The 128,362-nt window shown below is 38.8% G+C and overlaps 1 protein-coding gene across 1 annotated transcript; it reads left to right on the forward strand.

The window, feature by feature from the left end:
• Window positions 1–659: 659 nt before the first annotated feature.
• adissp (adipose secreted signaling protein) lies at window positions 660–102,993 on the forward strand. Its single transcript, XM_028801442.2, has 6 exons — window positions 660–909; window positions 41,081–41,212; window positions 80,962–81,095; window positions 83,564–83,702; window positions 94,401–94,526; window positions 98,905–102,993. Exons 2-6 carry the CDS (start codon window positions 41,194–41,196, stop codon window positions 99,003–99,005), a joined length of 519 nt encoding a protein of 172 aa, XP_028657275.1. The 5' UTR covers window positions 660–909; window positions 41,081–41,193; the 3' UTR covers window positions 99,006–102,993.
• The last annotated feature ends 25,369 nt before the right edge of the window (window positions 102,994–128,362 follow it).

The raw sequence follows: 128,362 nt of genomic DNA on the forward strand, positions 1-128,362 counted from the left end.
ACTCCTATCTCTTCATATTCACAGCCTGTTGTTTCAGTAACGCATATATTGGTATATTTTTTCCTCACAACTAATGTGCTCTGCGAGCCTGACCAACTGTGGTATCCTACCGGTTTTATAGTTGTGGATTAAGAAATAGTGTTATCCTAACGGTTTTACAGTTGTAGTTTAAGAAATAAATAATTATAATTTGACGATTCAAGACAAGATTTTGAACACGAACTGTGACCTTTGTCGTCCCACTCAAAACGCCTCAGTCTGAAAGAAACGTCGCAGCGTTAGAGCCGTCACCGTGACCCAAGACAGGAGCAAGGGTTCATTCCGCAGTGGAAAAAAAACAGAAAAATGCTAACTACATTTGGGACTACGCCTTCTTCTAGTCACCGCCTAAAAGTTATCGATGAACCGACAGCACGACGACGTCTAGACAGATAGGCGCGAACCGTAGTTAATTGATCAGTATGGGCGGAAACTTCCAGTTACAACAGAAAGGAGACAGATTGAAATGATTGGCTAAATTAAGTGATTGATGGGCACTTTGACCAACCACCATTGTTTCTCGCTTATATGGGTGTATGATTGGGTGGGTGTTTAGTGAGGCGTCTATTTATTTATCAGTTTGGGGCGGAGTGTAGCACTATAATGAGAAGGCCGGGTTTAATGTTCACGCGGCTGTTTTGGAGGGGCGTCCGGATATTCAGTAGGGAGTCTGTCAGGCCTTTTTGGTGGAGGCCGGACCGGGGCGTGGCGGACCGGACCGCTGTAAGAGGGCTCAAGGGCCAGGAGGAGGAGCTGCGATGACGGAGTCGAAAGCAAAACTGGTGGAAATCTGCCTATCTGCACTTGTTGGATACTAAGAGCTGTTCGTTTGCTTTTCGCCGCGGTTAAGGCGGCTGCTCTTGAGATAAGGTTAGTCGATTTTTTTCTCTTGACCATTTTCTAAGACCGAATTTGGAATACTGCATGCCCGGTAATGCCCACGAACTACGGGAGGCGGGGGGGGACTCTTCACTTTGCAGGTTAGTGCAACAGGGCATAAACGACGCTTCCCGGCCGTTCCACTTTGAAGGTGACAGGCGTTGAGTAATGCAAATATTGAAGAGTGCGGGGTTCTTAGTGAGAAGGTAAAAAAAAAAGCTCGTCGTCGTCCTGAAACACTACATGAGGACCATTTGAACAGTGAATATGCCTTTTGTTCCTAGGAGATAATTAGGAGTTTTACTGGGCGTTGAATGACGATTTCAGACTCTGCTCTGCTAAGCGGTTCTGGGTTTAGAAGCTGAACTTAAAGGAACCCTGCAGAGAGCTCATAGGAGCAGAATTCCGTCAAGAATGTTGATAATCCACCCAAACGGGTACTCCCTTCTTTTCATAGTCTAATAATTTAAGTGGACACCGCGAAGTTGTCTGTGTTTCTTAAGGGACAGCTGGGTAAATTCACTGGTTGTTGCTGAAGCTGCAACTGGCTCATAGGGAATGCTTGCAGGTGCCATGACTAAGCGCCGTGAAGATCCTCTTCATCAGAGGGCTGGCAGTCCAACCGGACGCTCGGAAGTGTATTTTTATCACGAGGATGTGGCAACGCACAGATAGATGCACAAAGGGGTACTGTGGAATGGTTTAATTTTTTTATTTTACATGCAAGTACAGGCGACCTCACTATCCATTTAGGGGGTACGAAAGAAAACAAAAAAAAACCGCATCTGCTTTGGGAGAAAGTGTTTGAAAGTGTGATGACTGGGACCCTAGTAGCAACTCTCTGACACTAAGCCGAGAAAAGCTTCTTTCACAAGGGTATGCTGATAATCTGAAAATTTACTTAAAGTGCATGCTGCTGAAATTAATATTTGTGTTACGAGTATGTGCCGGATTTGCAAGGGGCTCTGTACAAGCACTGCTATTTATGAGATGCTGCTAGTTGAAGTGTGTGAGTAGTTTGGTTAATTGGGACATCAAGAAATTTAGTACTTCTCCTTCACAAGTGAATTTTGTGGCCGGTAATTGCCCATCGATGGAGTTGGAGTTCGTGAGTGGCGGTTAGGTGAAAAACATGCCAAGTGTCTGTATCAGTGGCACAGAATGCTCACCTTCTTCACAGGTTCCAAGAAGTTGACTAAGTTTAAAAGATAGGATTAAAGTGGCAGGTTGTAGAGAAGAACACCTTTTGCACATGAGAATCTGATGGGAGTCTTTCTTGATACAAAGTGCTTTTTCATTTATGTTGGTGTGAGTAAAACATGTGATTTATAATGGATTTCAAGTTTTTTTTTTTTTTTTTTAAACTGGGTTTTAAAAAGTGCCCCAGCTTCATGATTAATTATCAGAGACTCTGTCATGCACATCTTCAAATTACTGTCAATGAATTGAAAACTGAATGATGAGGAGCACCACCGTTTTAATAGGCTGGTCTGATAGATTTTTTGCAGTAGCATGGACAGAAAAATGGCATTGAAGAATTCCCAAGATCTTGGTATATTCAGTGACAGGTAGAAAGTTAGTGTCTGCTTCACTGAAACTCCAGAAACATCACACCTTCTTGGTCATTTTTGTTTTTTGCAAGATTTAAGACATTATTATTTTAAAAGTCGGAAATTGTGAGGTCCTGCGGTGGGTTGGCACCCTGCCCAGGATTGTTTCCTGCCTTGTGCCCTGTGTTGGCTGGGATTGGCTCCAGCAGACCTCTGTGACCCTGTGTTCGGATTCAGCGGGTTGGAAAATGGATGGATGGATGGAAATTGTGAGTGACATGTACATATACGAAGTCATAGTTTCATAGTGTATCCACATGATAATTGTTTAAATTTTTAGATTTATAACCTGGCTATGTTGCTTTCTATGCATAGGGTTAGGCTAGCAGTTATTTTGATGATAACTGTACATATTAAAATACACATTTATGGCAGAAATTCTTGCTCTGTGATTTGTGACCTAAAGTTGTGATTGCTGTGTGGCACACTGAATGAATTCCACTGCATATACTGTGTTTTGAATTGCAAAGTTTAGGTGTACAAGATGCAAGGGGTCATAGAATTGTCAAAAAGGGACAGGCAACCAACATGCATGTTATTTGCAAGTTCAATGCCATTGTTGCATCTGGTATGCTTATAGGTTTAGCACAGTCATTTAAAGTAGAAGCTAACAGACACTGTATGTGCCCATGACCCATTAGGTTCATTTTAATATGAAATCAAGTGTGTTGGTGTAGTGTAACAACATTTCTTCTTCCATGTAATTTTCTGTATGTAGTATACCTGAACATCCCATGGCCAAATTAGGCTGCTTTTTAATTGGGGGATGGGGTACACCCCCCATAAAGGACCATCCGTTAAACATCTGACCATATACAGTATATTTAATGTCACTGCTTTGTTATATGCTCACAGTTGAAACATAAAAAAATATGAATTTTAACATTTATCTTAGGTAGTGTATTCTTAGCCTTTCAATGAGAAATGTACTTTTAAGACAGGTTTAAATGAAATCGTCAATGAAATTCTTCTTTCCCAGTCTGACCGATGTGCACATTTCTAGGATCGGGCATGTATTGAGAGTCAAACATGGATCTGACCTTCAGATTCTTCCTTTCCGAAAGTTGAACATTACATTTTTATGCCCTGTAAATTGTTTGAATTTATTATGCTAATAGTATTGTTGCCTTGATGCTGAATAGTATGCCTTTTTCATTTTATAGTTGACTGAGTTTTATATTCCACTGTTTGTAAAGTGTAATTGGATTGGTGACACTTTGTTCATGTAGTCCTAGTGTTTTTTCTTTTTTAATTTTAGCTTATTACCTTTTTTCACAATTTAAGGGAAACGTCTAGGACAGTGACTGAGTCTAAGAACACTTTGCTAGCGGTCTGCTGGACAAAGGCACTGATTTGATGTTCTGAGAGTTGAGAAAACTGTAAATGTTCTATAATTCTTGAATCACATTTGAGGTTTAAGTGTTTCATTTCTTCAGTTGCTTGAATTATTTAATCTTAAAACTGCAGCATTCCTGCACTTGATGTTCAAGTGTACAGTGCATCCGGAAAGTATTCACAGCGCATCACTTTTTCCACATTTTGTTGTTACAGTCTTATTCCAAAATGGTTTAAATTCATTTTTTTCCTCAGAATTCTACACACAACACCTCATAATGACAACATGAAAAAAGTTTACTTGAGATTTTTGCAAATTTTATTAAAAACAAAAAAAATAGAGAAAACACATGTACATAAGTATTCACAGCCTTTGCCATGAAGCTCAAAATTGAGCTCAGGTGTATCCTGTTTCCCCTGATCATCCTTGAGATGTTTCTGCAGCTTAATTGGAGTCCACCTGTGGTAAATTCAGTTGGTTGGACATGATTTGGAAAGGCACACACCTGTCTATATAAGGTCCCACAGTTGACAGTTCATGTGAGAGCACAAACCAAGCATGAAGTCAAAGGAATTGTCTGTAGACCTCAGAGACAGGATTGTCTCGAGGCACAAATCTGGGGATGGTTACAGAAAAATTTTTGCTGCTTTGAAGGTCCCAATGAGCACAGTGGCTTCCATCATCCGTAAGTGGAAGAAGTTCGAAACCACCAGGACTCTTCCTAGAGCTGGCCGGCCATCTAAACTGAGCGATCGGGGGAGAAGGGCCTTAGTCAGGGAGGTGACCAAGAACCCGATGGTCACTCTGTCAGAGGTCCTCTGTGGAGAGAGGAGAACCTTCCAGAAGGACAACCATCTCTGCGGCAATCCACCAATCAGGCCTGTATGGTAGAGTGGCCAGACAGAAGCCACTCCTTAATAAAAGGCACATGGCAGCCCGCCTGGAGTTTGCCAAAAGGCACCTGAAGGACTCTCAGACCGTGAGAAAGAAAATTCTCTGGTCTGATGAGACAAAGATTGAACTCTTTGGTGTGAATGCCAGGCGTCACTTTTGGAGGAAACCTGGCACCACTCATCACCAGGCCAATACCATCCCTACAGTGAAGCATGGTGGTGGCAGCATCATGCTGTGGGGACGTTTTTCAGCGGCAGAAACTGGGAGACTAGTCAGGATAAAGGGAAAGATGACTGCAGCAATGTACAGAGACATCCTGGATGAAAACCTGCTCCACAACGCTCTTGACCTCAGACTGGGACGACGGTTCATCTTTCAGCAGGACAACAACTCTAAGCACACAGCCAAGATGTCAAAGGAGTGGCTTCAGGACAACTCTGTGAATGTCCTTGAGTGGCCCAGCCAGAGCCCAGACTTGAATCCGATTGAACATCTCTGGAGAGATCTTAAAATGGCTGTGTACCGACGCATCCCATCCAACCTGATGGAGCTTGAGAGGTGCTCAAAGAGGAATGGGTGAAACTGGCCATATTCAAAAAGACTTGAGTCTGTAATTGCTGCCAAAGGTGCATCGACAAAGTATTGAGCAAAGGCTGTGAATACTTATGTACATGTGATTTCTCAGTCTTTTTTATTTTTAAGAAATTTGCAAAAACCTCTAACATTTTTCACGTTGTCATTATGGGGTGTTGTGTGCAGAATTCTGAGGAAAAAAATGAATTTAATCCATTTTGGAATAAGGCTGTCACATAACAAAATGTGGAAAAAGTGATGCGCTGTGAATACTTTCCGGATGCACTGTATTTGACTGAATATAGTATGTAATTAGAAAGATAAAATGGTATTCTGCAGTTGTAGAATTATAACTTAAAATATACAGGATATTTCAATATACACTGCAGAACATAGATAACATTCACTCATGATTTCCACAAATACTTAATTTTAATGTCATTGATGTACTTAATATTTGTTACCTTTTAGGTTGTTTATATTTCTAATTTACTCATTCATTCTGGTGTTTGAGTTTATATATGATCCTGCAAAGACCTGAATTCATGCCCTGTGTGATGATTTGGTTATCTGTTGGCTGCTAAATAGGTTTTAATGGACTCCAGCTTTTTGTTTCATTTTGTACTTTAAACATAGAGAAACAGTAAAACACGTATGAAATTCCGCCATCTTTACAGATTCTTTCAGACAGTTACAAACGCCTCTTGTAGTCTAAATTAAACTCTTTGAAACATTGTGAAACAGCCCAAGTGCTTGAATGGAACAGTTTTCGAAATTAAAATATCAAGCTGGTTGTTGATATACTCGGTACCTATTAGATGTATCATTTCACATGTTTGTCCCCTCCCTGAGAAGCATGTGTGCTTCCATTAGAGGTTACAGACATTACACTCCCATTTCTGTTGGTAATATGATGTTTATATAAAAATGCATGTATCATTTTTCTCCCCTTCTTTTAGTTTTGAAAATTATTGTGTCAAACTGTATTATTCGGCTACAGTAATATATTGCAATAAAAAAGAAACCGAAAGGAACTGTGAAATAAGCTTCTGCATTTGATTTTTGGAGTGGGTATAGAATTCTTTTATTTTCTGAAGTTCAGGCTTGCATTGCTCTAAAAGGACTCACAGGGAGAAAGGATAAAAGGGGGAAAACACTTAAGTTTAGAAGATTTTCATGTAAATGGCTTACAAACATTACGCAAAGCATCTTCCGTTCCATTTAAGCTGATCTGGAAAGCTTTGCATTTTAATGAGTGAAGTGCTTTTGGTGGGGGCTGTACTTCTGAACAGTATTTCCGGTGTTCTACCATGAAACAAAAAAACATAATTTTTTAGTTGAGATCTAAAAATTATGCAAGATCCATCTGCAATGCTGAAAGATGAAACTGTAGCAGAGGCATTAACCCTAAGAAATTAAGCTTTTTCAAAAAGGATTTTGACAAGTGTGTCTTTGGGCCATTGTGATAAGTGTTTTGTTTACCTTCTTTAACTATATTTGTTTTTTTTTGTTGTTGTTTTTTTTCCACAATACTCTATCATGTAGACAACATTTTTTACGTAATTATGTTTCCAACCTGAATATTATCTCTAGTAATTTTTATTACTTTGGTTCAGTTATTTTACATAGCATTACAACTCCAGCAATTTTCTTGAAAATTAAAGAGAAAAAAAATTTGCACACCAACCAAAGTTTGATGCCTCTTCCAACCAACTGAAGTAATGATAAAGCTTTAGAATTGCTAGTAATGAGTACTCACTTTCTTTAAGAGAAAAGCAATCAAGCAACAAAGTAGTGAAAGAATGAAACAGTGCTATTTAATTCTGCAGTATATAGCAATTCATTGATTGTTCATTTTTTAACTTTATTAAATTTTAAAGTTGAAAGCATCCCTGTAGGCAATGATACACATGATCATAGAAACTACTCAATCTATCCTACGTACATTTATTTTTATTTAATAATGGAAATTGATTCAAGTGTCTAAACATCCCCAATGTAGTTAGACTGGGAATATGCAGCTACAGCACCCAATAAACACTAATTGATGCATAACTCATTGATACATACATAGAGGTTCGCGGGATCCCCTCGAGGTTGCTGGATATCATGGCCGGCCTGTACACTGGTACTGTGAGTGCTGTGCAGAGTGGAGGCAGAACCTCTGTGTTTTTCCCAGTTGATTCTGGGGTTCGTTAGTGGTGTGTTCTTGCTCCTACTCTCTTCAATGCTTTTATGGACTGGGTGTTGGGCAAGGTCGTGGGGTCCAGCGGCTGTGGGGCATCTGTTAGTGAAGAAAGATTCACGGATGTTGACTTTGCTGATGATGCTGTGATCTTCGCGGAGTCAATGGAGGCTCTGATTGGAGCACTCGAGAGACTGAGTGAGGAGTCTGAGTATCCGGGCTTGTGAGTGTCTTGGATAAAAACCAAGAACCAGGCCTTTAATGACCTCTTGGGCATAGCCATCAGCAGTGTGACTGTCTGTGGAGAGAGTGTCAACCTCATCGAGAGGTTTACTTACCTTGGCAGTGACATTCATGTCTCTAGTGACTTTTCCTATGAAGTAGATGGATTGGTAGAGCTTGGGGGGTCATGAGGTCGCTGGAAAGGGGTGTGTGGCACTCCCGTTATCTATGCAAAAGGACGAAGGTCCAAGTCTTTAGAGTCCTGGTGCTTCCTGTCTTGCTATATGATTACGAGACATGGACGCTATCCAGTGACCGGAGACAAAGACTGGACTCCTTTGGTACTGTCTCTCTATGCCATGTGCCGCATTTCCCCCGAGGGTGATCCAGCTCATAAGGTCCTCATTGTTGGGGACCCGAGTGGCTGGATCAGGCCAAGGGGTCGCCCACGTAACACCTGGCTGTGGCAGATAGAGGGTCTTTTCCGGAGGGTGGGACTAGACCGCGCATCTGCCTGGGGGGTTGCCAACCGGGATTCTGAGTTGTTTCGTCGTGTATTGGGTGTGGCAACACACTGTACCAGTGCATGCTCCCCAACTTGACTTGACTTGACTTGATACATAACACGACTTGTGCATTGGAGGAATTCATGAGAGATGAACCCTTAGGTTTGCAGTAGGGTTGTAAATCATAAGTTGACATAGGAATGTTTTAAATTTTTTTTGAATATATACAAATGTGCTTTTAATATTCTTTGGGCATTGTACACATGCCATGATTTATGTGTAGATTATTGCAGTGGTCTCTGTGTTTTTATTCATTTATTTTTAAATGGAACTAATTATTCAGCAGAAGTGTGTCAAAAATGCTACTGGGGCTCCTTTATGCAAACAGCAATGTGTCATAATTGCGTAATGCCTCACTGGGTCTGTGACAGCTAAGGCAGACATTATTTTTTATTTATTTTATTTATTTATTTTTTTTTTAATTTTCTTGCTTTATAGTCATTCTGGTGTGTATTCAGACCAAGGTGCATGCATATTTTTTATTATCTACCTTTTTATGTATTCATTTAAAGAGCTTCTGTAAAAAGCCAAATTTCCCCTTGGGGACAAATAAAGATTGATCGATTGATTTGATAGATTGATCAATCAATCAATCGCATGCAGAACTTTGTTGCAGTTTATGAGGAGAAGAGCTTTGGCTTATCAGGATAGGACCTAACATAGTGCCAGCAGCACCTGCACCATCTGTTGGACTGCAGTGATATGCTTGTACTGATACTTTTTTTTTTTTTTCTTTCCAACAGATACCTTACAAATATTAACAGTTCTGCATAAATTCTAACAACATACGCAAGAAATGGATAAATGCAATTTTTGCATTACTGCCGCCCCTTAATAAGAAATCGTATAAAACAAATTAGCAGTCACTATTTTGAGTCTTTTTGTGCTTTACTTCAATATAGCTTCCCAGCAGACTACAATAACAACATTTTTTTATATAGCACATTTTCATACAAATAATGTAGCTCAAAGTGCTTTACATGATGGGGGGAAAAAAGACAAATTAAGAATTAAAATAAGACAACACTAATTAACATAGAATAAGAGTAAGGTCCGATGGCCAGGGAGGACAGAAAAAACAAAAAAACTCCAGATGGCTGGAGAAAAAAAAAATAAAATCTGCAGGGGTTCCAAGCCATGAGACCGCCCAGCCCCCTCTGGGCATTCTACCTAACATAAATGAACAGTTCTCTTTGTATTTAGGGTTCTCATGGAAGGACTTGATGATGATGGTCATGTAGACTTCTGGCTTTTAATCCATTAATGTAGGAACATCGTGGTGCTTTGATTAGGTGGTGGTGGCGCAGGTTGCCACCACAGAAAACCGGGAAAAGAAACAGAAGAGAGAGTAGGGGTTAGTACGGATTTTACAGCCATCATGAACAGTTATGATAATTAATTGAATATGCAGAGCATCAGGATTAAACTAAATTGAAGTTATGAGAAAGCCATGTTAAAGTAATGTGTTTTTAGCAGTTTTTTTTAAAGTGCTCCACTGTATTAGCCTGGCGAATTCCTATTGGCAGGCTATTCCAGATTTTAGGTGCATAACAGCAGAAGGCTGCCTCATCACTTCTTTTAAGTTTAGCTCTTGGAATTCTAAGCAGACACTCATTTGAGGATCTAAGGTTATGATATGGAACATAAGGTGTCAGATATTCTGATATATAAGATGGAGCAAGATTATTTAAGGCTTTATAAACCATAAGCAGTATTTTAAAGTCAATTCTGAATGACACAGGTAACCAGTATAGTGACATCAAAACTGGGGAAATGTGCTTGGATTTTCTTTTCCTAGTTAGGATTCTAGCAGCTGCATTCTGCACTAGTTGCAAACGATTTATGTCTTTTCTGGGTAGTCCTGAGAGGAATGCGTTACAGTAATCTAGTCGAATGAAAACAAACGCGTGAACTAATTTCTCAGCATCTTTCAATGATATAAGAGGTCTAACTTTTGCTATATTTCTTAAGTGAAAAAATGCTGTCCAAGTAATCTGATTAATATGCGAAATTCAGGTTACAATCAACAGTTACCCCTAAATTCTTTACCTCCGTCTTGACTTTTAATCCTAATGCATCAAGTTTGTTTCTAATAACCTCATATCCATTTTTGCCAATTACTAAAATTTGTTTTCTCTTTATTTAGCTTGAGAAAATTACTATTCATCCATTTAGAAACACAAGTAAGACATTGTGTTAGTAAAACAACAGAGTCGGGGGTCATCAGGTGCTATTGATAAATACAGCTGTGTGTCATCAGCATAGCTGTAGTAACTCACGTTATGCCCCGACATAATCTGACCTAACGGAAGAATGTAGATCGAAAAGAGCAGCGGACCCAGGATAGAGCCTTGTGGAACACCATATATCGAATATCGTGTCTTTGAGTTGTAATTACCACAACTAGGTATTGTACATGGTCAATTAACAGTAGCACGCGTGCTTTTGAATTGGTAGACAATTGGGTGAAACATGAACAAATAAATGGAAAATACACACATTAATACAGAAATAATGCACAAAAGTCTTAAACTTTTGAGGGGTGAGTTAAGAGGGTGGCTGATCCCCATACCTAAAGGTAGCCATTTAAGGAAGGGGATTCTTAAAGATAAACTGTTTCTTCACATTTAGAAATATTGAGATGTTGTGCAGTTAAATATAGAAGGGCAGTATGTAATAAGCTTTGTGTAAGCTAGGTATACAATTACTAATCATATAATAATAATAATAATCAAATATTCTTTACAGTTAGTAAATTCTAAGACAGTTCGGGATATTTAAATACAGGTAAAATTCCGTTACAACGAATATCTTTACAGCAAAATTTTCATTACAACAAAGTATTTTTATGGTCCTGACAGTTTCCCCATATGACACGAGTCTATAGAAATCTCGTTACTACTAAATAAATTTAGCAGATACTTTCATTACAGCAAAGTGCCCAAAGACCTTGAAATGCCTGAATGAATCATCCACAGAGCAGTTTGTTCTGTGGTCGCAGCTCAGTTGTGCACAACAAACCCCGAACAGAAACATTGTAAAAAAAATGTTCTTTCTTCAAACTTTCAGCGTACTGTTTTTTGTTGTTTTTGTTTTCTGTGGTTTTCAGTGATACCTTTTGCTTATTGCTCATCAATATTTGAAAAACATCCATTGGAATTTAGTGGGTTGCAAATGTATGTGAACTGCTGCATTTGAAGACGTCGAAAAAGCAGTTTTTATGTGGTTCAGTGATACTCGTTCAAGAAACATGTTAATTGATGCAGCATTCATTCAAGAAAATGTGATGTTTCTAAACTCTCTTGGGACCTCCTCCAGCTGGACAACACACCAAACAGCGTCCCCAAGTTTGATCACCATGTCTGTGGAAGACTGTTTGTTTATCTGTTACCGGTGCATCAGCAGGCTCACAGCTCTGCTGTGTCTCTCCCCCAAAGCAAACAGAAAAGATCTTGATGGGTAGTGCAGGGAACAGTATTACTTGGCCACGACCCTGCCTGACTGCTGTCTGTATAGGAGAGTGGCAGATCCCGCTACAATAAATAACCCTGCTGTTCCTGTTTCAAGCTGAATAAAGCTGGTTTTGCTAAATTACTGAGACTAAGCCTTGTGCTTTGGGGTGCAAGACAGGATCTTATAGTGTGACCCGGATCTTTTAGGATTTGCTTCTGTGTCACCTCACTGCAGCACTGTGAGCCTGCTGTTGCCCAGCCCGGACAAGCAATCTTCCACAGATGCAGCAATCACGCTTCGGGACGCACTTCAGTGTGTTGTTCCCGTTGGGTGGGGGGATCCCAAAAAAGTTCAGAAACCTCACAATGTGAAGAAGAAGAAAAGTATGATTCGGCTTCTGATTGATGATAACTGTGCTGCCCACAACATGCTTCCACATTTAGATAATGTTCGCATTGAATTCCTCCCACCCAGTTGCACAGCAGTTCTTCAGCCAATGGATTTCGGCATCATAGTGTATTATCCCAAGGAAATGCTGAGAAATTCTCATCCGCATCACCTGTAGACAGGAGGAGATTAAAATTAATGTGAAAGAAGCTATTGAAATGATTACAAATGCTTGGACACAAGTGAAAGAAAGTACTATAGTGACAAATACAGAATCTCATTACAACAAAATATTTTTTTAGGTCCCTGGCGGTTCGTTGTAACGGAATTTTACCTGTATTAACAAACTCTTTAAATCTGTTTTTGTAGCAACATGGATTTTAAAATTTGGCTTGTCAGTGATTCCCTGTTATGTCTGTAACATTTGCTATTGTAAGATTTGCATTTGCATCATTAGCTTGTTAAAAACAACAAAAGAGTAATAGATGAGTCATACTGATTACTTTTCAAATTTTACAAAATCCTGGAACTTCTAATTTTCCAAGTTTGTCGCTCCATTTATTTCTTCACTTTTGCCCAAACTTCTAATTTTCTGTGTAAAATCAGTCTGCTTTACGTTATTTTGGATCTCCTGTAAAACACCCTGTCTGTTCATTTTCAAAGTATATGACTGATCTGGTTTTGCTGTTGATTTAGCCTGTTTACTGGTCCAGAAGTAAATTATTATCATTAACAATTATGTCCCCCACACTATGCAACTCTTCAATTCCACCCGGGGGGTAAACGTTAACATTATACAAAGTTGTCTGTTTTACCTGCATTGTTATCAGTCTTTAATTTAATATTGCTTTTTATCAGTATGCTGCTGCTGGAATATGTGAATTTCCCCTTGGGATAATAAAGTCAGTCTCTATCTATCGATCTGATCTGATCTGCAGTGTAACTGGCAGACTGCGTTACACTCGCCAATGTCACATATTTGAAAGGTACATGTGCTTTCACCATATTTGTCACATTTTATAGAAAACCAAAATGAATAACACAAATTTAGCATTTACATATCGGTATTTAGCAGTGAGGTATGCTGTTTTGTCTGTCCTGCTAACTGGCATAATCACAATTCTTTGTAGCACAAAAAACATTTTATTTTGGTATTAACAATTGGAGCTGCTCATTTCATGACTAGTGTAGGCAAGCCAAATAGCCACTTTATTTAGAAACTTGCTTTGAGTTTTATTTGCTTCAGCTGTTTGCACTGCCAGCATGCACAGTCCTTATATGCATAACAGTGATTAAGCTGAAACTGTGAACAGTGCAGTGAGTTGGAGAAAAGCACTTTTTCTCCCCCTCCTCTGTGTAAAATAGTTTCAGGGTCATTTGATATTTTAAAGTGATTGACATCTGAGAACCTCTTAGTCTGATTACTATAAATGTGAAAAATTATCCTTATTTGTTTTACAGTAACACCTTTTGTTTATGCATGGGCAGGTCCTGATTGGCCATGACCCCATAACTCACCTCATGTGATGTCATTAGCAAAATATCTTAAGTTAGTACTGCATGCTTGACATACAAGGGTTGTTTTGCTCTGTCTATGCTGTAACCCAGCTGAACTATTTTCTGTTCAGTCTGGAAATTTTAAATTTTTTTTCCATCTCTGCCGCTTTCTACTGTTACAGAGCAAATAGTGAAAATATTTTGTATCTAGCAAAACCATGTCTTCTGTTAAGCTACTTTTCTGGCTAATCTAGGACAACACTAGCCATGATCTGACTGTTCCATATACAGTATACAAAAATTCCAGTCCAGAGTCCCTTTATGTGAACTGGTGAAACAGATAGTTGAAATTCTATTTGGCAGAGGTTTAATTGCTGCCTTGCAAATGACAAGACTATCTTTTCATTCCCATTTTAGTTTACATTTTTAAAAGGTGGTTGACTTTCACAGTTTTACAGCAGACAGTGTTGTTGAACAGTTTATGGTGCTTCTGCTGAAATTAGCATTATATGCCTCTTAACAAGTGTTCAGTTGAAATTTACTTCTATCCAAATAAGATAGAAGCTCTGAAGTTTTTTGTTTTTTTTTCTTCTTGTTCATGAAATCATGTTTTATATGTAGCTGTAGGTCTTTACAGATTGTGAGTTGAGAAGGTACACGATTTCCAGATGAAGCAGCGGACAATGCAATATGAAAAGTGTTATTGACTTTGCTGGGCCATTAATAAAGTTATCCTAATTTTATCTTCTGATTGACAGTCATTAGTACAAGAATGGTTTAAAGATGAAAAAGTGTTAGTATGTTTATGAAGGGCTTGCTGTATTTCTGTCAATGTCACCTTCTAAGCTATTGAATTGCAACCTTTACAGTAATTACAATCAGCCAGCTATGTTTATGCTGATTACTAACTTGTAGATGCTCTTTACAGAGAGTTATCATTTACATAATACTTTAGTGGTTGATAATGATCCCTGTTGGTATTTAGCTCGGTATGTGGTGTAGTGTTTCCAGCCAGTAAAAGTTATTGTGTAAATACTCTATATTCATTTTCTGATGTTTAGCATAGGAAAGAAAATTTTGAAAAATTGTTTATATCTTAGATGGACTATTCTTCTGCATTTTAAAGTTAATTTTATTTCTGTTTCATAAAAGGCAAAAATATTTGGGTTTAAATTTCAGTTGTTAGAGTTTGTTTAAAGAGCAATATAAACTAAAGGTTTTGGCTAGTAGACTAGTAGGATTAACTTTATATTGCATTTATATTGACATATTTTTCAAAAGGCCAGGGGGGTATTTTCCGTACGTCGCTTAAATCATCTGAGATCAGATGCCTCATCTTGGATGAGTTAATGCTGGTGAAACTCATCCAGGATAAGTCCGTTTTTCAAACGCAGAGGTGTAGTAGATTAGTCTAGCTGGAACTAATCATCCGAGATGAATGTGCGCGCCCGCGTTGATTGAAAAGCCCATATATATTGAGTCTAGAAAACATGATCAGCAAGTCTTTGACAGGCTGTAACAAAATGTCGAAAGAATGGGCGCATTCTTTTTTTTTTTTTTTCACACAAGTGGAGCAAGATCTTTCATTCGAAGGACATAAAGAATTTCAAGATTTAATATGCACAAGGGGTAACACTGCAAAAGCAGCCCAAACCAGAAAAGACGGCTGGCAAAAAGTGGCCGACGAATTAAACTCGTAAGTAGTGTGCATTGTACTTAATGAAGGCAGCGTTTCACTTCCTATGTGTCAGATTAATTATTACTTAATATGTCATAATTCCAGATCAAACGTGAGCACAAGGAGAACACGGGAACAGGTTAAAGTGAAGTACAAGAATATACTTCAAACTGGTAAATATTGGTATATAACTATTTAAAGAATTGATGAGATAAAGAATCATATATAATGTAAAGAACATTAATTTTAAAGCTAATAAGAAGGCAGACAAGCAAAAAACAGGTGGAGGTCCACGCGGTCCAGACCTAACCCTGCAGAAGAGTTGGCTCTCCAGCAAAATGCCCATCGCCCTGTTTCTGAGGGCATTCCACGGGGAAGCTCCTCCTCAGAACCAGTGGCAGGATGCAGTGGTCGCTTCATTTCAGGTAAAGGATGGTCATTGCATATATTTGACCTCAATGTGTGCCATAGGTATGTTCCATATAGCCCTCTTTTTTGTTGGGTCAGTTGCAGGGAATGTCATATCCCTTGAACCTGTGTCTGACCAACAAGATATTGACGAAGGTCAAATATTTGATGAAGACACTGTGTCTGATTATTCATCAGGAGGAGAAGTACATTTTTCAAATAATGTTTGATCAAACTCCACTGTGATCAGTCCCATGTGCCCCAATTACATTTGGAAATCCTAGGTAATGAGAATGTTAGGCTGATTGTGAGATTCTTTATGGAACTGTGGGTGTTTTTACCTGTGTATTACCTGCAATGGCATGAAACGCCTCTTTTGTCTGCACACGCAGGTGTCCAGGAAACACAATGAAAACCCAAAGGAAATCTTTCAGAGCCAAACAGACTTTATGAATTGCCTGGCAAACTGAGCTTTTACATAGATTTTCCGCATCGCCTACAGTATATAAAAAAAGTGCCGCTTGCAACAAATCTCAAAGCAGTGCATACTGTCTGTGTGGTTGTGAGAGCCCGACTTCACCGAGTTTGACTTTGAATATGAGGTCCTAATAAATTTTCGAGGTACAATATTCCCCCTCGACTAAAGCGGTGTCTTTCAAGAAGAATTTCTTCCGGGAGCAATAAAGGATCTTGCCGATCGCGCAAACCCCTCTCTATATGAAATTCTCTTCTTATAATTTGCATACCGATATCAATTGGTCGCTCATTCATGAACGGTGAAATCATGACTGAATGATTTCCACGCATGACCACTGATTACGTATGCAAGCTAATCCTTGTTTACGTAGAACAAACCTGCTCCGAGCAGGTTTGAGGATTAGGATGTATTGCTATGACAACACTTCCAGCAAGAGTTTTGAAAAGCCGACAGATCCAGGATCAGGCCAGATCGTCAACAATTGCATCCGGCTAAACAAGTAATCCACGTACGAAAAATACCCCCCAGGACTACAATTCCTAAAATGTCCAATTTCAATGACAACCATGGTTCCTCTAAAGTCAAATTCAATGATTTTAAAAATGGAAAAACTCTGATGTAGTGTCTGCCTTTCTTTTTGTGAAAGTATATAGATAACAGACTTTATGAAATACGGTAACTGCCCTACTCCAACAGCCTCACTTGTAACTAATCATTTGTGCAATGTACAGTAAATGTCACAATTTAATTTTCCTAGACATACACTAAAGTCATTTAATAGCAGCAGCCTGAAAGAAAATTTTGATAGGTAGAAAAAGAAACAATGTGAAGTACAGTATGTGCTCTTTTTGCATTGTTTGATTGCATCAGCTTTCTAGGGCTGAACTTTCTGAAGTTCATCTCTTTATTTTGTCCTATGTGGTTTTCTAATGCACATTTCATATCAAACTTACTATATTATTCCCTAGTATGCTGTGCAAACTACAATGAAACCAAATTCTAATTTTAATGTCATGTGATCTAGTGATGGGAAATACTGCTCATTTTCTTTTCAATCCAGTACCAGGTTATACTGAGGCCAGTTTTGCTGATACCGATCCCAATACTGATGCAACCAGAGTGTTGTCTTGAAAGAAATAAAACATTTGTGGACATCAAAAAGTCACATAATGCCAAAGAGAGGACTTGTTTGCTTGTTTATTAACAGAAATTATTAAACCTGTTCAGTTCTTGCAAACAATCTGTGGAACAACAACAAGTGTTACCATTAAAGACATTTAATGTAAAGAGAAGAATTTTATGGCTCAAAAAATGCCATTTTTATTTTTTACCGTAAAACGTGCAAGACACTAAAAGTATGCAGTCAGAGGTATGAAAAATATAATAATGCTGCAAATACCAAACAAGCACCACTTTCACATTAATTGGATCCGCTTTCGATTTCACTGTAAGTTTCAGTTTCACTGACTGAAAACCGATTCACTTCATCACGGTGAGAGAAGAAGATGCGGATATGCCATTGCCCGGGTAACGCTCGAGACTAACATTTTTAGCATTGTTTTAACAACCCGGGTGACACTTGGGTCTAAGGCTAGGGAATGGGATTTAAAGATAGTAGTATATAATAGAGTACGTTTTTATTTATTTATTTTTTTTAATAAACAAAATGGACATAATAAATATACTTTATTTGAAAAATGTGTTTTATGTATGTCCATTCATCAAGCTATAAACGTAATATACTCCTCCCAAAAATACACTATTTTCTATACAAACAAATACAACAACCTTGCATCAGATTACAATACTAACGTTGCCTGGGTACTGCCTGCCTTTATGGAAGGTTTCTTTAAGAGTAGGCAGCAGCCTGAGTGTCTGTGCACTCTTCTAATTGCCTCTGTTGTAACTTTGCCCGTTTGGCAACATGACTGACGTTTATGTGTTTGCTAGTTTTTGTGGTGTTGCTGTAGTAACGTATGGTCTTCTGACACGTATCACATTTTGCTTCATTATTGTTCACTCAGCAGAGTAAAATAACTCCAAACAACACTTTGTTTTCTTTCTGCCTTTGCCTCACATCCTCGGCGACAGATAAGTCTTTCAAGCGCTGCAATGCCAACTCTGTGCTGTTCACAGAATATTCAGAGTCATCAGTTAAATGTTTGAGCATCTGGAAAAGTCTTTCTGACAAGTTGTAAGTTGGTCCACCTATTAGGCTGACCTCTGGTCTGAATTTCAGTGGTGTTTTATGTATTTTTGGGAGTCTGTAAAATTCAGGGTAGTTAGCATTGCTGGATTTCATTTTATAATAATTCTGTGCATCTAGGTGATTATTTCGGAGTTTGATCAAAGTGTCGGAAGCCATGACACGCATCCTGTCCAAATCGGGTATCATCAGAATAGCACACAAGCCTTCAGACAATCTGCACAGCCCTTTTCAATGACAAAAACAAGAAATCGACAGCAGAAACACGAAATGCAGTTTATAGCCTTCCATGCAGTTCTTGCCCAACAGTATACATAGGACAAACATCAAAAAGAATCACAACATGTATACAGGAACATTGCAACGTCATCAGAAGGAAGGACTCGCGATCACTGATCTATACACGTACAAAATCAACCAGACATACATTCAACTGGGACAATGCACAAGTAAGATTTAAGGCCAGTACTAAAAGTGCAAAGCGAAGCGAGTAGTATGTATGTATGTATATACACACACTAATATATGTATGTGTAATATATATATAATAATATATATGTGTGTGTGTGTGTGTGTGTGTGTGTGTGTGTGTGTGTGTATATATATATATATATATATAAATATTGCTACGCGCCAGCCACTTCGCATCTCTGCCTCTTGCGCAAAACCCCTCTTAAATGGTGATACAATGGAAAACAAATACATTTCTTTTTTTACCTCCTCTATGTTCGATCAGCTGGCTTGCTGCTGCTGCTTGTGCCGTACTGCGTGACCTGCATGTCATGTAGCTCTTTGAACATTTTTAAAGCCTGTACAGCAGCTGACCTCTTGTCTTACTGCCTTGTCTCTCGTGACGTTAAACTTTCTCCAAGAAATCACGTCTCGACCCAAGATTTTTTTTTATTAAAAAAGTGTGTATGTGTAATATATATATATATATATATATAATATATATATATATATGTGTGTGTATATGTATATAAATAAATATACTATGGGGGCTCTGCCCCCTGCTAACTTCGCTCGCCCACCCCCGGGTTTGGTTTACCGGATATACAATTTAAAGAGAGTTATTTTCATGGGTATGTTGCATCGCTTCTCCGTGATCATAAATTTACACCTGACCAAATTGTGGTTTCTTTGAAATTTAAACTTGTCGTAGCTTTAATTGTTGTGGGACCACAGATTCTTATAGCGTATGGTCCATTATTGTGTAAATCTACGTTTTGAGCATTGAATATTGCGAACACGAACAGATTATTGTAGACTCTGATATTTTGCCTGTAGTGTTTGTGGATTTCACTTTCACCAAACAACAAATCTTTTAATTCTCGCGGATACGCCTCTTCATTGGGAGGCAACACTACTTTTCCCTGATGGCAACACAAATTAGATGATCTACAAGTCTCTGACTTAAACTTTAAAGCCTTACAATATCTACATACTTCTGACATTTCACCTATGTCCATATATTCGATTCTCTTTTTGCTGTTCTGTTATTTCACCGAGTAATAATTTCCTTTTGTTTGTGCTAATGCAATCTTTACTTTCTTTTTTTTGATACTTTTGAATTTTACTACTTTCATATTTTTTAACTTGCTCTGCATGTGTATCGCGCCAAAATTTTTGAACGCCTTTATGAAGTCTTTTATTTCTGACCCTGATTGGACCTACGAGGTTTTTAATTCCACTTGGTCCGGGCTGATTATTACTTTCCTTATTTTCTGAATTTGCACGTAGATTATTATTATTTTTTGCATTCTTTTTTGCCACCTTTTCTCTCCAACGCTTTTGGTTCTCTTTTCAACACGCTGCTCATTCTTCTTCGCTTGGTTGTTGACGTGCAATCTAGGCCGTATAAAATTTTTAAGAGCTGAGAGCACATGAAGTGTGTCTCCCAAAAGCATTCCAACAACTGAGAGGTTAGATGTCCGTGATATTGTTTTAAATTGGTTGTTTTCACGGGACGTCAAAGTGCCTTTCCAAGAAGGTCATGTCTCGACCCAAGGTTTTCTTTTGTGTGTATGTGTGTATGTATGTATTGTAAAAGGAATAGACTCAACAACCTTAAAAAGGTTTGGGGCAGCCATCAATATATTGTTCCTGACTGCAAAAGATTCTTGTTTAAATACAGAGATGTTCTCTATACTGAGTCCAAAACAGAACTGTTGATGATTTGTCAAGATGGCGGTTTTAAGGGATAGGACAGGAACTGATGTAAGGCAACCGGAAGTGATGTTCTTCAGTAGTCAGAGTAGGTGCCGGAAGTGATAATCTTCTAGGCACCGGAACTGGAAGTGATATTCTTCTGGGCGCCGGAAGTGACATCATTTATTTTAACTCAGACTGGTTTTCCCGCAGCTGATCTGTAGAGATAACAGGAGAAGGTTTAGTGCACCCCGCCACCCCCTGGCGTGGCATGGAATTACCGTTATTTGGTCCATACAACGTCTTCCTAGTCGCATGTCGGGTCAGGCGTACCTGTCTGAGAAGTCGTGGCATCTGTCAGAATGACTGCATTCTTTGCAAACTTAAGGGAGTCGTTGTTCCACTGCTCCCTTTTAAATGAAGGCAGGGTCTGCCTAAATTGAAACTGCAGGCGTGTGAGGGGATCGGATTCGACCTCAAGGGGCGGGGTTTCATCGCCAGATGGCGAGCAACCATAGAAATGTTACTGCCGGAATCAAATAAAGTTATAGCTTTAATTCCATTAACTGACACTTCTCCTGTATGTGTAAAGGCCAGAGGGTTAGCAAGCGAACACCGTCCCTCCCTCCATATCATTCCGCAGACCCCGTCGTCGCTTCGTGGAGCTGGCCGACACGTCCCAGGTTCCACTCGAGTACGTTTCACATTGTAGCTCCGAGACTCTGTTAGAGATGCAAATACGCCCGGGTTCACATGAGTCCCGTTCTGATACTCGCAAGCTGGTTCTGCCTTGAGGAGTTCTATTGCCTCGGCTAGCGAGACAATATCGGTAACGCCCCAGGCCGGCTGGGCAATTTTTCCAGTCAGGTCACGGAGCAACAAAGCGCAGGTCACCTGCTCCGCTATTTGATGGCTCGATTGTTTGTGTGTTTGTAACCACCTAACCGCCTTAGTCCATAAAGCCATGGCCTGCTTTTTCACTGCTTTAGCATGTTTATAGGTCCAGGCCATTAGGTTTTCCACCTGCCAGCCTGGGTTTCTCCCACCTTTATCAAAAGGCTTGCCTTTTGTGGGATATTTAGGGGCAGTCCCCATACTCAAGAGACCATAATAAGTCCTTGATGTGTTCCCAGATGCATCAGGCTGTATCTTGTGGTTCCCGTTTCTGCTCTTCCCCGGACCTTTAACAGGATGATGGGTCGAAGCATACTCAAGTTTTCCCTGACTCGCCCCGAACCGACCCCCACTCTGCAATTCGGGAGCAGTACTTACCCATCTGACTTTTCTTGCGTTGGGTGTAGTGTGTTGAGTCTTTGTTTTGTTCTGACTTCCGTTCTCTCCAGGAGGTCACCATCCTGCCGACTACGCCACTGTAAAAGGAATAGACTCGACACACTTAATTTTCTAGGCGCCGGAACCGGAAGTGATATTCTTCTGGGCGCCGGAACTGGAAGTGACTACATCTGTTGCAACTCACCGGTTTTCCCGCGGCTGGTCTGTAGAGATAACAGGAGAAGGTTTTACCTTTGCTTGGTCCATACAACGTCTTCCTAGTCGCACGTGTTTGACAGTGTGTATGTATATGTGTGTTTTATGTATATACTAGCAAAATACCCGTGCTTCGCAGTGGCGAAGTACTGCTTTAAAATTTTAAATAATAAACTGAGGGAAAATGTACCAATAATTATTTGTTAAGGATCTCTTAGTATACCACGTTGTCAGTTCGCCCATCCGGTTGTAATATGACGAAGCTGTGCGCTGAGCTTACTCTTGAGCATGCAACGTATAGTTGGCCATGTGAAAAGCAATCTTGCCTCAAATCAATGCCAACCTTTTGTAGGGTCTGTCTCTGAGACTTATTGTCATTGCGAAGTAGAGCCTTACTGGAAATTGGAGGCATTTGAATTGAAATGGGAGATCAGAGGGTATAACGGGGATGCGAGGAATAAAAACTCTCTCCCCTGAGCCACCGCCAGTAAAAATACTTGCCTCAATTAGGTTCTTTTGCAAGCATGTGACCTGAAGTCTCGTGCCATTACAAAGTTTCAGTGGCTGTAAGTTTCTCAGTAACATTATTGGTGCCCCAACCTTCAAAATTAGATTATGCTCAGGAGTGCCTGGAGGATTCAGAGTGTGGACCGAGCTGCAGCCTATGGACGTATATATGTACGTAAGTAGGATTCAGTTAGCGTTGGGAACCTGTGTACCAAATTTCTTGAAGATGGGCCCATTAAGTAACCGACCGTTGGAAAGTTCAATATGGCGGCCGACAGTGGTGTCATACCACTGAAATAAGTATGTACATCGGTTTCGGTTAGCGCAGGGAATCCGCCTACCAAATTTCATGAAGATGGGGCCATAAATAAGAAAGTTTAACATGGCGGACGTTGTCGACCGTTATGACCGTTACATGTAGAATTTCGAAATGAAACCTGCTTAACTTACTTGTAAGTAAGCTGTAAGGAATGAGCCTGCCAAATTTCAGCCTTCTACCTACACGGGAAGTTGGAGAGTTAGTGATGAGTGAGTCAGTGAGGGTTTTGACTTTTATTAGTATAGATGTATATGTGTATGTATATATGTATATATGTATGTATATATATATATATATATATATATATATATATATACATACATACAGTGGGGCAAAAAAGTATTTAGTCAGCCACCAATTGTGCAAGTTCTCCCACTTAAAAATATGAGAGAGGCCTGTAATTTTCATCATAGGTATACCTCAACTATGAGAGACAAAATGAGAAAAAAAAATCCAGAAAATCACATTGTCTGATTTTTAAAGAATTTATTTGCAAATTATGGTGGAAAATAAGCATTTGGTCACCTACAAACAAGCAAGATTTCTGGCTCTCACAGACCTGTAACTTCTTCTGTAAGAGGCTCCTCTGTCCTCCACTTGTTACCTGTATTAATGGCACCTGTTTGAACTCGTTATCAATATAAAAGACACCTGTCCACAACCTCAAACAGTCACACTCCAAAGTCCACTATGGCCAAGACCAAAGAGCTGTCAAAGGACACCAGAAACAAAATTGTAGACCTGCACCAGACTGGGAAGACTGAATCTGCAATAGCTAAGCAGATTGGTGTGAAGAAATGAACTGTAGGAGCAATTATTAGAAAATGGAAGACTTACAAGACCACTGATAATCTCCCTCGATCTGGGGCTCCACGCAAGAGCTCACCCCGTGGGATCAAAATGATCAGAAAAACGGTGACGGGAGGACCTAGTGAATGACCTGCAGAGAGCTGGGACCAAAGTAACAAAGGCTACCATCAGTAACACACTACGCAGCCAGGGACTCAAATCCTGCAGTGCCAGACGTGTCCCCCTGCTTAAGCCAGTACATGTGCAGGCCCGTCTGAAGTTTGCTAAAGAGCATTTGGGTGATCCAGAAGAGGATTGGGAGAATGTCATATGGTCAGATTGAAAAAAACTCTACTCGTCGTGTTTGGAGGAGAAAGAATGCTGAGTTGCATCCAAAGAACACCATACCTACTGTAAAGCATGGGGGTGGAAACATCATGCTTTGGGGCTGTTTTTCTGCAAAGGGACCAGGACGACTGATCCGTGTAAAGGAAAGAATGAATGGGGCCATGTATCGTCAGATTGAGTGAAAACCTCCTTCCATCAGCAAGGGCATTGAAGATGAAACGTGGCTGGGTCTTTCAGCATGACAATGATCCCAAACACACCGCCCAGGTAACGAAGGAGTGGCTTCGTAAGAAGCATTTCAAGGTCCTGGAGTGGCCTAGCCAGTCTCCAGATCACAACCCCATAGAAAATCTTTGGAGGGAGTTGAAAGTCCGTGTTGCCCAGCAACAGCCCCAAAACATCACTGCTCTAGAGGAGATCTGCATGGAGGAATGGGCCAAGATATCAGCAACAGTGTGTGAAAACCTTGTGAAGACTTACAGAAAACGTTTGACCTCTGTCATTGCCAACAAAGGGTATATAACAAAGTATTGAGATGAACTTTTGTTATTGACCAAATACTTTTTTTCCACCATAACTTGCAAATAAATTCTTCAAAAATCAGACAATGTGATTTTTCTGGATTTTTTTTTTTCTCATTTTGTCTCTCATAGTTGAGGTATACCTATGATGAAAATTACAGGCCTCTCTCATCTTTTTAAGTGGGAGAACTTGCACAATTGGTGGCTGACTAAATACTTTTTTGCCCCACTGTATATATGTATGTGTGTGTGTGTGTGTGTGTGTGTGTGTGTGTGTGTGTGTGTGTGTGTGTGTGTGTGTGTGTGTGTGTGTGTGTGTGTATGTGTAATGTAATGTGTTATATTTTATACAGTGCATCCGGAAACTATTCACAGCGCATCACTTTTTCCACATTTTGTTATGTTAGTCTTATTCCAAAATGGATTAAATTCATTTTTTTCCTCAGAATTCTACACACAACACCCCATAATGACAACGTGAAAAAAGTTTACTTGAGGTTTTTGCAATTCATTAAAAATAAAAAAATTGAGAAAGCGCATGTACATAAGTATTCACAGCCTTTGCCGTGAAGCTCGAAATTGAGCTCAGACGCATCCTGTTTCCCCTGATCATCCTTGAGATGTTTCTGCAGCTTAATTGGGAGTCCACCTGTGGTAAATTCAGTTGATTGGACATGATTTGGAAAGGCACACACCTGTCTATATAAGGTCCCACACTTGACAGTTCATGTCAGAGCACAAACCAATCATGAAGTCAAAGGAATTTTCTGTAGACCTCCAAGACAGGATTGTCTCGAGGCACATATCTGGGGAAGGTTACAGAAAAATTTCTGCTGCTTTGAATGTCCCAATGAGCACAGTGGCCTCCATCATCCGTAAGTGGAAGAAGTTCGAAACCACCAAAAGTGTTTTTAGCGAGCGGTTTCTAGCACTATAGCGCAAACTCTTGCAGTGTTAGTTTTCTCTGTTGTTCAAGGTTTTCTCAGTGTTATTCAGTGTTTTTACATTTAGTTTACTATTACCTGTACATTCTATGGTATGACTAACTATGTTTGTGCTTAAAAATTAAAAAAAATATATATTTACACACAGTTCGTACGGTCTGGAACGGATTAATTGTATTTACATACAATCCTATGGGGGAAATTGCTTCAGTTCACGACCAAATCGGTTTACGACCAGAGTTTTGGAACGAATTATGGTCGTGAACCGAGGTTCCACTGTGTGTGTGTGTGTGTGTGTGTGTGTGTGTGTGTGTATATATATATATATATATATATATATATATATATATATATATATATATATATATACATATAATAATATAGAAGACAAAATACCCATGCTTCACAGCAGCAAAGTACTGCTTTAAAATTTTAAATAATAAACTGAGGGAAAATATACCAATAATTATTTGTTAAGGATCTCTTTTTGTATACCATGTTGTCTGTTTGCCCCTCCGGTTGTAATATGACCAAGCTGTGCGCTGAGCTTACTCTTGAGCATGCAATGTATAGTTGACTATGTGAAAAGCAAATCAAGAACGGCAAGACCGCATCAGCTGCGGGGCTCAGCTCGGAGCGAAATGAAGTGAATGAAATGAGGTGAATGGGAGGGGAGATGATCGCGTGACTCCCCCACCCCCTTAACTCTCCATCCCTCCACAAACCCACAAAGACAGTCTCTCGGATCCCAACTCTCTTTTCGCACACCGCGTCTACTAAACACTAAGAAACACTAAGTAGAAACACTAAAGGAAAAAATACTATTCAGTAAGTAGCGCGTCTACTAAACAGTAAATCAGCAAAGGGAAAAGGACTTTAAACACTAAGGGAAAAGAACAGCAAGACCGCGCCAGCTGCGGAGCTCAGCTCGGAGTGAAATGAAGTGAATGAAATGAGGTGAATGGGAGGGGAGATGATCACGTGACTCCAACACCCGCTTTAACTCTCCATCCCTCCACAAACAGTCTCTCGGATCCCAACTTTCCTGTATATAGATAGAGAGATAGATAGATAGATAGATAGATAGATATATAATATAGATGTGTATGTGTATGATTATTAAAAATTTTAAACCCTGTAGGATCCAACATTTTGAAATTAAATGGGCTGCCAACAGAAAATGGTATTGTAAATAGTCTATGGTGAGATTATAAAAATCCTCTAAAGATGAAATTGAGATGAAGGACATTAAAAATGATGTCTTATAGAGGGCAATTTAGTGCTTTTTTTTTTTTTTTTTTTTATTGCCAATTTTTACAACGTAATGTTATCCATTTTGATGGCAGTATGTTTTAATTGCAAAAAAATGAAAATATAAAGGATATTAAATGGTAACCAATAGGAAAGCAAAAGAAAACAGGATAGTGCTATTTTAAGAGATCCTGTGGATTTAGAATACCACTCCCACCCTTGTGTAATTGAAATAAAAATATTTATTGTATACCGTTTCATTTATATAAAAATCTATTCTATATAGTGAACACAAGCATTTATCTACAGTGCTAGGGGGCTTCACTCCCTGCTCGCTTTGCTTGCCAACCCCCGTGTTTGGTTAATCTGATATACAATTTACATTTTTTTTTTTTCTTTGGAATTGTTTCAATTTCATTATTTGCACTTTTACTTTAAAGGTTCATTAAAAACAATTTTGTTTGGAGACGCATTGTGACAGCCCGTAAGTGAGTAGTGTTTCTGTTTCTCTAATAAATAATCTGACTTTTTCTAATGTTTGTCCCAGTGATTTATCGATTGTCATAGCAAATGCTATTCTCACGGTAAACTGTAAACATTTTAATACGAATGGCATATCACGATCTCCTCTGGTGTATAATGTTATTTGCGGAATATATACATAACCTTTCTTTTTTGCCTGTTAAAATTTGCATCGCTTCTCCGTGATCATCAATATACACCTGACCGAATTGTGTATTCTTTGAGATTTAACTTGTTGCTTTAACTGTTCCAGGACAACAGATTCTCATAGCGTATGGTCCATATTGTGTAAATCCACGTTTTGTGCATTGAATGATTCAAATGCGAAAAGACTTTGTTGTTTACTATTTGCCTTTTATTTCTGACCCTGATTTGTCCTGCTATTTTTTCAATTACACCTGGCTCTGATGATTAATCATCTTTTGTTTGCGGTAATGCAATCTTTTCTATCTTTTCTTTGATACTGTAGCGAATGACATGATAAAGTGTCACAAAAGTTTTACTTGAACAATCGCCGACTTCCTAACCCCAAACACAACTTTCTAGCACCCTCTCCAACGCCCCCCCCTTACCGCATCAATCAATACCCCGCTATCAGTCTTCCGTGCTATACTCCGCCCTTCCTCCATCGAACCTAACAGTCACTTAAAACCAAACAGCCCTCAATCTGGCTGGGACGCTACAATACTTTTGGATTTTACTGCTTTCATATTCTGTACCTTTCTCATATCACGCCATTGTTTGTTGGAGCCTTTTGAATTCCACTGCTTTCATAATCTCTTATCTGCCTTTTTTTCTCTCCAACGCCTTTGGGTCTCTACTCTCCGTATTGTCCTTATACGCTTTATATGTGCTGAGAGCACATGATCTGTGTGTACTACACGACTGAGTGTTTTTTGATGGGTGAGATCTTATATGATACTCGCCTACCCCCGACATTGGGTATCCTGAAATACATTAGTCGAGCCCGTTCGTTTTGGAGCCGAGCCCGCTTTCCCCGCGGCATTTTAGACGCGCGCTGTAGGCGCCTGCGTTCATTGAGTTTATCCAGGTGGGCTCATGTTTGTATATCTGTCAGTCGAGCTCGTTCGTTTTGAACCTGTGCCTGCTTTGCTTCCGCAGTTTCAAACGCACGTTGTAGGTGCCTGCGTTCATTGATCTTATCCAGGTGGGCTTGTGTTTATATTGTTGAGCTGTATTGTGTTTGAATTTGGTGTAAAGCGTTCAGCTGTTTGTACAATCCCAAGCAGCACATTATTCCTAACTTCACTCCGCAGTAGTGCCACTCACAATATGGCGGTGACGCCTGCGCCTTCACTCCACAGTAGTGCCACTCACAATATGGCGGTGACGCATGCGCCTTCCGTACCATGTCGGGTTTCACTGTGCTGTGTAGGCGCCTTTGCCTTTGTTGTTGGCGGTGTATAGCGCGTTGTAGGCGCCTGTGCTTTCCGTATCATCTTAGGTTTGATTATGCTGTGTGTTGTGGACTCTGTAGTCTGTCCCGTTTTACTCTGGGGCAGGGGGCTGTATCGTTACCGCTTTCCGTACTATCTCGGGTTTGATTTGTGAACCTTTGTGGACTCCGTAGTCTGTCCCGTTTCACTCTGGGGCGGGGCGCCGACTCCTCTTGTCTGTGTGGCTGTGTTCATCGTAGTCTCTCCCGTTGCACTCTGGGGCGGGGGGCTGATTCCTCGTTTTTGTGTGGCGCCTGCGCACTATGTCTCCTGCGTCCATGGGCATGTACCTGCATCCATATCCGGTTTACCATTCTCGGTTAGTAATATGGATATTGTATGTCACAGTTCAAGTTACAGGGAAAAGTTCCAAAACAACAATAACATTTATTTATATAGCACATTTTAATACAAATAATGCAGCTCAAAGTGCTTTACATGATGAAGAAAGACAGAAAAGACAAAATAAATCAGAATTAAAATAAGGGAACACTAACATAGAATAAAAGTAAGGTCTGATGGCCAGGGATATAGGGCCACCGATAGTAATGATTTTAGGGCATGAACCAGGTGATCTCCTAAATTTATCTCATGCAGAACATGTACTTGGACCATGAGCACCATTAACTATTAATGAGTCAAAAATATTAATTCACACCCATATTATTTTTCAGTTAGTTTGTCATTTATGCAAGTTTAAACACCTTTCCTTTTATTGTTACCTAATTATGTAAAACTGAGAAAACAAAATCACCATATAACTTTTCTCCTGCTCTGTAGAGGACATGGTGGAGAGTGAGTAGGTGTTTGGGTGGGTGGATTGATGCATTTTGTTGTGTGTGTTTTTTTTTTTTTTTTTTTTTCCAACAAAGACAAAAATTGGGTGCATTGATTGTGCTGTTAAAAGCAACTGCAGTTGAAGTGCTAGTATGACACTTAATCAAATTTAAATCATTCAGTTCAATTTTGAATAGCTTCTTTCACTTTCTATGCAGAGCTGTAGCAATTCCGCTTTTTGAAAACATTGTAAATGAATGCAGTGTTGATATTTTTGGGAGGTCACTGAGATTTTTCTCAATGTAATCATTCTTTTAAAGGAAACCTGTGTTTTATATGTATACTTATAATTAATTGTCAATACAATTATTTTTAGTATTTTACAAATGTTATGTTTAATTCATTTTTTTTCTGATGACAAATGCCCAATTGTTGGTTACTTTAGGATTTAACATTTATAGGAATTGAAGGCCTATGTAAAGTTGCAAAGCAATGATTGAATTAACAATGCCATTTGGAAGATTTCCTGGATATTATCCTTCTTATCTCATTCTGAAACCCACTTAATCTAATTTAGGGTATTTAGAGGGTGCAGCCTATCCTGGCTGCAAACTGCTATGGACAGGTCACCAGTCCATTGCTGGGTCCTACCAGTGACACTGACCATAACATAAAGGCCAGTGTGGAATCGACTGTTAAATTAACCTGCATATATTGGGGAGGAAAACTGAAGTTGCTGAAGAAAAAATGAATCTGTCGTATGTAGAGCAACATTTTTGTCTGTGTATTATTCGTTCATTTTTTTAATCAAATTTTGTGATGGAAGTAAATAAATAACGATTAGCACCCGAGTTCTTAAGTTCCAATCCCAAACAATACCACCCCACCCCCCAAAATCCATAATGTGCTTCACACAAGAAACAAGATTACAATATAGCATTGACACACAAGGAAGAGAGGGAGAGGTAAGGAGCATGCACTGATAGAGTATTGCCGTGCCCACCTCATGACAAACCAACTCAGGATCCTAGATTATGACCCGAGTGCAGCCATACAATGGGTGACACCTCAGCACCACACTAGTTCAGATGGAATTGAACAGTGTGAGGTTTTTTTATGGTGGCTGGAGTGCCAATTCTGCCACCAACCCCCAGGTTTTTCCCAGCAGGTTGGATGGCCTACATGCAGGGCTGGATGCAGATTAACGTCATACCCAGGATGGAGCAAAGCAGGTTAACGGCTTTGCTCAAGGGCCCAATGGAGTCACTTTTGGCATTTATTGGATTTGAACCGGCAACATTCCGATTGCCAGTGCAAATCCCTAGCCTCAGAGCCACCACTCAGCCCAGGGAGGCACACAAGGAAGCTATTAATTAAATTTGCACAACTGAATCAAATAAAATATTACATCAAATAGACCTCTGACGGACCTGGGGAAATGGGCTGTTGAAACCTTCCTTCCTGGTCTTCCTCATTTCATGTGACGAGCAGAATGAGAACAAGTGAATTGTGAATTTCCCATTGGGATTAATAAGGTATCTGTCTATCTATCTATCTGTAATGTACTGGCACCTTTTATAACCCAGGCAGTGAAGCAACAGTTGTAGTCAAGCAGTTAATTAAAGGACTCGTATATACTTCATGATCAGAACGCGTACGCGCACAAATTATGGCTGCCACACATTCCCAGTGTTCATTTGATGTGTCCTCAGAGCAGGTCCTCAGAAATTACCACGATGCATGCGCAAGTTGCAGTACCAGCAAAAAGTCGGCACAGTGTGATAAAAGTTGTAATGTGACATCAGAGTCTCTGTTTACTATCTACAAGTGACAGAAAGCTACTTTGAGGATCCTACGGGATCGATGTGCGCTCTTTGATGTTTGATGAATGGTTCAATGTGGTGAAGCAAAATGTCGACATACAGATGCATTCGTGGTGATTTTATATTCAAGCGTTGCATATTCCCAATCGTAATGACATGATAGATTTTAAAAGTCTCACATACCATCTTTTGTACCGTGTCTTTTTTTTTTTCCTGGGGCCAACCTTACCTGACAACAGCGGCAAATGGCAATTGATCACCACACAGAACACATTAAATTTATGATATTCCAACTCTGCACATTTAAAATCCTTAGATTTATACTTTACCACTTTCATGATGAAATGCATTAAAGTATGTATGTTTCATTTTACAGATAAGTCATTAATTTTGTTTAAATAATGAATACTGTTAATAATTACACACATGGGGTGTGACACGGTGGCGGAGCGGTAGCACTGCTGTCTTGCAGGGAGTCGCGTCGCTGGTATTCCCTACTTGGAGTTTACATGTTTTCCTGCTGGGTTTCCACAGTGTGCTCCGGTATCTTTCCAAAGATATGTAGATTTAGTGACACTAAATGACGCTAGTGAATGTGAGTGCTTGTATTTAACTTGCAATGACCTGATGCCCCATCTAAAGATTGTTTCTGCCTCACGCCTAATGCTTGCTGGAATGGACACATCCCTGGATTGATGGATTTAAGCATTAAACATCCTTTTCAGAGATATTGCGGTAAGGTGTTGTCGGAATTTAATGGGTGTTCCAGGCAATTTACAACACAGCGAAGCCAAACCTGTTCTCACAGTGATAATATCTCGCACTGCCACCTGGTGGATTCCTCCAGATTTACGTAAAGTACTCGCACAAGTATGAACAGTAAAACGCTTGTGTAGCAGGAGCGTCCACTGGAGTATGTGTCGTGTCGCGTTAAGTATAAACCTGGCCCAGTTTTATTACAAGTTATAAAAACCTGGACACAAATAGATGAACTTACACAGACTTGGTCCGCAATCAAATTAAAATCCTGCAGTACTTCTTTATATTCCCTACTTTGTGCCCCAATAAATGCAAGTTATCGCCAATATACCAATAACCCAATTGCGCTTCACTCACTCATGACATGGAACCAATGTAGAAAGCATTTTAAGAAGGAGAATCTTTTATCTGTGGCACCCCTGCAAGAGAACCACCTCTTTCAACCCTCGCAAACATACGCAGTTTTTAATATCTGGGAAAGATTTGGGATTAAATTCCTTAGAGATCTTTATATAGACAACATCTTTGCATCCTATGAACAATTACATTCCAAATGTAACTTTCCAGCTACACATTTTTCACATTCTTCAAATTAGGAACTTTGTTAAACAGAACCTGCCCGATTTTCCTTATCTTGCACCCTCCTCCATGCCGGAAAAAATATTGCTCAATTTCGAGGACTTAAACACCATCTCTGCAACATATAAAATTATTTTACAGTCCCTCCCTTTCAAAGATCCAAGAGGACAATGGGGAAAAGATCTCTTAATCAACATATCAGAAAAGGAGTGGAAAATAGCAATACAGAGAATTCACTCGACCTCCATATGTGCAAAGCATACAATTATTCAATTCAAAATTATATATTGAGCACATCTTTCTCGCTTAAAACTGTCCAAAATGTTTCCAGGGCAAGATCCAACCTGTGAATGCTACAATCAAGTATTAGCCTCACTGGGTCACATGTTTTGGGCCTGCACCAAATTAATATAATTTTGGACCAAAATTTTTAAGTGCCTCTCAGACAGCCTTCATGTCACAATCCCTCCTAACTCATTAACAGCTGTGTTTGGAGTTCTTCCAGATGGGTTTAAAGTGGAGAAGGATAAACAAACTGTGATTGCATTCACTACATTTTTGGCATGCAGACTTATTTTGCTAAACTGGAAGAATCCTAATTCTCCTCTTAAGTCAGTGGGAAACCGATGTTTTATACTATTTGAAATTGGAAAAAATCAAATTCTCAGTTAGAGGATCTGTAGAGAACTTTTTCAAAACCTGGCAGGATCTAATCAATAATATTTTAGAATAAGCTCTTAAAGCACCGAGGAAGCAGTTCCCTCCGCATTTTTTTCTGTTCTCCATTCTTTTCTATTGCCCTATTAAACTAATCAATTTAAGTATGTGTACAAGCTTTAAGGTTTACCCCATTGGCCATGCTCTCTTTCTCAGGGGTGGGGGTCGATCTGTTTTCAATCCTATTTTTTGTAAAAACTGATGATCTATTTGTATGGAATGATTTAAAATTTAATAAAATTAAAAAAAAGTATAAACCTGGCCAAAGAGTAAAGGAGAGAGTGCATTTTAGTGAGGCTTAGGTAACTGGAGTGTGTAGTATTGGCAAACTAAGAAATAGTGTCTGATTTTTTTTTTTTTTTATTTAGGATACAATAAGCAATGCTTATCCTCCTGTATAACAGTCATTGATGTCAGTGAGCACTTGCTGCTTTCACAGTTGTTAAGTACTAATAGTGCTGCTTGCTGCTTTGCCAGCTTATAGGTAGGGTGGATGATTTTTGATTAAATTAATTCAAATTAATGTTTAAAAATTGATATTTAGACTTGAAAGTTGACTTTTATAAACTTGAAAACGAACATTTTTTAAACAATTGGTTTGGTTAAACAGTCAAGCACACAACTTTGTTTAATCGGCTGGTCGTGTGTGAACATTCAAAACGTATTGCAACAATCTGACCAAAAATCTTAAAAGGCATGCAAACAGGACTGCTCAGAGCATCTCAGAGGAGCTGGGAATTGGGATGAAAACAGTATGCCAAAGGGGACTGCATATGTGTTAGTTTGGATTGTAATAGTGCCACAAGCTAGACAGTGTGCTGGATGGGAATAGGGACCTAAACATTGTCTCCCATTGCTGTAATGAACTGGAAGCTGTTCAGCACTTTGTGTTGCTAGGGTAGATTTCTTCTTTCCTTAATTTTCTCATTATGGAAACCCTCTACACAAAGCAAGTGAATACCTAAAAAATCTAGGTGTTCAAAAGTGAGTCACAATTGCTCATTACATTTCTAGTTTGAGAGTTAGTCTTCCTATTGCAGACCTCCAGATACTAAGGTTATTATGACAGGCAGAAAGACTTTACAAATATGGCTGGGTATCAGCACTGATTTCCTGATTAGATTAGATTAGATTCTGATTCACAATGCCCCGATTTGATTAGATATCGATTTTATCTCTTGACTGAATTTGCATGTACAGATTACTTTCAAGTGGTGGCTTTTTTTTTTTTTTTTTTTTAAATTTATAAACCATGCATAGAGAACATTTAATAAAATGTGACAAATTTCAGTAACACTTTATTTGAAGGGTGTCTACATAGTGACTAATCAAGAAATACTTGATTAGTAATGAACAGTTAACATCAGTATTTAGAAGACGTGGAACAAAAATATCATTGCTGTTTTCACAGCACTGCACTCAAAATTCACCATATTTTAACTGACGTACGCATTGCCACATCAGAGTTCACACATCTAATTGGGTGGGGGGGCCTCCTTGTTTTAATACAATGTAATGACATATACTTCATAAAACATCTATATCAGGGATGGCCAACTCCAGTCCTGGAGAGCCACAGTGGCTGCAGATTTTTGTTCCAAACCAGTTGCTTAATTAGAAGCCAGTCCTCGCCAATAACAGATTGTATTTAAAACACTTTTAGCAGTCACATTAATCAGTCTTGAAAATGTGTCCTCACAGTCCTCTGACATAGCTGATGGTGGTTAACAGCTGCATTGCATGAATAGAACATAAATGAAAAACATCCAGCTATTGTGACTGATAATGCCTCTATTATGGAGCTACTTCAAGTTGACTGTTTTGAGCACACGCTGACTTTTGTATCACATTCTCCTCTGAAATTTAAGGTGCCCCAAAAACAAAAAAGGATGGCCGCCTTATTACGTACACACTGATGTACTTACACCTGGGATTGTGATCACCAACAATTTAATTAAAAAAGAGTGCTATTTTAGCTATCCCTCACTCAGAATTCCACGTAACCAGCAACATTTTTTGTTCACTGATAGAAAAACCTTGCCACCAGTAAGATTTCCTTTTGTTTTGCCAAGGTACCTACTTTTCCATACACTCTCGGCAGTACTGCATGTAGGCAGCAAGGTTGCCTCTGGTGTGGCTAGCATGCAGCATGCTTGTTTGCAACACATCTGTCAAATGCCCAATCGTTTTTAATGTGTGATTGTCACGTAGTAATCTGTGGCACTGGATGTTCAGCTGTCCACATAATTGATTTTGATTTGATGCTGATCTCTGAAAGAGGACCCACTATTTTATGCAAGATAGTAAAGTGTTTTTTCCGTAGAACGCCTTAACATGCACATTAGCAACATCTACTGGATTGGATACCGAAAAACGAATATAGGCAAAAATCTACATATAGTAATTGAGCAGGATAGAGATTCACAAGGTCAATCTTTTTATTTTATTTATTTATTTATTTTTTAGAATCTATTATTGACTCAATTAAACGAAAAATACCGATTAATAGGCCTGGATAAAAATATTGATTTTCCTATTTCATATAAAAAAAGCTGTGCTACAGGGTGGGTGGGTCTGTCTATATATATATATATATATATATATATATATATATATATATATATATATATATATATATATATATATAATATGAATGGAAGAGAAGGTCTTGCATATTTGCACCTTATCACCACAAGGTGTCAGAAGGTACAGCGCGCATCCTGACCAAGTGGGGCGTCAGAATAGCACACAAACCCATGAACAATTTGCGCACAGTCCTCTTTAATGCCAAAAACAAGAAATCGACAGCAGAAACACGAAACGCAGTTTATAGTATCCCATGCAATTCTTGCTCAGCGGTATACATAGGACAAACTTCAAAAAGAATCTCAACATGTGTACAGGAACATCGCAACGCCGTCAGAAGAAAGGACGCACTATCATTGATCTATGCACATACTAAATCAACAGGACACACATTCAACTGGGACAATGTAAAAGTAAAATTTAAGGCCAGTACTAAAAGTGGCAGAGAGTTGGCCGAGTCTTGGCTATCAAATGAAAACGCCATCAACAGACACTTGGACATAAATCCAGCATATGCTAACTTAAGACGAACATGTACATAATAAATAAACTATACAAACCCCCCCCCTATGATCATACTGACTTAGTCACCTCCCCACCCCACTTAATGTGTTGCTATATATTGCCTTTGATTCTTGTAAGTCTAAGCATTATCCTCTGATGAAGACCCCTGGTAGGGGTTGAAAGCTCAGGAATAAAAACTACTTTATGATACGTGATTCATTTTTTTCTCCCTTTGTGGATCTCCAGCTGCAAATATATATATATGTGTGTGTGTGTGTGTGTGTATGTATATGTATATATGTATATACTAGGGGGCTCCGCCCCCTGCTCGCTTCGCTCGCCAACCGTGATGTATGAATGAGATATAGCATAGTGTGAAGGTGTAGATGACGCAGATAGGAAGCAAACAATAAAGTGTTTGGCACAGTGTAAAGGTTTATTGGAAAATTTCTTTGTAAACAACATTAGTAGTAAAGATGGTGTCTTGTCCTTGACGTGAACGTCGAACTTGTGAGAAGGCCACATAAAGTTGTCCATGTCCAAAAACGGGCTCAGATAGGTAGATGCCAACCTTGTCCATGGTTTGTCCTTGTGATTTGTTGATGGTCATGGCAAAGGCAGGTTTAATGGGGAATTGTTTCCGTTTAAGTGTAAAAGGTAATTCCAGGTCAGAACTTGTATAGTCAATTCTAGGAATTAGAACAGTATTGTTAGCATGTGATCCTGTAAGAACTGTTGCTTGAATAACATTGTGTGTCATGGTGTAGACGACTAAACGTGTACCATTGCATAAACCCTGTTTAGTGTTAAGGTTTCTTAATAGCATGATTATTGTTCCGTTTTTAAGGCTAAGACTGTGTTGTGGTAATCCGGCTGGGTTAATAGTGTTCAAATATTCTAAGGGGAAATTAAGATGGTCATTGTCGTCATCAGAGTCAACTTTGTCAGAGCTTAGAAAGAGGTGTGCCTCTCCAGGAAGTAATGAAATGACCTGGTTATTAATGTGATCAACATTAATATTTTTTGGACATAATATAGTTTGTTGTGTTAAAAGGGGTATTTGGTCTAATGAGACCGCTGTTCCAAATATCTCCGTAAGTAAGTCGTCGCAGATAAAGGGTTGAGGAATTGTAATATCTGGGTGAAGTACATCTGTATTGGTGAGTGTACCATCTCCCAGTTGTAATAACCAATTGTTATATTCCGGATCTGGACATCGCATATTTTATACCAACTGTATCTTTAGAAAGCAATGCCAATTGTCTGCGTAACATTTTTTTGTTCCGCGGTTTTAGAAGCGCGTTGTAGGCGCCGACGTTTATTTATTTATTTTTTTTGATGCGAGTTCGTTTTTGTGGTCCCGTTACTCGAGCCGTCTCGTTCTGTACCCGTGATCATGAATTCATGACTTGTTTGATCTTTATCGTTAGGAATATGGATAAGTAATAAGGAGGATCGCACTCACTGTTAATATGCGGACTGTTCGTTTCTTCGTATTATCCCCAATCAGGTCTCGCGCCTGTATATGTATTGTAGTCTGTTCTCTTGTTGTTTATGTATGACGTCGTCGACGTATTTTAAGGTGGACTGAACAATAGCTGAGCTCATGGCATGTGGAGCAATAGCTAATCACTGTGTAAAATCTCCTCCTAATAAAAATACCTTTCCTCCAAAGGGAATATTATTATTCATCAACGCAATGCTAATTGTCCGCGTCTTTTATGGTGGACTGAACAATAGCTGAGCGCATTGGATGTGGAGCAATAGTTAAGCACTGTGTAAAATCTCCTCGTAATAAAAGTAGCTTTCCTCCAAAGGGAATATTATTAGTCATCAACGTTTGTAGAAGTTTATCAATGGTGTTGAGTAAGTGAGTGGATGCCATTGTACATTCATCTATAATTAATAGTGTGGCAAGACGGATGTCACGTGCATTGTTACTGTTCATTTTCATAGTGGATACCAATGTTTCTGTGATTGGGACCGGTATTTTGAATAAGGAGTGACATGTGTTTTTGGAGTCGAGACATTTTTTTCTTCCGCGGTTTCAGAAGCGCGTTGTAGGTGCCGACGTGTGGTTTTTTTTTTTCATGTGGGTTCGTGTTTGTGGTCCCGTTACTCGAGCCGTATCCTTCTGTAGATATGCAGGATATGAATGTAAAGGAGGCAGTGTAATTTGACCCTTTTGACAACAACGTGTAAATTCATTACTTGTATTGACAGTTGTTTGTTCAGGGAAGTTAAGTGAATGACAATGATTGCAAATGACATTCATTAATCCCAATGAATTTTCATGAATAGTGGACTCATTATTGAACGCGTTGTCAGCTAACTGGCGCAATCGTTTAGCAGGTGTCTGTCGTTGATGTCCTTGATGTGTATGTTTTGCTTGTGCCGTTTGAGAGGCGCGTCGTTGTATGTGCAGTATTTGGGACGTGCTATTCTGGAGCTGTAATCGATTTGCCTGTGCTGTGTGAGAAGCCTGTTGCAGTTTACGACGTTCATTGTTTGTATTGAGCCTTGCCCATTTTTGTATGTTTAATATGGAGCCTTTTCTGTGGTTGAACGGTTAATAGTGCATCAGTGTAATGAGATCGATCTATGCTGCATAATTTGAACGTGTTCAGATGACGTATGTTTAATACGGACGGTTCGTTCAGTAATGGGGCTTTGTGTCTCATTTCTTATTTATGTTAGTGTGGTCGTGGGTCTGAATCCTCCTTTTTGTGTATGTTTCGTGTGCTATGTCCGTAGTCTGTCCTGTTTCGTGTGCAATGGGTTTGTGTGGCGCTCGCGTCTGACATCTTTTTTTTGTGTGCAAGGGGCGCGTTGCCTCACTTTTTTTTTTTTATCTCTGTTAGTGGAGGGGTGTTTTTGTGTCGTGGGTCTGAATCCTCTTTTTTGTGTGCGTACCGTTTCGTGTGCTGTGTGGCGCTTGCGTCTGACTCCTTTCTTTTTGGTGTTCTAGGGGCGCGTCGCCTCATTTCTTACTTCAGTTACTGGAGGGGGGCTTTGTGTGTCGTGGGTCTCAATCCTCTTCTTTGTGTGTGTTCCATTTTGTGTGTCATGGGCTTCGTGCGGCGCTGTGTGCGGCGCCGGCATCTGACTCCTTTTTTCTGTGTGCTATGGGCGCGGCGCCTCATTTCTTATTTTACGTTGCTTTCCATCCGGTTTCCGTTGCTTGGAGGGGGGGGGGGGGTTTGTGGGGGCGCCTGCGCAGTACGTCTTTTGCGTCCACGGCCTATGGCCGGATGTCCCTGCATCCATCCGGTTTACCATTCTCGTTTAGTAATATGGATAATATGGATGAGAGAAATATCTCCTTAAGTGGCATTGGTTATTAGATACTTGTGGCTCAGCAAGAGAAAATCCTGATAGTGTCAAGTCTTTTTGATACTGTGTATGCCCACTGCTTGCTAAAACAAATCATGAGTTGGAGACAGAAAATTGCATAAACTTGTAAGTGTATTAATTGCACCTGTTATTGTGTTGTATATATTGAAATGCCATTTAGCAAGGAGATTGATGCTGGCCGGGATCACTGTACTTGCAGATCTGTTCCCAAGCTGGCCAGTAATAAGTTTTTTTTTTTTTTTTTTTTTTTTTTTTTAAGTAAATCACTTATTTCAAAATTTCAGATTTTTCATATTTTTGTTTTAGCTGTTCAAAAATAATTATAGTCAAAAAAAAGAAATGAGAGAGAAATGCAGCTGTTCTAGTGTGCATGCATAATGTGCTGTTGTCCCTTTCTGGAACTACAATGTAATTTGGCTGTACTGCAAGCAAATTAACTTTCTTCATACAAATATAATTTCATTAATAATTTCTTTTATTATGCTATTACTAATAGGTGCCCAGAACATATTGTGTACCTTCTCTGGAGTAGCTGTTCTGTTGCTAAATAAAATTAATGATCTGACAATGCCAATGTGCTTATTGTGACTGAAGTGGGGGAATGGTACATAATTCTAAAACAAGTGTTGTGTCATGAGAGTTGTTTTCCAAAGACAGCCATGACTAGTTTGGTGGAGACAAATCGAAAAATCTCATTTTTGTTTTTCTTGTTTTGAGTGAGTAGATAGGTTGATAACCGAATACACTTTCTCACCAAGCTAAGTTCCATTCTATCCTGTTGACATTGGCTTATGATTTAACTAAAATCGTAGGTTAGTTGAACTACATTATTTGTTCTTAAATGTTTGTTTTAAAATTTAGTAGAATGATTGATACAAACTGAAAGTGTATAGCACTGTTTTCTTAGATCTATGATCATGACATCGACAGATTTAGTCGATTTATATGCTAGGTGATGAATGAGACACACTGACTTGTCTATATCATATTGCCTTTGTGTTAAGGAGATTTTTTTAATTTGTGGATGGATGCATTTTTATTGAGATATTTGAATTTTTTCATAAACTAATGAGAAAATAGTTGTTAATGTGCAAAATATATGGAAATAAATTTTGAGCCAATAGAGCTGCTAATCTAGCCCATGTGATGGTAAAATTACTAAAAAATATTTAAGTGGCACCTAAAGGCCTGCCTAAGTCATCTGAAAGATATTCATCCTCCCTCTAGCAGACCAGTGACTATCATTTTAAATGTTTTTTTTTCTTTTTGTTTGCAGAGCTGTTGGTTTTTTTTCATTAACACTACCAGAGTGAGCATTCATTCAAGTATGGGACAAGACCTGTTCACCTACACTATAAATACAAAACCTTCATCTATCTGTGCTTAAAGATGGCTGCTGTAAAGAAAGGTAAGGTATTCAGTTGATTCGAAAGGTGTTTTTTTTTTTTTTTTTTTTTTTTTTTTTTTTTTTCCCCTTAAGAGTAATGTTGCTTTGAAACCAGTAAATGTCTTATTTACTCTGATTTGTAGAGATTTTATTTTTGTTTTGAAGTACTATATTTTTAAAAAAATTAGATGTTATTGTGTTACTGCTTGTCATTGTGTGATTTATGATTTTTGAATAAGAAAATATTTTTCCAACACTTATTTGAAAGTATGGATGACAAAGAGTCTTGCCAAGTAAGCTGACCTGCAATTTCATTTTCATGTTGATTGGTTGCTGTAGTTTTTGTATTAACTCCTGGTCCAATTTTTCAAGTGCAGGTTTTTTTTGTTTTTTTTTTCTCCCCTTTAAACCCCGGATTAAGGATAGAAATTGCCAGTAACACTACAATGCAATATTATCTTGATAGTTAAGCTAATGCTTTTGATACACCATCTTTTGAACTATATTTGTTATGTATATACTAATAATACATGATGCATAAACACTCACTGTGCGAGAGAGAGAGAAATGAGTAGCCAGCGTAACAGTGTCAATAGTGAATTATTGCTTACTTTAACTGTGGTCTAAGGGAGTTAAAAAATCGGGGAAACATTTGTATGTTATTAACTGTGAGAATTCCTTCTTAGTAAAGCACTGCAGTCTATGAAATTGTATCTTGGTTAACTTTGCAGCATCTGCCAATTCATCATCTTGCATAAAATTATTTTAGACTCCCTTAAATGCTTTTAGTTTTTGACATATTCTCCCAACAAGCTACATTATACTTTTAGACATTCAAGGCAGCTAATGATCTTTGACTTTGCATAGCTATTACACAGTGAATATGTTTCCACACATTGAATCTTTTTCATTGCCTCTCAATGCTAATGTAAAATAGTTCTATGCAGCATAAACCCACAGTTGTCTTGTTAAAATTTCCACCCAGACTTATGGGTCAGTTGATATGCTTTATCAGCTGAGGATGTATCTTGGCTGGTTTGGTCTTAGTCTTGATCCACTGTTAGTGTGCCTCAGAGCTACAGACTGCAACAGCACTAAACCAAATGTTAGGATGTATTTACAGTAACAAGACTAAGTCTAAGTGCAGTTGCAGTATGCTTTTTGGAGCTGGAGAAGGGCAACACTTAGATTACCTCATGAGCAGGTTTAACATACATAGTATGGTGGGTAATGTTGCAAAATGAATTCTGAATGCATCAGACAGACTGTCATGTAAATGAAAAAGCACAAATATGCCTTTAAAAAAATTATAGAAACCCATATTTTGTATAGCAGGATATAGAATCAAATACATTTAATTCAATGCCACACAAAGAGGCAAGCAATGCGTGGAAATATTTATAGTATATAATATGGACCTGACTGTATTTTCCTATTTCATTATAAGTATTTGGCCAGTGACACATTTTTCATTAGTTTTGCTGTGTACACCACCACAATAGATCAGAAACGAAGCAATCAGGATGTGACTGAAGTATAGGCTTTCGGCTTTGATTCAAGGGGTTTAACAAAACTATTGTATGGAGCTGTTTAGAAAAGATAGTGTAAAACAAGACACAGACAAATATGAAGAGTTGGAGTTTCTGAAAGCAAACTCCGTGTAATGTAAACAAAACATAGGTTTAGCAATGCATTAAAAAAGTCATGAAGATGAGTCTCTGGAGTAGACTGTTTCAAAATGGCAGAGCTTAAGTACTTCTAACAGGAAGAGGTGGGTCCAGGCAGGTGGACACCTGAAGTGACGTCCGAGGTGTTAAGGTTGTTGATCTTCTGGTCTGCAAAGAGAGGAAGAGAAACAGTATCACTTAACAGTGCCCTTTGTTGTTCTGGCAGGAAATTACTATTATCTGAGCCTTTCAGCTGCCCCCAGTGCACATGTGACATTTTTATACATGGTCCCCCTATTTTCAGGGGCTTAAAGTATTTGGACAAACTTACATAATCATAAATACAATCATTTTCAATATAGGTTGAAAATCCTTTACAATCAATACATTTTTGAAGTTTCAAACCCATTGCAATCTCCAAGCACTGGCTTTCCACCTTAGTGATACTTTGCTAGGCTTTTACTGCAGCTGTCTTGAGTTGCTGCTTGTTCTTTGGACTTGCTGCCATTAGTTTTGTCTTTAGCAAGTGAAAAGCATGTCCAGTTGGAAGTCCAGACTTGGCCATTGAAGAATATTTTACTACTTTGCCTTGAAAAGCACTTGGTTTGCTTTTACAGTTTTTTTTTGGTTGTTTTTTTTTTCTTTTTTGGGCCTATTGTCCATCTGTACTGTGAAGCGTTAGCCTATCGGCTTTGCAGCAATTGGCTGAATTTGAGCAGATAGTATAGCCCTATACACTTCAGAATTCATGCTGCTACTTCTGTCACCAGTCATAGCATCAGTAAGCGTGGGTAACTGACTTCTATTCGCGGGCATACATGATCATTATTCTAAAACTGCCTCCACCATGTTTCACAGTTGATGTGGTATTCTTCGGATCATGAGCTATTCTCCTCTTCCCAACGTTCTGGTATATATGTTAGTTTTGTTTGTCCAAAGAAAATTGTTCTATTGCAGGACAGGCTTTTGAAAAATGTTTCTTGGCAAGGTCTAATCTTTCCTTCCTATGCTTGAAGTTTACCAGTGGTAAGCCCTCTCTTTACTTTCATGAAGTCTTTTGTTAATTGTCAACTTTGGCAAGGAAAGTTGTACTTCCCAGAGAGTGTTCTTGGTTTGGCTAAATGTTGTAAAGTGGTTCTTCTTTACCAAGGACAGAATTCTGCAATCATCCAGCACAGTTGTCTTCTGTAGTTTTCCAGACCTTCTGGTGTTGCAGAGTTCAGCAGGAAGTTCCTTCTTTTAAAGCATGTAAAAACGGTTGATTTGACCACTCGTCGTGTTTCTACCAACTCTTTCTCAGCCAAACGGTGAGCAGTTTTTACTTGAATGGACAGCTTTTTGGATCTCATATCGAGTGCTCACAGTGACCACTCCCAAATGCAGATTACAATTGTAATCAATTTCAGACTTCTTACCTGCTTAATAGTTAATGAAATAATTAGGGCCCTCCTCCCACCTGGCTGTGGAACAGCTTGTCGATCAAATGTGCAAACACGTTTAAGCCCCTGGAAATATGTGGCGCTATGCAGAAAAATGGCTGTCATTCCTAAACAGCTCATACAATATTTTTAGTAAACATCTTAAATTAAAGCAGAAAGCCTATACTTCAATCATATAGTGATTGCTTTAGTTCAAATCCATTGTGGTAGCATACAGAGCCACAATTATGAATATTGTCATTGTACAAATACTATATGTACTAACATGCATTTAACCTTTAAATTTTAATAAAGACAAAAAGTTGGTATCCCTAATTAAGAAATAGCTTGTGTGCTGGTTTGGAAAGTACACATTGAAAGATGCTACCAGTTTCTTATGAGGTATTACTTTGGAGTAACATGGAAGTACCTTTGCAGGTGTCCTTTAGATATGTGATCTCTCACAATATGCATCATATAGAGGATGTGATGAGACATTCTTTATGAATATTGTCCAGACTCTGACGAGATATTTAATTTGTATGGTGACTGTTGGTTTAATTTGATTATTCGGTAAAGTTGGGCACATCATGAATGCCAAGTGTCATCTCTCATGTGTTATCTATGTAATTGGGGAAATGGATTACAGCAAAATCAAATTAAGACACAACCCAGGCCACAGTGAGACACACACATATATATTTAAACTCTATGAACATCACATAATAAAATAAAGAGCCAGGGTGGACCCACTTCGACTAGTGGTCACTTGTACATTAGATTGAGAAGTGATGATATAGGTGATTAACCATGTACGTATGTTGTCATGCAAAAGTGTGAGGTACTGCTGAATAATGCCAAGATTACTCCCCAACCCATATATGTCAAGGTCCCAGGATGTACACCCAGGTTACCCAGATAGTAGACCCACCCAGTTATACTTCAGAGATGATTTTACTGTTTACCTAACATCCTCATTTCATGATTACAGGTCCTTTTTATTCACTCGAACTGAATAACATTTATAGTAACGACAGTGACACTTATTTCAATCTGATGTAGCTTAACAATTGCTATTTTAATTATTTTAAATGAGGATATATGGTACTTTTTCTCTGTGCTCTTTTTGTGCTAATCTTGTTAAGCTGTTCCCTGCAGCAACTCTTACATGTGAGAATCATCTCCTGTTAGTACTGTACTTCGCAGTTTGGTCATGATCCGCAGCATGTATGGCACTGTCTCAGGTACACTGTGACTGACTCCTTGTGTTTGACTCCAGTCCATATTGCTTTATTACAGTTAGTAATCTTAATTCTTAATGTGGCCCAAGGAATTGGATTATAAAGCACAAGTTTACCAGTTTAGTTTGCACCACTGATACACTATGCATCCTCAACATTTATTCAACAGTTTGCACAGTCCTTAAAACTTTATCCATCCAACAATAACATTTCAGCCTGTTTATTCCAAGCTTACAGTTGAAGGATCCAGTCTCTGTCCTAATAGCACTGAGCCCAAGGTAGGATCCAAACCTGGATGCAATACCAGTCCAGAGCAGGGCACATACAAAGGCACACTTCTGTTAAATAGCCTAACATGCACATATTTGTGCTCGCTTCCTTTTTGCATGGGGTTATACCTAATAGGTTCTCCAGTTTTTCTCTCACATTCTAACAGTGAGTGATCTGGGATCGGAACCATTGTGTCACCATTTTGTTGACTTGTGATTCATAATTTGCTTTAGGTAAATGACTAAATGTGAATATTTTGAGGTTAATGTTACATGGAGATCTTGTTGAAATATAAAAGGCACTATAAGAAAAATGTTTGATATACAGATCTGCAGTGGTTCTTGTCATAGGAGCCAACAACACCATCTGTTTTGATTGAGCTTAAAACTTGCTCTGTGCCTGTGAATTAACGAATAGCCTGTGTCATATTTACACTTCAACAAGTAGTTTTGAAAGCAGAATAAGACACCCCCACTTCTGTGCACTGTTGCCATAGAAGAGGGCAGGAACTAACACCCACATCCTTCTGCATGGAAGCAAATTAACTGCTTTGTCTAATGAATATTTATGACAAGCTTTACATTTAAAATGGCTAATGTCTTTGCAAGATCCATGCCTTTTCTTGTTTTTTTCTTTATTGCAACCCTGCTGGCAGATTCCTTCTCTCACTAATTTCAGTGATGAAGTGGCTCAATACTTGTAATTTCAGGTCACAGTAGTAGGTGTATAATATAACCTTTTCATTTTTCTTAAACGCATATAGTAAACTAGGTTTCTAATAAAGAGTAATTTTACAAGGGCATTTTCTCAGAAAGATACTTGTAATAAAAATGTTTATCTCTAGCATCTGAGTCTGTGACAAAGCAGATTATAAACCGGTGGAATTGTGGTGTGTGTGTGTGTTTTTTTTTTTTTTTTTTCCCCTCGAATAAACCTTTCCAACTTTGCTAATGTACATACCATTTTGTGTTTTTTTTTGGGGGGGAGCTTTGCACGCAAAGGAGATGTATGTAAACAAACCCCCTTTTTCACCCTGGGCCTTTGCTACGTGCCACCCACTTTGTTTCTCTGCTTTTCGTGTTCTGCGGTCGCTCCTCCAAAACCCCCTCTAAAACAGTGATACAATGAGAAACAAATGGTTTCTTTTTTTTTTTTTTTTTCTTTCTTTTTTAAAATTTTTTTTTTTCACCTCTATTCTCGATCAGTTGCTGGCTTGCTGCTGCTGCTGTGCTGCTTTATCTGCATCTTGCACAGCGCTATGAACATTTAAAAGCCTGTACAGCAACTGACCTTTTGTCTCACTGCCTTGTCTCTCTTCTTACACAGACATCCTCTGCTCTTGTTGGGGGTCCTGCTCCCGAGGCGCGCCCCTATGATGAGGAACATTTTTCTGTTATTTTAATTGAGAGACGGAACTGTCCCTTCTGACTACACACTGAGCTCGATCCACTTCTGAAAGAGACTTACGTTTGTATAACGTTTCTGTCTCTAAAATCTCCTGGGTATCTGTGCAACTCTGTGATCCAAGCGTGACAGCATATGTAGATTTCACTTTCACCAAACAAATCTTAATTCTCGTGGATGCGCCTCTTCATTGGGGTTTAACACTACTTTTCCCTGATGGCAACACAAATGAGATGATTTACAAGTCTCCGACTAAAGTTTAAATCCAATCACTAGTCAATCACTTTTCACTTCTGCGTTATTTCACCAAGTAATAATTTCTGTTTGTTATGCGATCTTTACTATCATTTTTTTTTAGATTTTTGTACTTCCATTATCTCTAACCTACTCTGCTTGTGTATTGCGCCAACGTTTTTGAATTATTAACCACATTCTACTTTGTCATCAACTCTTTGACTTTTATTTCCAGCCCCGGGCGTGGTTAAATCTCTTGGCACAAAGTCTTATCTCGCAGGACGTGAAAATGTCTGTCTCTCTTCAAAAGATCACGTCTCATCGCAGGATAAAAAGTCCTGTCTCCCAAGATCTCTCTCTTATAAAAAGAAATCCTGTCCTGGAAAGCAAAAGCAATGCGATGATACGTGATCTTCTCGGAAGACATTTAAAAGACCCGCGAGACCAAAGACTTGCCACGGTGCGTCTCGCGGGGACCGTAAACATGAGACTTGGTGCCAAGAGATTGTCCCAGGGCCGTAGCAAAAAAGGACAGCGGCTGTGCAGGCTTTAAAAAGATCGAAGGGCAGCGCAACAGCAGCCCCCACAAACCCCGACAACGCGAGCAGCGTTATACGTCCTGCAAGAAAGAATTTAACCACACCCCCGGACCAGAAATAAAGGACAAGTATTGTTTTTACAATGTCGTGTGAGACCAGGCAGTGAGCCATCATTTAAAAGGAGTCCACAGACATCTAACCAAGCAGTTGTTGGATTGCTTTTGGCAGACAAGCATCATGTGCTCCCAGCTCTTAAAACAACGACATGCGACAGGCAGAAGAGACAATTCGCAAGCAGCAGAAAGACAGCAATTGATCCAAAGACATATCCTTAGCATGTGTTCAGATACCCCACCCCGCTTCACAACACGAGCAGTATTATACGTCTGGCAAGAAAGAGATGTAACCACGCACGTGGCCAGAAATAAAGGACAAGTATTGTTTTTACAAAAGTTTTTAAAGTAAAAGTGAAAATGATGTATATGTAACAATTCACAAGAAAATAACAATCTCTTTAAATTGTAGATTGCCTGCCTAAGGTAAAGTCATCCCTGATGACTGGGGACGTGGGATTGAGGGGTCCTTTCGTCGGATTAGCGCTATTTCAGATGTGGAATGGCAAAATGGGGAAGGCAGCTTGATGAATGAGGTCTCCAGGACTTAAAACAAATCCAAATCATATTATGTGATATCATCTAATGTGAAATTCTATTCCATACTCCTAGAATTTTTATTTTTATACTGTATTGAGAATTTATTCTGTTCTATGTATTGTATTGACCCCCTTCTTTTTGACACCCACTGCATGCCCAACCTACCTGGAAAGGGGTTTCTCTTTGAACTGCCTTTCCCAAGGTTCCTTCCATTTTTTCCCTACAAGGGTTTTTTTGGGAGTTTTTTCTGGTCTTCTTAGAGGGTCAAGGCTGGGGGGCTGTCAAGAGGCAGGGCCTGTTAAAGCCCATTGCGGCACTTCTTGCGTGATTTTGGGCTATACAAAAAATAAATTGTATTGTATATCTGGTAAATCAAACACTGGGGTTGGTGAGCGAAGCGAGCAGGGGGCGGAGCCCCATAGTTTTTTATATTATAAAATATATCTAATTTTTTTTAACATTAAATTTGATTCATAAATATTAAACAAGTTTACTTGGTAACGCTATTTCTGAAAACTCTAATATGCTGTTCAAGAAGTAATCATTGAGAGCTTAAACCATTTTCATAAAAGATTACTGTTCATGATGGGGGAATGCCAATGGAATCGCAGCTTGAAAATTAATAGTTTTGATACTTAAAAATATACAGCACTAGAAATCTGATTCTTGAATGGCTTTATAGTTCTGGGGCGAGTATTAGAGCTTTATTAAGTATACATAGTCAAAGGGTAATGTCTTGAGGAAAACTTCATCAAAAAGATTTTATTGATAACTAGCAAAATACCCGCGTTTCGCAGCGGAGAAGTAGTGTGTTAAAGAGGTTATGAAAAACTAAAGGAAACATTTTAAAAATAACGTAACATGATTGTCAATGTAATTGTGTTGTCATTGTTATGAGTGTTGCTGTCATATATATATATATATATATATATATATATATATATATATATATACACATACACATATATATAATACTAGCAAAATACCCGCGCTTCGCAGCGGAGAAGTAGTGTGTTAAAAGAGGTTATGAAAAAAAAAGGAAACATTTTAAAAATAACGTAACATGATTGTCAATGTAATTGTGTTGTCATTGTTATGAGTGTTGCTGTGTTTTATATATATAAAATACACACACACACATATAAACATATATATACATATACATATACACATATATATACATATCTACATATATATATATATACACATCCACATATCAACATATATATATACACATATATACACACACACACGGTTTATGGGTGATAATTGTTTTACTCTTTTTATGTTTATTTTATTTTATTGTAGAATCAACTCCTATCTGCGCACAGCAGGGCAGCCATGGGTGGATGCGTATGGTGTATTCACTCCATGTTATCGTGCATTGCGCTGTCCGTGGTATTTTGATAAAAGAATTTGAACAACATATAAGAAGCGTATAAATTATTAAACAGTAAAACATTAACATTTAAGAAGTAAAGTTACATTAAGTACTACTGCAGTGCCTTCGGGTATACCTCATTTTTTGTTTGCCCATTACATGCTTAAATGTATACATTTTTTGGTGCACCTACCTGAGAACACGCGACATATAACCGAGCGTGGGAGAAGCATGGATTTTAAACACGCGTTGAGTTCATCTGCTGGTCTCCCTCGTGGAATAACTGGTAATGTTTGACTAAAATCTACAGCGAGTAAAACGACATTACCTCCTATTTTTTTTTTACGATCTCTGAGATCTTGCTTTTTTCGGTTCAAGGCTTCATAAGCTCTTTTATGTTGTATGGTGTACTTATCCCAAACCATCATCTTTGAATGTTGCAAGACTTTCGCCTTGTATGTAGATCGGGGTAATTACATTCATTGCATTCCTAGTCTGAATCACAATCTGATTGTATGGGTGGTTACCTGGCACTATAGGGTTGCCACCCGTCCTTTAAAATACGGAATCGTGCCGCGTTTGAGAATGAAATTGTGCGTCCCGTTTTGAATCAATACTGGACGGGATTTATCCCGTATTTTTTTTATAATTTTTTTTTTAAAGCAGCGTGTCATGCAAATCATCCCACACGCATTTTATGAAGATGCCTCCTTTCCTACTTTTGATTGGGTAATACTTGATGTCATCGTTAGTTTGATTGGTGTTTTTAACTGTCCACTGAGGAGGGCGTGTCTTTTAAGTAGAGTCTGCAAAGTGTTGGCACTGAGATGTGGCGTCAGCGCCATAGTTGAAGCCCCTAACGTTGCAGTCAGCAAGTCGGCTAACATCCGCCATGTGCCGTCTTTCAGTTGCGAGAAGCAGATCATAGAATGGTTGAAACTGTTGCCCCTAACGTTGCGCCACGGCGTGTGGTTCGTTTATACCTCGTGTCTTCTCATTAAACTTTTATCTCGCGAATATGTTATTGCAATCCGCAGCGGGAGCGTTTGTATAAACTTAATTTAAACTTACATTTTACATCGTGCTTTGTTTCCCTTATGAACATGCTTGTATGCTTAACTCGCTCCGTTCTCAATTGTTTAATTAATTTTTTGCTCTTCGCTGTTTGCGGCTCTTCCTCCATTTCCCCCTACTTCGTTCTTTTATCTCGCGAATATGTTATTGCAATCCTTAGCGGGAGCGTTTCAATAAACTGATAGAAAATAGTTTTGCATTTACCTTTTTAGTAAAAGGCGAGCTTTTAAGCCTGAGAAATCACCGCGTAAATGCACACGTTTAATTGGACATGTGTTAATATGTATGGTTACACAGTATTGAAAGACAGTGAACAACGTCCGTTACCTTTGTTCCCGCGTTTGATAAAAGGTGAGCTTTTAAGCCTGAGAAATCACCCCGTAAATGCACACGTTTAATTGCACATGTGTTAATATGTATGCTTACACAGTATTAAAAGACAGTCAAAAATTAACGTCATTTACCTTCGTTCCCGCGTGTGACTCGTGCTGTAAATCTCTTCCTTGTTTTTAGTTCACGTGATTACGTAGGAGGCGTGATGACGCGATACGTGACTCCGCCTCCTCCATTACAGTGTATGGACAAAAAATATGTTCCAGTTATGACCATTACGCTTTGAATTTCGAAATGAAACCTGCCTAACTTTTGTAAGTAAGCTGTAAGGAATGAGCCTGCCAAATTTCAGCCTTCCACCTACACGGGAAGTTGGAGAATTAGTGATGAGTCAGTCAGTGAGTGAGTGAGTCAGTCAGTCAGTCAGTGAGGGCTTTGCCTTTTATTATTATAGATATGAAAGGATTTAACTAACAGTGTTAACATTTTACTGCTTCTGGAAGTTGTTTGGTGCTCTTGAGAGATACTGTAGCTTCTTCTTAGTTCTTGCCTGTATTAAGAATCATAAGTTTCACTTTCCAATAGGTTTCTCAACTACATGAACTACAGATCATATATTTACACATCAAAACTCAACAAACCTCACCAATCTTCTCCTCACTTTAGAATTGTAAAGTCTGTATTGTATATAAGCATTGTTCTTAAAGCACTGCTCTCAAATGCTTAATTTTTGTTCAACCTCTTCCTAAAAACTACAATAGTTTAATCTCTTTTCATTTGTTTTGCGAATGTGATGTACATTATTCAAACTAAGTGCATATGAGGGAAGTTTTCGTTTAGCTAAGAGTGAAGTATTTTTTTGATTTTTTCACATACTTTAATATGCTCTTTACATTTTACTGGAGTTGGGTCCTTCTGTTATGGTTTAGTTAACAAATTATGGGTTTGTTTTTCACTTTTAATGATGCACCATATTGAAAGTAAAGTACTGTTTAAATTTTAATTTTATTAGTTGAGCTTAGCAAAGAAACAGAATCTATTGACCAGAGTTTTGCTGGAATTATGAAAGTCAAACCTAAATCAGTTTGTAGTTGTACATTTGTTCTCCCTAGACTTGAAAATTAATTTCCATTTCTTGATGCTGTACAACTGTGTTACTTAATACTGTTGCTTTATTATTATTATTATTAAGTAACACAATCTGATTTGTATTCAAACATAATTTATGTAGTTCATTTACAAAAACTTCAGGTTTAACATAGCAAGTTTTTATGATTGTCTCTGATAAAAAAAATCCCATACTCTTAAGATGTACATATTAAAGTTGACACAAAATGGTCTTTGAGAAGTGAGTGCATGTGCTCTGTGGAGTGGAACCACATCTAGAGTTGCTTCGTATTTGGTGTCTGTTACTGTAGTACTGTTTCTTGCTGCCTATATACCTGTTCTAACTCATACAGCATTGTACATTCAGCTAAAGTTCTGTATAACACTTTTGAACATGGACATATCATTTGCTCACTGTATATGAAATGTATTTGTTGTGTCATAATGTTATTACTTTCCCAGTAAAGTCAATATACATTTATGAATATACTAGTGTCACACTGATGTTTTTAAAGATGCTTACCTGGTTCTGAGTAAGGGTTCTTTTGATAAAATTTCCAAAAAATTGTATTCTGTCCTGTTAATAGAACCTATGCCAAAAACTTGAAAGCCCCGTCCTAGACTGAAGCTTTATTGCAGCACACTTGCACACACCGGTACATTTTCACGTCACTTGAAAAAGTTTATTTATTGAACTCTTGGAAGAAACCAGAGTCTCTCGGTGATGGCACCCAAATACCAGAGCAATATGTAGTCAGACTTCTTATTTCTAAATATTTGGTTAAATTGTGTAATCAAACTTTTGTGTCTAGAAGAAAAAAAACTTAGACATCAAAGTTAGACTGCACAATCATATACTTAAAGTATGTATGTTATTTTTTTATGTGCAGATGACCCGATTGTGAATCGCCAAACCGCAGTGTCCTGGGTGACTGGCAGTAAATTTTTCTAAGCCCGTTTACCTTAAAAGCAATACTTTTAACCACACCTGCAGACAATTGAAGTACTAAGATGGCTCCTGTAGAAAATGTTCATGTGGACCTACTTATTGTATGTTCTATGCACTTAAGATTATTTATGTTTAATTTTCACATAGTAGCACCGTGCCTAACTTGACAGGTGGGCCTAAACCACTTGTAAGTGGAGATTAGGAGTTTGCAATAAATATTACATATAAAGGAGAGTGCTTTATTTATAAAGGTAAGAGAGATGATGCTTGTTGCAGAAAGTTTCAGAACTTTTTCAGATAATGTAAAATGCATACTAATTTGCTGTTTAGATTGCAATTATGTTTTTATGTTTGCAGTGGACTGGCACCCTGCCCAGCGATGCAAACTGCATTGCATCTGATGATGTTTAACTTGGGTTGAACACTTGAAACCATTAATTAGTTTAGACAGCCCTGAAAATGGTGTGTTGTAGGGCACAACTTTATCATTGTTACTGGCTTAAACTTGTTATTCAAATTTTTCAGTTTGCTAATGTCTATTAGACACAAATATTTATAAACAATTGGAAACATTTCTACTTGTCCTATGTGTGTGTGTGGTGTGTTGTTTTTTTTTTTTTTTTCTCCCCATACTTTTTTTTTGTTCTGTGCAGTTTGTTAGGTATTTAACCCATTAAATCAAAATGTCAAACAGACAGCTGATAATTTTTCATTTCAAGTAGTGAGCACTGTGATGTGTATTTATTACAGGGTTCTTTGCAAAATGATTAAACATTTCTAAATGGTTAAGTCTGGTTTAGCTTATAAACCATTGGTCTGTGTTTTTGTGTGTCTGCACACGCACACGTAGTTATTTTTCTCATTGGTTTTATAGACAAATATATGTGGATTTGTCTGGCTATTGAAGCATCTTTTATAAAAGTCATAATAGTATGACTTTTTCTCTCCTATGGTTTTTGTGAAAGAGAGGGTCATTTTGTTATTTCGGAGCGTTGATTGCCATGGCACCTCTTTTTTGGAACTTTGCCTAATGATTTGCTTCTACAAATATTTAAGAATGGGATCAAATTAATGAGACACCTGCAAAATTGTGTCCTTGGTTAGCCATATATATATATATATATATATATATATATATATATATATATATATATAATATACACACACACAGTCATATGAAAAACTTTGGGAACCCCTCTCAGTCTGCATAATACTTTCAACAAAAAAGATAACAGTGGTATGTCTTTCATTTCCTAGGAACATCTGAGTACTGAGGTGTTTTCTGAACAAAGATTTTTAGTGAGGCGGCACGGTGGCGCAGTGGGTAGCACTGCTGCCTCGCAGTTGGGAGATCTGGGGACCTGGGTTCGCTTCCCGGGTCCTCCCTGCGTGGAGTTTGCATGTTCTCCCCGTGTCTGCGTGGGTTTCCTCCGGGCGTTCCGGTTTACTCCCACAGTCCAAAGACATGCTGGTTAGGTGGATTGGCGATTCTAAATTGGCCCTAGTGTGTGCTTGGTGTGTGGGTGTGTTTGTATGCGTCCTGCGGTGGGTTGGCACCCTGCCCGGGATTGGTTCCTGCCTTGTGCCCTGTGTTGGCTGGGATTGGCTCCAGCAGACCCCCGTGACCCTGTGTTCAGATTCAGCGGGTTGGAAAATGGATGGATGGATGGATTTTTAGTGAAGCAATATTTAGTTGTATGAAATTAAATCTAATGTGAAAAAGTGGCTGTGCAAAAATTTGGGTCCCCTTGTAATTTTGCTGATTTGAATTCATGTAACTGCTCAATACTGATTACTTGAAACACCAAATTGATTGGATTAGCTCGTTAAGCCTTGAACTTCATAGACAGGTGTGTCCAATCAACAACAACAACATTTATTTATATAGCACATTTTCATACAAAAAGTAGCTCAAAGTGCTTACAAAAAGTAGCTCAAAGTGCTTAATCAGAGAAAAGGTATTTAAGGTGGTCAATTGCAAGTTGTGCTTCCCTTTGACTCTCCTCTGAAGAGTGACAGCATGGGATCCTCAAAGCAACTCTCAAAAGATCTGAAAACAAAGATTGTTCAGTATCATGGCTTAGGGGAAGGCCATTTCCTGATTTACATTCCTTACAGTTGAAACTGAAAGGCCACAAGCACAGTTGCTGTTAAACCCAGGTCTGGCAGGCCAAGAAAAATACAGGAGCGGCATATGCGCAGGATTGTGAGAATGGTTACAGACAACCCACAGATCACCTCCAAAGACCGGCAAGAACATCTTGCTGCGGATGATGTATCAGTACATTGTTCTACAATTCAGCGCAATTTGCACAAAACATCTGTATGGCAGGGTGATGAGAAAGAAGCCCTTTCTGCACTCACACCACAAACAAAGTTGCTTGTTGTATGCAAATGCTCATTTAGACAAGCCAGATTCATTTTGGAACAAAGTGCTTTGGACTGCTGAGACAAAAATTGAGTTATTTGGTCAGAACAAAAAGCGCTTTACATGGCAGAAGAACACCGCATTCCAAGAAAAACACCTTCTACTTACTGTCAAATTTGGTGGAGGTTCCACCATGCTGTGGAGCTGTGTGGCTAGTTCAGGGACTGGGGCCCTTGCTAAAGTCGAGGGTCAGATGAATTCAACCCAATATCAACAAATTCTTCAGGATAATGTTCAAGCATCAGTCACAAAGTTGAAGTTACACAGGGGTTGGATATTCCAACAAGACAATGACCCAAAACACAGTTTGAAATCTACAAAGGCATTCATGCAAAGGGAGAAGTACAATGTTCTGGAATGGCTGTCACAGTCCCCTGACTTGAATATCATCGAAAATCTATGGGATGATTTGAAGCAGGCTGTCCATGCTCGGCAGCCATGAAATTTAACTGAACTGGAGAGATTTTGTATGGAAGAATAGTCAAAAATACCTCCATCCAGAATCCAGACATTCATCAAAGATTATAGGAGGCATCTAGAGGCTGTTATATTTGCAAAAGGAGGCTGAACTAAGTATTGATGTCATATCTATGTTGGGGTGCCCCTATCTAATTTTGCTATGATGTATATTGCATATTTCCTGTTAATCCAACAAACTTAATGTCACTGCTGAAATACTACTGTTTCCATAAGGCATGTCATATTTGAAAAGGAAGTTGCTACTTTGAAAGCTCAGCCAATGATAAACAAAAATCCAAAGAATTAAGAGGGGTTCCCAAACTTTTTCATATGACTGTGTGTGTGTGTGTGTGTATATAATATAATATAGCAGTTTTGGTTGCAAGGCAGGAAGCAGTCTAGGATAACATTGACAGGGACCTAATCACTGTCACACAGGGGCTAATTCCTTGCTTTTTGTTATTAAGGCTTAACTTCCAGCTAGATGTAGCAGATGAATTCCTCATTGCATCATATTACTTTACCTCTACAAGCTTGATAAAGAGGATATATATATATATATATATATATATATATATATATATATTTTTTTTTTTTTTTTTTTTTTTTTTTTTTTTTTTGTCAATATGGTATTGCTGTGTAATGTGTAATAAATGTCTTTTCATTAAACAGGTGCATGCCTCCTCCTTTGTCATTTGGTGATGTCTCCTAAATAGTGAGTTGTGTAAAAAGTTGGTAAACCTCATGAAGTGTGGTTTTAACATACTGTCCCCTCCACAACTGTTGACTCCTTTGGTAAAGATACCAAAGTGATTTACTTTGAATGTCACACTGGGAACAAATGAGAGAAATCATCCTTCAAATGAAGTACATTTATTATGAGAAAAAAAATTCTTATCACAAAATAAATATTTTTAACAAAATCACTTGTGCCTCAATTGGCTTCCCTACATTTAATACTTTGTAGAGCTTCCCTTTGCCATTAAAACCACACCAAATCTTCTCCTATAACATCTTTATAAGGTTGGAGAATATAGAGCAGGGAATCTGAGATCATTCCTCTTTGAAGAATATCATAAGATCATAGTAGTTTCTCTCTTGTGCACACTCCTCTTCAGCTCACCTCATAGGTTTTCAGTGGAGTGTTAGTCCAGGGAGTAAGATGGTCATTGCAGAAGCTTGATTTTTTTATGTCTCAGTCAACACAAAAATAGTTTATGGAACACCTGTTTGGGATCATTGCTCTACTGGAAGATCTAACAATGACCCAATTTTAGTTTCTTGGCGGAGGCAGCCAGATTTAAAATTAAAATCTCCTAGTATTTCATGGAGTCAGTGTTGCTTATGTTTAGCAAAGTTGAGAAAGTTGGGTTTTGCAACCTCCTTAGACAGAAAAGGCCTTTTTTTGTGGCATGCCTTCCAAATCTGTTGGTATCCAAAAGTTTTGACGCCCTTGCTTAAAATGTCTTATTGTGAATAGTGAGCAGAACATTAACTGATCACCAAAAGGCATAAAGTTGAAGATGACACATTTCTTTAATATTTGAAGCAAGATTACATTTTTATTTCCATCAATCATGGGTACAAAATACCAAAAAAAAATTCAAAGGGTCTGAAACAAAAGTTTGGGCACCTGACATGGTCAGTACTTAGTAACATCGCTTTTATCGAGAATCAAAGCATGCAAAAGCTTTTTGTAGCCAGCTAAGAGTCTTTCCATTCTTTCTTCGTGTATTTTCGTCCCTGTGAAAGACTTCTTATTTTGTAAGATTCTTGAGTCGACTTGCAAGCACTGCTCTTTTGAGATCTATCCACAGATTTTCAATGATGATTAGGTTAGTGGACTGTAAGGACTATGGCAAAACTGTCCGCTTGCTCCACTTGAGGTATTCCAATGTAGATTTTGAGGGGTGTTTCAGATCATTATCTTGTTGTAGGACCAATCCTCTTTTTTACAGATGTTGTAATATTTGCTTCCAGAATTTTCTAGTATTTGTATCTATTCTTCCTACTACCAATGACATGTTCCCAGCGCCACTGACTTTCTACACAAGCCCAAAGCATTATTGATCCACCCCCATGTTTAATAGTTGGACAGGTTTTCTTTTCCTGGAATTCGGCACCCTTTTTTCTCCAGACATACTTTTTCACATCCTGGCCATAAAGTTCTATTTTAAATTCCTCTGTCCACATGCCCTGTTTCAAATATGCATCAGGCTTTTTTAGATGTTCATTTGCAAACTTGACATGCTGAAATATTGTGGCTAGGGCACAGGAAAGGTTCTCTTCTGTCGACTTTACCATGAAAGTCATATTTGTTCAGGTGTCTCTGTACAGTAGAACAGTGCACCACCACTCCAGAGTCTGGTAAATTTTCCTGAAGGTCTTTCTTTTGTAGTCAAGCTGAGGTTTTTATTTGCCTTTCTAGCAATTCAACGTGCAGTTCTTTCAGAAAGTTTCCTTGGTCATCCTGACCTCAACTTGACCTCCATTGTTCCTGTTAACTGCCATTTCTTAACATTACAAACTTGAGAAATAGTTACCTGAAAACGGATTGCTATCAATTATTTTATAACTGACATGATTGTTGGGACAAGGTTTGAGGAGTCAGAATTTATACAGCTTTGCATTTTACATCACCTGGTGTTTCCTAACGATGACCAGCCATAGCTCTAACAAGCTAATTATGCTTCGAAGACCTTGGTAAAAGCTAAAACCTCAAATCTCCTGGATCTCCATTCTTTTGCATGATGCTCCTTTCATTTTTTGTCATTGTACAGTTGTACAAAACTGAAACAATCTACTAATCTTGCATGAAATGCTGAAAAGGAAATGTCATCTTTATGCCCTTTGGTGAGCAGTTCATCTTCTGCTTACTTAGCTATTCACAGTAACAGACATTTTAACAGTGCGTGTCAGGGCACAAACTATACCATGAAGTCCAAGAAATTCTCTGTAGACCTTCGTTCTGCTTTTTGGACAGAACTATAAGCACTATGTCTGGAGAAGGGAGGTGATGAGCAGTACTCAGCCTAATATCTTCCCTACTATGAAGTATGGTGGTGACAACATCATGTTATGGGGTGCTTCTAAGCAGCAGGGACTCAAGCTGGTCAGAATTGAGGAAACAACAACAACAACATTTATTTATATAGCACATTTTCATACAAAAAGTAGCTCAAAGTGCTTTACATATTGGAGAGAAGAAAAATAAAAGACAAAATAAGAAATTAAAATAAGACAACATTAATTAACATAGAAAGGAGTAAGGTCCGATGGCCAGGGTGGACAGAAAAAACAAAAAAAAACTCCAGAAGGCTGGAGAAAAAAATATCTGTAGGGGTTCCAGGCCACGAGACCGCCCAGTCCCCTTTGGGCATTCTACCTAACATAAATGAAATAGTCCTCCTTTGTAGTTCGGGTTTTTCATGGAGTCACTTGATGCTGATGGTCATACAGATTTCTGTCTTTTAATCCATCCATCATTGTTGGAACATCATGGTGCTTTGGGTAGATGGTGGTGGCACACACCACCACCAACAGGACACCGGAAAAGGAAACAGAAGAGAGTAGGGGTTAGTACAGATTTTGAATGAATAGTTATTATAATGAATTAGATATACAGAGTATCAGGATTAAATTACAGTGAAGTTATGAGAAGGCCATGTTAAAATAATGTGTTTTCAGTAGTTTTTTTAAAGTGCTCCACTGTATTAGCCTGGCGAATTCCTACTGGCAGGCTATTCCAGATTTTAGGTGCATAACAGCAGAAGGCCGCCTCACCACTTCTTTTAAGTTTTGCTCTTGGAATTCTAAGGAGACACTCAGTTGAGGATCTGAGGTTACGATTTGGAATATAAGGTGTCAGACATTCCGATATATAAGCCGGGGCGAGATTATTTAAAGCTTTATAAACCATAAGCAGAATTTTAAAGTCAATTCTGAATGACACAGGTAACCAGTGTAGTGACATCAAAACTGGAGAAATGTGTTCGGATTTTCTTTTCCTGGTAAGGATTCTAGCAGCTGCATTCTGCACTAGTTGCAAACGATTGATGTCTTTTTTGGGTAGTCCTGAGAGGAGTGCGTTACAGTAATCTAGCCGACTGAAAACAAACGCATGAACTAATTTCTCTGCATCTTTCGATGATATAAGAGGTCTAACTTTTGCTATGTTTCTTAGGTGAAAAAATGCTGTCCTAGTGATCCGATTAATATGCGATTTAAAATTCAGATTACAATCAACGGTTACCCCTAAGCTTTTTACCTCCGATTTGACTTTTAATCCTAATGCATCCAGTTTATTTCTAATAGCCTCATTGTATCCATTATTGCCAATCACTAAGATTTCGTTTTTTTCTTTATTTAATTTGAGAAAGTTACTATTCATCCATTCTGAGATACAAGTTAGACATTGTGTTAGCGAATCAAGAGATTTGGGGTCATCAGGTGCTATTGATAAATACAGCTGTGTGTCATCAGCATAGCTGTGGTAGCTCACGTTGTGCCCTGAGATAATCTGACCTAATGGAAGCATGTAGATTGAGAAGAGCAGTGGACCCAGGATAGAGCCTTGTGGAACACCATATAGAATATCATGTGTCTTTGAGTTATAATTACCACAACTAACAAAGAATTTTCTCCCTGCCAGGTAGGATTCAAACCAATTTAAGACACTGCCAGAGAGGCCCACCCATTGACTAAGGCGATTCTTAAGAATATTATGATCAATGGTGTCAAATGCGGCACTTGGATCTAAGAGGATGAGAACAGATAAATGGCCTCTGTCTGCATTTACCCGCAAGTCATTTACTACTTTAACGAGTGCAGTTTCTGTGCTGTGATTTGTTCTAAAACCTGACTGAAATTTATCAAGAATAGCATGTTTATTGAGGTGCTCATTTAACTGTATAATGACTGCCTTCTCTAGAATTTTACTTAGGAAAGGCAGGTTAGAGATGGGTCTATAATTTTCAAGAGCAGAGGGATCGAGATTATTTTTCTTAAGTAGGGGTTTAACTACCGCAGTCTTAAGACAGTCTGGGAAGACCCCCGTATCTAATGACGAGTTTACTATGTCAAGAACATTATCACTAAGCACGCCCGATACTTCTTTGAAAAAATTTGTTGGTATTGGGTCAAGGGCACAAGTGGAGGGTTTCATTTGAGAAATTATTTTATGTAAATCAGGTAAATCTATCCTAGTGAAAGACTTTAATTTGTTTATTATGGGGTACTGGGGTTTAGGAGGATCCTTAGTGTTGGGGAGATATACTATGTTATTTCTAATATCATTAATTTTTTGATTGAAAAATACAGCGATAGCCTCACAGGTTTTACTGGAAGTACTTAGGAGGCATTCCTTTGAGTTACCTGGGTTTAACAGATGATCAATTGTTGAGAATAAGACTCTGGGATTACTAGCATTGTTATTTATAATCTTAGAGAAATAGCAGCGCCTCTCAAGACGGACTATGTTATTGTATTCTGTTATTTTAACTTTTAATATTTCATAGTCAATAGTTAATTTAGTTTTCCTCCATTTACGCTCAGCTCTACGGCATGTTCTCTTTAAATCAGACACTCTTTGGGTCTTCCATGGTATAACAATGCTAGGAGATTTTTTAACTGTCTTTTCAGGTGCAACTAAGTCAACAGCAGCCCTCACTTTAGTATTAAATCTTTCCACCTTACTATTTACATTCTCCTCGCTATTATAGTTGGCACTATAAACGGACTGATTGGTTAGAATGTTTGAAAGTTTTAAAGCTGCTGATGAGTCAAAGAAGCGTTTTTTAACAATATGCTTCTCATGAGTGTTTTCTATCATTATTTCTATATTAAATAGTAGAAGAAAATGGTCTGATAGACCCGTATCAATGGCCTGCTTTATATCAACTTTTAGTCCTTTAGTAATTACTAAGTCTAACGTATGACCTGCTTTATGTGTAGGCTGATTAACGAGCTGTCTCAAATCAAAAGAGTCCAGGAGGTTCATAAATTCTTTTACTTTCTGGTCACATTGATTATCTATATGAAAATTAAAGTCGCCGACTATTAAGAGTGTGTCATAGTTCGTAATTAAGATTGACATCAAGTCAGAGAATTCCTCAAAGAAAGACGCGTTGAATTTTGGAGGTCTATACACGGATAATACTAAAACGTGAGAATCTCCCTGAATAATAATGGCGAGATACTCAAAAGACTTGAATTTACCAAAACTGATATTTTTACATTTTAACCTGCTTGAGTAAATGTTTGCTAGTCCTCCACCCCTCTTTCCTTGGCGATCAGCACGAGTAAAACTGTAATCCGGAGGCGCAGATTCGATTAAAACAGCTGCGCCATCTGAGCTAAGCCACGTTTCACTTAGTGCAATAAAATCTATTTTTTTTTATCACTAATAAGATCGTTGATAAAAAACGTCTTGTTAGTTAAAGCTCTAACATTTAATAGAGCCATATTCAATGTTTCGGAGGAGCAGAGATGAATACTATGTGCGTTATTGATATATGGAACAGGAATTAAGTTATTTTTATTAGCGCCGCTCTGCGTGTATTTTTTGTTTAATCTATGATATGTTTTTATAGTTTTAATACATTGTTCATCTAAAGTAGTAACTTTAATTAAATTATTGGTGTTTATGCCGTATTGCCTAGATTTTCTATGTGCATTAAGATTGGTTATTACAGTATTTATGTTGTGCACTTTTATGGAAAATTTTATTAAACAATTATCATGACCAAGCACAGGAGTGGCAATTCGGAAGGGGTTAAAAGCAGAGATAGATAGTCAAGATAAACGAATTACCTTGGATATGTTTTCGGAGAGGACCCGGGCGCCGAAGCTATTCGGATGCAGGCCATCTCGCTTGAAAAAAACGCGGTCTTTCCCAAAAGAGGTCCCAGTTGTTGATGAAACCGATGTCTTGATTCTTGCAGAAGCCCTGCAGCCAGTTGTTTAAACCAAGCAGACGACTGTAGTACTCGTTTGATCGTCTGACGAGAGGGAGTGGACCCGAGATGAAGATCTTTGCCGATGGGGTCCTCTCCTTTGTGTCTTTAATTAATGCAGTGAAGTCTGCCTTGAGGATCTCGGACTGTCGGTGCCTTATGTTGTTTACGCCAGCATGTAAAACAATTGCTCCAACTGCCCTGTTCTTGTAGATCGCCGGCGCACGTCTCGTCACATCTCGGACACGAGCACCGGGAAAACAAAAAACAAAAGATTTTCTATTAGGGCAAGTGATATTGAGGTTCCTAACAATAGAATCACCTACCACTATTACATCACTAGGGGCTGAAGGCGAACTGGGGACGCTTAGAGGGTCAAACCTGTTCTGCGTTACGATGCTTGCCTGTGCCGATGGAGGTGTTCTGGCCTTGAACCCCCGCCTGCATAGCTGAAATACACCGAGGTCATCATCGGTGTCGCTCCTACGAGGCGCGGGGGTGAAGGTGACTTGCGCGGCACAACGCGGGGTTGATATTACACTGATAACAGATGGCGAGGACGGTTTATCCAACAGCCGAGCCTTCAGATCTCTGAGGTATCTACGTCTGGACAGAAGTTTCTGAATCTGTTCGAGTGCCTGGAGTTCCTCGACTACAATTTCAACGCGATTCACCTCACTATCGGCCATTGTCCGCTTCTGTTTCTGCTTCCGCTTCCGCTTCGTGCCCTAGGAAGAATGAGAGAGAGATAGGTTAGAGTAACAACCAAGAACAAAGAACAAATGCAGCCAAATACAGAAAGGTGCTTGAAGAAAACCTGATCCATAGTGCATGCAACCTCAGAGTGTGGTGACCGTTCACATTTCAGTCTGTCAATTTCCCAAAGCATATAGCCAAGACAACTCTGGAGTGGCTTTGGGACAAGTCTTTGAGCGTCATTGAGTGGAGCATCTATGGAGAGGCATGAGGATGGAACTTCACAGTTTCATCCAATATAAGAGCTGGAGAGGATCTTCTAGTAAGAATGAGATAAACTGCCTAAGTACAGTTGTGCAGAGACTTGAAGACTGGCAAAGGGGCTTCTAGAAAGTACAGAATTATGGATCTAAATACAAGAATGAGTAAGATTTTCAGTTTTTGATTTTCAATAAATCTGCAAACCTTTCTTAGAATGTGTTTCCATGTTTTTATTGTGGGTTGAGTATACATTGAAGTGCAAAAATGGCAAATATATCTATTTAAAATTAAATCTACAACCCATTAAAGTGTGGAGATCATGGGGGGAGGTCTGAACACTTTTTTTTTTTTTTTTTTAATTCATTTTGTCTGCTTGTTTATGTATTTACAAAATATTATAATAGTCCTTGAATAAATCTTCATGACTGTTAGGATGTATTGTAGAATTAGACTGCAAAGTAGTAAGTGTTTTAGACAAGGTAGTGTCAAGAAGGTAAAGATCTATAACTATATAAGGCACCTTCAGTTCGCATTGCATGGTCAGGATGTTGTGTATGATCTCTGGTAGGAAAGGAGGAACAGCCATGTTTCCTGTTTGCCTTTCCTAGGCATAAATGTGTGATATCTGGAGACAGAGGTGAACTTAGGGTCCTTAAGATTCACCTTTCAATTCCAGACCTCTAGACTTAACACCTTCTGATCAGGCACAACAGGTTTGTTATGCCTGTGTAGTTCAACTAGCCTCTGTAGGTAGTAGTTTTCCTCTCAAAACACTGCTATATCCTTTTTTGAATCCACTAGATTGACACTACCTGATCCTTGCAAAGCAGGAACTTTAATCATTAATTTGGCCCAGATTAGAATGATAAGTCCTGCAAATGAATGCACTTGATATATGGGGATATTTGTAATTACTTTGTCACTCCTTAAGCTTGAAGGAAAAGATTGATTTGAAACTACAAGAGCATTAAAACCTGCTAATTACCTTGTTTTAAAGGTAACTTCAGTTTCTTCTCCTCCTAAGTAAACACCAAAGATTTGGTACTTAAGATGGTGGAGGTTGTGCCATAGTGAAATAAGCATAGCATTTCTAGGCAAACCTTTCTTTTTTGGACTAGGAGTGTGATAGCTAATTCAGTTTTCTTCAGACTTCTTTTTCTCCCAAAGTGAAGGGAACTCCCCACTAATTGCTTTGGTGGTATTTTCAAATATTGCACCTTCAGCCACAGACTGCAGCTTTGCTTGTGTTTCACTTTGACGGTGTAAAGGTGCTCTACAGCCTCATTCTACTTACCTACATCTCTTGTGGTCAAAGCAATTGCATGAACTGTGTTCTGTTTTTTTCATTCCCCTTTAGATTATTATGACAATATCCAACAAGAGTTCAGAATACAAGTGCAGACACAAAATTAAAGAAAATAATGATGTGGTCCCCTCTTTGCCCTGCAAAAAATAAGGTGGATACCTTTTCATTTTAAGATTGCTGTAATTTTATTTCCCCTATTTAGCATTTAAGAGAAACTTTGCCTGCATCCTTCTGGGCAGACCAGTCATAGTGCTTAGTTTTCTCCTTTATTGATAAATAACATTACATATTTTTCTTGCTCTTATTGTAATACAATTACAGTACATACTGTATATCCTATTAATGTCTTTTTAATTACATTGTTTTCTTTTTCTTATTATTCCTATTTACATTCAGCTAAAAGGTGTGCTTTCTTTATTAGGTGGCTGTTAGTACCTCATTAGTTTTCTGTTAATTTTGTAGTTATTTTTAATCTGTTTGTTTGTTTTTATTTTTCTTAATGTATCATACCTAATTTATGCTTTGTTCTCCACAGCATGACTATTTGTTTATAGCACAGATGCTTGTTGCTAGTCACTTGACAAGGCTGACTGAATATATTGTGTCTGTGCACTGTAATGTATGTGTTTTTTTGGTCAATGCTAAAATTATGGAATCCTCTTTATTTAATTATAAGGCTCAATACCTGTGCCTACCCGTATTTCTGTATTTCTATAATGTAAATATTTTTGGGGATGGACCTATATGCTATTTCTGAGATCTTCAGAGTTAACGTGTATATTTATATATATATATCTGTTGGTCCTGATTATGAATGACTCGCATTGGATTTGGAAGGAAGTCTGGGGTTTGGATGCACATCTTTTTATTGTTGTGGAGCTTGGAGTTTACATGTTGCAGCAAACTTGGCCTTATAAAATATGAACACTGCAAAGTTGTCAGAAAAAGGGAGAATGTCATGATCAGTCAAAAATTAGAGCGAGAGGTTGGGAGCATACAGCATGTTGCCTCACCCACCACACAACAAACCACCTCAGGATCCCAAATTAGAACCAGAGTTCAGCCGTGCAACAGAGGACACCTCAGCACCAAACTAGTTAGAAAAGAATAGTATGAGTTTTTTTTTTTTTTTTACAGTGGCTGGTGTGCCAGTCTGCCACCCCCCACTGAGTTTTCCCTATAAATGGAAGGACCTGCTTGCAGGGTTGGATTCAGGTTAATATTTATACCCAGAACTGAGCAAATGCAGATTAAGGGCTTTGCTCAAGAGCCCCAACAGAGTGGAGTCACTTCAGGCATTTACAGGATTACAAGAACCTTCTAATTGCTGGCACAGATCCTTAGCCTCAGAGCCACCACTTTAATTGGTAAGGTTTATTTCAGTATTGAAGCAACACTGGAGTAAAGTAAGAAGCTGAGTCAGTTGTGTTAATCGTTTATATCAGGAGATTTCCCGGAGGGCTGATGATGTATCTGGGCTGGTCGAGCTACTGTGCACACCTTTTCAAATTCTCAAATACAGGGTGAGTCAAAATTATGTTAACATTTGAATGGCGGAAACAGTTTATTCACAAAACACAAACTTTTGACGAACTACAGTCGGCGAACGATACACTTCCCATCAAGCTTGCAACCACTACTCTTTGCTCTAGTGTTAATACAGTATGTTACCCATGGTGTTTGCCTATCTGCAGAAGAAAAATAATCCATTAGTGTTAACATAATTTTGACTCGACAGTAGGTGACTCCTTCCCAAATTGTGTAGCCCTATATTCATGAATTTGAAACAGTCCATCCCGCCATATTTTAACCCATTCACTGCATTTAACCATTTTAAAGTAGACACCAAAAGTAAAATAAAAAGGGTGGTGCCGAGAAAGCAAGGATTAAGCTTGAAAAATTGTGCCGGAGTAGGATACAGCCTAATCTACAAAAGTATCTGCTTTGTTTACAACAGGTAAGTAAAATTGTCCTCTGTTAATCTTTACAACACTGCATTGGTTCACAACTTCTGTTGCTCTAAGGGACAGCAAAGTAGCTAGCTAACTATAGTAGAAAATGTGATTTCTGTCATATTTCCTAAAACACACTGTTTCTAGCTTTATTAACATGCTACATCTACAGTTAGGTCTATAAATATTTGGACAGAGACAACTTTTTCTAATTTTAGTTTTGTACATTACCACAATGAATTTTAAATGAAACAACTCAGATGCAGTTGAAGTGCAGACTTTCAGCTTTAATTCAGTGGGGTGAACAAAACGAGACCTGTGGTAATGTACAGAACCAAAATTAGAAAAAAGTTGTCTCTGTCCAAATATTTATGGACCTAACTGTAGCTGACATTGATGCATGGTGTTACACATGACAACACTGTTGACGTTGGCTCACTAAATAACTTGGGTGGCAACAAGTGTAGTTGTAACTTAGCAACATTACCTTACTTTTGTAGGTAGCTTTAGGCTGTAGGCTATGTGTAGCCTGTTAAGAGAAAATGTTTAGTGAATTCACAAAGCAAGTCTTAACCAACCGAAACACTACCTGCTATGAATGCTTGGGGAAAACTAAATGCTGCCCATGTTTGTCGGTTCTGCTCCAACTAGCAGCCACAAATAGTCGGTCCAGTGATGCTGATGAGGCAGGAGGTCATAAAGAAAGAACAGCAACAGGTATTGCAACATTGTAGTGCTGTGGTGTGATGATAGAATGTAGGTTTGTAGGTATTTTTCAATATTACAGAAAATAAGCCCAATGTGAAGTATTATGACTGCAGGATTTGAAGAAATTAGCAGTGGAAGGATATGCAGTTATATATTTATAGCTATACTGGCGTTTATGTATTGTGTATTGCAAAGTTACAATTAGCCATGGTATATAGTAGTACACACACTACATAGGAGTTATATATTTTTTTGTTATTAAAGATGAGGATGGACCTGTTTGAAGGGAGGAAGTTGTTTCAACTGCAGTATCCATGCTAAAGACTAGAGGGTTGTACATTTCAGTACATGACAGTTACAACAACAACTAAGAAGGTTAAAAACAGACATACTCATGCATATGAAAGAAATTTAGAGAAGGCTACTATAAGCTTTGATTACTTTGCACTTCCCCAGTCCAAAGAACTTTGGTTTTTCTGCTGTCCCCTCCAACAATCCCCATGATAGGCCGTATTGTGAATGTGGTGGGAGTGATGTAAAGTATGGCTTTAGCTATCAGTACAAAGCTGAAGCTACCTATTGTCACATATGGCCGGGGTGCCTCTTCATTGTATGGACCACGGGCATGGGATTTTGGAACTCAAGCCTGTTGGGGTCCGTGGCCACCACCAGGGGACGCTGCAGTGGTTCCTGAGCCCATGTGGGGGTGGTTCTTCCACCACACCCAAAAGTACAGCCGGAAATGGGTCATCAAACACCTGGAGCACTTCCGGGTGGGCTATAAAAGGAGCCAGCAGCCAACACATTTTTTTTTTTTTTTTTCCTTCTTTCTTTTGTCGACAGTTATTTTGGCAGCCTAGTAATAACAACCCTCTCCACTCCTCCCCCCAGAGAGAGGGTAGGCTGGTCTCTGTCATGACACTGCAGGGCTGAAAGGTTTTAGGTACCGTGTGTCAAAGTGCTAGTGAATGACACAATTAGCAAGTTATTCCTGAATCTGTATCCAGATTAATGTAAAACTGTTCTGGCAAAGGCAGGTAAAAAACATTTGTCAGGTTTGAAGCATCATTGATAGAAGGAAAGTAGGTCCTTTCAGCAGTTATTTTTTATTTACATAAACTGCTATTATGTAGTTGAAGGAAAACCGTGACAACTTCCAAGATGTATGCAAATGAAATCAAGCTCACTTGGCTAGCTAAGTTGTTCTATGATGGACTGAATTATTGACTCTTATTTATCAAACTTGCGTTCTTATATAATATGAAAGGACTCCAGTTTGTCTGATGCAATGTATGTTTAAAATTTTTAATTGTTTTACATTTAATTTGTGTTTTACGTAATTCAAGCAGCTCAGGTCCAAGACATCACTCATGAACTATTGTTAAATGACAAACTAAAATTTCATATAGCGCAAGCATAAAAGTCATGACCTAAACATGAAACCCTTACTATCTGTCTGTCTGTCTGTCTCTGGTCATGAGGACAGCAGTCTTAGTAAAGATGCCTAAACATCCCTTTTCACTTCCATCTCTTTCAACTACTCCAGGGGATACCAAAGTGTTCCCAGGCCAGCCAAAAAATATAATCTCTCCAGCTTGTTCAGAAATGCCTCTTTACGGAAGCATCCAAAAGGTATCCTAATCAAATCGAATCTGGAGGAGCAGCAGTGCTACTTTAAGCTTTTCCCAAATATCTGCACTTCTCACCCTATCTCTAAGGGTTCATTTATACTTCACGCTCAGAACGCATATGCACCCGCATCATGGCTGCCACACGTTCCCAGAGTTCATTTGATGTGTCCTCTGAGCAGGTCCTCAGAAATTAATGCGTCGCGTGAGCGAGTTGCAGTACCAGCAAAAAGTCGGGGGGCGCAGTGTGCTAAAAGTTGGAATGTGACGTCAGAGTCTCTGGTTACTATCTACATGTGACAGAAAGCCGCTTTGCAGATCTTACGAGATCGATGTGCACGTTTCGATGTTTGATGAATGGTTCGAAGTGGTGAAGCAAAATGCCGACCTACAGATTGATTCGTGGTGCTTTTATATTCAAGTGTTGCATATTCCCAATCGTCATGACACGATACATTTTAAAAGTCTCACATACCGTCTTTCTGTGCTGTCTTTTTTTCCAGGGCTTCCTCCGGTACTGACAGCAGTGGCAAACAGCAATAGATCGCCACACTGAGCACATTAAATGTATGATATTCCAACTCTCTGAACATTTAGAATCCTTAGATTTATACGTAATATCACTTTCATGATGAAATGCATTGAAGTATGTGTTACATTTTACAGATAAACCGGTAATTTCGTTTAAATAATGAATACTGTTAATAATGACACACATGGGGGTGACACGGTGGCGGAGCATTAGCGCTGTTGTCTTGCAGGGAGTCACGTCACTGATATTCCCTGCCTGGAGTTTACATGTTTTCCTGCTGGGTTTCCACAGTGTGCTCCGGTTTCCTTCCAAAAATATGCAGATTTGGTTACACTAAAATGACGCCAGTGTGTATGTGTGTGCTTGTATTCACTTTGCGATGAGCTGATGCCTCATCCAGGGATTGTTTCAGCCTCGTGCCCAATACTAACTGAAATGGACAAATCCCTGGACTGATGGATTTAATCATTAAACATCCTTTTCAGAGATATTGCGGTAAGGTGTCATCGGAGTTTAATGGGTATTCCAGGCAATTCACAACACAGCGAAGCTAAACCTGTTCTCCCCATGATAATATCTCGCACTGCCACCTGGTGGGTTCCTCCAGATTTACATAAAGTACACGTGCAAGTATAAACATTACAACGCTTGCGTAGCAAGAGCGTCCGTTGCAGCATGCGTTGCATCGCGTCGCGTGAAGTATAAATCCGGCCTACGACTGAGCACAGACACCCTGCAAACAAAACTCATTTTTGCCATGTGTTCTTTTGGTCTCTGCCCACAGCTCATGACCATAGTTGAGATTAGGAATGTACATCAACCAGTAAATCCCTCGTCACCGTGACTGACTAGTACAACGTCTGCGTTACTGCAAATGCCTCACCAGATCTCCTATTCATTCTCCCTACTCATGAAGAACTTCCCAGGATACTCTTCTGCTCGAGGCAGTACCCCATCCCCAACCTGGAGAGGGCACTTCACCCTTTTCCGGTTGAGAGAGCCCTGACCTCAGACTTGGAGGTGCTTATCCACATCCCAGCCTCTTTGCACTCTGTTGCTCACTGCCCCTTGTGCATATCTAAGGGCATGGCCCAATGAAGCCAGTAGCAGCATATCCTCTGCAAAAAGCAGAAATGCGATCTTGTGGCCACTGAACTAACACCCTCCACTTCTTCACTGTGTCTAGAAATGCTGTCCATAAAAATTAGGAACAGGCTCTGTGACAAACTGCAGTCCTGGCAGAGTTTCATACCCACCGGGAATGAGTCTGACTTGCTCCCGGCAATGTGAACCAACCCTTTGCTCTGGCTGTATAAGGACTGAATAGCCCACAACAGCTGGCCTGGTAGTACATACTGCCAAAGCACCCACCACAGGACTCCACGAGGGATGCCTTCATCTATTTTTTGGGTTTTTTTTTTTTTCCTCCATCTGCCTACGCATGTATACGGTTTGGTCATACTAACATGACCCCTTCAGAATCCTTGTGAGGATGTAAAGCTGATCTAGTATTCTGCTCCCGAGACAAAATCCATATTGTTCTTCCAGAGTCAGAGTTGAATCTTCCTTTCCAGAACCCTGGCATAAACTCTCCTTAGGGAGACTGAGGAGTGTAATTTACCCCTAAAGTTGGAACATACTTTCTAGCCCCCTTAAAGATGAGGAGAAACACCCCAGTTTGCCAGTGCAGAGGAACTGTCCTCAACCTCCACACAATTTTGATAAGGCATGTCAGCCAAGACAGTCCAACAACATTTAGAGCCTTAAGAATACAGAGGAATATAACTACCTTAGCAACTTAACTTCCAGTGATTTGCGAGTCCCCTTAATCTGCTTCCTCAAAGGAAGGTATATGCTGGTGGAATTTAGGAGTCCCTCAAAGTAGTCTTTCCCTACAGACTAAATGTAGTTCTTTATTGACCTCTATGGAAAGTCAAAGCAATACCTCAACAACTTTGCCCAGAAAAGGGAAACTGGGGCCCTGTCCTGGAACAAGGCCTGTTTGCTTGTTAGCAAGCACCTAGTGGTCAAACGTTTACACACAGGTCCATCCTTCATTGGGCACACCACCTGCAGGAGGAGCTATAAGGGACTGAGGCATTGTGGCTTGGGTGGTGGTCAAAGATAAATGCCTGATCCCTGACTGCAGAAGCAGACTCTAGGGGCATGGAATTATGGATATAGTTTTTAAAATTCTATTGGTCAGGATATCCAGACATATTACATAGTCACTCCCAAAGACTTGTTGAATGTATTCAGCATTTGATAAACACCGAAGCAATTATTTCTTAAGGGATCTTTCATGGGACAATTGTTTGGAAGCCCTCTACCTGAAGATGAACACCCTTGAAATGGCCACCCCTTTTCCATCAAACATAGTTAAATTCAGAAGTTTACTTATACTTAGGTGAATTCTTTAAAACATACTTTATAATCCCTCCACATATTTTTATATTAACAAACTATAAATGTGGAATATCATTTAAGACATCTACTTTCTGCAGTACAAAAGTAATTTTTTCCAACAGTGGTTATAAACCGAGTGTTTCACTTTTTATTGACTGTAGCACAGATCCAGTGGGTTACAAGTTTACATTCACTTTAATTGTGCCTTTTAAACAGCTTGGAAAATTACAGAAACTGATGCCAAGCCTTCTGGCAATTAGACAATTAGCTTCTCGTAGCCAATTAGCCTTATTGGAGTGTATGTTAATGTCTACCATTAAATTCGCTGCCTCTTTGCTTGACATAAAATGGGGAAATCAAAAGAAATCAGCCAAGACCTCAGGGAAAAAAAATTACAAATTTATACAAATCTGGTTCATTCTTGGGAACAATTTCCAAATTCCTGAAGGTTCCATGTTCATCTGTACAAACATAAATAGGCAAGTGTAAACACCCTGGGACCACACAACTGTCATACCATTCAGGAAGGAGACTCATTCTGTCTACTACAGAAGAGCGTACTTTGGAACAAAAAGTGCAAATCCATCCCAGACCAGAAAAGGATGTTGTTAAGAAGCTGGAGAAAACAGGTAGGACTCAGTTTATTATTGAATTATAAATACTTGTCTAACTCAACATGACCTGAAAGGCTCTTCAGCCACATAGAAGCCACAGCTTCAAATCCACCATAAAAAAGCCAGACTGCAGTTTGCAGTGACACATGGGGACAACGATCTTACCTTCTAGAGAAATGTCCACTGGTCTGAGGAATCCAAGATCCAATTTGGCTATAATGACCATCATTATGTGTGGAAGAAAAAGGGCCAAAGAATCCCATGCCAGCCTTCCAGAATGGTGGTGGGAGCATCATATTGTGAGGATGCTTTGCTGCAGGAAGGACCAGTGCACTTCACAAAACAAACCGCATCATGAGGAAGGAAAGTTATGCAGATATACTGCAGCAACATCTCGGAAAGGAAGTTGAACCTCAGTTGCAAATGGGTTTTCCAAATGGACAGTTACCCGAAACATACCTCCAAAGTTGTGGCAAAATGGCTTAAGGACAACAATATCAAGGCATTGGAGTGGCCTTTGCAAAGGGCTGACCTCAGTCTGATTGAAAAATTTGTGGGCAGACTTGAAATGCATGTGTGAGCAAGGAGGCCTAACAAACCTGTCCCAGTTACGCCAGTTCTGTCTGGTGGAATGTGCCAGAATTCTAGCAAATTATTGTAAGAAGCTTTTGGAAGGCTACACAAGATATTTGGCTCAAGTTAAACAATTTAAATGCAGTGCTCCCAAATATTAGCAAAGTGTATGTAAACTTGTGACCCACTGGAATTGTGATATGGTTAATAAAAGGTGAAATACCCTGCATAATATCTGCACAAAACACAGTGCCAGGCAGTATTTATAGAGTGGGCAACATGTGTGACCTTTCATTTAATCTCTGTAAATGTCAAAATAGATGGACAAGCTTAGAATAAATTGTTATAGTGAATTTCATACTTACTATGGTAGGTTAAGTAATTATAAGCTCGTTTTACTGACTGATAGCAATATTACCGTGTATATTCACCAGATTATTTGGTATGACCCAGATATTCTATAGTGTGACCCAAGTATCTCCTAATGCTGATGGTATACTACTTGCTAATAGTCAGTAGGATATGGTTGGCAACAAACCATCATCATTAGTATAACTTCGGCAAAATAAGAAACAGATTTTCTGAGTTTTATTATCTTGCTTGTAAATTGCTTCACTGGCAGTAGTGATTATGCAATACTATAGTAATTAGTTGTAAACCTAAATTCCTTACACTAGCAGTTAGATCAATCCGAGGTTTAAAAACTCAGTAACTAAAGGCTGTGCTCTGTCTTTATCAGGAACTCCATTCCTGTGCTGGTGAATCAAAAAAAAAAAAAAATCAAATATTTTAAGCATTTAAATAAGAGAGATAACTAGGCCAACAGAGTAAAACTTTAAACTAGTAAAATTAAGTGAATAGATAAATTAAATGAATAAAAATTAAATAGAAAAAAAGAGGGGAGACACTCTGCTTCTTTAATTTAATTGCTTATTCTGAAATGTTATTGGTTACATCCTGCCAGGTCTTGAAAAAGTTTTGTACAGATCCTGCAAGTGAGAATTTTTTTTTTCCAGTTTCAGGTAATATATAACATCAGTTACCCACTGACTTAAAATAGGTGAGTGAAGATTCTTCCAGTTGAGCAAGATATGTCTACGTGTCCATAGTGTAGTAAAGGCAAATAAAATTTGTTTGTCCATCTCTACTTTAAGCCCATCTGGAAGTACACCAAATACAGCTGTTAATGGATTAGGAATGAGGAGTTTATAGGAGTGACATCAAGGCAGTCTGAAAGGCATTTAAAGATTTTGGTCCAAAATTATGTTAATTTGGTGCACGCCCAAAACATATTGGTGAATGAGGCTGGAGCTTGAGTGCAACATTCGCAGCTTGGATCTTGTACTAGAAACATTTTGGACAATTTTAAACGAGACAGATGTGCTCAATATATAATGTAAAGTTGAATAATTTATATATGCTTTGCGCATATGGAGCGCGAGTTAATTCTGTGCATTGCTACCTTCCACTCTTTTTCTGAGATGTTGAGTGAGAGATCCTTTTCTCACTGTACTCTGGTATCTTTGAAAGGGAGGGACTTTACAATGGTTTTATATATAACGGAGATGCTCTGAGTTCTTAAGATTGGTCAGTATTTTTTCCGGAATAGAGGTAGGTGGGAGGTGTGGAAAATTGGGCAGGTTTTGTTTAACAAAGTTTCTAATTTGAAGGTAGTGAAAGAAATGTGTTGCTGGAAAGTTTATATTTCGAGTGTAATTGTTGTCTATGTAGAGATCTCTAAGTGATTTAATCCTGAATGTTTTCCAGACATTAAACCGCGTACATGTGACAGGGTGGAAAAAGGTTGTTCTCGTGCAGCGGTGCCACAGATAAAAACTTCTCTATCTTAAAATACTTCCTACATTGGTTCCATATTCTGTGCGAGTGAAGCACAATTGGGTTGTTAGTATATTGGCGATGACTTGTACTTATTGGGGTACAAAACAAGGAATATAAAATACTGCAGGATTTTATTTCTATTGTGGACCAAGCCTGTGTGTGTTCATCTATTTGTGTCAATGTCCAGGTTTTTATAGCTTGTATATTTGCCGCCCAGTAATAAAACTGAAAGTTAGGTAGAGCCATGGCACCTTCTACCTTAGGTCTTTGTAGGGTCGCCCTTTGGATACGTGGATGTTTTCAATTCCAAATGAATGAGGTTATTGTTGAATCTAATTTCTTAAATTATTTATTGATGTATATCAGAATGTTTTGAAAAAGAAGCTTAGGAAGGATATTCATCTTGACAATGTTAATTCTTCCAGCCAAAGTGAGATGAAGAGTAGACCATCTATGCAAGTCTTGCTTAATTTTTTCCATGCAGAAGGCACAATTTTGTTGAAAAAGAGCTTTGTTTATTTGTGATGTTTAACCCTAGGTATTTAAACTGATCTGCAATGATAAAAGGGAAGGTGGCCAATCTAATATTGTGTGCTTGAGATTTCACTGGAAAGAGCACACTTATATTCAAGTTAATTCTGACACCAGAAATCTTTTGAAATTCTATTAGTGCTGTTAGGACTTTGTGCACAGTATTCTGTAGATCTGATATATACAGTACCATATCATCTGCATATAGAGAAATTTTCTGTTCAGGTTCTTCTCTGATAATCCCCATTATCTCATAAGCATTTTGAAAGTGAACTGCCAGTGGCTCATTGCCGATTACAAAAAGTGGTGACAGGGCATCCTTGTCTAGTGCCATGTTCTAGTTTGAAGTAGTCTGAATTAATGTTAATACAAACTGAAGCTTCTGAACTGCTATACAATAATTTGATCCATGCACAAATGTTTGGGCCAAACCCATATTTCGCTGTTGTATTGAAAATGTAGTTACATTCAACCATATCAAATGCTTTTTCTGCATCCAACAATAATTATCCTCTCAGGGGTGTTAGACTTTGTGGGTGAATATATATTACATGGCGGCACAGTGGCGCAGTGGGTAGCACTGCTGCCTCGCAGTTGGGAGACTTGGGGACCTGGGTTTGCTTCCCAGGTCCTCCCTGCGTGGAGTTTGCTTGTTCTCCCTGTGCCTGCGTGGGTTTCCTCCCACAGTCCAAAGACATGCAGGTTAGGTGGCTTGGCGATTCTAAATTGGCCCTAGTGTGTGTTTGTGTGTGTCCTGCAGTGGGTTGGATAACCTGCCCGGGATTGGTTCCTGCCTTGTGCCCTGTGTTGGCTGGGATTGGCTCCAGCAGCCCCCCGTGACTCTGTGTTCGGATTCAGCAGGTTGGAAAATGGATGGATATATATTACGTTAAACAGGCTTCAAAGATTGGAAGAAAAGTGTCAGCCTTTAATAAATTCAGTTTGGTCTTGTGATATTATTGAAGGAAGCACTTTCTCAATCCTTCTACCTAGGACTTAACAGTATCTTAACATCATTATTCAGAAGTGAAATTGATCTGTATGATGCACATTGTAATAAGTCCTTATTTTACTTAGGAAAGACAATAATTTAATGCTTGGCAAAAAGTTTGAGGTAGAATTTTATTGTGTCTACCTTATGTAAATCTTGCTAATAAAAGGGGAGCTAGCTTAATTGAGATTTTTTTCATAAAATTCGGCAGGATGGCAATCTGGACCTGCTGCTTTCCCACTCTGAAATGAGATTATAGCATTTACTAATTCTGATAGTGCCAAAGGTTTATTCAATTCTTCTGCCCTGAGAGTATCTAGTTGTGGTATCTGTAATGCATCCAGAAATGCATTAGATTGTGTCTTGTCTTCCTTAAACTTAGTAGAATATAAGGACTTATAGTAGTCTCTAAATGTGTGCATTATATTTTAATGGTCAATGATTTTGTTTCCATCTGTGTTGGTGATTTTTGGAATTGCATTGTGAACTTCCTGATTGTGGATTTGTTGAGCTAAGATCTTATTGGCTTTGTCTTCATGTTCATAGTAATGATGTCTTGATTTAAAAATGAGCTGTTTTTCTTTAGTTGTCAAGAGGTTGAGTTCTGAATGAAGAACCTGTCTTTTCCTACGAAGTGACTCATTTGGACACCTGCCATGTTCTTGATCTATTCTGGTAATTTCACCGATTAGCTCTGATACCTTCTTGGTTTCCAGTTTACTTCTGTGGGAAAGATATGAGATAATAATCTGTCCTCTTAAGAAAGCCTTCAGAGTTTCCCCACAGTATTACTGCAGAAATCTTTGAGGATGTATTTGTCTCTTTAAAAAATAAATAAATTTGCTTGGATATAAATTCTGTACAGTTCTCGTCTGCTAATAAAAGTAGTTTAAGACGCCAGCTGTGAGATGAGTATGTGGGGCATAATGATTTTAGCTCCATGATCAAAGGGGCATGGTCGGAGATAACAATAGCATCACACTTATAAGATTTAATCGTAGGCAAGAAATTGTTACCTATAAAGAAATGATCAGTTCTTGGGTAGCAGTGATGCACTGGTGAGTAGAAGGAATATGCTCTTGAGTTTGGGTTTAGAAATCTCCACGGTTCTGATAAGTTGTGATCAGTTACAAACTGTCTTTGCAGTGTTAGATGGCACATACATGTATACATATAATTGTAATTAAAACATAAACAAAAAGTGGCCGAGAAGGAAATAGGATGTATAATTACAGTACCAGTATCACTGCAAGCGGATCAAACAGCCGATAAGATCTTCTTTGCCATACCAGGACAGGATGCGACTCACGATCATATTTCAAAAAAGTGTTGGTATCAGTTTTCTTGCCTCTTTTTTTGCTTCCTCCATTGAAGTAAAAATGTAGAGCTTGCCTTGAATGTCCACTTTCATTTTGGCAGGATACAAGAGGCTGTATCTGATCTCTGCTTTCCGTAAGGGCTGTTTAATGTTGTAAAATGCGGAACTGTTAGCAGCTGTTGAGGGTGAGAAATCAAGGAAAATACGAATGTGGTTATTTTCAAATATAATTTCTTCTTTCTGTCTGAGAAATAATATTGTAATTTAAATTGTAATTTTTCAGAGCACACGATAAGAGTCCTAGGTTTAGAGGTATTTGATCTCCATATGCGGTAAGCTGCTCCTATCTGTGTCTGATTTGAAGTCCTCTCCAATTATTTTAGAGAATAATTCAGCTACGAATTTCACTGGGTTTGGACTTTCACGATTCTTATGGAGACCTTTGATTCTAATATTATTCGTCTGCATCCATCTTCCAGTGCAGCAAGTTTGTGTCAGAGTACTTTGCATTCAGAATTTTCAGACGTTGCTTTTCCGTCAGTGGTAGATGCCAGTTGTTGAGCTATTTCAATTCAAGTTGTGAACATTTGCTTAATGTGTTCCAACTGAGCACCAAATGGTCTGTTTATTCTCAAACTTAGATACATTTTCTATATTTCTCAATTTTTTTCTAGCATACCTTTAAAAGGTTGCCTCAAAGCGAATTATTTAAATGTTTTTCCTGGTCTTTAATATCCTGAAGCAGCTTCTTGTTTGTCTTGTGTATGTCCTTTATTTCTTTCCTTATGTCATTTATTTCTTTCTTTATATCTTTCTTTAAATCATTCTTGAACTCCTTTATCTCTTGAGCAGTGGCCATTGTGGTGATCATTACCTTCGATCATTTCGGACCTATCTGTGCTCCACAGGTGAAGTGTCAAGCCCAGTTAAAGTAGATGTTCCTGAGTCGTGAGGAGTTAGTTGACAACGCGAATGGTAAGGCCATTTTCAGTTTCGATTAATCTCATGGAATTGGCGAGCTGTCCTGACCCGACTCACTTGCAAATTCGCTCCCACTTTCGCTCTCCGCTGGAGACGATGCAGCACCATCAGGTCCCGGGAAATCTGTGCTTTCGCCTATCTGTTCCAGGTCAGTCTCTGAAAGGCTGTACCTTGAGCTTGGACTTGATACTTTTCTAGGCTTGGATGAAGCTTTAGCTGTCTTTTCCATTTCTTTCTGATCCCTTTTCCTGTCACTCATGTTTATGTATGCTTGCATATACTGTAATTGAACCCCCTCGGTTTGAGTAAATACAGAATAAAAAAAGAAAAAATAACAGCGCTGCTAACGGAGTTCCGCTTCAGACATCCAACTCCCATAACAGACGAGACCAATATTCCATGGTTTTTTTAATGTAGTCTGTAATTGAAGAGTGATAGTGTTGTACTTCAGACAAGGATAAGGGATGGTTTTTGTGTGGCCTTTAGATGTTTAGACTAAATACTGCTTAAACATAAATTCTATAATCTTTTGTTCTCCCATATTATCTATAATTCTGGCAGTGCAATGTCATCTGTTGCTTATATAGATGAGATTGTCTTGACACTTTCATAATTTTGTGATTATTTTTTTAATGACTAGTTTTGGTGTAATAAGGAAACTCTTTCCAGAGCTTCACTCATCCTTGTAATGATGTCAATAAAAAGGATAATGAAAGACTGGGCTAGAGAATCTACATTACTATATCATGCTAGAGATAAAAGAAAGAAAGAGGAGGAATTTGAAATTCACTGACATTTTAATCTGGATTTGTTTTTATTCTTCTGCTTTAAACTAGAAGGTGACAAGGTCAAGGTTTCATTGTATAAGTGAAATAATCTAGCTGCTGAATATTTTCGGGTCTGTGAAATTTTCATTTGTTTGGGTTTAGAAGTGTTTTTGGGCAGAGTGCAAGGTAAATGTCATTGCTGTAATTTTATGTAGGGTTAGGTGACATGTTACATGTCTGGAAATAAAAGATCTCTGTGGATATCTTATTAAGATTAGGTCTGTGCTGCTCCTGCATTTTTACTATACAGTAAAATTTGTAAGTTTTTTTTTTTTATTTGTGTACTAACTTGGCTCCTCAGTATTGAAATAGCAGTAGTAGTATTCTCACATGTACAGAGTATGATTAGTTGTAATAGCTGTTTTTCTTTTGTCATTATGGCATACCATGCTTCACATTTGTTGTTTTTTCTCCAGTCACTATCTTATTTCCCAGTCTAATTTGTCTACTTGTATCTGCTTTTAACTAATAAGCACTTTTATTTATTTATTTTGTAGCCTCAAAAACAAAGTCTGGCAAGGTGCGCTTTTCAGAGGAGTCTGCTGCTGCCAGCCATGTACATTTTGATGAAAAGCTCCATGACTCTGTAGTCATGGTAATACCACAGACGGATGGGAACTTTCTGGTGAAGGTGAGCTAATATGGTTTGTTGTATTGGGGATCATACTTTAATTTCACTATATTTATTAAGGATTTTTATATACCCTTTCATTTGCATATATTGCTCAAAACATTTTTACATATTTATAAGTTCATACTTAAGATGGAATTAATATTAAACAGCCTTTGACACCAGCCTCACAGTTCTGATATACGTGTAGGCCTACTGGTGGTAATTTCTTTAGAGTTAGCATTTAAATAATTTGGCACAGGGACCATTTTTAGATATAAAAATTGAGTATTTACCTAAGCAATTTCACCATTGATTATTTCATGTTTCAAATACTTAATTATTGCCATGAAAATTCTATTAATTATCTTTGTTAATTGGAAAAATTACATTAAAACAGTGTCATTTTTCTTGGGTTGTTAGACTCCTACTTATGAGAGTGCGGCCCTTTGTCCGGTCTTCCACTCAATGTGATGCCATCTTGTAATCGCTCCTCATTTAGTGTGTGCAAAATTTTGTATCTTCAGGAATCCACACAGTGCTTTTCAATATTGAATACATAGGTCCTGTCCCACTGGGCCATGCTAGATGGTTACTTTGCTATTGTTAATTTGTCTTACTTTTAAAATGTTAAATGCTGTTGATTTTTTTTTTTTTTTACTTTGGTAATGTTTATTCACTGTCATTTAATAATAAGCCTCATCTCACTTTTTATTGTTGTTGTATTATCTGATGGCTAGGTGCCAGAGGTGAACAATTCTGTGACACATTCATTTATAATTAATGTATACATTTCAAATTCTAATTTTTGATCTACTGTTATTTGTAGAATTTTCTGTCTGAAGGGGAATGTAGTGCAAATTCATCTCCCCTTTAATTTTAGCATAAATGCACTACAGTGTCACTTTTTAATAAGACATTGCAAGCATATGCACCTATGCAAACACACTCGTGAGAAATATGTAAGTAACCTAAAATGACCCAAAGTACCTGTTTAAACTTTGGAAGAAAACCAGTATCCCCACTGGTAGATCTGTCTACAGACAGTGTGGTGCTTTTTGTTCTTTAAAGGCCAGTACCTTAATGTGACTTTAAGCAAGCCACTTAAGCTGTTTGTGTTACACATGTAAATGATATATATATAATATGAATACTCCTCTTGCAAGTCACTTTGGATAAAAGCAGCAGTCAAATATACCATGGTTATAATGGTAAAGAGTTGAGATGGCAAGTGCTTACCCTTTAAAACATTACATATTTAATTAAACATTTACTTGCTATTTGCTTATCTTATGAAGATCTCTGCATTAATAGTGAGGCTTGTTTTGTTCTCCAATGCAGCATACAGAAAGGTTTGAATAGAGAATAGTTTTGAGTACACCCTGAGCTAATTAATCTTCTATATATTTGGTTTTTGGTACACTGTATTAATCCCCAAGGGGAAATTGCCTTTTTACATGACCTTTTGGAGGTTAGAGCACAAGGTCAGCCATTGTACAATGCCCCTGGAGTAATTTCAGGTTAAGGGACTTGCTCAAAGGCCCATCAGAGTAGTATCCCTTCTGGCAGTAACAGGATTTGAACCGACAACCTTTCAGATACCAGCACAGATCCTTAGCCTAAGATATAAGACCCAAGACTACCAACTGAACAGCTGATACATAAAATTCAATTTGTTATAACAGCTGATAGAAAACACATACAAACACACAATTAAATTAGCAAAAAAGCTCTGCCTGAATTGAGTCAGTTAAGCTACAATAAAACAGGCATCAGTCAAAAGTAATCTAATTTTTCAGCCAAGGCTGTCTATTGCCAGCAAAAAATAAACCTACTCTCATTTTCTATATCATGAGGAGTTACTCATTTTAAAATCTATTTTACTTGTATCTGGATTAACAAAAGCATTGTATTTTTAATATAACTAGATTGAAACTGACCCAGTCACAAATTTTGTTTTCCAAGTTGAAATTTTTGAATAATATTTATGGAAAATTCCTGAAATCAATAAAATACGTGATTATGAGACAATATATTTGAGACCGTGAACCTATCAGTTTTAGTTTTTGCTTATATATTTTCTGTCAATATGATTGTTCTTCTTAGTTTTTCATTTCCTGCAGTACATATTACATTTTCATTAGCAAATGGTATAATGAATAACTTAAATATTTGTCATTTTTTTTATGAAGGGTTTTCCTATGTGGATGTTTTGTTGTGTCTAGTGAAAAAAGTGTATCTAATTTGCAATATTTTTCAGGACAAAGACCTTTCATCTCATTAGGATGTCTTGGCAGTGTGAACAACATGCAGTCTTTTTTTTTTGTAACAGAAAATTCTTTCTATCTACAAATGATGGTCTCCCCCTTTTTACTTTATGGTAAAGAAGAACATGAGCTTTGACAGAAATGGCATTTCAGAATTGTTTTCATTGTGACACCAAATTGTGTAATATTTGAGTAACTCTTTGTTTTACAATTCTTTAACAGGTTGGATTTCTAAAAATTCAGCATAAGTATGAAATTGTTTTCAAATTACCAGAAATTAACAGTCTGGGAAAAGATATATGTGCAGCACCACTGCCCAACACCAATCTCAAAGTGAGCAAGATCAGCCCTGTACCAGAAGGTTAGTTAAACTGTTGTGAAGACTCAATTTCCCTTTTTCATAAATGGTGGAATACCAACATATTGTACGTATTTTTATGTTAGCTTGGTTTGGCTGTACCAATTCTAAAATTGATCTGACTTATATTTTTAATGCAATATCAAAAGCTACTATTTTTATTGAGCAATATAGCCTGCTTTAACATTATAAAACCAAACTATAAAACTGTTCCTGTTATGGACATATAAAGTGACCACTTTTCGCAGATTTTTTTTTTTCTTTTTGTATGTCTATTTATATTATTTTACCCTACCACAATGTGAGAGGCTTTCTTCTGACTACTTCTGCATACTAGTTCTGAGTATATAGCTTTCCCAAATATTCAGTGCTGCTCTTTACATAAAACAGTTGCCTTGTTCCACTGTTTATTATTAAATCTAGAGTAACAGTTTTAAACAGTTTAATTTTAAGGTGATTTCATTCCTCTGCTTAACGCAATAAACTGCTATTGAGGGATAACGTAACATGCAATTAAGGCTGTTTGGATAAAACAATGTAACTTATTCTTTCAGAATGTTAATGCATTTTTTTTCTTCATCCTTCAGTGGTTTGACATGACTCAGAGGCTTCTTTCTTGTGTCGAGTCAAATAATGCTTTTTATTTGTTACTTGTTTCATTTGTTTATTTGTTTGTTTTTTTTTTTTTTTTGTTCCACCACTTAAAAATCTTCTTGTATCTTTAATTCCACCCTGTTCACAAATATTTATTGCATATGAATCAACCCAAGGCAGTATAAAGATTGGTAATAGAGGGGGGTATCCTCATGTGTGATTTTGAAAGCATGCTAAATTAATTTCCATTACATTGTAAGTAAATTTCTTTTGATAGTGGTTTGCTACATGTAAAGTGAATGCCTGTGCTCGTTTGGAGCAAGGAGATTATTAGTAGTTATTGGTAGGATTGCAATTGCAATGCTAACAAACTTGGTGGTGTTCATTAGTCTTCAGAAGAGGCCCCTTCCAGCAGATTACCCTTAATCTTTTTTGTAAGTAATCATTCAATAGCACACCAAAATTGGTGAGACAATTGCACAAGTATCCAAATAAGATGAAGAGAATTGAATTTTTCTGATACAGCAGTGCCCATTGTTAGTCTGGTTGTGTCATAAATGTTTAGTATTAAATTATTCCTTTGTGTATTATTTTGTAGTTTAAAATGAAAGTATGCCAGCTACTAATGGAGGTATAATAAATACCTTTCATCTGCTGTATATCCAATATTTTTAGATGTGCTGCTGAGATGCTTAATTTAGCATGATCTAATACCACTGGATTTCCTTTGTTCCTGGAACCACCAGAGCTGTTCCAGGACAGTCGTGCACCTTCAGTCAATCAACTTTAAACTGAACTAATGAATAAACAGGTAATTGAAAAGCCACTCAAAATAATGAGTTACAAAAATGTGAACATGCTTCTAAGCATTGCATTACACTTTAATGATATCTGAGGCTAAGTGCAAAGGTGAATGACTGAATAACTTGCTTCATGCTTATACAAATTTTATACATTTAAATGCTGAAAACTAAGTGTTACCATTTTAGTTTTTGGCCGATTAAAACACATCTTCGGTTTGATTATTGTAAAACTATTTATTCATTTTATTAAGTTATCTGCAGGTCCTTGAAATATTTTATAATTTAATGTGCTAAAGTTTGTTTATGGAAAAACTGTTCCCATATAGCTCACAATTTAGTCACCTGGGGCCTCATGCATAACGCCGTGCATAGAATTCATTCTAAAACTTGGCATACGGACAAAAGTATGTGCGTCCGCACAAAAAAATTCAGATGCAGAAAACCATGCATAAGCCAACTTCCACACACTTCTGCTACATAAATCCTGGTCTGCATGAAATGTAACGCTCGTGCATGTGCCTGCCGCCCCTCCCAGACTCCTCCCAGAATTACGTCTCTTTGAATATGCAAATCAATATAAATATTCCCTTAAGTTCAGCATTCTGTTAAAAGACAGTGGCAAAAGCACAGGGAAAAAATCAGTGAATGCCAAGTGGAGGCACGGAAAAACATACTGTTTGTTGGTTTAACCAGGGGTGTGGAACTCCGGGCCTGGAGGGCCGCAGTGGCTACAGGTTTTCATTCTAACCCTTTTCCTAATCAGTGAGCAGTTTTCACTGCTAATTAATTCCTTTTCCCTTCATTTCAATAGCCCTGTTTTCAAGGATTCAGTCCTCTGAATTGATTTGTTTCTTCATTAAATGGTAGCCAAACAGAAATGAGACGTGAAACTAGCCAACAGATGACCAGCTATACTGGGATTTCAAACTCCAACCAACTTAATGAGAAGCTGATTCTTTCTGTTAATTAAGCCCATTATTTAATTCAATGGCTTGTTGCTGCTCTCATTCTACCTCAGCAGATATTTCCAAATTTGTTAATTTTTCTGTTTTTTCTAAGAACACCGTCAAAATGTTTTGGTGACCTGAGAGACCAACCTTACTGAGACCTTCAACTTTCTTTATTTTCAGATATTGTGTGATGGGCACAGGTGAGCTGGTCATATGGTGGCTTGTTTGTCTCATTATTGTTTGGCTACTAATTAAGGAAAGAGAGAACTAAGGGGCCTGAGTCAAGTTAATTAAAACTAAAGCAAAAGAAGTTAATTAGCAGTAAAAACGGCTTACTAATGAAGAAGATGGTTAGAATGAAAACATGCAGCCACAGCGGCCCTCGAGGACCGGAGTTCGACACCTGTGGTTTAAGCAGTTGTATAAACAACAAAAGGAAGTTGATCAAAAGTTCAAGTTCAGAAAGTCGCACAGTGCCCAAAAAAATAAAAAAAAGTGTTCAGATATCAAAGTCGCCGTGAAAAGGCGAGCCATAGCCCACCGTCTGAGTGTCGTATGAAAGCTTATTAGGGTACAGAGAAAAGAAAAAAAAAATATGGACATAGTGGGGGGGAAAAAAGCTCGAAATGTCAAATTTAATCTCAAAATTTCCACTTTAATCACATAGTTTATTTTGTTATTAAAGTAGAACGTCATAAACTTAATCTTAACATTGTTTAATTTGCTAGTTTCTCAGATCCCATTGTAACTAAAGTAGCATGTTAAATGCTTCATATTCTGTGTATTCTTTTTACTTTGTGTGTGAATCACTATTTGCTTCTTAAATGGGCTTTCTCTTACACCGACAGGACACAGAATACATTACATTCATGATATTACAGCTCTCTGAACAATTTAAATACTAAAACATATACTTGATATTTTCATGATGAAATGAATTAAAGCATGTATTAAACATGGGGACACAGTGGCGTAATGGTAGTGATGAGCTGCCGCCCCATCCAGAGATTGTTCCTGCCTGCTGCAAGATACTTTCTGCGCCATGTGCGACCCTCAATTAAATCATTTATTGCAGCAGTACTGTCTCTTTCAAATGTACTAACCCCCAATTCCTGTCCGTCCTTTTCTTTCTCCAAGTAACCAATCGCCACACAATCAGCTCTTTAATAAATTGAAGCCATCTGTAAGCTTAGAACGCCGATTCTTCAAAACTTTTAAAGATCATTGAAAAATCTTCGTAGTACATGTTTAATTATTCTGTGCTCCCAGGGTCATGCCAGTCCCAGGAAGCATACAGCACGAGACAGGTACAATCCCTGTACGAGGTGCCAGTTCATCACTACCGCTATCCACCATCTCCACACGTTTAATAATGGTATACATTATTTAAATTAAAAATGTATCTCTATAATGTAATATATATACTTTTACTGCATTTCAACTGAAAAATGATATCAAGAGCTCCTAGAAGATAGCGCCTGGAGATCTAAATTGACTTAAAACCCAGTCGTCATAATCTGTAAATATATTGAATTGAATTGAATTCCTTTATTGTTACTGTATGGTACAATGAGATTCAATTTGCAAATCCTTCATAAACTCATTTTTCTATAACTTGGTAAAATAACAAAAAAATCAATAATAATAGATAAAACAATGAAAAATATACAATATGAAAGCATAAGTGGCTCAGGTTGTGCAATATTACAACTGTAGTGCAAGTTTTCAGTGAGATAATTGCACATTATAAGTATAATACAAGTAAAAGCATTTATATCTCTTGGGATGAAACGTTCTGAATCGCGAGGTTCGTGCAGGAAAGGTTCTGAAGCGTTTGCCAAATGGGAGAAGTTCAGATAGACTGTGCACATGGCTGAGGCAGGGCATGCTAGAAGCTGTACCCCGATAATTCTCTCTGCTTCTGACACAATCTTCCATAGAGCTTTCGATCAGCTGCTGTAGAGCTGTGATTCCACACTCGGATACAGTGGGTTAAAATACTCACTGGTGGACTGAGAGTAACAACGCTAAAGCAGCTATAGTATTTGGAATAGTTTTGCCATTCTGTGCACCATTATATGGTTACAGATTGATTACAGTTACATGCCTTAAACTAAACAATGATATGTGGTTAATGTCAGTGTATTTGATAAAGCCGCGTCAGGGATGTGAATCTAATGCTTTGATGCTGGGTGCCGCCAGTTTGCAAAACCGAGACAAAAACATACGCTATGGTTTGAGCTGGCGTGAGAATGTGCATGAATTTACACTAAATTTTTTTTATACATCGCGATGTAAGCATGGAAATGGGTGTACGCAACATTTTTCTGCATACACACCGTTTATACATGAGGCCCCTGAACTCTTGGAGGGACTCATTTTATCCACTTGTATTAGAAACAGGTTCCATTTATAAAAGGGAACATTTGCTCACATATTAACGCTAGAATCCCTGAAGCCTACAAAAAAACTTGTAATCCCAGCCCACCTTAAATCCCTTCGCACCTCTCCATCGGTGTCTTTTGTGTTGTAAATGTGTCAATCAGCACAAGCAGCCTGCTGTCCCATCCCCTGCCTTGATGGAGCACAGCTCGGGCAAAAAGTTCTCCCTGCTCAAGCCAAGGCTCCTTACATGTGTGTGAGTTCCTGGAGTTGTATAGGATAAATAATACAGTATATCGTTATTTGGAATACATACATTTAATTTGTGTTTCGTGTCTACAAAGATCTGAGTAAATGTAGGATGAAAGGAAATGCGAGGAAAGAAATGCCGAACATATACCTAAAGCAGAAACCTTTTTCATGTTATACTAATAATGATGCGAAGTGTATAATGTGTGAAGACTTCACTCCAAATATCAAATAAACATGTGCTTTTTTTTATTCAAGAATATAACCAAAGAAAAAAAAAAACATTTGATTTACATGTTGCTGTCAATGAGTTAAAAACCCAAGTTGAAATGTCAGTTGACAGGGAGTTTATACTTATAACCCAAATGTAACAGGTTCAAGGCCAGGCACTCCGCGTTTTTAGTAGTGAGCTGCTATTATTATTATACAGTAAAAACAAACATTTGATTTGAGCCTATAATAGGCATATGCTTCTTATAGAAATAAAAATAATCCATTCAAATAAATTATGTAATTTCTTTGAACGGATTGATAATTTGTCCATACTAGACCAACTTCACTTTGCAGAAGGTGGTGCAAGTTAGTTGTTGAGCTGTCTTTAACGGCAAATGATTTCCAACATGGTTTGCAGATTGCCATCTTTTAAGCAGCATCAGTCTTTTCAAAGCCAAACCATCTCCACACAAGTGAGGATGATCCATGTCTTGCATATAAATTTAACGATGTAGATTGCGAGGCTGTTTATATCCAGCTCTGTTTGCTAACTCAGTTTTAGGCAGCTGCGATAGCTTCACTTGTTGAGCCTGCACTCACACACAGTAGTCTACCCTGTTAGGTTGCATGTTACAGTGAATGTGTGGATTTTCAAGGCATGGGGTTTTTTTTGTTTTTTGCAAAGTGAGTGACATACTCTTAATACTCGGCTCACACATCATTTAAACAATTAAGATATTATCATAAATGATGCATATCATGTACTCCTAGTGTTTATTTGGTCTTTTTTCTGCTTTTTCCCTGTTGTTCATTCTGAAACTCTAGGACATGCTTTGAGCATGGGAAAGGTGCTATAATAAACAAAATTATTACTTTAGTTGATTAAAATGGTCCTTATGAAAGGAAATATCACAGTTGAACTACCCATTGTCAATCTCTAAATTTGGGCCAACAAAAGCACCTAAACTGGATTCTGGCAGAAAAGTTCATGCACCTAGATTTATATCATAATATAGATGTTTGTCTATATCACTCATCCCTACTACCATGCCTACACAAAACATTGACAAAGCATGCTAAGTTTCATTGAAATAAAAAACAAAATTTTCTTTTCTGTCGTCAGTTGCAATGTACTAAAGTGATAAATGCCAGGATGTTAATGATGTGGTACAGTTCTACTAAATTTTAATTTGAGTGCTCAATCATATAAATTTGTGACTTCATTGTTAATAATATTAAAGTGATTTTTCCTGACACTCCATATTTCTTTTTTGTCATCTTGACCATTGTTCTAAACTGGAGGATTATTTAATATATACATTTTTTTTAATTTAGAATTGTAATCCGGCTGTCCATGTTCTTTCCAATAGGCTTTAATATTTTCAGTCCATGTAGACTACTAAACCTGTAGTTTTTTTATTCTCAAATCACATTCTAATTTCCATCTTTTAATTTTAAAGCAATATGTGTTTTCATTAACAATGGTAAATTTCCTTCCACTTTCTTCACCTTGTTTTAGGAAGGTCATGTTTATTTAAAACCTGTTTCATATACAAGTACTAATTGATTAATTTCCAAGCTTTTATAACATGAAATTAAGGGTACCAAGTTAATGCAGTGCAGCATAGCACAGGACAGGTGACACAAAATGTGGCAAGAACTATTACACTTGCAATGGGGGATGGTCCTCCGCATGTCAGTGTAGGGGAAAAAAAGGCCATGGCCAGGTTGAGGAATGCTCCTGCTGTGGATACAGGTTACCTGTAAAACAAGTTACCAGATCACACCAGAAAAGCAGTAAGATCACAGGAATGTGTATATGGGGCAGCAAACGGATTCTAGCTACAAGAGCTAGGACAAAGTTTCTGTTTTAACCATGGGGCTTCAATTGGGCTCATGCCACTCCCTTATCACCATCCCACCCATACGTTGGCATCACACAGTCCCTGACTGGAAGGGGTGTGGTCAAGTTTTACCATTTAAGGTGAGCAGCTGAAAATCTGATAGAGAGACCTGTGCTTTTAAAGGTTGCATATGACTCAGGCACAAAGGGATTTAAGTGTTTCCAGTATTTCTAAACCATGGTCTCTGCAGCCAAGAAAGGCTTTCCCCAAATGCAGGAAGTGGTTCTGGGATTTGGCCAAAGTTGAGTCTGAGTTACTTATATTGGAGATAAATTGTTGAAGTTGGAAAGAAATCTTAGGGTAAGTGCTCAGCAGTGGGCCGCAGTTAAGAGGGATGAGTGGCGAGAAGGGAAAATGCTTAACTGGCACTGTATAGGTTAGTTAGTGAGACGGTCATTCCACCTGGTAGATAAAGATTCAGCTGTCTGCATAGGTTTTTTGCCAAATGAATACTTTTTTACACTACATACTTTTTATATTTTGGATCTTGACATGCACTGCAAATATCACATAAAGCCCAGTTAAGCAGTTTTCACAATGCATTTCAATATGTATCTCCAATTTTCAATTGTATTAACTGCAAATTATTAAGTTTTACCAAAACAATTTAATGGAAAAGTGATGCAAATTTATTACTGATTATTAATATTTAAAAGTGTAGCAATTTTGTTTTTTGGGCAAATAAAGAGACATTAGGAACTTGAGTGGTTGGAGTGGTGTTTACACTGTGCTCTCATTATTTAGTACTTTTTACAGTAAGATTAAACACTTGGTAATAGCTCCTGGAATTCAGATTAGTGGCATGTGAAAAAAGTATTTAATTCAAAATTTGCTGCGTAGTCTACATCTAGTAATAAAAAAGATGAAAAGGGACCTTCAGTTTATTGCTGAAAAATCAAAAGATTTGTTTTCCTCTTTATGTAATTCCTTTTACTAATTCCATTAGAAATAATCAGATTGTACTGCACAAATGTAAATGTTTTTATGGCTTTTTTTTCTTTTTGCTTCTTTTAAAATTGTGTAGGTTTATCTAGTTTAGGATAAATTTAACTTAGTAACTTTTTGAGTTTCTTCTTCTAATTAAATTATTTTGCTATTTTAATATATTTATTTGTTGTGGTTTCTCAGATTGATTGTGGTGTAGTGAATGCTTCCAATAATTTTTCATTAGTAATGGATGTTGCAGTTGGCTTAATCAACAGCAAGTCTGCTTTTCTCCCATGTGCGCAACAGATGCTGGTGAACTCGCTGCATATTATGCATGTCTGTGTGTTTTATTATTTTTGCATGTTTAGCTGATGCCTTTATCCATGGCAACTTATGCCATACTACTTCTTTAAGTATACAGTGGATTCAGAGTATTCAGACCCCTTCATTTTCTGTACACTTTGTTGCAGATTTAATTTATAATCATAATATTATGTATTATTTATTGTGGACTGATGGGGAAAAATTATGTTTTCAGAAAGGTTAGCAAATGTTGTTATAAAATCAAAAACTTAAATCTCCTACTTCTAAGTATTCATGCCCTTTGCTGTGACACTACAGATTGTGGTCAGGTGAATCCTGTTTGCTTTAATAATCCATGAGATGTATCTAGAACATGATTGTGGAGTATAGCTGTAGCAAATTGAATAGACTTGACATAGATTAGGAAGGGAAACACCTGTTTATGTAAGGTCCCACAATTCATTCTTGGTTTCTGCCCTAACATGTAGTGTGAAGTCCATGGAACTTTCTTTAGAGCACTGCAGTAAAATTATAGTGAAGCATAGATCAAGGCATGGGTATAAAACCATTTTTAAAGCTTTTAAGTGTTACCTGGAACACTTTGGCCTCAATAATTGTGAAATGGAAGACGTTTGGAACCACCAGGATTATTCTTGGAAGATTATTATACTTGGAAGCTTTGAAAGTTTTAAAAAGATGATGGCACAAGTACGTGAAAACAATCACAAAGAAATAAAAAGTTAAACTACGGACTCACTATATTTTGTGATTTTTCCTGACCCGATGAGTTGCCTCTAGCAGATAAATTTAGATAGGTGGATCCTGTAATATGGTTATTTAAAATTACTACTAGAAGTTTGTGAATGTATATTTTCTTCAGTAATTTTCAGCAAAGTGTACAGCTGAATAAATATTCACCACTTTTGTATCTAATTCTAATATACAGTACAAGAACATATATATTAAAGGTAAAGTTAATTTCTGGCACAAAAAAGTCACTTTAGTTTATCCGTTTTTAGAGTATAATAGAAAGATTTACAGTAATTGACAAGCACATCATATTTTGTCACTGTTTAGACATGAGCTACTATGTTATATACAAACAGCAGCCCACCTGCCTAAGCAAAATGGTTGGTTGACTTGGACTTGGCCTTGCTTCTGTTGTAGTAGTTCTCACCTCACTCATGATGCTAATGTGCTTCTCCAGCACTATGCTGTCTTGCATCTGCTGCCTAGCTCTCCAGAGCAGAGCTTCTGTGGGTGATGACTATACAGGATGATCTGAGTGAAGTTGTGAAAATATGCCTTATGCTTCAGAAGTAATTTCTGCTGTAAGCGTCTGTGAAGTAATAATTGCTGTAATTGGTACTTTCTGTGAGTTGTATAACAAACCTAAAGAGCAAAAAGTTGCGTAAATAAGCAAAAAACCTTTGCTATTGGGCTGAAACCAACCCTCATGAACTTCATCAGAGACCCATGCACAGTGAGCATGTTACAGTTTGGGCACCATTGTAGGCCCTTACTTTTTTGAGGAGGGGGGAGCAACGGTCACCGTTACTTCAGAATGTTAAAAACTGAAATGGCAGCGAACTTTTTGCAGCCCCATCTGGAAGAAATGTGGATGTAGTGGATGTCTGGTTTCAACAGGATGGAGCAACAGCTCATACAGCGTGGAGATCTATGCAAGTTTTGCAGGAGATATTTCCAGGGAAGCTGATCTTCCTGCGTGGCAAGGTCGGGTGGCCTTCATGTTCTCCTGATCTTGCTCTGTGCGATTTCTTCTTGTAGGGCTATCGCAAGTTGAAGGTATACACACACCAACCTTAAAGCCCTCAAGGACACTATTCACCACAAAATTGTTACTATTCCTCCTTGAAATGGCCAAACAAGTTATGCAAGCGTTCAGAAATCATCTCGAAGAGTGTATCGCTAACAATGGCCACCACCTTGAAGACATCATTTTTAAAAAAGTAAAAAAAAAAAAAAAAAAATCTATTTTGTCTATCCTTTCTTGTGTCGTAATGAAATTTATTTTATCTTGTAGCGTTTTTGCAGCTCATCACCCAGTAAACCCACTACCCAGAGTCTTTTACAATGAAGTCATACAGAATGTGGTTTCCTACTTTCTTGCTGAAGTTCATACCCCAGTCCTCACTAATTACTATATGTCTTTCTAACATTTGTATGTAATGTTAAATTTTGATGTTTGTAAATTGTGCAATACATGTTAAAAACTGTATTAGTCTTTAAAACAAAAAAAAAACTGACTAAACAGCCTTTAGATTAGTTCTTAAAAAGCTATAATTTATACCTTCTGTCTTGGTTTAATTCAATGCAAGTTTTTTTAAATAATTTTTGTCATTTTTATTTTTGTAGGTGGTCTCAGACTGTTTTGTGAATATACTGCCCATAAGGAGGGTGTTATCAAGGATGAGATTGCTCTTATCAGTGAAACCAGTGAAAAGGGGTCTGTGAAAGTGGTGATCCAAGCACGTGTAATGGGTGAGATAAATGCTACATACATCTGGAAAACTTGATGCCATAAGAGGCTGAGTCACACACACATTTATGCAGCTTATTAATTTTTATAATTAAGGATGGACACGGGTAAACAAATAAACCTGACTTAATGTAAAAATTATCTGTTTACAAATAATAGTTTATATCAACTTTATGAAAAGAGACAAGACATTTTAGAAAGGCAGGCCGCAAACACATCATTGTCCAATTTTGCTTGTAAATCTTAAGTACATGTATTGTACAAAGCTCCTCAAAGGCAAGCAAAACAATAAAGATGTTAACACAAACGTGAAGCTTAAAGAACAGAAATGCCCCCCACTATAACATGAAGAGGGTGGTGGTTCGATCATTAGCAAGAAACTACTTCTGAAGCAGACATTTGTGCAAGCCTGTGTACAAAAGTGCTATAGAGCCTCAGTGTTTGTCCTGTTTTGGCACAATACAATCTGAAATTAAATTGGGGTTTTATTTAAATTTTATGTAATGGACTTAACAATATAGTTCAAATTATTGAAGTGGAATGAAAATAAAATACAGAGTATGTATAGTGGGTATAGAGAAGAATCACCCCCTTCGAAATATTCACATTTTTTTTTCTTTACAGCCTTAAATGAAAACACACAAACCAATATTTTTTCCAGCTTTACTTGCTCGATGCAATCTATAACATCCAAGTGAAAGATATCACAGCTACAGTTCAGAAGAATTAAAAAAATAATAATAAAAAACAAGAAATACTGAGATTACAGTAATAAAGGATCACCCTACTCCTAAACAATACTTATAAAGTCAATCAGGTGTAAGTAACCACCATTTCCATTGCAGACCATGGTTACTGGCTTCCACCTGTGATTAGTGAAGCATAAAAACAGCTGTTCCTGGAGCATTCACTTGCTTCGTAGTGCAACTGATAGCAAACAACTGACTATGGGTGGCAAGCCACATAAGGCAAGAGATTGATACAAAAAAATCTCAAAGGCTTTATCAATCCCAATGAGCACAGTAAAGTCCATAATAAAGAAGTGGCAAGTGTTTGATACTACTAGGACCCTCCCTGGATCTTTCCGTCCCTCCAAACTGGATGGAAGAGCAAGGAGGAAACTGGTAAGAAAGGCTACCAAGAGACCAATGGCCACTTTGAAGGAGTTACAGGATTTTATGGCAAAGAGAAGTCATTGTATGCATGTGACAACAATTTTACAAGCGCTCCACAATTATGGCTTGTTCGGGAGGATTTTAAGGAAAAAGCCACTTCTCAAGAAAGGCCACATTAAGGCTCGTTTGAGCTTTGCCAGAATGTACCTTGAAGATTCTGATGCCAAGTGGAAAAAGATCTTCTGGCCAGATAAGACCAAAATCGAACTATTTGGCCTCAGTACCAAACGTTGCGCCTGGCAGAAATCCAATGCAGCTCACCATCCCCAACACACCATACCTACAGTAAAGCATGGGGGTGGCAGCATCCCGTTGTGGGGGTTTTTCTCTGCCGCAGGGCCTGGGGCTCTCGTTAGGGTAGAAGGAAAAATGGATGGGACAAAATACCATCAAATTCTTGAGGAAAACCTGCAACCCTATGCCAGAAAGTGGAAGATGGGTAGAATGTTCACCTTTCATCACAACGATGACTGGAAGCACACAGCAAAATAGACCACGCAGTGGCTGAAGGAGAAAAAAGTAAATGTCCTCATGTAGCCCAGTCAGAGCCCAGACCTAAATCCCATTGAAAATCTGTGGAAAGATTTAAAGATGGCAGTCCACCAATGCTCACCATCCAATTTGACCAAACTTGAACAGTTCTTTAAAGAAGAGTGGGCAAATATTGCTCAATCTAGATGTGCAAAGCTGATAAAGTATCCCAAAAGACTCCAGGCTGTCATTAAAGGAAAAGGTGGTTCAACAAAATATTGACATTGTGGGGGTGGTCCTTTATTAATCTCGGTATGTCCTTGTTTTTGATTTTTTTTTTTTTTTTTTTAATTTTTCTGAACTGCAGCTGTGATATCTTTCACTTGGATGTTATAGGTTGCATTGAGTAAGTAAAGCTGTGAAGAAATATTTTTTGTGTGTGTTTTCATTTAAGGCTGTAAAGCAAAAAAAATGGGAATATTTCAAAGGGGGTGATTCTTTTATATACCCTCTGTGTGTGTGCGTGTGTGTGTGTGTATAATATACATATAAAAAATAAGAAGTAAAACTGAAATATTGTGAGTGCATATGTTTTCATCACCTTTGCTATGAAACCCCTAAATAAGATGTAGTCCAACCAGTTAACTTCAGAATTCACATAATTAGTTGATTAGGGTCTACCTGTGTGCAATCACATGATCTGTCACATTTCAATTTATCTGTATAAATAGACCTGTTCTGAAAGGCCCCTGACTCTGTAGCCCCACTAAACAAGCAACATGAAGACCAAGAAGCACTCCAAACAGATCAGAAACAAAGTTGTGGAGAAGTATAGATCAATGTTTGGGATTTTTTTTATAAACCAAACCCTGCATATCCCATAGAGCACCATTAAATCCCTTATAACAAAATGGATAAAATATGGCAAAACTACAAACCTAACGAGAAGACCACCCACCAAAACTCACAGACCAGGCAAGGAGGGGAACAAAGACACCAAGAATAATGCTGAAGGAGCTACAAAGATCCACAGCAGAGAAGGATGTATCTGTCCATAGGACCACATTAAGCCATACATCCATCCATCCATTTTCCAACCCGCTGAATCCGAACACAGGGTCACGGGGGTCTGCTGGAGCCAATCCCAGCCAACACAAGGCACAAGGCAGGAAACAATCCTGGGCAGGGTGCAGATAAACGAGAAAACAACTTTGGAGTTTGCCAAAGAGCATGTGGCGGACTCTTCAATTGCATGGAAAAGAAGGTTCTCTGGTCAGACAAGACTAAAATTGAATATTTTGCCCGTCATGGGAAATGTTATGTGTAGGACGAACCCAAAACTTCCCATCACCCTGAAAACACCATTCCTACAGTGAATCCTGCGGTGTGGATGTTTTTCATTGTTGGGGACAGGAAAATTGATTGGGATTGAAGGAAAAATGGTTTTTTAACACAGGAAAACTTATGAGGAAAACCTGTTTCAGTCTGCCAGAAAACTGAAGCATACTGCTAAAGCTACACTGGAGTGGTTTAAAGGAAAACCTTTATTTGTCTTGGAATGAGAGTCAAAGCCCAGACCTCCATTAATTCGAGAATCTGATATTACTTGAAGATTACTGTACACCAGAATGCAACCCATTTAACTTGAAGGAGATGGCAGTTTTGCTTTGAGAAATGAGCAAAAATCCCGGTGGCTAGATGTGCTAAGCTAATGGAGACATTCCCCAAAAGACTTGTTGCTGGAATTGCAGCAAAAGGTGGGTTTACATACAAAGTATTGTCATATTGAGTGGGGATACCAATACACACTCGTGATTTCTGTTTTTGCATCTTAATGGTTTGTGTCACAATAAAAATATTGTTGGCTCCTTCAAGGTGGTAGGCATTGTATAAATCAAATGGTGCTAACCTCCCAAATATTTTAATTCCAGGTTGTTATGTAATAAAACCGGACAAACACTGTGGGGGATGAATACTTTCAGAAGGCACTGTGCTTTAAGGCAGACTAAAAATTTTTTTTTTTTCTCCCCCAGTCACTTTACAAAACAGATATATAGCTTTGCTGTATTTTTGCTTACAGTTTTTGCCTTATAGATATTTGTGATGCAGGTGCAATCCATTTTTATACATAAATAATAAATTTTAAAAATGGGATTAAAAAGTTTTGTCTTGTTAACTGTAGTGTTTATTGCCTAATATACTGTAACATGGGTGCTATGTAAAATCGGTCCTTGGAAGACCGGAAGTGTCTTTCTTTGAGAAGTAATATGGAATTTTTGTCAGGCAGTAAACCATTGCCAGTAAACAGGCCTGGAATAATTGGATTTAATGGAGTGGTTATATTGAATGTATGTATATGCATTCGTGTATGCTTATGTCATGTAATGAACAAATATAGTTTAACCGTTCAACCCTGACCAGTTTATTTTCCCTAATCATCCATATTTATAAAGTATCAATCTTTGTCATGCTGCTTTTATAGCCTTTTGCGTCAAGTAAGGTTTTGCTGCCATCTGCTGAATTTAGAAACATTTACAGGACCAGGTTTTATTCTGTATTTTGTGTTTGTATGTATGCACATTTATGTTCAACATTGTTTGTTAAAATTAAGTAATTCTGTAATTATACAACTAACCAGAGCAACATTGAACTTGTTAGATGTAATTTTACTCCCTTTTTTTTTTTTGTTTTTTATTTTTTGTTTGTTTTTTTGTTTTGTTTTGTTTTTTTTTAGATCGCCATCATGGAACGCCAATGCTCCTGGATGGGGTTCGCTGTATTGGTGCTGAGCCAGAGTACGACTCCGAACAGAGTGACTGGCAGGGATTTGACTAGTTGCAGCTGTCCACAGTATAGCCTTTAAGCTGGGGGGGGGGGGGGGGGTGGATATGGGGTAGTAATTGGGATTTTAAATACCTGTGAAAACCCAGTTTTTATTTTTTAATTTCTTTTCGTTCTTCTTGTAACATGAGTTTTTTGTTTGTTTATTAAGGTTTTGTATATGATGTCTTTAACTTGGATGTATTCAGAAATGTCAGGTTGGTAAATAATTAGGCCTCTTTGTCTTATCGCTGTATTCTTTCTTACTTGGGTAACCTCTAACTGTTGATGTTTGACAAAGGTGTCCTCCTTACCACGTGTGAAGCTGCTGGTCTGGATTTTAAAGCTTGAATGTAGTCTTGCATGAGAAGGTACCTTGAAACTGTGTTCCATTCTGCACACATGCAGTGTTTTTTTTGCTATCTAGGCTACACATGTATGCTGCCTGGACAGTGTCTTTGTTTTTTGACGTCTTTGTGCCATGAGGGTAACCTTTCTCCCTCTCTCCCTTTGAGCCATGTGTTTAGCATACTTCAGTCAGTCTGTTTCAAAGTAGTAATATCAGATGTTACCTATGTTGTTAAAATAAAACTGACTTGGTAGATGATTGTGTGATACTGACCACAAGCCATTGCTTTTTAAAAACAATTTGAGGACATAGTAATAGAGTAAGAAGTGGGTTTCATTTAAATAGTTTGTCCTCTTGGACAATGAACGATGGCACAAATTTGAGTCCTCTGCTTTGTCAACCTTGCCAATCAGTGCTGTGGTATATTCTAACTTGCAAGTTTTAAAAACCTCTTCTCCATATAATTCTGCATTACTTGTGCACACGGTGAAGTAGATTTGTGTGTGTATGTGAATGTAGGTTGGTATGTTCAGCATGGAATTGGTTGGCAATCTCATTACTTTAATAATGTCCACTTGGTGCGCTTATCTAGGAGAAATTTGTATGTACAATGTATCTGTTTGTGTCCAAGGGCATGTGTATACCTAACTTGAAACTGTCTTGGACATATTTATTTCTGCCGTTTTGTTGCCTTTATGTCCAACAGCATACTACATACTGTTTGGACTGATTTAAGAAAAAAATCAGGTCAGCTTTTGTGTGTAACTCCTACACAAACATATACGGAGTGTTTAAATAGGGGTTAATGCCTTAGATGCATACAGGTGTGTATATAATTTTTGGTACTTTAAGACATGGGTCGGCAACCAGAGGAATATGTGTTTTCATAGTGTTTTTAGCGTTTGATCACATTGCACTGCTCTTTTCTTTGTTACAGGAAGGTAGCTGGCTCTGTCAATTGATCTAAATGTGAAAATAATTTCATCTTAATTGGTCCTATATACTGCATGGCTTCTAATGGTTTTGTTCGCAGACAATTATGAACTCCTTTGAACTGAACAGTAGCCTCTAAGACTTGGTCCGTGGGTTTACTTGAGTATCTCTGCCAAGAAAAATTTCACATTGCAGCCGTTCAGATTTGAATCAAGCCTGTAATCTTGGGTTGCCTCAGCTTGAGGGATATGTGTAAAATATCTATCTTGTGCTACTTCTGCAGGCCCAGAAGTCACTGAGGTTTATTATTTTGTTAATTTGTAAATGCCCAGACCATGTGTTCCAATTTGTTCATTTAGTTTGATCGGATCAGGTCATTATATATTGTAATATTTCTAACATTGGCTCGATGTAGAGTTTGCACAGTTTGACACTGCTAAGACGTCCTTGTCATTTTCTTTGCTTTTTTTAAATTTTTGTCATTGCAGGTACACTTGTTTTACCCATATATCAATAATAAGTATGAGGTGACTAGCAATCAATGTTTGTTTATCCACATGTAGCAAAACAAAAAAAAAAAAAGAATTTATCCAGAGGATAACACAGTTAAATTGACCAGCTTTTCCAATCCAAGTGTATAAAATTTATACATGATCAAAAATAAGCAAAAAATAAAGAAAGAAAAAGTAACAAGGTTTGTATATGTTCTGTGTGAATTTATGCAGTAGCTGAAAAATGTAGAATCCCTTATAGTGCTAAAAGTGAGTATTATTGCAACAAAGTGTGTCTGAGGTCTTCTGTTTTGTGGACCGTAATTTCTAAATGGTGATAGCATGAATTTGTCTTTAAAGAAACCATTTAAACGGAAAACAGTGTAAATACTGTATTAAGGTAAATTGTGAAATCTACAAGTCTGCAATAAATATCCTGTTTGACACATCTCTTTAAACAGAGGCATGCTTTTATTTGTGGCATCTGTACATTAAATGGGTGAATCTAAAGCCCCATAAAATGGAAAATGTGAGAAAAAAATAATGTACATTTTTTAAAAGTATAATTTATGCATTCTATGTAACATGTCAGCAGCTCAAAACATTTAAAATTGACATTAGGCCGAAGTCATTATTGATATTGTTGAAAGGAGAAGTGTGCTAGTTCTGGTAATATTGGCTTGTGTATGTTGGTCACATACTGGTTTGGGTTTATTAGTGGCTACGAATACAGGAAGGTGCTACTGTGTGGCGAATGGTGCTGGACCTTATGGAGTGGTTGGATCATGTCATTTTAACTGACAAAAGGCACACCTTGCTCTGTAATACCAATAATATCTTCACATTTTTATTTTGCTTTCTATGCAGATTTGTTACAGATGGTAACTGTAAATTAATGATGTGTAGGTTCAATTCATACATTGAAGTACTGCAAATGAAGCTTGACAATAATGATTTGCTATTTGTGTTCCATCTATTGATCAGCCCAACTTAGTGTGTCTCTAATGAAAGTGCAGTGTAAAAATGCAAAAACCCCTTTGTCAACCAATTCCTTTTTATTTAATGGACACTATTCTATCATGCAGAGCCTTGGAAAGAAAGAAGCCCTGGGTTAGTGCTTGAGTTTGTTTTGCGTGGTGATTGATTGTATGTGCTGCACACACACACACACACACATATAAATTATATATATATATAATATTAAAGTATATTTTAATCAGAGCTGTGGGTCTGAAAGCATAGAATATAGCACTACGTATGTGTGCCATAATCAGGATTATGTGATAGCAATGCAATTCACTTGTCCCAAGCTGTACACGCTTTTAATCCAGTGTTTTGATTCTTTGGTTTAGCTACTCAAGTTCTCCATGTCTGTCATGTAGCCTGACAGGGGAAGCTAAGCTAGAACTATAGTCCGGGTGTCAATTTGTCAGTGGGGACGACAACTTGCTTAATTTATTGCCCAGTACTTTTATAGATTTATTGTTGATATTTGAAAGCAGTATATTTGATTGTCAAAGCAAAGCCAGTCCATAAACAATGCTGGATATTTTAATATAACTGATCATTGTGTAACTGTGAAATAAACCAAGCCACCATGCAGGTTCACTAAATTAAATGCTGGACTTAAGAAGCAGATGTTAGTAAATAATTCTGTGCTGCTTAAAGCACACTTTCATTGGTTTATTCAGGCAGTGGGTTACACTGCAGCCTTCACTTTAGTGCTGCCTGTTTTCCTTTTTGTTTTCACAACAGACTCTGCAAATCCCGTGTCAGTGGCTTCCATCGGGTATTGGTGGTAGACAAATCTGTGACAGAGTCAGGCAGCTTTTCTTGTCTTTCTTCTCAATTCTGTATCCTACTGTGAAATTGGGAATGGAAATTGTACACAGGAGCCAACGCTGCAACACAAGAAGCAGGTTCAGCACTGTAGACCTGGTCTGTGCAACTCTTAACCGTCTCAACAGTTTGGTGGGTGAAAGACTTCTGGTGACCAAGAAATAGCATTTGCTGTCAGTGTGTAAGAACATGCCATGTAGTGTACACTTCCATGCCAAGGGTTCCCTTTGCTGAAGTTTTGAAAAGGAAAAATAAACAAATGCAAAGCCAAAACTGTAAAACTATTTTTGATTAATGTATTATTTGAATTTTCATATTATTTAGTTTTACCTTTGAAATGCCTTGTACTCTTAAATGCAACAGCTGAATAAAGTGATACTTCATTTTCTCACCCCGGTGCCTGTGTGGTTTTGTATTGCACCTCAGCCTGCTTAAAACCTGACTATTCGAGTCCTGATGTCCAAATGGGACACAAGACTCCATTGATGAGGTCCACATGAGTAAGAGTGTCAACAGCTATAAGAGAGGGTGGATGTCCACTAGTACAGAATATGGTGAAGTTGTTGCAATTCTGTACAATCAACAATGATACAGATCAGTAAGTAACTGACACTTAATCTGAATGAAAAAGCCTAAACTCTGTTAGTTCAGCCACGATAGAATATGATGTGGTACAGTTCTTCATCCCAGACTTGCAGCCTTGGAAAGGCAACCATGAACAACAGAGACCTAATGATGTCAGATTGACCAAGCTGGATGCAGTAATATATGAAATGCTCCATGCAGCAGTCATAATGAAGGTCCTCTTCTCAACCAATCAGAAAAGTTAAACAGTTTGGTGCAATTGAACATATATTTTTAATTATCATACAATGTTTGGGGGGGGGGTTGCTTATTCCTGGAGGACCACAGTACATGCGGGTTTTATTCCGGCCTTTTCTTGCTTTTGATTTCTATGGCAGTTTTAACATTTATTGCAGCAATCCCAAAACACAAGTGTAGTTACAAAGCCCAGTTTATCATGTACAGAGTCACATGGAGGCTTAAGCCTGTCCTTGCAGCATCACATGCAAGCCAGAAACCATCCTTGGGTAAGGACACCAGTAAATCACAGAATCCACTCGTGCTCATTATGTATATGACCACAGCCATATCATTTATGATTATGACAATTGCTGCTTTCATTGTGACCTCTGGTATTACAAAACAACTTGATCACTCAACCACTGTACAAGATGGTGGCAAAGTAAAATCATCTAACATTTTGGATAAATGTAAACTTTTTCTGTTTCTCTCTAGTTGAATTCTGGTTAGAGATGATATTCCTTTTTGGTCTTGTCGTTTCAACTGCTTATTTTTGAAAATGAATTTGTTATCTGGTAATATATGCAGTCATATGAAAAAGTTTGGGAACCCCTCTTAATTCTTTGAAAGCTCAGCCAATGATAAATAAAAATCCAAAGTAGCAACTTCCTTTTAATATATGACATGCCTTATGGAAACAGTAGTATTTCAGCAATGGTGTTAAGTTTATTGGATTAACAGAAAATATGCATCATAACAAAATTAGGTGCATAAATTTTGGCACCACAACAGAGATATTATATCAATACTTAGTTGAGCCTCCTTTTGTAAATATAACAGCCTCTAGACGCCTCCTATAGCCTTTGATGTGTGTCTGGATTCTGGATGGAGGTATATTTGACCATTCTTCCATACAAAATCTCTCCAGTTCAGTTAAATTTGATGGATGCCGAGCATAGACAGCCTGCTTCAAATCATCCCATAGATTTTTCGATGATATTCAAGTCAGGGGACTGTGACGGCCATTCCAGAACATTGTACTTCACCCTCTGCATGAATGCCTTTGTTTTGGGTCATTGTCTTGTTGGAATATCCAACCCATTGCTTAACTTCAACTTTGTGACTGATGCTTGAACATTATCCTGAAGAATTTGTTGATATTGGGTTGAATTCATGCAACCCTTGACTTTAACAAGGGCCCCAGTCCCTAAACTAGCCACACAGCCCCACAGTATGATGGAACCTCCAACAAATTTGACAGTAGGTGGCAGGAGTATTTCTTGGAATGTGTTCTTCTTCCACCATGCAATGCGCTTTTTGTTATGACCAAATAACTCAATTTTTGTCTCATCAGTCCAAAGCACTTTGTTCCAAAATGAATCTGGCTTGTCTAAATGAGCATTTGCTTTCTCGTCACCCTGCCATACAGATGTTCTTTGTGCAAATTGCACCGAATTGTAGAACGATGTAGAGATACACCATCTGCAGCAAGATGTTCTTGCAGGTCTTTGGAGGTGATCTGTGGGTTGTCTGTAACCATTCTCACAATCCTGCACATATGCCGCTCCTGTGTTTTTCTTGGCCTGCCAGACCTGCTGGGTTTAACAGCAACTGTGCCTGTGGCCTTCCATTTCCTGATTCCATTTTTTACAGTTAAAACGGACAGTTTAAACCTCTGAGATAGCTTTTTGTAGCCTTCCCCTAAACCATGATACTGAACAATCTTTGTTTTCAGATCTTTTGAGAGTTGTTTTGAGGATCGCATGCTGTCACTCTTCAGAGGAGAGTCAAAGGGAAGCACAACTTGTAATTGACCTCCTTAAATACCATTTCTCTGATTGGACACACCTGTCTATGAAGTTCAAGGCTTAACGAGCTCATCCAACCAATTTGGTGTTGTAAGTAATCAGCATTGAGCAGTTACATGCATTCAAATCAGCAAAATTACAAGGGGACCCAAATTTTTGCACAGCCAGTTTTTCACATTTGTTTTAATTTCATACAACTAAATACTGCTTCACTAAAAATCTTTGTTCAGAAAACACCCCAGTACTCAGATGTTCCTAGGAAATGAAAGACATACCACTGTTATCTTTTTTGTTGAAAGTAAATTATTATGCAGGCTGAGAGGGGTTCCCAAACTTTTTCATATGACTGTATGTTAAAAGGAAGATTTTGAAAATTGCCCTAAACTTAACCGGGAGCCAGTGTAAAGATTTAAGAACAGGAGTTATGTGTTCGTATTTTCTTGTTCTTGTAATAATTCTTGCAGCAGCATTTTCGATTAACTGGAGGCTGTATAAAGAACAGTTTGAACATCCAGTGAACACCGCATTGCAGTAGTCAATCCTACTAGAAATAAATGCACAAATTAATTTCTCAGAATCCCACTTATTTAGAAAACGCCTTAATTTCACAACATTTTTAAGATGGAAGAAACCTGATTTAGAGCAGTGTTTCCCAAACTCGGTCCTGGGGACACACTGTGGCTGCAGATTTTTGTTCCAACCAGCTTCTGTTTTTAATTGGACTCCTGGGCTAATTAAGTGATGTGTTATTTCCCAAGTTCTGTGTTTTGGGAACAATATAGAAATTAGAAAACTAAGTTTGGTAAAAAAAAAAAGATATATATTAAAATGTACCAAGCAGTTATATGGGATTAATGTATGTTTTTCTTTTTAATAATATTTTCATCTTGATTTTCATTCTACTTTTCTAGGTGTTCTAATTATTTAATTAATCCATTATTTACTAAATAGTAGGTCTGACACTAAAGTAGTTGCAGTGCTGTTTGCCTGCGTGTCTGCTCTGCTCATTTTTAATTGTCATTAAGATACAACGAAGGGGGAAAACTGCACATAGAAAGGACAAAATATAATGAAATCAACAAAAGAGAGTTAAGCATTTAAATCTATAGCAAAAGCAGAAATTTGTAAATGTCTTATAAATGTAGATATCGTGCTGCTTTGCTTTTCTGAATGTAGAATAAAAAAAATTAATAGCAGCTAATTAAATGAGATCAGGGCTATCAGGTGTTGTTACTGATTAGGAATCTGGTTGGAACAAAAACCTGCAGCCACAGGGGGTCCCCAGGACCGAGGTTGGGAAACACTGCTTTAGACATCTTTGTAATGTGCGATTTAAATGACACGCTATAGTCGAAAATTCAGTAAATGCAGTTAATGGTGATTCCAATTTCTGAGTTGAATGGTGACAAAATATTGTTGTGATCAGCATCATTACCTCCAATAATTAACTCTGTTCTCTGTTTTATCAGTCTTTAAAGATAAGTAGAGCTCTCAAAAAACAGGGGGAAAAAATGGATGAAACCTTGGGAAAGTCAGTTCAAAGAGAGACCTTTCCAGGTAGGTTGGGCGTGCAGTGGATGTCGGGGGGAAAAAAAAGGGGGGGTCAGTACAATACACAGAACAGAACACAAGTCATCCTCAATACAATACAATAGTGCAATAGAAAAATTAAACGTACAGAGCAGAACTCAACAGTAGATGATATCACATAATAAGATTTGAGTCCTGGAGACCTCACCCACCAAGCTGCTTCCACCAATTGGCCATTCCACAGCTGAGTCGGCGCTGGGCCAGCCAATCCAATGAAAAGACCCTGATGATTCCTGCAGTTCTCCACGATCCTTTTACAATTTAGTGCTTCAGTTTTATTTTTCTTTCTAGAGCTGGATTTACCAATCTTACATCCATGGACGTATTTTGCATTCTTGATTCATCTGGTAAGCTGACACAGGACAGTGGAGCCTAACAGTAGAAACCTTGGCCACAAGACACGATCCCACCTAAGATGGGATGCCAGACCATCACGTGACAGAGGGACTTGTGCACATCCCCATTTTATATTTCTGGAGACCAGTATGTAAGATGAAGAGCCACTTGAGGAGGAGAACTGAGCTTGAGATGTGCTGCTTCTTACTGTCTCCATGGACATTTCTGTTAAATTCAAACAAGAAAAAGTTACTTACTAAGGTACTTTGTTTATGACAGTGTCAATATTTTATCACTACACTAGGGGGCTCCGCCCCCTGCTCGCTTCGCTCGCCAACCCCTGGCGTTGGGGCATGACAAAGAGTGAGATGTATGAATTAGATATAGAATAGTGTGCAGGTTTCGATGATGCCTATATAAATACAAAATAGAGTGTTTGGCATAGAGTAATGTTTTATTGGAATATTTCTCTGTATACAACATTAGTAGTAAAGATGGTGTCTTGTCTTTGAATGAGTCTTCCTTGGCATGGATCATTTTTAATTTTAACTTTATTGTGAGATGAACGTCGAACACATGAGAAGGCAAAATAAAGTTGTGCATGTCCAAAAACGGGTTCAGAGAGGTAGATGCCAACCTTGTCCATGGTTTGTTCTTGTGATTTTTTGCTGGTCATGGCAAATGCAGGTTTAATGGGGAACTGTCGGTGTTTCAATGTAAAAGGTAATTCTAGGTCAGAACTCGTAAGGTCAATTCCAAGAATGAGAGCAGTATTGTTAGCATGTGAATCTGAAAGAACTGTTGCTTGAATAACATCGTGTGTTATGGTGTTGACGACTAACCGTGTGCCATTGCATAAACCCTGTTTAGTGTTAAGGTTTCTTAATAGCATGATTATTGTTCCGTTTTTAAGGGTAAGGTTGTGTTGTGGTCATCCATCCGGGTTAATAGTGTTCAAATATTCTAATGGGAAATTCAGATGTTCATTGTCGTCATCAGAGTCAACTTTGTCAGAGCTTAGAAAGAGCCGTGTCTCTCCAGGAAGTAATGAAATGACCTGGTTATTAATGTGATTAACATGAATATTTTTTGGACATAATATAGTGCCTTGTGTTAACCACATATGCGAAAGCAGTATGGGCCATTGCCTTTTGGTGTCCTGTTATGTTCTCTGGTAGATGCAAAAGCAAATGAACTATTGTAGGATCTAATGTAGTTCATAAAGTTTTTACTTTCAGGCATATCCTTAGTTAGAAGCTTCTGTAGATATTCCGGATATGAATGTAAAGGAGGCAGTCTAATCTGCCCCTTTTGACAACAACGTGTAAATTCATTATTTGTATTGCCAGTTGTTTCTTATGTGAAGTTAAGTGAATGACAATGATTGCAAATGACATTCATTAATCCCAATGAATTTTCCTCAATAGTGGACTCATTATTGAAAGCGTTGTCAGCCAACTGGCTAAGAGTTTAGCAGACGTCTGGTGTTGATGTCTGCGACGGGCATGTTTTGCTTGTGGCGTTTGAGTGCCGCGTTGTTGCATGTCCATTATTTGTGACGCGCTATTTTTGAGTTTTAATTGATCCGCCTCCGCTTTGCGCAAAGTCCGTTTCTGTCCGTTTTTGTATGTCGGTCAGTTGAGCTTTCTGCTTTTTGAGTCCCGCTTGCTTGTTTTCTGGCCGGTCATATGCGCGTTGCTTTGCTCCCTTTTTTGTATGTCTGAGACGCAAGCTCTTTCTTTTGAAATCGTGCTTGTTTTGATGCAGCACTTTGAGACGCGCGCTGTATGCATCTACGTTCAATGTGTCTGTTCATTTGGGCACGTCTCTGTAACGGGGTTACTTGAGCTTTGCGTTTTTTGATCCGAGACATTTTTTCTCACGTATTTTCCGAAGCGCATTGTATGCGCCGCCGTGTATTCTTTTTGTTTCATTCGTGTTCGTGTGTTTGGTCCCGTTATCCGATCCGAATAGTTTTGTACCCGTGACCGTGTATGCATGACTTGTTTGTTCCTCAGCGTGCGAAATATGGATAAGTATTTAGTAGGATCGCACTCACTGTTAATATGGAGCCTTTTGTCCAGTTGAACGGTTAATAGTGCTTTATTTTAATGAGATCCACCTATGCTGCCTAGTGTGATGGTTTTGAGATGACGTATGTTTAATATGGACGTTTCCTTTAGATATGTGGCTTTGGGTGTCACTTCTTATTGATTGGGGGGGGTGTGTGGGTGAGGATTGTTGTTGAGCGAGCGTCTTCTTTCGTTTTGTGTTCCAGGGGCTTGTTGAATCCCCCTCTTTGTGTGTGTCCCGTCCGTTGCTTGTAGGGTGTGTGGGGCGGTTTTGTGTTCTTTTTTTTTGTGTTCCAGGGGCTTGTTAAATCCCCCTCTTGGTGTGTATCCCGTCCGCCCTTTCTTGCGCCTGCGCAGTACGTCTTTTTGCAGCTACGGCCCATGGCCGGATGTGCCTGCGTCCATCATCCGGTTTAGCATTCTCGGTTAGTAATATGGATATGTTTTTCTATTATATAGTGCCATTCATATCTATTAGATAGAGCTATTCATATGTCTGCGGTGGGTTGGCGCCCTGCCCGGGATTGCTTCCTTCCTTGCACCCTGTGTTGGCTGGGATTGGTTCCAGCAGACCCCCGTGACCCTGTGTTCGGATTCAGTGGGTTAGAAGATGGATGGATGGATATGCATATGTATCTATCTGATCTAGTGGCCTTTATTCCTGAGATATATGCTGACCTGGACCTATCTTACGTATAATGCCTTTCGCATCTATTTATAATCTGGTGTTTTCACATCTATTTATGAATCTACTATATAGTTCAAGTTGTACCAATCCAATATTGCACATTTCATATAATTTTTTCTGTCTCAAACTTTTATATACTGTAATGTTTTTTGTATCTATCTGTCTAATAGGCTCAGGGTCCTAGTGGTTGGCACATATGACTCCAATGCCCCTTTGCCCTCTCTGTGTAGGTTTTCTTTTGGGTATTCTGGTCTTTCCTCACATCCCAAAGACATGTATGTTTTGGTTCATTAATGGTTTTAGATTGGCCATTTGTGGATGGATTCATGAATGGGCCTGTGATGCTATGGTGTCCATCCTGAATTGAATCTTGTTGTGTGATCAGTTGGTGCCAGAATAGACACTGGCCCGCCATGTCCCCAACTTGAGTTAAGTGGGTTTGAGAATCTTATTCGTTTAATTCCAGGTTTTGGGTGAATATGGGGTAGGTCTCTGCCATTTTTTCTTTACACGTTCATGCCATTGAAAATTAGGTGGTGGTTTCTTTCTAGGCAACTGGCATTCCATCCATTTTGTGAACCTCTGGATCCCGGTCTAAGAAGAAGACGATATTACAATTATGTAGCACTTTTGAAGACACTCAAAGCACTTTTACGTAGAGTGTGGGCAGCCCCTTCAACTGCCACCAATGTGGATAATGCAATGGCAGCCATTGTCTGCCAGTATGCTCAGTGCACATCCATCCATCCATCCATTTTCCAACCCACTGCATCCGAACACAGGGTCACGGGGGGTCTGCTGGAGCCAATCCCAGCCAACACAGGGCACAAGGCAGGATTAGTTAATTAATTAGTCTAAGTAATTGAGGGACCTAGCATGTGGCACAGACAGAAAACCAACCCCTTTTAAGCTGTCAGCTCGTTGTACGGCACACTCACTCGCATCAACCCAGCACATCTTTGGGATGTGGGAAAAAATCTGAACTACCTGGAGGAGATCCATCTTAACAAATGGAAATTGGGCAATCTCACGGTGGCCCGGCTCAGGATGTGACCTGTGAGGTGGCAGCACTCAGCACTGCACCATTTGTGGAACTTGCAGCCCAGTTAAAACATGACAGAATGACAAGGGTGTATGCTCACAGCTCCTGGAGGTTTGATTTCTGTGCCTTTCAGAGAGTGCAGTAAGTGAAACATGGTGTAATGATCACTGTGGCCACCAGAGGGCAGACTAAAACCAGAAATCTACTTGCAAGCAAATGCCTGCCAACAATGGAGGACCAGCTAGCAACTGGTGAGGGAACTCTTTTTGCATTTTTCTGCCTTTCCGTTGTAGTTGGTAAAAGATGAACTCATAAGCATTTGAGAAAGTGCTCCTTGTAAAACAAACAAATTACTGAAAACCTTTTGCAATTACCATTTAAAAATGAGTTGTGCCCATAATAAGGGCTGCCTTTCCGAATGAACTCATTGCAGTGTTTAGTGTTGTGAAAATATAACGTTGGCTACTGGTGAAGTCAGTCCTGCTAAGTAAGAGGAGGTCATTAATGAAGGTGGTGATACCCGGCCATCTGTTACATGTTATCATGAAAAGACCAACAAAGTCTGGGAATCATTAAGTATGAAATGAAGAAGAAAAAAAGAGTCAAAACCCACAGGGCCCTTAATATGATGACCCTGAGTACTTCTTAGTTCAATGTATTTTTATGTAGTGTTCTTTATTGAGTTGTTGTAAGCACAGATTTTTTTTCCTTAATCCATTTAATTTTTAATAACATTTCCTCTGTTTGTTTGTTGACTTATAACAGTTCATTATTGGTGTTGTGTGTGTGTGTGTGTGTGTGTGTTTGTGCCTGGCCAAAAGTCAAAAACAAATGCTCACTGGCGTATGAAAATTAAAAGTAATAACAATACACAGAATGCAGTCCTTGTGGCCTCAAGTCTTCATGGTGATCATTGACTGACCCTCCTCCTGATGTGCACCGAGCTTTACAGAGCTCCACCCAGAAGGGGCGGAGTCAGTTGCCCTCATGGGGCGTCTTCTCGGGACTGTAAAGGAAAAAGGAGACAACATAGTTAGTGATAGCACCCCCTCTCGACCTGAGGAAGTATTACATGCTTCAGATGCGCCCATGAGGTGATCCTCCAATGTGCATGTGTGACAAAATAAACATACTGTGTAAATATAAAAATGAAATTTTAAATAAAATATAAAAATTAAAAAACATACATATTATAGTCAGCCAAACAAGTGTAAATATAAATAAAGAAAATAAATATTACAGAGGAGCTGTATCAATAATTAAGTTTACAGTGGAGTAAATAATAATCAACAAAAATGAACCAAAAGAAAAAGGAGATGCATACTTAAGCACCTTGAGCATAGGAAAGGTGCTATATAAATGCATTATTATTAATATTATTAAAATTTAAACGGCTAAGTGATATTCTCAAGGGCTGTATATGGTCCATAAGTAAAGCAAATGATATAGAGAAAAGTTTCTTGAAATTACATGATATAGAGAAACAGAGATAATTCTGCTATTTGCAATGAGGATCTTATGAGCTGGATCACCCTTAGGAAAACGCGCCACATGGCCGTAGTGCTGTAACTGACGCTCCTTCACAATGCAGGTAATGTGCCTCATTCGGGACTCCATGAGCAACCGCTCATTCGACACAAAGTCAAACCAACGGTACCTAAGGATTTTCCAGAGAGACACAGTACCAAAGGAGTCCAGTCTTCGTCTCAGGTAACTGGATAGCGTCCATTTCTCGTAATCATATAGCAAGACAGGAAGCACCACGACTCTAAAGCCTTGGACCTTCGTCCTTCTGCATAGATATCGGGAGTGCCACACACCCCTTTCCAGTGCCCTCATGACCCCCCATGATCTCCCAATCCATCTACTGGCGTCATAGGAAGAGTTACTAAAGCCATGAATGTCACTGCCAAGGTAAGTAAACCTCTCAATGAGGGCGACACTCTCTCCGCAAACAGACACACTGCTGATGGCTGTGCCCAAGAGGTCATTAAAGGTCTGGATCTTGGTTTTTATCCAGAACACTCACAAGCCCAGACACTCAGACTCCTCACTCAGTCTCTCGAGCGCCCCAATCAGAGCCTTCATTGACTCCGTGAAGATCACAGCATCATAAGCAAAGTCAAAATCCATGAATCTTTCTTCACCAACAGATGCCCCACAGTTGCTGGAGCCCATGACCTTGCCCAACACCCAGTCTATACAAGCTTTGAACAGAGTAGGAGCAAGAGCACACCCCTGATGAACCCCAGAATCAACTAGGAAAAACACAGAGGTCCTGCCTCCATTCTGCATAGCACTCACAGTACCAGTGTATAGGCCGGCCATGATATCCAGCAATCTCAAGGGGATCCCGCGAACCCTCAGGATGTCCCACAGGGCAGCTTGCTCAACTGAGTCAAACGCTTTATGAAAATCGACAAAGGCTGTTCTTTTTCCTATCCTAACTATTAAACATTTTAGCATTTATAACTCTAAATTTTGTAGTGTAGGGGAAACACCTAGTTTTTTATATTCAATCCATCGTAGCATCACATGTGAAAGACCAATAGCCAATGAGAGACAAGAGGAAGAACTGAAATAAACACAACGTTGAAGGAGGGAGTCTCTTTCTTCTAAGTGACACAGACATCTCTTTCTGTTTTTTTTCAGTTTTTGCAATAAAAAAAACACCAAGTATTGCAGCAAGTAAACTTGACTGTCATCCTCCATATTTCTGCTGGAATTATATTTTTGTCCATGAGAAATTCTGCAAGATTCCAGGTTCAGAGAGTCTGGACTCTTCAGATCATTAGTGTAATTCTGTTAATGTGCAATGTTTGTCGATTAAGTCTCCTAGTGTGTACGCCAATAACTGAAGACAGACTAGAGGACAACATGACACTGGACAACATACTGTATTTACTTTCAAAAGGTTTGCTTCCTGAAAATGTGTGGGTGATTTTTAATAGCTTCAAGTTAGGAGAAACATAAAATTGACTTCTATTGAATTTAGTGTGTTTAATCGCTTAATGGTGTTGACACATTGCATTTGTTTTGCTGTTTATATTCAGCAGCTGATGCTTCTCAGTTCAGTGTTCAACAGTGGCCAGAAATGATGGATTTCTCTTGCCCTGATACGGCTCTTGTATTGTTGTAATATCTTAGTAAACCCTTTCTTTTAGCAGGGAAGAAGTCCAAGTGTGCATGCAGAAAATTACTCTTTAGCAGCATGATGCATTTCATAGTTTAGTATGCTTGATTGTAGTTTTATGTTCTGAAGCACCAAGAAAATTCTCAACAACTCTCTTGAACGCCATCCATATCCTCCAGACCCACCAGCAGATCTTCAAACCGCTCGTCACTGAGGAAGTGCCCGATTATTATTTTTTTTTTTTTGACCAATAAAATGCCTTCCTCAATTTTGGCATCAGTTATTCATACAAATGTCTTTCGCAAGTGTCAAAATCCTTCACCTTTCTTGTTCATTGCTTTCATAAACATTTTCATCAGTCTGTATTTTACAAAAATATCTTTGTTGCGTCAGCAAATGGTTTATGATTCCACACTTTTCTGCCCTGGAACCAAATATTTACGGAGTGTCCAGTTCTTTTTAATGTAATGTGACTCTTTAGTTTGGCTGTCCCTGCAGTCACAAGTGAAACAACAGGATTTAGTATGTAGAGCTACATTCTTAGTGGCAGTGCCACTGCTTTAAGAGTGGTACAGATGTTCCACTTGTAGTTGGTGTACTGTAAATGCTGTGACCAGTGGGGATCACTCTCGAGTCATCCCCTCTCTTAAAATGGCCCACCAGCACCACCTTATCTACTCGTAATTGCAAGGATTTATTTTTATAGAAAGATGGATTCCAGGGAGGTTCCAGGTAGAGCATGGGTTACATAAAGCTAAGCTCTAAAGTGGAGTGGAGTGTTAATTGTTCTGTCTCCCCAGTGCAGAATATTCTCTCCCTGGCCTGCCTTGTCCTCCACTCTCCCTAAGGATACTGGTGGGCTTCTTCCCTCTTTTTCCACTTGCTTGTCTCCACATCACTCATGACTCTAAGCTCGCCTGGATGAAGAATGGAGGCTTCTTTGAAAGTGTAGCCCTATTATTGGCTACACAATTGGTCCCAGTTCATTACTGGCCCTTTGGGAAGTATACCATCTACTTATAGGGCCAGGCGCCCCTATATTTGGTTGTAACCTGGGGGTAGCTTCCTGCTGTTCCCACATGGCCAGGAGAACTAATAAGCAGTCTGTAGTCCTCCTTTGGCTACCTTCATTACTCCAATTCCCAAATGGCTCCTTTGTGTCACGTCTAGGCAGTGGTCCTAACCTGGCTCCAGACAGTACATTGGTTCTCTGTCTCGGCAGTGTCTTTATTAAAACTTACAGCTCATTTCCTGATCTGTGGTGTATATGGTACCTCAATGGAGTCACATGTATACTTATATTATTAGAAACTATCACAAAAACAGGTGATTCAATACAAATTTTAGTTTTTAAATATTGGATAGTTTTTTTTTTAGTCTGATCCCATTTTTTATAAAATTGCTCAACTAATTTTATTTCCTTGTATTTCTTCATTAAACACATTGACTTGGCTAGATGTTCTCTCACTCGCTCTGCAAATGTCAATGTCTTTTTCCACTGGAGTCTGGATTGTGCGCCGCTGGAGTTACATAAATGGTGCCCCACGGGTGACCTGCAGCATTCACGTGCTATCAGACTATCCAAGATCCAAGAGGACAGATCGCTCTTGATTTGTTACTTGTTCTGCAAAAAAAAAGCAATAAAATATATATTTTTGTGGAAATTAAAAACAAAATAAATGTTGTAAATGTGTATCAGTTTGCTCCATATGCAATTCAACTACAAAATGGTTATATGTTTTATATTATACAAATGACTATTGTGAAGTGTCAGTGTTACATCACAACTCAGACAATTTGGGTTTCGCCATAAGGAAGGTCATTTTAACACTTAATCCATTTTCCTTGATATCATCAGTTACAATGCTCATATTGTCGGTTTTAAATTTGATATCAAGCATTTGAAATTTGATATCACGTTTTGAAAATTTGATAACACGCTTTTAAAATTTCATATTGCGCTTTTGAAACTTAATTTCAAAAAAGAGAGCTTAAACGTTAATGTATTATGGGTGGCAGTTTCAACATTTAATCCATTTATGAAATTTGATATCGGGCTTATAAAGTTTGATATCACACTTTTGAAATTTGATATTAAGCATTTGAAATTTGATATCAATATTTTAGAATTTGATATCAGGTTTTTAAAATTTGATATTGAGCTTTTGAAGTTTGATATCGGGTTTTTAAAATTTAATATCAAGCCTTTGAATTTTGATATCAAGTTTTTAAAATTTGACATCAAGCTTTTGAAATTTCATATCACGTTTTCAAAAATTAATAACACGCTTTTAAAATTTCATATTGCGTTTTTGAAACTTACTTTCAAAAAAGAGAGCTTAAATGTTAATGTATTATGGTAGGCCGTTTTAATATTTAATCCATTTTCCTTTTCATGAAATTTGATATCAGGCTTATAAAGTTTGATATCACACTTTTAAAATTTGATATCGAGCATTTGAAATTTGATATCAACATCAAATATTATATTTTAAAAGCATGATATTGAATTTTACAAACATGATATCAAAATTATATAAGCCTGATATGAAATTTCATAAACGCGATTTCAAAATGACAAAATATGATGTGACAGTTTAAAATGCATATATATTAGCATTTAAGCTGTCATATCAAATTTCAAAAGCTCAATATCAAATTGTAAAAACTTGATATCAAATTTAAAATTCATGACATCAGCGTTTTGAAAGCAGATTTATAATACAAGGAATTTAAATGTTAAAACAGCCTGCTATATCGCCAAGTGCTCATGTGGTGTACATGAACGCGGCAACAGCGTAACTAACACGTGTGAAATATAAATTTGACTTAAATTATTACAAGTTATTTTTTTGACAGTGACCTTACTCCATTAGCTTTAGCCTTATGCATGGTAAGTTTTATTTATTTATTTATTTATTTTTCTTTCTAGGCTCACAATATTTTTTCTCTTTCATACTCCTAGAATTCAAATCTATTACGCACATTTGTCGCCTCTTCTCCTGCGACATGTTAAAATGTCGTGAATTGGACTTTTCTCTTGTTTTTTTTTTTTCTTTCTTTGATGCCATTGGCAGTACAGAAAAGTTTGCACCACTGAATCCACATTCTCCAGTTTTTGACAAGATTTTTATGGAGATTTAAATTCAGAGGTGGTTGAAACTTTGCTATGCTTGTTCCTTTTATGCTTCTGACACCATGTTGTGTTGTTGTGACAAATGACCAGACAAGCAGTTTAGCAAAACACTTTTTTACTTAACACTTCTTGCGCACCTTTCCTTGTTTCTCTTCCATTTCCTTCTCCAGTCATCCTCTGACACCAACACTGATGCTAAGGATGTCGGTACGGCGCCATACATTACAGGGCTTTTTTTCTTCTCACGTTACCAGAGGATTCCAAATTTTTGAAGGGAAGATGAATGGAGCCATGTGCCAGGAAATTCTTGAGAAGAATCTGTTGCCATCCACCTGGATGATGAGAATAAGAGGCAGGTGGACCTTCCAGTTTGACGATGATCCTAAACATCCTACAAAAGATCCTCTCAGATGGTACCAAAGAAACATAATAAATGGCCCATCAATCCCAATATGAACATTTATTGAAGGAACTGAAGATCCGGATTTACCAACAGCTACTCCTCAGAATCTTCAAGATTTGAAGATTCTGTGTAGAAGAATAGCCAAAATCCCAGCAGAATGTAATTGCAGACTGCAGTTCCTATGAGGTCAGTCAACTTCATGAAACACCCTCAACTTCAGTCACGAAATGCCCATCGCATTATACTATGGTTAAGATTAGGGTTAAAAGAGAGTTATCTGACTCATAGGGCATTTCGTGACTCACGTTGTGGGCATTACCTGAACCGACATCATAGGTATTGCAGGCTAGGAGTTAAACTCATCTCAAAATCCCACCCAAAGATGGCGAGAGATTCTCTTCATCGTACAGGAAGCGGTCTTCAAGCTGTCCTTGCAAACAAAGACTTCTGCACTAAGTATTAAGTCAATTTCACTCAGCGCATTCCACACTTTATTCCTGTGTCATTCCACTTTATTGCACAACTTTCTTAATGGAATGTTAGAATTTCTTTGACTGCCCCAATACCAATGTCTGGCCTACATAGTGACGTGCGGTAAGGTTCATTGCTGGTGAGGCACGGACTCCCTCAGAGTGAGATTTACAAATATATCAACCCAAAAGAGTAGCTTACTCACTATTCAATTGGCAGCATGCACATTGACTGCTGGTTATGTTTCATATCTCATCAGCATTCTTTACACACACATAGGTAAGGTACATATTTGACTAAGAAAGAACGTTACATTTATAGCGGCAAGAGAGAGCGGAGAGAGCGCATTTGCTCTGCACCCTCCATGTGTTCTAAATTTGCCATTGCAATTCCACAATTTATACTCCTTCAATACAAATGAAAGTATAGAGTGGTGTACAAAAAAAACAGATTTCAATTTTGACCTTAGTTGAAATATTTAGTTGCTTTTAATTCTGATGTTTTAATCAATTTAATCCAGACTGTTCAACAAAAGGGTAACAAGAAAAACAAAAGAATATTTTATTTAAGGTCAAAATTGAAATCCGTTTTTTTTGTACACCACTCTATACTTTCATTTGTACTGAATGAGTATGAATTGTGGAATTGCAATGGCAAATTTAGAACACATGGAGGGTGCAGAGCAAATGCGCTCTCTCCATTCTCTCTCGCCGCTATAAATGTAACGTTCTTTCTTAGTCAAATGTGTACCTTACCTATGTGTGTGTAAAGAATGCTGATGAGATATGAAACATAACCAGTAGTCAATGTGCATACTGCTAATTGAATAGTGAACAGTGAATATTGGATTGTTTTTTTTTTAAGTCTGATCCCATTTTTTTATAAAATTGAAAACCGTTTATGGTCTTACCTTAATTTGTAAATGAAGTCCATGCGCCTATCCTTCTCCACGAAAATCTCCGTCACTTTCTTGTAAAAGTCCTCCTTATTTTCCTTTAGTTTTAAAAGTCTTGATCTTCCATTTTGGCAGTCAGTCAGAACAAACAATAAAAACAAACAGACCGCTGCAGTGCATTTGACTTTCTGATATCGCTAACCTTATTAGCGCCTCTGCGTAGAAGAACAGCAACGAACACCTGTTGGGCTCACATGCACCCCTTCAGGGCGGCACGGTACTGTCTGCCTCACCTTGTACCTTTTCACTGCGGTTTTATGTCTAATCAGCAAGACTAAAAATGTCACACACATTAATTAAAGATATTAGCCAAACTGTGGAAAGTCAGGTTGTATAATAAACGTGTCTGCAAACATTATATTGGTGACATACAGAGAGACAGCAACAGGCATGCGCCAATTGCATCAATCAACCCAGTGTGTGAGGGAGAGCGCAGTCCGAGGTGAGGTTTGGCTTGTTGCTGCCACACCTCGTGTTTCTCCCCTGTATCTGAACAGGCAATGCGCAAATTCAGCGATTTGGACTATAAAAAATTTCAAAATTATTGAAATCATACAGAAAACAATTCATAGCACAGAGCAGTGGACAAATTGACTTTGTTATTATTCTTAGTTTTTTCACTTTTCATGATGACCTGCCTCCCCTGACCGCACATCCCTGGGTCTACATTTCATGTACGTAGTATGAAGTTAGTTACTGCCAAATGTCCGTGTATGAGTATCACTCAAAAATATAACTCGCAGTTACAACATGCGTTTTACTCGGACACTGACTTTTGGCAATGACCTAACTCCATAGTATCAACTTATTTCCCCAAGTGTATAGCCTACCATACTGATTGTAGCTCACTGTTGACTCTTATTTTCATGCAATCTCTATTGCCTCATCCTAGTGCTTCATCGTGGATCTTTCTTATCCCCCTTACACTTTCTTGTTTCTAGAGGACCTCGTAGTTGTGTCACCTGCATAGTTGCCTGGTGCAAGGCACAGTAAAGTTCATTTGATAGGAGTTAGGCTTGTCAAGATTAGAGTAAGTCTGACATAACCCAGTGTGTTGTCCCTGAAAGAAACTGCACAAGCACACACATACACACTCGCATTACATATTTCTTATAGCTGATGCCTTTATGTAAGGCGATTCACAACATTTGATATGCAATTGGCTACACTTTTTACCCCAGCTGGCAGGTGAAGTGACTTGCACACAGTCACACGGTGCCAGTAGGGGGATTTGAACCTACAACCTCAGGGTTTGCCTTAACCACTACGCCCCCCAACACAGAGCTAGGAACAGGCCCGGTCTTAGGTATTATGGGGCCCTAGGCGAAAGGGGGGTCCAGGGGGCCCCTGAGGGGGGCAGAGCCCCCCTGGAAGCTCTGTGAAATGCGTGAAAATTAGACCAAGGAGTCGATCCGGGGCCCCCCGGACGCCTGGGCCCTAGGCGGTCGCCTACTTCGCCTATGCCTAAGGCCGGGCCTGCTAGGAATTCAACTTCTGTGAGTTGTCAGTGCTGCTCAGCTATGACAGTCATGGTTTCCTTTATAACGTTTTTATTATTTTTCTAATTATTATAGTTCTTCTTCCATTATTATTATAGCTTCTCTCCACTATACCCGCATTTTTCTAACAGCCAGCTTTTATTTCAACTGCCTCCATTATTGACCCTTCATTTTTGTCAGACGATTGTGCTCTCATCCTCCTCTCGCTTTTGTCTCTCCCCTCAACAGAGCCCACTCCGAAGGTGTCGGGGTCACGCCAGGGCTGATGAGCTGCTTTCTAAACTCCGCCGGCTTGTTGACTTACTCCGTCGCGCTGCCTTTTGTTCCCCAAATCCAGACCTGTCACTTCATCGCTATTACCCTCCCCGGGGGAGCCGACTGCCCCATTCAAGTCTCGGCCGTGTATGACAACTTAATGATGACTGCCGAAGCTTCAGATAAGAAAGCAATCTTCTTCGTTTTTGAGTATAAATAAACACCACTGATGTATAATGGGCTGCAATTACGGATGAGTGATTTGGGAGAAGGGGAGCGAGCACTTGCAGCTCCCTGATTACGTGAACCTCTCGGTGGGAGGCAATTCCCCGGCCAAATCAATTTCCTTTCCTAGGTAGCGCCTCTCCGCGGGGTGCCATTGACTATAAAGTGGTGGGATGGGGGCGAACCGTCGGAAGTGCGGAGTCGGAGTGGGCGAACCTCGGGGGCGCCGTCGCTCGTGCTGCTGGGGGCTGCGCACAATGTCATCTCATCCCGGCGATGTTTTCGGTTACAAATTAGCGAATGTAATTTAAATCGAGAACCGCGGCGCGCATCCCAGTTTGACACGAGGGGCGGACAGCAAGTACTTGACGGATCGTTCTGCTGGAACCGCCCTAATGTTAGGCTCTCAGCGCCATCACGTCCATCAAGAGGTGTCCGTCGGGATGGGCTGGGATGTTCTGGTAACACCAGTTGCCTTTGGGGCTCTGCGGGCGCAGACACGTGTATCAGCCTGGAGTCTCTCAGAATAAACTTACAAGTTCCAGGCTCTCCGGTCTTATTGTGCAGCGGCTGTCGGAAACATTGGGCACCCCTGAAACCTTCCTACCACTCCGACTAAAATCGAGAAGAAACAAAGTAGATAAACAGTCAAAGGGGTCGTGCCGTCCAATCCAATTTTTATCACAGGTGAATTCCACATCAAGTCGCCGAACGCAAAGTGGTTCAGTGGTTCTCAAATTCAGTGGCTCCCTAATATTGATTTTAACCAGCTTTACAATGAGCGCATCATTCTCACTTTAAAATTTTTTTTTCGCTGTTTAGTGAGCTGTCCTTTTTATTCTCTTACTCTAAAAGTCTGAATTGTTTATATTTTTTGCCATGACGTTTTAAATGCTAAAGGTTTAATTTCGGGTTTCTCCCCTAATTGTATCGAAATGCTGGCAACACTGAATATGAAAGGGGAGTCGTTCCTTCAGGGTTATAACTGTATAGACAGCTGCAAGATTCCGATTGAATTATCAATCGTCCTATTGCAGAGATCCCTGTCTAATATACAGTAGCATCGTTGAACCTTTCATATCAGTCACGCTTCTATATGTCTGCTTTAAACTGAAAGTGGCAGTGAAGTATTTTTAGCAAAACTGAATTTGTTTTTTGCTGCACAAAAAGAATCACTAAATTATGTCGTTAAGAATGGTGTTTAATATATATAAAAACTTGTTTTTTCCCCCTCGAGGCATATGCAACCTTGTTCCTGTGCTGCCAAGACAACTACACTTCCCATCAGGCAGCAGGAGTGCGCTATGGCTGATGGGAGGCCCCCTGATTAACCGGGCTAAAGTGACTCTCAGTCGGATGCGCGTGCAGCACCCAAAGCAGGAATTTTTTATTCCGTGAAATACTTTGTACAACAGTTTCATGACCTCGCTTGATCACAGCTTTTGTGTAAAAAATGCCTTTTTGTCTCATAGTGGGCTTCCTTTAGCCATATTACATTTCCAAATACACTGTTTCCCCATTTATTTTCATGCGGGACCTTTTCTGAGACATCGATGGGTCTTAAAAGGGTGTACGGCTTTGCTAAACCCTTAATGAATAATTTTTATTTTTTCTCACTCGCCACAAAGGTAATATAAACGGCAAAAAATGACTGTATTAGTGATTTTTTGCGAATGGAAATTACATGTGAAATGAATTTCAGCGTTAATTTCGACAAACGGTATACAAAAGAAAACGTGTCTATTTTGCTCCTCACTTCCTATTACATTTGGTGATGTTATATTTTGCATGCACGGTGACCCACACCAGAAAATGCGGTTTTAAAAAACGAGATGACAATGACTTTGGCAGCAGATTACATTTGTACAGTGTACACTAGATCATAAATTAGAAATAGACTTTTTTAAATCAACGCCTTTCATTTTAAAGTCAGGGCCTTTATACACCTGCATTGCAGTCAACACTCGGCTCTATGCGCTTCTTGCTGCATTTCGTTATGGTGCGTTATAAGAAACGTACTTAGGAAAAAGGGGGGAAATGCCAAATATTTGATACAGCCAAACTTTGACGAAGAGAAGCACTTTTTTTTTTTTTTTTTTTGTATAATGCAATTTGAGTTGCCTTTAATTAGAAGACGGTAGAAAATGAAGGACCGAGGATGCCATTTTTAAACGAGTAAATGTAACCTGGTAGTTTTTACCGTTTCTTGTTAGTGGACATTTATTGAAATCCATTTTATGACAAAAGATACTGACATTAGTCGTCGTGATTTATAGTGATTTTAAATCAGGGTTGAAATGTACCACATTGAATCATCTTTAGAATTACCAAATACTGCTGTGTGCTGACCTGCAGCGTCTCTGTGGGACCGCACTTGGCCCCCTGTACTGCAGACGCTTTCAAAAGTACATGCGCAAACATATATGCTTTTTTTTTATTTTTTTTTTATAAGAAACACTTTTTGCATTCTTAGGCTAAACAAAACAGTGAAAAGTTGCATGATGTGTTGCATCGCGTGACTTTATAAATTACTCGGTGTCCATTACTGTTTTCGAGTAAACATAATACTGTAGTGTGTTGTTATAGGCAGGACTGAAGAAGGAGTTCTGCGAGAGCTTCACGGAGTGGGTGGGGCGATATGTTTGAGTGGCAGCTGACCTCGTCTTTTAAATCAGGAGGGGCGGAGAAAAAGGGCGGAGTCTTTCTTAGGCAATGAATAAACAGCAGGCATTGTTTCGTTGCTGTACAGTATTCAGTTGTTCAGTAAGCTTATTGCTGGGGTGGTTATGTGGTAGTGCCACCAAGAGGAGTTCACTGTCAGCAGGAGTGCTTGGGGGCCAAAGGGGATCAGTTCATGCTTTTAAAGAAGTTGGTGTTCAACTTAATTGAAATGGTCTTGGCAACTCTGCAGCACTCTTTTGACAGAAAGCATTTCAGTTAAATGAAGCTTATGTTAAGTTATAGCATATTAAGTTATATCATCCCGACTCTGATGCTCAGTTTGAACTTCAGCAGGTCGTCTTGACAATGTCAATGAGTTGCAGCCATGTGATTGGCTAATTAGATATACGTGTTAATAAGCAGTTGAGCAGGTGTACCTAATAAAGTGGCCAGTGAGTGTATGTACCCAGTTATAGTGCAGTTGTTTCAAGACTTTTATTTATATATACTAGGGGGCAAAGCCCCCTGCTTGGTTTGCTTGCCCCTCCCCATCCCCCCCAGCAACTTTGTGCCTCTGCCGCTCACGTTGTGATGGGGGGGGGGGGGGGCTGGTTAGGGTTGAATGCACACATCGATCATTTAAAACCCTGTATAGCACCTGTCTTTTTATCTCACTGCTTTGTCTTGTGGGACATTAAAGTGTTTCTCGCGGGATGTCAAAGTGTCTTCCGAGAAGATCACATCTCGACCCAAGTTTTTTATTACAATATATATATATAATATATATTATAATAAAAAAATCTTGGGACAGGACGAGACTAATCCTGCAACGAGATGTGACTTTTTAAAGGGACTTTTTGGAAGGAAGTCCCGTGAGATGGAATCTTTTACCATGAGATTCTTTCCAGTCACACCATACTTACAACTATTTTCAAACAAGACCACTGTCATCAGGTGCATTCCGGCACTTACCCTGGACAGACACCAATGCATTAAAGGGCTTACTTATGAACACACATACACACACTTATGAAGATCTAGTTTAGAATCACCCATTCATCTAAATATGGCAGCAAGTAACGATGACGTCAAACGAATTAACGCGAAAATTGTCAATCGGGTACATGGCAAATTGATTAAATGCATATCAATAGACTATGCTGAAGCAGTTGGTAGTGATCGTGCGGAAGATAAAAACATTAATTTACAATATCCCATAGAATACCTAGTATGTATATATATATATATATTTCATAGTTTACTGTCAAATAATGCAAAGAGTACGCGACACGTGTTTTGCCCTCATTTTGGGCTCATCAAGGACTTCATCTCTGAAGCTGATGTCCGAGGTTCGATTCCCCGAGAGGGGAGCAGTAGAGTGTGTACGCCTGATGAGCCCAAAATGAGGGCAAAACACGTGTCGCGTACTCTTTGCATTATTTGACAGTAAACTATGCAACATTCCATGATCTGCTTCTCGCAACTGAAAGACGGCACCGTGGCGGATGTTTGCCGAATGGCAGACCAACCACAAGCGTTACCTGGTAGGTAACCACCCACACAATTCAGGTCGTCGAGACTCAGACTACAAATACAATGAATATATATAAATATTGTCACACACGTGTGTTTAGGAGACAGCCAAAGGGCTTATATACAGGTAATTCCATGCCAGGCCAGGGGGTGGCGGAGTGTACTAATTTTCCCTCTCAATCTGTTGCAGACCATTCTAGGGAAATCCCGCCCAGCTCTGGGGCAGCCAATGACGGTCCTTCCGGTTCCGGGGCTGATGACATCACTTCCTTAGCTGGCCTTTAAAAGCCGCCATACTGTCTGAAGAAGTCAGTTCTGTTTTGGACTCGGTGGTGTGAACATGTATGCCAATTTTGATCGCTTTTGCAGCCGTAATGGATTAAATGGGTGGCTGCCCCAAACCTTCTTGATGTCTCTTGGTCATTCTTGTGACAGTGGCGTAGTCGGCAGGATGAAGAAAGCCCTGAAGAGAACGGGACCGGACCTGAATCATGTCCAGGTGGGAGAGTACCTGGGCCGAGCTTTCGGGTGGGGAGTGCGTCTCGGGTTTCGGAAAGAACCGGTGCAGACTCCGCTCCCTTTGGCTATCTCGGGGGCACCCAAATTGAATAGGGAGAGTGTCGAGGGGACACACAGACGTGGGCTGGTCTCTATGGGGGAAATGATGGGGACTTATTATGCTCTCTCGGAGGAGAGCGCTGTCCTTTCCACGGGGGCTAAGGCCCCACAGGAAAGTGGACTTTCCCCGGGCCAGCAGGTGAAGAAAATACAAACCTGGAGGTTTGACCCTGAATGGGATACTGGAGAACAACTAGACGTTCTCTGGGAAGAGGTGGCAGGCTGGCTAAGGCCCGCTGATTGCTCCACCTATCAGATAGTGAAGAAAGTGGCATGTTTGCTATTTATAAATGGCCTGCCAGAGCATTTCACCCAGCCGGCCTGGGGAGAATTTTCAAATGTAAACGAGCTCATAGAGCTCATTGAAACAACCAGGGCAGTCTCACAATCTGAGAGGGCTGAACGGTCCTTAAGTGGACACCGTAGAGATTACGTCCCTCTTAAACTGCCCTCTCAACATAAACCGAAGTTTGCACAAGAGTCCCCGATCCCGCGGGCGCGATCCTCGCTCGGGGGCAAGGCGGAATGTGAATGGAGAGAGGGGGTGGGATTGTGTGCACTTTCAAACCCCCTGGCTTTGGCTCATAAGGGAGAGGTCATTGTAAACGGCCACAAGGTAGAGGCCCTATTTGACTCCGGCAGCAACCTTTCTATGGTTGATTGCCGTTATGTACTACCGCGACAATGGTTAAAAACAAAGACCAGCATTACCTGTGTACATGGAAATGTCCGCGCCTATGAATCCGCCCGATGTTTCATCTGCCACAGAGGAATACTCAAAAAACTTGTTGTTGCGGTACTTCCGAATCCTCCGTGTGCGGTGATTCTCGGGCGAGACTGGTCTGACAATAAAAGCGGTGCTGTACTGATCTCGCCTTTTGCGAAATTGGGCCTAGTAACAGATGGGAATCCACCGTCTCAGGTTGTCTCCACACCGTGTACACAGCCGGTGGAGAGAGATATGGGCGATCGCGAGGAGGATGGAGAGCTTCCTGGTACGACGCAGACTTATACGTCATCAGTCCGCTCCTCACCAGAGCGGGAGGTTTCTCCGCCCCTTGAGGTCAACCCAGACCCTCTCTCAGATCTGAGCTTTCAATTCAGACAAACACCGGCATCCTTTAAAAGGGAACAGTGGAATGACGATTCCCTTAAATTTGCTAAGAATGTAGTAGTCCTCGTCAACGGCCAACGCACTAGTCAGCCCATGCCACAAGGACCCCACTTTGTGTTAGAAAATGACTTATTATATCGGGTCAATGAACACGAGGGGGGGGTGCGGAAGTTGTTGCTTATTCCACGAGCTTTCCGGCGGCAAGTTTGTGAGTTAGCGCACGCCCATCTCCTAGGAGGCCACTTGGGCACCGAAAAAACTCTAGAGCGCATTAAGCTCCGTTTTTATTGGCCGGGAATTAACGAGGAGGTTCGCCGCTTCTGTGTTTCGTGCCCGGAATGTCATCTGCTGCAAATTCCTAGGAGGGACCGTGCTCCTCTTGTTCCCCTTCCCTTAATTGATGTTCCCTTTGAAAGAATAGGGGTCGATATAGTAGGACCCCTGGAACCCTCGGCCCGAGGACATAAATATATACTAGTCCTCGTAGATTATGCGACCCGATATCCAGAAGCTGTTCCGTTGCGCTCAGCTAATTCTAAAGCAATCGCACGGGTACTGATGGAGGTCTTTGCGCGAGTTGGGGTCCCTAAAGAAGTCCTTACGGACCAAGGGACGCCGTTTACCTCGGTGACGTTCAAGGAAACGGCCAAATTACTCAAAATAAAGCACTTGAGAACCGCGGTGTATCATCCTCAAACCGACGGTTTAGTAGAGAGATTTAATCAGACTCTCAAGCAGATGCTTCGCAAGGTGGTCAGCGGGGATGGGAGGAATTGGGATCAACTCCTCCCCCTCGTGCTCTTTGCCTATCGGGAAGTCCCTCAAGCCTCAACGGGCTTCTCCCCTTTTGAATTATTATATGGATGACAACCCCGGGGCATATTGGACATTTTAAAGGAAGGTTGGGAAGGAGAGGCTCTTCCCTCAACCAATATTTTGGAATATATCGCGCAGTTACGCGATAGATTTGAAAAAATTCATCCCATATTAAAAAGTCACATGCAAGAGGCGCAAGCAGCACATGCCCGCTATTATGACTGGGGCACGACCCTTCGGGAGTTCCAACCGGGGGATCGAGTCATGGTATTGGTTCCCACCTCCCACTCTAAACTACTTGCCCATTGGCAAGGGCCGTACGAAGTTAAGGAGCGAAAAGGACTCGTCGACTATTTGGTGAAACAACCCAATCGTTGACCGAGCGAGCGGATATATCATGTAAACCTACTGAAACCGTGGAAGGAAAGGGACCCTGATCCCACCTCCGGCCAGCCCCGCTCCTTCTTTGCTCAAAGTAACACCCTTAACTTCGGGTCTAATTTGAATAACCGACAGAGGCGAGAGCTGGAGACAGTTATCTCGTCCGTCCCAGAGGTGGTTGACGAAATCCCAGGAAGGACCTCTCTGGTTGCCCATGATA

This window comes from Erpetoichthys calabaricus, chromosome 5 (genome assembly GCF_900747795.2).
Source record: "Erpetoichthys calabaricus chromosome 5, fErpCal1.3, whole genome shotgun sequence".
Taxonomy (NCBI): Eukaryota; Metazoa; Chordata; class Cladistia; order Polypteriformes; family Polypteridae; genus Erpetoichthys; species Erpetoichthys calabaricus.

Bases quoted from the DNA above. Each gene is read 5' to 3' on its own strand.
- adissp (XM_028801442.2), top strand. The intron at 83,703-94,400 runs GTTAGTTAAACT...TTATTTTTGTAG, and splicing joins GATCAGCCCTGTACCAGAAG to GTGGTCTCAGACTGTTTTGT. The intron at 94,527-98,904 runs GTGAGATAAATG...GTTTTTTTTTAG, and splicing joins GATCCAAGCACGTGTAATGG to ATCGCCATCATGGAACGCCA.